A 144,179-nucleotide genomic window follows, 5' to 3' on the forward strand; every position below is an offset into this window, starting at 1 on the left:
GTTTGAATTTCTTTTCTTCGTCTCTTTAACTATGATTTTCTCTTCTTCTGATATCTCTTGCCATTATTTAGTAGGGATTTTGTACGCTAAGTGTAATATTGATTCGAAAAACCTGATCCTTGTATGAAGAACACAACCCAAACAAGGACAGACAACAAATTTCATGCGTCATAATTGATGGTGCAGTTTATGAACTTAAAAAGGTTCAGTAAATGTCATTTATTATAGAATTAATTGCATGAAACCCTATTTGAATAAATTAATTCTACTTTTCTGTATAAACTCAATTAACTAAAGATTAAACTCATAGGTTTATGTCAGGGAACTGCTGTAAGGCCTTTTGAACTCACGTAAAATACAAATTATATATATATATATATATATATATATATATATATATATATATATATATATATATATATATATATATATATATATATATATATATATATATATATATATATATTATTTTCATCGGGCAATTTCGTGCAAAATTTTATTCTTGGACTAAGTTAACAAAAGATTGAATTTTTAAACGCAAAAGGGATCACTGATCAACTAGGATCAGAACATAAACAAAAACACTTCTTAACTTGTAAACTTTATATTTTTTCTTGTAAAAAGCTCTTGGCATTCCATTATATAATCAACTAGCAAGACTTAGAGCTAAAATGTTCACATATCATAAAATTAAAACTTCTATCAACGCACTTTAAAACAATACAATTTTTGTTGATAATGATCTTAATACAATTACTAAAATTAATACCTCAAAAACTGTACGCGCGGCCACACTAATTTAAATTCGCATGGCCAGAAAAATTGAGTGACTTCAGCAATTTCTATTTACGTTCATTTCATATTTTAATAATGGAATTTATGTTTACAAGATCCGCCAGTTATCGAAGAACAAGAATTAAACTTTATTTGATGTATTTTTACATTTTATTTTTTCGAATTTTGTGCGGGTTTCAGAGTCAAATATTCCACAGTACGACGGCCGACTTGAATCACAACTAACAACCGTCGAAAGTATGATAGGAGACACGAAAGAAAGAAAAAGAACACAGTTCTTACATGGAATGGTAAGATAGATTGTTGTTGTATGTGGAATGCAAAAAACTAAAATTTATTTCGGGCAGGGGCTTAAGCCCGATAAGCCCCTCTTAAATATGCCACTGTAAATAACTATTTCATTAGTATTTCTATGATGTTGCATAAATAACTTCCATGATAATATCCACACGTAATTTACTCTTGGGGTGAGTTTTTCTTGAAAGTTTTGTAAAATATGACTTGGGGGTTTTATTATTTCATGTACCAATATTCCATTAATAACCGTAATGTATAACGTAAGTCATTTTCTTATGGAAAACTCTACAAGGAGAAATTTACTTTTGGAGATGAGGTTTCTTTGGGTGAAATTTTCCGTAAACGCCATAAAACAAACAATCACACAAAAATAAAAATTCATTACAATCACTACCTTTAGAACTTATTTTATTTAATATATATATACAAGTTTACAAAAAAATATTTCAATATATAATGAATATGATACAAATGATATTTCTGCCTGAGTGGTATGCTTGAGTTTACGGTCGGCATTTTCACATGATATTGTTTGAAATCGATGCAAGTAATCCACTTTTGAACATACGTACACACACAAAGAAATAAGCAAATAACATATTTTATTATTTGTTCACAAATATACAATAATATAAGACACTAGAAAATACAATTTCAATATGTAATAATAATAATAATAATAATAATAAGTACATCAATTATGGACGGAAAAATTATATTAAAAAAAATAAAAAAATAAGCAATGTGATGAGAGATTTTAAAATAAATTCTCATGTTTTCTTAAATAAAATCTGCGGGAGAAATACTGAAGCGTTCAGGGTACTTAGGACGTACTCAGTTTTCAGAAAATGCATTTTACACTTTTTTTTTTTTTCAAGGGTGAACTTAATGAAAAGGTTCCTCGATCAGTTATTACTATTATTAAAATTTCTATTATTATTTGTCTGGATAAATAAAAAATAGGATTCTCATGTTGAGTTCGCCTTTAACACCGGAACGCTGCAACTAAGCTAAATTCTGGAAAACACCGCCTTCTAAAACTGTTTGCAGTACTAAGATTTTGTTATATAATGTTTACAGTTGAAGGGTAGGGGTGGCTCAGTGATGGAATGTTCAATCTCTGGTGCATGGGGTTCCTGGTTCGATCCGAGCTCGCGCCAAATGAACTTTGAGGTGGGCAAACACCGTGTGCGTGGGTTTCTTCTCGGGGTTCTCCCCCTTTCTTCATTCTACCATTTCTCATCACCACCGTCTTCTTTAGCCTAACCGGAATATGCGTGGGACGTAAAGCTTAAAAGATTCCATTCCCCCAAGTTCCTGTTTCTCAAACTGAAGAACGGCCACGTAATGAATACAGTGAAGAAAGGTGCATTTACTGAAGTCAACAAAACAATATTAATGTTAAATTATCATAATTATTTACAAGATAAAAAACAGAAGAATTTAAAAAAAATATATATATATACCTCCACCATCACCCCTAAATTCGCCATTACTAGGAAGACAATATACTACACAAAGCGATTAACACATACGAGATACAATTTTATACTATATACACACACACACACAACCATGTTTGGTTGCCTTGAGATCTCTCGAAATTCATAACATAAACAATATTTCGCTACGATCTTATGACGTAACATATTTATTTATATGTTGCTTCTGAGCCACACAGCATCTTTGTATGATTGATGCTCAGTAAGTCTTCTTTCACATTGCACTATTGTTAAGTATATTCACAATTCACATTAAATAAAACGCACACCCAAAAAAAGTCCTCATACGAAAATTTAACATATCTCAAGTGAGTTTTCCGAGAAAAGTGAAAAAAAAAAAAAAAAAAAAAAAAAAACAAGAAATTAAAAAAATATGTACAAAGCTACCAGTTAATGGCGAAGATGTTTCACCTTTTAGCCTCTAACAGTATCTACAAGGTGTTTCAAAACAACAACAAAATCACTTGGGAGGTGATTCCTGACACCGAGATAAGACAAAGTATAGACCAGCTTGTGTGCAGAAATCCGTCATTTCAGAGTTATAAGCTGTCGAAAACATACAAATAAATAAACTTTAGAAGCCCATAGCTGCAGTACTATGGGATCTACCGTAATTGGGTCAAGACTTCATTTAGGAACTGATATGTGCGCTATCCAAAAATACATGTTTCAAAATCCTGTACTCAATCAATTTTTATAGAGGAAGTTTGACTACAGGCATATAATTTCAAGTACTTACTCTACTACCTCTATAAAAATTGTTGCGGAAGTACCGCAGGATTCTGAAATACGAATATTTGCATAGGGTACATAGTTCCTAAGTGAAACCTTGACCCGACTACGGTAAGTCCCATAGTTTTGGAGCTATTTACCTTTAAAGTTCATTTTTTGCGTTTTCAACGGCCTATAACTCCGAAATGATGGATTTCTGCACCCAAACTGGGCTATACTTTTTGTGTTGTCTTGGTGTCAGAAATCATCTCCCAAACGTTGTCGGTGTTCTTTTGAAACACCCTGTATAGTAAATTTGAGGTCATCCTGTTATCTACCTAGATCGTAACCTGACTGTCTTCTAACTGTACGGGAAGGGGTGCGATAGTGGTACGAATTGTATTTCATTACAACATTTGAAATCTAAATACAGAATTGTTAGAGAAGCCTTTTCTTTCAAACATTTTTTTTTTTTTCTTTCAAAATGGACAGTTATTTTATCAACAATCCTCTGCTCCAATCTGATGGGCAAACATGAAACGTTTACCAGATACGTTGGCCCAGTAATAGTAGATGCTCATTTTTTATTATTTATTATTTTAGTCAGTTTTACAGTTAATATTGTTACGCCAGCCATTTTCAAAACAGTGAGGTCGGCACCTAGTTTACAGTGAAGGAACCAGGAAGAAAAAATGAGAACATTACGGAAATATATTGCACGCTTTGTAGAAAAGTTTATTATTTGTATCTTCTAAAATGGTAACAATAACTATTTTCTATTTATCGTTATTTGCTAGTCAGGTAGCAGCAATTCTTCAGGTATAACATGATTTCTTTATGATCAAACAAAGTAGCTTGGCATTAGCTAAAAAAAATAAATTAATAAACGCTGTCCGAAACATCAGAAATAGTGATTTCTCGCAGAAATTTTATAAATATTTCTGTCTAAAATAAAAGGATTAAGAAAAAGAATACAATTGGAATGTAAAGGGAACAGAGATTCAGTATACAAGAATATACTCACCACAAGTTTAGATATAATATCTTTTAAGAGCCTGACCTAGTAAAAATAATACGAAATTTAACCTTTTTTTTTTGCTTGTTTTTCATAAGTGAAAGGAGATAATGAAATACATCTTATCACAATCGTAGAGAATGTTATTCTACAATAGAAAATATGAACTTGAAGAATTTTCAATGTTGCCACCTAAAGAAATTACAGTGTTGTCTGAATGACATTTCTCCCAAAATCCAAGTTAAGGCAGCGACTAGAGAAACGAATCCACCTGCATTTGATTACGTATCATGTCGTCTTGGAATCCTGTGAACTATTTTTTAAATAACATTATTATTTAATTTTAATAACTGTATGTTAAAACTATTTTATTACAAATTAAATACAACTATTATGCCTTATTATGCCGGTGCCTTAACTTGGATTTTGAGGAAATGTTATTCTGGCAACACTGTAATTTCAATGGATGGCAAACACTGAAAATTCTTTATATTCATATTTTCTGTTGTAGAATAACATTACCTATGATTGTGGTAAGTTGTATTTCATTATCTCTTTCACTTATGAAAAACAAGCAAAAGAAAAATGGTTAAATTTTTGTATTATTTTTAGTATGTCAGGCTCTTAAATGGAATTTCCGAACGTTCAAATTACACGTAACTTTTGTTAAGTTAGGCTTTACTACCTGGAACGGCTTACTTTCCATTACTTAAAATTGGGGGCCACGAATTCGTAACTTCGCGAATACAAGACAGAAATTTCACCCGATATTTATGGTACCCTATCCGAAGTTATCCACAAAAATTCAAAAAACAGGTTACAATAATAGTTTCACAAACTGAGATTCTAAAACTCAGTCCTTTACTTCATACATTAGTAATGCTACTTAAAAATACTTAAGTGTGTAAGTAATAACCTACTAAAAAACCTGAAACATTTCTATATACTCTACAAAATACGACTGTTGTATCAAAAAATACAAATAATTATTATTACATGTACATATATACGTACTAACAGGTAACTTTTTAATAACACACAGATTTACAAAAATACAGTTCATATATACCTTCCATACTAAAAATACAATATGTATATATATATAAACTGAACTAAATAATACCTTAATACCTTACGTAATGATTACCAAATCTTAATTAGTCATTGGGAAAAATTGGGTCATCAATAAGTACATATTATATTCTCATTCAAACATAATTACACACACACACACACACACACACACACATACATACATATATTATATATATCAGTGTTTCAACTTTGAGAATAAATACCTAACATTAAGATAAGAAAAGTCTCCATGGATGTGTTTCTCTAAATAAAGAAGTTTCGGAGCTACAAACTTTACAATGAATTTTAAAGAGTGTTGTATAAAGTCGTGAAAATACCATTAACCATAAAAGCATATGGAATGTTATCGTCAAAGGTAATCTGCTCTGTCTAAATTTCGAACGGCATTCTTTTCATTTAACAAAATACAAGGTTGACCTAAAAATACGATGAATGCAGTTACACACTGCCATCTATGGATGTTGTATCCATTTCAACTAGTAAGCCCGGTACCCTAAACCTTTGGTACAGCCAGTGTCGAATTTGAACAAGTTATGACATGTTAGTTGGCTTCCAGAGGCAGAAGAGTAAGGACGTGTTAAGAGTGTCTGTCACGCGTCAACATTACGTTTTATTTTAAGCTGAAAAAAAAAAAAAAAAAAAAAAAGTGTCAAAGAAACTTATGAAATGACAAAATCAGTGTATGGCGATGAAGCAGAGGCATTGAAAACTGTTTATAAGTAGTATGAGCAACTCAAAAGCTGCAAGGAGTCGGTTGAAAAAAGAGCAACGATCGAGACGTCCTTCGACGTTAAAAACAGATGAAAATGTATAAAGAGGAACAAATGATTTGCCCAAACAGACGAATGAGTATTCAAGAGCTTTCCGAAAACCTAAACATTTCGTATGGGCCCGTGAAAAGCATTTTAACAGTCGATTAAATGGGCAAATGACTTCCTTCTTCACCACGACAACGCGCCATGCCACAGCTTGCTTTTGCTCCGCGAGTGTTGGGCGAAAAAATATTCTTGTCTGTCCACATTTGCTGTGCTCTCCATATATAGTACCATGCGGCTTCTGGTTGCTTCCAAATATTAAAACCATATCTAAAAGAAAACGTTTTGACACCATTCCTGGCATTGCGAGGGCCACGATAGAGCAGCTGTACGTCCTTCCAGAAGAAGCCTTCTAGAAATGCTTCCAAGCATGTATTCAACGTTGAGATAAGTACACTGCTTGCCAAGAACAGTACTTTGAAGGAACTTAAAATCAAATTCCATGTAAGTTTATTACTTTGTTTCTAATAAAATTATTCACCTCAAGGAGATTAAATCAAATTCCATGTAAGTTTATTACTTTGTTCCTAATAAAATTATTCACCTCAAGGAGATTAAATCAAATTCCATGTAAGTTTATTACTTTGTTTCTAATAAAATTATTCACCTCAAGGAGATTAAATCAAATTCCATGTAAGTTTATCACTTTGTTTCTAATAAAATTATTCACCTCAAGGAGATTAAATCAAATTCCATGCAAGCTTATTACTTTGTTTCTAATAAAATTATTCACCTCAAGGAGATTAAATCAAATTCCATGTAAGCTTATTACTTTGTTTCTAATAAAAATTTTCACCGTATTTTTTGATCACACCTCGTAATAAAATTTTCCATGTAGTACTCTGAAGCGGAGACGGTAATGAACGAAATGGTTGAGTGAACAAAGAGGAAGAAAACGGAAGAGCCCCGAGAAAATCCACGCACATGTGTTTATCCACCACAAAGCCCACTTGACGCCAGCTGGGATCAAACCAGAGGCCCGACGCACCAAAGGTGAACATTCTACTAATAAGCTAGCGCGACCTCACTATCGTTTATCACGTTAATGTATTATCGTTTCATGTATAAAATGTGTCAGTTTTACGTCCGACGATTATGTCCTAAAGGAGACAGATGATTAATGGAAGTTAATGATTGTCTTTATGTATTAGTGGAATGAGAAAGAGGAAAAAAACGCACGGACACAATTATCTACTACAGGCTGACTGGTCTGGGATCGAACCGAGAACCCTTCACACCAGACGTGAGCACTCTACTGCTAGGGCACTGTGTTCTCGGTATTATCATTGCATCAATGCATATTTAGACCACTTTTACTTCATGTGCTGGAAATATTCAGCTCTACATTCCTATATACAAGCCTTATTTCCAAATATTATACATTTCTGAACACATGCTTATAAGGCTAATTTTTTTTTTCTTAACTTGGTCTAAAGTAATAACCTTCAAATTTGTAACACTAAATAATCTGTTACCCTTAAGCGCATTATTGTCGGTGTACTGTTCACAAAGCAAGTGATAATTTGCAACCATGATATGACTGCAATATAACCAAGGTCGATGATGATAAACATATCGAAGCGTTTGATTGTCCAAAGTTCGTAATCAGAGCGGGAGAGGAAAAGGGGTGCACCAGGCTCCGAGAAGTCTATTAGTTCGCTCCCATAGCGGTCTATTCTAGGAGATTCAAACAGAGTCTTTCTTTCTTATTATATGTGTGTGCTTTTATGAATAATAATAATAAGGATAACCATGATAAATATTACAAAAGTATATTTACATTAGCATAAAAATGTTATTCTTGTATGGATGGATCGAATTGTCGCATACTACTATTGAGCAATATGTTGTTTCAGTATAAGAAATTACATTTCTTTTATTATTACAAATATTTAGTCTGCTCTGCAGTACCGACAAATTATCATATAACACTTTAATTATTATCACATACTAATTGACTGGTTCCAGTGAATAACCAGCTAAGTCGGGAAAAGTAAATTTTACAGGAGAGCAGTTTAAAGGTATATTTTACAAGAGATACCTGTCTAATTTTGACATAACCAAATACCGTAACTTCCTCAATTTTATAAGTTCGCCTTAAACGCTTCTACACAATGTAGAACTCACCAAACGAAGCTTATAGTTGTAAAATCTCAATTTTCAACAAAAGTAGACTTAGCCAGTTATTCACTGGAACCAGCCAATTAAAAACAGTGTGATTTAATTATTTATTTTCAGAACCTAAGGCCAAACTTCATAATAATAAAATCACAACATAAAAACATAACTTCCTAAACTCTTCATAGCTGCCCATCCTCACAAACTAATACTTTTCAACAAAATACTTAATTTTTCCAGTAATATTTAAGTACAACACCTAAAATGCAATACTTAATCAACAGCTGTCTTATTTTGTGTTCGTAAAATAAACAAAAATAATGATATACAAGGAGTGAAAAAGTGACTGGACCGCGATTCGCACCCGGGTCTCTGGCTTACCCTACCGAACCGTTAACCAGCTTCCTGAATAGTCATTGTATTACTCTTGTAATTGGCGCTCAAGCGCTTGGACCACATTAACTGTACCTCAAATCCTCCACTTATCATATAAAATATAAAATCAATTGCAAGCTCCCTCAGAATATACGATAATAATAATTTAAAAAATCTCGAAACAAGTTCTTAACTGAATTCTTCACTATTTCAAGGTTGTAAAAATACACCAATAATGTTAATAATGTTTTTGCACTCTGTAAATTCAACCGCAATATTTGATTGCTAGAACGGGTTGCAAATTAAAGAATACCCGAACACGCTTTTACGTAACACATATCTAGAAATAGTTTATTCCAAATTAAATGTTTAATAGTTATCAATATAATCTTATGTCAGCTGGAAATATGCTAAAAAGTCTAATTTGTTTAACTCAAACTGTTTCATTGTACGCTGACACCTTAGTCGGCTACTTCTAAATGTTGGTTAACTGGATCCATGTTAAGATTCCTGTGAAATCTTTCTGAAAGAAAACGTAAAACACATCGCTTTACAAAACTTTTTTTTCTCAGAAAGGTTCCAAAGAAAGGCAAGAAAATATTCACATATGGATCGAATTTAGTAACACTTACAAGCCATCGACAAAGGTATACGCGTGCACTGAAACGGTTTGATTAAAGTACAAATACTCCGTGATAGAAGGTAATACTTTCGTATTTGAGTTTTTCCGTATGTATTCTACAGCATTTATCACTAATTAAAGCTACCTGGTGAAATGTCACAGACAGCAGGTCATTATGTTAGGCTATATGTAAAAAAAACTCCTTGAAACATTATGATGAAATATTTTCACATTCTAAAGTTAATAAAGAATTCATCAGGACTTCTCTAGCACGGCAAAAAAATCTACATTATGCTTCTTATAGTAATGTCCTTGCGCAGTTATCAACAAAATTACACCTTACATAAACCTTTTATCACAACATCGGGACGAAAAAATCAATCTGAACAGTTTCCTTTGACTTACAATACGTAATATTCTACAGGTCTGGCACACACCAGAGAGTAAGTAACTGGTCTCTGAGCTCCAGTTACTAAAAAAACATTATAAAAAGAATATAACTCTTGAGGGCGACTGCAATACACACAATACAGCTATACTTCTTATCTAAAGTGGATTAGAAAATATTTATCATATCTCACAGTTATTCACAACATTAGATCTTAATATTAAAAACGGCCACTCAAGCCTCTTTAATACTAACAAATACTCGTCATTTAAAAAATAAAATATTTTTAAAAATGCAGTTCTAACGTCCCTTCACTCGAAAATAACAAATACACCCACATTGTTAAACAATGTACAATATTATCATCATCTTCTTCTACAAAACTTATTAAAGAACACTTGTTTCATGGACGGATAATGTATGGATCGCTGATTCAATTGAAGTTTTTTCATGGACAAAATAGTTTCCAGATCACCAAAGCTACGGAGATACTCAGTGTCATTAGTGTCACACTTGCTCTCACTGACTCCGCTCCAAGCTAAAGAAACAATAAAAAAAGCCAACATGTAAATTAAGTATCAACTATTATAAATAACGTACATGAAAAGTATATTACGTAATGTGCAGTAACCTAAAATCATGTATATTACTGCTATATCAGTGGTGCCCACCCCCTCCTGTCCATGACGCACCCCCCCTCAATTGTGTATCCGTAGGTGTTCTTCCATGAAAAAAAAAACCTTTTGGATTAATTTTTACACCCCCTCAAACATATTTATATAAATTTATACCCCCCCAAATATTTCAATGACGCAGTTTGCGTCATATCCCCTCTTTGTGAGCACCCCTGGCTATATTGTGTTTAAAACTAAAACCAAAACTATAGTATTTTCAAAACTAGAAATAAATTGACGTTTGGAGAAGCACGTGGTACGCTGTTGTCACTTTGTGTGCATCCCGGTGTGTCATCAGCTGGAACTATCCTGTGAGTCTTAACAAAAAGGAAAATCTGCAAATATTGGTTTGGTTGGATGGATGAAAGGATATGTTTGTCGTCCCAGTTTGTGCATGTTGGGAAGAAGGGGTGCTGTGTGTGTTTTCTAACCACTTCCACGCACAAAAAAACGAAAAGACTAAAATAGCTTCTTTCCTTCTGAAAACATGTGTTTACTAGCGGCAACATTGGAATCTTAAGGTCTGTTGCCAAGGAAACCCCCCACCCAATGTTGCTAAAATGGACCCTCGCCGACCGACCGCAATAACTATGTGACGTAGATTCCCTTCTTCAAAACAAATCTGTCGTTTTGAGTTGTCAATTTGTTTCTAGTTTTGAAAGCACTTTAATGGACAATTTGATTCATTTTTAAAATCAAATCACTTTGAATTCATTCAAATTATTAATTCATCTATATACAACATTTAATCTTGAGTGTACATTCTCAGACGAACTTGTGTAAACCACCATATTCACTTCGTCACTATACATTAACCAATATCGGTAAGACTAGTGTCCCTTTCTTTCCACATCACATTCCCTTCAAGTGCTTCCTATTTGAATGAACGCTAGAGTCAACATCCTCTTTGGACAAAACTACTAGAGACACGTTTTAACGTAGTAGTTGTGATGAATTTCTTAGAGATGTAACACCAAAGAAGAGAACAGCAATTCAATTGGAGACAACGTCCCTCCAGACACTTGGATCCTAGTGGAAATGATTCAAAGCTAAATAAGTTTCCTGACCATCATTCCAGAGATTGTGGGCAACTCATTTGGCAATTTCATTCATCGTCCCTGGCAGTTTTGACAGACCAGACGTCAATTTCATCTGATTTCATTTGTTTTCATCAATTTCCAGCTAGGAAGTGATTAAGACATAGAGGCAATGTTCGAAGTGGAAAAAGATCAGAGGCGGTATGTTTTATACGATTTTGACTTGACATACCGGCTGCCTAAATGTTGAAATACAGTGAGGGTATGTTGTCTAAAAGATTGCATTTCTATTTCTATAATGACTGAAAACTACTGAAGAACTTCTCTTTAGTTACACGGGCGGGGCGGAGGGGGGGGGGGCATGGAGAGATTTTGATCCCTCGCCAACAACTTTCTAAAAACAAAAGTAACCCATTTTGTTGTATTATAGAGATTTATACACGAAAATGCTCAAAAACGACTTTTTATATGAACAATTTATTATGGGAAGCTCCCGGTCCCCCAGTCCACCGAGGGTATTCCAAACTCCCGGAAGAATAGCCCCCACAGCAGACAACCCCTAAATCCGCTCATGCTCAAAACGCGATATTTATATGAATTAAGGCAAGAAGATACACACATACATACGAAAGAAACAATTCAATATGGCACATCAAAATATAAACTAGATGAATTTTTTTGAAGACACCTCATTTTAGGAAAGGTAGGTAAAAGATAACAAAAAAAAAAAAAAAAAAAAAAAATGTCGCTGTTGTCAACCTAGAAATTATTTCTACATAAGAAATAAACTCTGTTTACGTGCAAAGCTATTCCTCAATTGCTCTGTATAAAAAATGGATTTATTAAAGGTATTTATCATCTATTATCTTGTGATGGTATGTCTTGATCACTGAAAAAACAGAGGCGGTATGGCATACCACCGCATACCGTCTCACTTCCACCACTGCATAAAGGAGAACCCATTCGTCATTGTAAAGAACAATACCATTAACAGAAACCAGGAATAATGAGGCTAGTGCTCATACCTATTCTTTTAATTAAATTTTACCTTTCCTCCCTCTTTTACCTTCTACCTAACTAGTCTTTGTTTCGTCAGTCGAAATCTGTTGAATTTATCATTCTACTTATAGGTTTCTATAATCCCTAATTCTTTAAAGTTCCAAGCTTTCGACTCTCCCATGGAGTCTTGGTCACAGAGGTTACAAACAGGAAGAAAAAGAACAGAAACATCAAGGAATAAAAAAGGAACGGACTTACCAAGAGGAAAAGCTGTGTGCAAATCACGTTGACAAGTGTTAAGGGTATTTACGAAATAAAATGCAGTTGCCAAGAGAGTTATATGGGCAAAACGAAAAGAAATTTAAAAGTCCGAGCAAAGGAACACATTAGCGATTGAAAAGCGGAAAATCCGGTGTCAGGTTTATCGAAACATTTAAAAGACACTCAACACAGAGTACAAGATTCAAAAATTTTATTTGGAGCTAGAAATGAAGTAGAGAGACTGGTTTTTGAACATGTATTTATTTATTTATTAAAAAAAAAATAATAATAATAAATCTAGACAAAGAATGGTTGAGTGACGAATGGGAGACGGTTATCACAAAATTTTCACAGCATTGGCATGACAATAAAAATAACATGAATTGGCAACCTTCCAACAAAAAACATAAAAGGTGTACAAACTGACTCCGCTATATTTTAGTTTGCTTCAACATCATCTGCAGATCGCTGACCCACTTGACAACGTGTTTTCCACACAGCTCTTTCCCTTGGTTAAGTCCGTTCCCTTTTATTCCTTGATGTTTTTGTTCTTTTTCTTCCTGCTTTTAGCCTCCGTGACCAAGACTCCAGGGAGAGTCGAAAGCTTGGAATTTTAAAGATTCAGGAATTACAGAAACCTGTACGTAAAATGATAGTTACAATTCCTAAGCGTGTTTCTGCAATGTCTGTTGAATTTCATTTACGCTAAACATTACTTCCCCTTTTATAAGTTTCATGTGAGACATCAGTTCTCAACTCCATTTACATAATTTGTTTAAGATTTTCATAATAAATTAGCTTTAAGTTAATATCTAAATCTGAGCTAATAGAACTGTTGCTCGCACCAGCAAATGCTAAAAAGCGCAATTGCACATTACTAGGATAGTTATAAAAACTTACTTTTACCCCAAAAGCACTCAGAATTATACAATTGTGAACATTTCGGTAAAAATAAACAAACAAATGAATTAAAAACAAACAAGCAAATTAATTAAAAACAAACAAGTAAATGAATTAAAAATAAATAAATAAATAAATAAATGAATAAATAAATAAATAAATAAATAATGCCTCTCTCAGCATAAATTCTTTCAGAACACTGACATTGCATTTGGATTCCGCTGAATATCTTGTTTCGAATACGATAACTTTCCTTAATTCTAGTAGTCTTTCACAAAATTATCCTTGTACCTATACCATTTCTTTATCTTTAGATTAAATTAAATCTTTCGGTTTAACGTCCTACGTTTATGCCTTTTAGGCTAAAGGAGATGCAAGAAAATGAATTTTATAAGTTTTATGTCCCACAGTTATGCCGGCCAGGTTAAAAGAGACGTTGATGATGAGAAATGAATGAATTGGTTGGAATGAAGAAAGCGGGAGACCCCGAGAAAACCCATGCACACGGTGTGAACGTTCCTGTTCACAGAAGGATTTGGATGACGTCACGACCTCACCTCAATCACAGAGGCAACTAGATAGTTAGCTGGAGTTTAGATGACGTCACGACCTCATCTCGACCGCAGAGGCAACTAGAGGATAGTTAGCTGGAGTTTGGATGATGTCACGACCTCATCTTGACCACAGAGGCAACTAGAGGATAGTTAGCTGGAGTTTGGATGACGTCACAACCTCATCTCGACCACAGAGGCAACTAGAGGATAGTTAGCTGGAGTTTGGATGACGTCACGACTTCACCTCGACCACAGAGGCAACTAGAGGATAGCTAGCTGGAGTTTTGATGACGTCACAAGCTCATCTCGACCATAGAGGCAACTAGAGGATAGTTAGCTGGAGTTTGGATGACGTCACAACCTCATCTCAACCACATGGATAACAAGATGGCTAGCTGGAGGTCAGCAAGCCTAGTGCGAGACGCAGCAAGAGAGCGAGTAGACCGACAGCAAGAAAAAGGAATGACAAAGGCTTCTCACTACTCTCATTCGAGGGACATCAGTTGCGACAGACAGCTCATTCGAAAATCTTTGAGTTTTACGTCCCACGGTTATGCCGGTTAGGCTAAAGGAGATGGTGATTATGAGAAATGAATGAAATGGTGGAATGAAGAAAGTGGGAGGAAACAGGAGAACCCCGAGAAAACCCACGCACACGGTGTTTGTCCACCACAAAGTTCACTTGGCGAGAGCAGGGTTTGAACCCGGGACCCCAAGCACCGGAGGTGAACGCTCTACCACTGAGCCACCGCGGCCCCCTACAGCTCATTCGAGGGATACAGAATTTTTCCAAGGAGAGCATCCAGGAACCGGCGTTGGAATCTCTAGGGAAGGATCAGCAGAACAAAGTGAAAGGAAGAGTCAACCACGCTTTTACCACATAAGATAACTTTCACCATAAAACTTCAAGATACACCTAGCAACCGAAAGCTAAGTACATCTTTTTCTGGGGACTATTGGACGAAACATTGAGAATTACTCGTATTTCCACCTTTTAAGTTTCATTCATAATATTTTAGCACCCTCATTTCATTTTGCAATCCGTCCTAATTAATAATTAGTCAGTCAGTAGATGTAAGCTTGATAGACGGATTTTTAGCTTTAATTTTTGTTCAGACAACTTAGCCCAAATAAAGAATTAACATACCCAAACAAATCATCTTGTTTGATTATTAATACAGTGCGCTGTTTGTCTCTGCTGCCGCTTCACGGCCCTTGTTTCTATGTTCACCATCTCTCTCAAGATTTCGTGTAACTGCTGTTGCTACCGAAATTGACAATAAACTCGTTTTATTGTTCAGGGTTTGTGCTTCCCCGATTTTATTGATTGAATAATTTAATTATTTCTCTCAATCAATCAAATCGGCGTGCGCAACGGTGTTTGTACACAACAAAGTTCACTTCGCGCGAGCTGGGATCGAACCAAGGACCCCATGCACCAGAGGTGAACGCTCTACCACTGAATCACTGCGGCTTGGGAAGATAGATGATTAAGAGAAGTGAATGACAATGGGACAAGTGGAATGATATTGGAGGAGGAAAGGGGAGCATTCCGAAAGAAAGAAAAAAAAAAAAAAACTCACAGACATGACGTTGTTACCCTTTCTTCATAAGCACTAAATGGTATTAACAGTTAAAGAAATATTTCCTAGTCCTTTTTTTTTTTATTCCCGTACAACAATAATAATTTAGAACCTACACATTGTAGACCTTATAACAGTGACACTCAGTTTGTGCCCATTTTTTGAAACTCAAGCTTTCAATAATATTTGTAATTTGTATATTTTCCCATCTATTTCCACAGACTATCTATATTAGCAAATTAACATCTAGGTATGTACAGCAACTGTTAACAACTCTCTCCCGAACAGGATTACCTACTGACTCCCGTGCATAGTGAGACTGTTAATAAAATTACACAAAGTATCATTCTTGTACTTACAATGACGTAATAGTTACACCTATCTCCTTGACAGCATTCTGCACATTTCCAGTCCTCATACCAGATATGGGTGCAGTAAGGCATGTACTTCTCCTTTGTATTAACACAATCCTCTTTCGTTGCACAACTCTTGGAGATATAATACTGCTTTTCTGCTCCAAGCGACCAATACGGCGTGGCTAAAAAGACAAGCAAACCAATTAAAATTTTAAAAAAATTCAATACCTCTCTTACAAACTAGAAGACTTTCGCTGGAGCTTTCTTGCTCATAATAAGAAACACCAGTCTAATTAACAATAAAAACCATTTTATTAAGGTTAAGCGGCATGATGAAGGTGCTGTGATAAAATTTCTGTTGTTACTACTGGAAAAAATATTTGCGTTAAATTGGACAAGCACATTAGTTTCTTTAGGCATTAGAAACACAAAAAGTGAAAATCTACGCTTACGGATATCACAACATTAAAAAACAAATAAATATTAAAAAGACTATGGACAACGATCATAAAGTTGAGGGCTAAAGTTTTCATGGATATTAGGGATGATGGTCGATAATAGAAACGTCACTTGAAAATTGAAATACGCCCAATGCTTTTAGTCTTACTAATGAAGAAATGGGACCAAGAGTAAAAGCATTGGAAGCTCTTTCTAAGGTTAAGGGTTGAAATTTCAATGGATATTAGAGATTATGGTCCATAATAGAAACGCCACTTAAATATTAAAACTCGCCCAATGCTTTTAGTCTTACTAATGAAGAATTGGGACTAAGACTAAAAGCATTGGGCACTCTTCCTAAATTAAGGGCTGAAGTTTCCATGAATATTAGGGATTATGGTCGATAAGAGAAACGTCACTTAAAGATTGAAATACCTCCAATGCTTTTAGTCTTACTAATGAAGAAATGGGACCAAGAGTAAAAGCATTGGGGGCTCTTCCTAAAGTTGAGAGCTGAAGTTTCTATGGATATTTGGGATTATGTCCATGATAAAAACATCACTTAAACATTGAAATACGCTGAATACTTTCAGTCTTGCTAATGAAGAAATGGGACTAAGTGTAAAAGCGTTGGGCGTTCTTCGTAAGATTAAGAGCTAAAGTTTTTATGGATAATACGAAAGTGGTTTGCTCTATTTGATAATTGATTAAAATGTTACCTAAACATTAAACCAGAAGGAATGCTTTTAGTCTTAGTCTCACTTCTTCATTTCCCCAACTAAAAACATTTTGTTTTCCTTCTTGGTACACTTTTGTAAAGCGTTAATTTTAAGTTGTTGTTTTCTCTTTCGGTTATTATTTACTTTTCAGTTTTTATGTGTGAAAGAACATCTGCGGAAGGCAATAATTCATAACTGTTATGTTAGAAGTGGCATATAAAGGTTTCGAACCATTCTGGAATCTACCGAAGCAACACTTAATTAAATGACGTTGCCTGTGCATGTACACAACCTCAATTCATTTATAATAATTATTTTTATTTTATTTTTTTTTACTGTGAACTGACAAGCTAGAGATATAATGTGAAAATATAGAGTTGTCATTGCGTTTACGTATTTGTGCAAAATTTCAGAGCTGTAGTTCGTATTGAAATGGGTGAATTTGAAGTTGCAAATTTTGAATCTAAGAGACAAACAGAAAAATAACCTAGGAAAAGCACTGAAATAAAATGAAGAAAAGATTTGACGCTAACATATAACCAAATAGAAAAGCAATTTAATAAAAGCATTGTAATGAAAAGAAGAAAAGAAACTCAAAGAAACAGAAAAGCAATCTAATAAAAGCACTGTAATAAAAAGAAGAAAAGATTTGACTCAAAGAAACAGAAAAGCAATCTAATAAAAGCATTGTAATAAAAAGAAGAAAAGATTTGACTCAAAGAAACAGAAAAGCAATCTAATAAAAGCATGGTAATAAAAAGAAGAAAAGATTTGACTCAAAGAAACAGAAAAGCAACTTAATAAAAGCATTGTAATAAAAAGAAAAAAAGATTTGACTCAAAGAAACAGAAAAGCAACCTAATAAAAGCATTACAAATATAAATATAGGCAATAAGATCCAAAACTAATTAACATTTGATGCGGAATTTTATTATAGAAGAAATATAGCTTTTGTAATAAAATAAAATTTAAAAAATTTACTCACTTCCCCATCGAATTTCTGAAAGACACCAATCTTGGTCCGGCTCACATGTCCTTATAGTTTTCAAACATTTTCCCAAGTTATCTTCTTGATTGGTACATACATAACATTCTAATGCTGTTCCTATATTAAGAGAAGAAAACAAAAATCAGTAATAGATACGGTATGTGCACACTAGAAACTAATTAAAAAAAAAAAAAAAAAAATGTATTACAAATTATCAACTTTTGGTCCTAGGTAAAATGATTATTAATGGTGTTGCATACTGGTGCCATCTTTTGCTTTTTTAATATATAGATTTTATTGATACCTTCTTCAAGTCTAGTTATTTTTTTCTTGCGTTGTCAAAATGTACTTGCGTTAATAGATAATTTAATATCAGGTTATCTTTAACGTATCTTTTGGAGGTTAAAATTGAGAATACATTTATACTGATTTGAAAATAACATGAAACCGTATATGCCCCATTTTATTCGACGACCTTCTGCCATTTTCCCGACAACTTCATAGTCTAGTCGCCACATAACTTATGTAGTTTTCTGATCGAAAAATTGTGACACAAGTATTTTAAGAGCCCTCTTTTGAACCTAGCTTAACACCATTCGCAGTTTTCTAGAGACCGAAACAAATGACAGGACGACGATGCCATATCCAGGCTATATGGTGGATGCATTAAAAACATTTCTTTAAGTTATCTTTAGAGACCGGATGTTAGGCAAAATGCCTATTCTTTAATATTAAAGATATGGCCAAAATTAACGTTTTAAGGTTTATATGGGGGGTTATAGTTTCAATTTAAGCCAATTTTATTTTGCCTGTTTCGCCCCTTACTAGGATTTGCCGCAGTGAGCCCAGCCCGAAAAACCCCACAGGGTTTATTCGGGTTGGAACCAACCTGAAAAAACACTTTAAAATCCACCTGGATTTTGAGCTTTTTAGTATATTATTGGCACAAATAAGGTGATTACATTGAAAGTGATTTTTATCAAATTTTAGACTTTCCTTGGGCGAATTAGATACTTTCACGTTAAGGTATACAACAACATTCAACATAAGACCTTTATAAAATTCTGAATGAACTGAATGGATAAAAAGGCCGTATCTTAGCTTGAGATAATTATAGAATAAATTAATAAATGGATTATGCTTATAGCCTCTTTGAAGTAAAATATGCAATTTTGTATACCTTTTAAAATACTTTCCGTGAATACTGTGCTCGTCGACTCGGCGACACCGAGGGACGTTGAAAACGAAAATGAAATCTTAAGTTTTACGTCCCACGAATATGCCGGTTAGGCTAAAGGAGACGGTGATGATGAGTGATGAATGAAATGCTGGAATGAAGAAAGTGGGAGGAAACGGGAGAACCTAGAGGAAACCCCACGCACGCGGTGTTTGTCCACCACAAAATTCACTTGGCGGGGGCTGGGATCGAACCCGGGACCCCAAGCACCAGACGTGAACGCTCTACCACTGAGCCACCGCGGCCCCCGTGGGACGTTATCCCTCATACGTTTTACGGGTTTAAGGCCATAGGTACCGGTATTAATACTAAATATGTTAATGTTAACTTACCTTTGATGTAAAACACATGTATTATGACTTGAATCTATTTTTGAATTGTAGTGAGTACTTACCTTCATTACTTCGAGTTACATTTTAGTGCCTATTTTACTGCCTACTTTTAAAATTTAATTGCTTACTTGCCTGCCTATTTTTCAAGTTTCTAGTGCCTAAACATCCGGTCTCTAGTTATCTTAATTTCTGATGGGTCGTGTACGGTCTGGCGTTCTCAGCGGGGTATATGAGATACCCTTTCTGTTGATCAGTTCCGACCGTTTCTTCTGACTTGCCAGGTGCACGAGTCAAGTCACCTGGCGGCAGAAGCTTCTGATGTACGATATGTTTCCTCCCCTTCCACTATCAAATGCACAGTATAAACTATCTGAGCGTAAGTGTAGGCTTTGCCAGATTGTGCAGCTTCTTGGCGCTTCGACCACAATATTTCTCGTACATTACTGTCGTAGGTTCTCCACTTTTCATCACTCGTGACCAAGCGCTTCCGAAATGGCTCGAGTTTATTATGTTTACGTTTCAGTACAGATTTGCATAAAAATTTCAATCAAATATATATGTTAATGATTCAAATCGTGTAGCACCCAAACGTCGTGCTTCTATTTGTAGCCAGCTTTCTCCAAATGGTTCAGCACTGTTTGGTGATGAATGTTTAGGTCATTGGGGATATTATTCCTGATTTCGTAAACGTTTTGTTATTTTTGACATCCCGGGGACATCTGTCTTATGTTCCATGAACATCTCGTTATCCTTCGGACGTCTGAAGAATTCGTCGTGTAGGTTTGAAGCAAAGCAAAGCGAAACTAACCAAAGGTAGACTTTCAAATGGTAAGCGAAGAAAGGGACATTTTATTTGGACAAACCCAGCTCTCAATCTCCAGCTTAGTAATTTTTTTTTTTTCCGGTATAGCTGGATGTACCAACGCAGCGCAAGTTTATTGGGAGCTCTCCTTAAAGTTATTTATTAACAAACAGGGCAAACTTTACAATCGGTATTATTTACTTTTTCCCTCAAATCACTTGGTAGTGAATATGGCTCGTCATTTTTAACTGTGATCAGTATAAATATAATGTGGACGTACGTCATAAAAACTACAGTGCATAAGATACAAACCAACTTGTGCTAGGTGGCCACTGAAAAGCACGAATACTATCTAACCGAGCAAGCCAGGCGCGTCAGCGGCGGTGGGTATATGCATATAAAAGAGGATAATGGAAAAACACTTAGCTATTGTTTAGCTCTGGGTGCCAGGTTTTTAACAAACTTTTTCATTTTGCGATATTCTATTCACACTCGGTTAGGTTAGGTTAGTAACATTTAATTCAGACAGTATTGCTGAGCGAGCGTCAGCGAGTGAAGGCGAGTTAGAGACCCGCAAACCACGCTGTTTTCTGTCTTCGTTAGTGTTGGCCCTCCATTACTAAACATTTACCAAACACTTTATATATCATAAAATGCATGGCTTATGTGTTGCACAACTTTGGTGGACATACTGTGGTCTAAAAGTACCAAAATGTACTAAATTAGGTTAGAGCAGAATTAAATAATAACCTAGCCTAACCGAATGTGAATAGTATATCGCAAAAATTAGATTAAAACCCTGTTCCCCAAAGCTAAACAATAGCCGGTCTGGTTAGATGTTCCTCTTTGTTCTGCAGTTTCAATTCGTTTTTACACTTACGACAAGCTGTTCGCGTGTTTACCTGACTATGCACTTCACACATTTCAACAACTGACACACCTTACTCTCGTACAACCGATAAAAAAAAACTCAAACACGACATTATGGCAATCTTGTCATTTACACACCACTTCCCCACTGGCTTTCCCATAAATCATAACAAGTGTTCCTCTTCGCCAAATAGTCCTGTTCGCCTCCATATATGGTGCCGCTTACAATATCAAAAACAACCAACAACAAGTATTTTCTTAACTTCAACTATTTCCCTCACCGTACTTTCACTCACTCTTCCTCACAAACCCAACAGAATTCTCCAACTCATCTGGCAAATTTTCTAAAAGTGGTACGGCGATACAGCAGTTAACCCGTAAATTATAATACAACCGTGAAAAAAAGATTCAAGTGAAGCCATTCGGGGCCGCCATTTGCGGAACATTAGTGTCGATACTTGTATTTATATTTTCACTAGAAATTTTGGATAAACTTTACAATACATGCTCCAGCTGCGCATCGATAAGTAGGGCCGCTTTAAAAGGGGATAGTAGGTTACAATAGGGATAACTAGGGTAGGGGCAGGAATGAGTTAACTTAAGGTTAGGGGTTTTGATTCATTTTCATAAAATTAATAATGTGTAATTTCTCGTTTCTGAGTAGGTGGGCCCTATAGCAGCTGGAGTGGGCATTGTAAAGTTAACCCGAAATTTTATATTTTCATGTAGAGATCTTAACCTGTATCGAACACATTCGTAAGTTATCCGAAGAACTCATAATCGTGGTTCTTTGAATGAATTCGCTAAACTGCACTCACGCCAATGGTTATCTTATAAATTTCAAGCTTTTAAAAGTAACAATCAGCATTTTAAAAGGTTTATTATAAATCCGAAATATTGAAGTGAAATTAATACTAACAAATATTCCAAGATAGCACAAATGTTATATCGGAATTAGTTAATTTTATTTTAATACCATTACCTTTGCGTATGCACATACAGTTTAGCAAACATAAACACTACCTATACAAAGAAACTAATCATATACTCACCTAGAGCTATAAAACTTGCTACAAATAAAACACAAATATTACTAAAGCAACTCATATTCTTCATATTTTCAAATCTCAGTCATCACCACACCCAGACCAATCCTTGCTTCAATTTTCATGAAAGGTTGAAACCTTTTGAATTGCAGTGTAGAATTTATGCAACCTATTTTGGTCTTGTAGAATTGTCCATTTATGGAAAAGGAAACTACAACCAGAAAGAAAATATAAGGGTTGTAAAATAGAAAATTAATTTAGGATACAAATCTACACGGATGCATTTCACCTAATGAAAACAAACACAGTTGCCAGAAGTGTTGCCATATAGTGGGTTAATGGAAAACTGGATGTTGGTTTGTGAAATTCGAACTAGAATTTTTGTTGGAACTTTTTTTTTTTTTTTTTTTTTAGCAATATAATGTGTTGTATAATTAGCAATAAAACGTATTTCATATGAAAAATATACAACATGATAATAATAGTCAACAGGATTCCATTATAAAGGTTAGGAAAAAATATTTGACTTCTCGATTTTGAAATAGTGCCCACATAATAGGAATCTGATTTTGAAAATCTAGTATTATAAGAAATAACCTGTTAATTTAGTTATTTGTAATATAACTGTAATGAATATATTTTTTCTACCAGTAGGATTTTGATCAAAATTAAACTTAATAAATAACAAGGAAACGAACAATATGTTATTGAGTTAATTTGGTTACGAAACGATGCTTACTAAAATGGAGGTTTATGAGCTGGCAGCTCTGATATGCTGTTTCTTCACGTTAAATTATGGGGAATTGATGTTTGTTCCGTCATCAGGCTCATAAAATTTAGGCCTGAATTAAAGATATATATTTTGTTAAAAGGTGTATTTGATTTGTGCTAAATATGGAAGGTGTGTTGTGGAAATGGACAAATTACTGGAGTGGTAAGGTTTTATAATATTCCTTGTAGATAATAAAAACACATTGACAATATTCTTTTTACAGCAATTTGACACGTAGCGGTTTGAAAGGTAGATTAGGATGAAGTCGGTCGCAGGAGATAACATGAAAGTATAATTATTATGAATTTAAATGATTCTGGCATTAAATAAACAAAGCCGACAATAATATAGGACTATACCGTGTGTATTTAATCAAAACCTGTAATTTTACTTTCGTTAATCTCAAACTCTCAAAGATCAGACCATACAGATATATTAAGAGACAAATTGAGATTTCTGTAATGTCTATTTTAATCTGTAACAATCCTGAAAGTAATTAGTTTCATTCCTGTTAACGGTGTAAATAAATAAGAGGCATGTACGAAAGATTATTGCAAGCAGCTAGTGGTTATATAAGATATCCGAAGATGCGTCGTTACTGTTTACAAACAAATAAACAAAAACAAAAACAAAAATCGTTATGTATACCAAGTATCACACATCATTCCAGTTTTCTTTAGACCAGATGGTCGTCGTAGTGTTCCTACACTTTCTGATCTTAAACTAGTAAGTAACTGGTTCGTAACAATATGTTAACTATGTTTTTTTTTTTTTTTTAATTAGGGGAGAGGGGGGTACCTTTGAACATTTAAGATAACAGGCTAGAAATAATAGCATATCTGGTGGTTTCAAAATTTTTAGTTTGGCAAAACTGCGTTGCATGACGGTCAACTGTTATCTGCAATTTTAATGTAACTGTTGATGAACAGCAGTACTTTGTTACATTTGTGGGGTGAAAAGTTGGAATTTTTGTGAAGTTTTGTAAGATTTTTGACAGAAGCCTGTGTTTTGATATTATCTGCCATTCATTGCAGAAGCAAGTACATTAATTTACTTATCCAATGTTGCCCTTTGTATTTCACAATAGCTTGTACTATCTGGGTATTATCAAATTCTGCTTGATCATGCCGGTTAGGGCAGCTTTGAACAAAAATTAGGGGGCACATTTGAACATTGTTCTACCTATGCTTTTCTGAAAGTTATAAGTACCAGCAACATGTTTGTGTTCTCAGACAATGAAGACAAATGTTCAGTACCAACTGCTGATATTGTGTGTGGACTTTCTAATTCTTGTCTCTCGTTTTCGATTACTTTTAAACTCTCGTCCGCCTCACTTGGGAGTTGAGTATAACCTTGAAGTTGAATTGGATTATAACTGCCACTATTCATCTCAGTGGCTCCAAAAACTATGAATTCAACTCAATTCAGATGTGTTTCCGAAGGGGAGGCAAATTATTTAGAGCACAGAGGCTCACAATATACAAATACGGGTCTGCATATATGTTTCAGCAATTATTACTATTATTATTATTTCCTTGCCATACGCGATTGGTTAATTCGTGTGCCTTAAACTGTTAATGCTGCTTTGTTACATTAGCCTTGTTGTTCGTAAACGAATTCATCCTGAAAATAACGATTATTGTAGTAAAATAATGGTTTGTTCAAAACTGCCCCACGTATGTTCAAATCTACCACATGCTTGTTTCAATCTACCCCCCAAGGGGGTACATTTGAACGACACCCCCTGCGCCCTTGCACAGAATGACAAGATCAAACAAAGTACTCTATTTTATGGCAAATATAATGTATATTATATTTAGCTTTTTCTACAGTTCTATAAGGAAATTTACTGGGTGTTTGGAAGCAAAAACGAATATTCGAAAATAGATGTTCAAATGTAACCCCCTCTCCCCTATAGTTACGTGACTTAAGATATCGTTAAGGCGTATCCGTGTAACAAATCAGCTATCAGTAGGAACAATTTTTGGCATAGTTAGTTCGTTCAACCGAAAAAATGCCACCTTCTACGTAAATAAGTTGTTTAAGGGATCTTGCGGAAGACATCCACAATATGTAAATGACCAACCAGAACCATCATTTCAAACAATTGACAATCGCTGGTAAATCCCACGTGGAGTGTTAGTTGCTACAATTCGAAACATGTCCTTTAAGTTAGTGATTATATAATACTCGATTTTTAGCAAAATCTAAAGTTCCTGGAAGCAAATTTTAGTGAATGAACTTGTAAATAACATGCAGCAAGGTCATAATATTAAGAACTAAGACAATAGCTTTATTAGTGTAAATAATAACGCGAGTGGTACTGAGCATGAAATGGGAATGTGTTGCTGGACCGAGTGGAGTGCATAATGGAAAATCGCCTACAACAGAAGACAAAAATAAATTAACTGGGTTAGCCCTTCTTAGTAAACAAAGAGCCAGGAACCTATTTTAAATGCGTATGACTTGCCAGTGAAAAACAGACGTGAAGTGAAATTGCGAAGATTTTAGGAATGCATAGGAGTACCGTGAGAAAAATAGCAGACAGTGAAGCCCAAAAGACACCAAATAAGATGATAAATTGTACTAAAAAGGGTGCGGGACCTACTTCAAATGAAATTTTGTCATCTTCGTGAAAAATGTGACTTTCCTTATGCACGCTGCACATTGTACAGACTTCGGAAACATTTAGGTTTCAAATACCAGATGTCTAATAAAAGGAGGAGGAGAATAATCGAGTTAAGTAGGATTGAGCAAGTTAAAGCAAGTCGCCAGTGAGGGTGGAAAAGTAATATATTTACATGATACTTGGTACGATACCCACGATGTTTTAAGTAAGAGGTGGGATGATGGTTTGTGCTGTTATTCTCTTAATGGTCACGTATCTAGGCGCAAAAGAATTATCGTATTGCATGCCGCAGCGATGACGAGACGATGTAAATTATGCGATATTCGGGAAATGGTTCTCAAGAGTCTCTTATACCAACAAATGAAAAGTGTATGATTGGATTTAGATAATGCTGCATATGATTCACGTCTAAAATTAAAGACGTCGACCATGCCGATGACCACAAACACATGCACTTACGCAATATCCCAGTGCCCGGCCTTCTCCCGATAAAGGCTGTCTTGATTGGTGAAATGAAAAAGGCAAATATAGGTAAAGCGGTCCATGTTCCGTTAAGGGGGTCCAAAAGTACACTGGACCCCCTTAAGCTAAGCTAAGCTATCCTAACTTAACATAAGCTAACCTAACCTGACCTAACTTAACCTAACCTAACTTAATATAACGTTATATTATGTAATCAAAGGAAAATCAATAGAAAGAAGTGGTGTCAAAGGCACTGGATCCCCTTAACGGAACATTCACCGGTAAAGCTTACGTAATTGACAATATCGGGTGTTACTATGGCCATTACGTTTTAAGACTTCCGCTTTATCATTGCTGCCTTAACCCGATGGGGGAGGGGGGTGATGTGGTCATAGTTCAAGAGAGGCGTTAGGAAGAAAAATGAAACACCCTGAAATGCAAGTGTTTGTAATGTGTTAAGAGAGTGTATTGAATTGATAATAATCTCATATGTGTGAAGAAGTGTATTGACCACGTAAAGAACATCGAAAATAGCTATCTTACGCACGACCAGCAGTTCGGCGACATTGCATTTATTATTCTTGTAGGCTCTTAGGAGAATGGCATGGGAACTCAAGAAGAGGACACAAATATTCTCTTGTCAAGTAAGTTCAATTTAAGACAGTGTTAAAATTCGCTTTCGAATGTGTCCAACGTCCGAAATCACGATATTATCGTACAGGTTTACTTTTGGAGCATCACTAGAAAGAATTGTTTAAAAATTCTTTCATAAATTTCCTTCGTATTGTCACCCAAAAAGGTTCGCCACTGGGTGACATGAAAATATCTCACTTGGCATAGATAAAATTCAAGGAGGCCAGCAGAAGTAATTGTTGAAAAATTACGATTTTTTATCATTTGCGTATAAATACACATTCCGGATGTGCAATATAAAATCTACAGTGCAAAAAACAGAAACAAACCTGTGCTAAGTGGCCATTATAAAGCACCAATGCTATCTAACAGTCAACGACAGGGCGAAGCTGACGGGCCCGCGCAGGGATGCGTCCAAACGTAGCACGCGAGTCAGTGGTGGTGGGTATGCCTGCCTAGCGATGGTAGTAGAAAAGTGAGTTTTGGCAATAATACGAGTTTCAATAGTACTTGTCGTGGTTTCATACCAGTAACGCTCCAATTGTAAACATAAAATACAGGGTCTGTACACCATGCAGAAATATGCCGCCAGCGGAAAATAGCATGTAATAAAGCCATCTTTCGTGTACGCTCACTTATTTTATCCTTCGTAAAGCATTTGTAATGATTTTACATTAGTAACCCTACACTTGTAAACCTCAAGTATAGCTGCATTGCTTCGTATTTAATTATGTTACCTGTAGAAACTTGGGTGCAGTTTTACTATACGGACCCATAGATAGTAAAATGTAAAGTCTAATTTGCCCATTTCATGTCGAGAACAGAGCCCATCCAACCCCTGTGGGGATTCTAACTCGTTCCTACTACTATACTACTATTACTAGAGCCTTTCTATCTGAACTGTGCCCCTTCCTGACGCTGCTGTCGATATGTGATTTCGAAAGAAGAGGGACAAGTTGCAGCGGCCGGGGTCTTTCAATTGTTGAATGCGGAAGCGTTGCCAGAATGAATTATTACACGAACTAATGTGTGCTCTGCCTTATTAACCACTCTAAGTAGCCTACGATCTCCACTCGTCAAGGCCAGGCGACTGAATGACAAATTGGCAACGCAGCTGATGTCATTCACTTCTTTTCCCTAACCAAAGGGAGGGTTTCATCCGGCAGAGGCTGGCGAGGGTGGGGCCGAAGTATAGTTCGCATAGTTTCCGAGGGCACAGGTGGAATATACAGGCTTTACTTATACTATGGATCCGTATAGTAAAATTGCACGGAAACTTGTTCCTTATAAACATGTCTCTTAATGCAAGGTACTGAATTTTACCTTGTATATCTTCGATAATGTGGTGCACCGAAATTACACCTGCACTATTAATATTATTATAAATCATGTGAACAATACATTTTCACGCTTTTTCATATTCTCGTTCTTTAATTGGAGGGGGCACAGTGGCGCAATGGTAAAGCCCTCCTTGCTGGTCTAGTGGCTAGTGCGTGCGCCTTCGGTGTGCGTACTCCCGGTTCGATTCCCGGTAGGAGAGCCTTTGGAATTTTAACTGTCTTCGAAGTTTCTGTATTAGTGTCCCTGTTCTTAAAGCAGAGTTGGCAAAAGCCTTGTTTTTTTTTTTTTTTTTCGAAAAAGAGAACAGAATTTTTTTGTTTAAATAATTTGCTCTATGTATTTATACTACATATGGACAGAAATAAGTTTGTTTCACCGTGATGATATTATGCAGTAACGGGGTTATGCTGGAAAAAGTCACATAAACTTAAAGCGGAATTCAAACCGCTTCTCGGCTTACATCCGAGAGAAATTACCCTCCATTTGGACTCGATACCGGGACTAATTAGCCACAAAGACGATGAGTCTGCCAATTTACTCACGAAGCACTCTGATAAAAAAAAAAAAAAAAAAAAAAAAAAACGTTGTACTGATCTTTACATACTCGTAATAGAACCGTCAAGAATCACTTCAGGAGGACAAAAAGATAAACAGTTGCACAAGTGAAGGCATTATATATAAATCGGGAAACTCCCGCCTTAGCCATTGCGAAAATCTCGTTATTGCTTGGTATGTAAAATTTTAAAGTCAGCGTATCATAATCAGTACGTTAAAACTGAGGTATTAAATTACAAATTTAGTATGCAAATATCATTCAATAAAATTAAAACTCGAGGTCCAATCGAAGCTAATGTTGGAAGTTAAGTATGCAATAGCTAGATTTTGCCAATTTCTATCAATATATTTAAGCAACCTTGGCTTCTTTATAAAACAACAGACATTCAGGAAAGCAGAAATAACAATTTCGTTTCGTTTCGTATGTTTAGGTTTATGTAATACCGAAGTTATTAAGGAGAGGACTCGCTTAAAGTGACATTCGAAACGCTACTTGGTTTACACTTGAAAGAAGGGTTGTAGTTCGGCCGAGAATTGAACATGGGACGCTTTGATCAAAAGGTGAAAAGGAGATAAAACCAGGGTGGATTGATTTAAATCAGTCTGATTTAAATCACTTGATTTTTTAAATAAAAATCCTTGATTTAAATCAAATTCCGAAATAATTTAAAGTGAAAATAAGTAAAGTCCCGTTTCTGTTCTGTTATTTCGATTATAGAAGATGATAATCATAATACAGCATAGTATTAAAACAAGTGTCATGCAGAGGATGGTTAGGGAAAATCCCGTTTTGAACGGGTAACAGGGCAATCCTGTTTTCTTCTCTTCGTAACATAGAGTTTATATTGTAAATCGTTAACTATTCCAACGGGGAAATCACAGTCGACATTTAAGACGAAAATTCTTTTGTGTGTGCCTCTATATATTTGTTGATAATAGGGCATATTTAGAAGTGTCCTATCCCCTCTCCGAAATTTTGTTAGCTTTTTATAACTTTAGGCAAAATTTATGTATTTCGTGTGGCAATCTAGTTACAATTTCCTTAAAAATATGGTCCTGCCAAGTATCAGTAACTTTTGTGGAAAAAAGTGTCACTTTGATAAGCGTTGCTGTATAAATTTTTCTTAACGCTTAGCCTTTTAAATTATATCACCTATTTTTAGCTGATAGGATAAAATCTTCATTGTTCGATTAAAAAAGTACCAATAAAGCTTTTTACTTCGTTTTTTCAGGACTGAAGGCATTGTATAGCACGTTACATAAGCTTTCACGCCTCTCTGCGTCGAGACATAGGATGTGATGACGTCATAAATTTTAAAAAAATATTTTTTGTTGTGCCTATTTTTATAATTTTTTGGCGGGCCTGCATTTTGCATTCAGAAGACTGAAATTCTGCACTCTCGTTCAGTGCACCCTTAGTATTTTTCAAATGATTTCAGATCTCTGCGTGAAAACAGGGGGGGGGGGGTCCAGAGGGGCAAAAATTAAAAAAAAAATGTATTTTTAACAAAAAGTAGCTTTCTTCGCGATTTTTCCGCCTAAGATGGAGACATATGAACAATACCATCTGAAAAGCGGTTCTATTCTGAAGAGAATGATGTACGAACCATGATCTTAGGATGAATAGGGATGTCTCAGGAAACTAACCTGAGATCCTGTTTTATACGGGAATCTGGGGTATTTGGGGATATTAATTTTTGGGGGCTTACTTTTGCATCTAGAAGTTTGAAATTTTGGACACTCATTCACTGCACCCCTTAGTATTTTTCAGACTTGTTTCAGATCTTTGTCTTTAAACAGAGGCGGTACAGTGGGTGATAAATAAAAAAGGGGATATTTCTTAACAGAAAATTCCTTTTTTCGTGATTTTCCAGGCCCAGATAGCCTACACGATGGAAATATTTGAATGGTACCGTTTGAAGCTCTGTTTCATTCTGAAGAGAATAATGTACAAATCATGATTCTAAGATAAATAGGGATGTCTGAGGAGATTTTTATATTACATCTGGGTCATCTGGGGTATTGTGGGGATGTTCTTAGCTCATTGTTAAATATTTTTTCCTCCCTTACTATTCAAGATAGAAATTTGAAATTTAGTACACCCTTAGTATTTCCCAGTTGATTTTGAGATCTGTGCATTAACACAGGAAAGTTCATAGCGGATCGAAATTTGAAAAAAAAAAAAATCAGAAAAAATCCCGACTTCTCTCAAAATTTTCCGCTTCAGGGACATGATAGGGAAAATATGAATGTTACCGCTTTAAAAGCTTTTCTATTCTGAAGAGAATGAAGTATGAACCATGATCTTAGGATAAATAGGGATGATGCTTGACTGAAAGTTTACAATTTACCAAAACAAAAAGAGCCATAATATATAATTGTTAAGAAACATTGTTTGGGATTGGTACAGGTTAACGATTGGGGATTAATTCAAAATTCAACCCCAATACTTTCACTTAAATGGTATAATTGTCAGTTAATACTAATTCGTAATGCTTTTTCTTCAGATCGCGACTTGTATTATACGAGGAGAAAGATTTGATTTAAATAAAAAAAATCGATTTAAATAAAAAAAAAATCATCAAAAATGATTTTTTTTAAACCAGCCAACCCTGTCATAAAGGTTAATGGAAGACAGTAAATTAGTGATAATTAAGGAAATTAAATTACTCAGGAACGCTCAGTAAATCAATTAACTTTAAAAAGAAGTAGAGATCTCATTTCTGGTTCCGAAGCTCTGTAAATATTTCTTTTCTAACGTTCATAATGTTCAAATCTCTGAACCAGACGGTCCAATGGTCCGTATATAGCACTTGACCAACTTCTTATTTAGTCCAGTAATAAGCCTGCTAGTTAAGAACGATCTTTTCGTATTGAGCGCTTCTTTGGCAATGGCACCGTTCTCGTGGGTTTTCTCGGGTTCTCCTGTTTCCTCCCACTTTCTTCATTCTACCATTTCATTCATTTCTCATCTGCACCGTCTCCTTTAGCCTAACCGGCATAATCGTGGGACGTAAAACTTAAAGATTTCATTTCATTTCATTTTTCTTTGGCAATGGCTATTATTGACCTGATCTCGTGCGTTTCTCGTCAAAATACTTCCCAGATACCTGAAATGATCGAGCGTTTCAAGTTCTCTTTATTCTAATTTGACCTGTAAGGACGCGTTTCCACGGGATATTCTCATGACTTTCGATTTTCCGATGTTGATTTCCATTCCATATAGTTTCCCAGTGTGGTGGCCCCGCATAGCATAGTCGCTAATGGTCTCGCCTTCGATGTGAGTGGTTCCGGGTTCGATTCCCGGTGGGGACACTCGGTCGAAAAAGTGTAAAAGCTTTTTCAGGCTAGCCATCCTGAATGAGGTTTTCCTGGGTATTCCTTATTCATACCAGGTAAATGTCGGGGTAATACCTAACATATAGGTCCTAGGCCGCTTCCTTCCTGTCCTTTCCCCGGATAATGTGCTCGCTGAGGGACGTCATCCCTCAAACGTGACGGGCTAACATAGCCAAAGATGCCGAAAGCCCAGAAATCTAAATCTTAAGTTTCCCAGTGTCAACTATTTTGTCAATCATTTCCAGTAGTTCTTCGGTTCTAGCTATAATAACCGTACCATTTTGAAATCTCCAATTCCCATTAATGCTTCATAGAATTAACCTACTTAAAGAGCCGCAGAGACTGAGTGTACAGCAAATATTTCTCGTGAATGGAGGTTTCTGGTTCGATTCTGTCGCCAAGTGAGTTTTCTTGCGGTTCTCTCTCTTTTTTCATTCTGTCATTTCGTTCATTGTCATCATCAGCTTTCTCCACTGGTCTAGCTGCTAACGCGAGCGTCTTTAGTACACGGGGATACAAGTTTGATCCTCAATGGGATAAGATTCCGATGGCAGAACTTTCTTTGTCTTTCAGCGATGAGCTTTTGTAAGTCGAAAGTTTTCTGCTGGAATTCTGCAGAAACGCTTGTGATTCTTAAAAATACGCTTTACGCGACGTAAAAAACAATACAAACTATATTTATGGGAGTAGTCCGTCCACTTAAGACATCTACACACATCAGGCATGTTTTTATACTTTTCTGTTGGTTATTTTTTCTCCTCTGGCAATTTTTCTGCACAGGCGCGGCAAAGTTTCTACGATCACATCGCAGATCGCGGCATGTTCGGCTATGGGGGAAAAGATTAAAATTTGGGACCATGCAGGTTTCGATTCCACCTTAAATTGTAGGTGCCAGTCTCATAGAGCCTCGGTGCTAAAAATCGATACTAAACATCAACACACAAAAACTAGTAATAATAATAATAATTTAAAATCGTACCTTAGTCTTCAGTATTTAAAATCGTACCTTTTTCAGTGTTAATGTACCTTTTTGAGTTTTAAATTATGTACCCATGAGCACAGTTTTGTAACTATTGTTTCTAAAGCCTTGCATATTCCTTGTTTAGGTTGGCAGACGAGATGGTTTGTCTTGGATAACTGCGTCCTTGCGTACTACAAGTCCCAGGAGGAGGTGAATCAAGGATGCAAGGGTTCAATAAAAGTATCGGCTTGTGAAATCATAGGTAGGTGCAACATAGAAAAATAGGTAGCGATATAAGAAATTCTTATATGTAATAAAGGAATTTATATGTATCTATATATTTTAAGAAATGAGTCAAATGGAGGTGCATGCGTAAGTTTTGTAAAAAGTTGGGCACTCAACCAATCAGCGAAAGCGTTACGAAGACAGAATGAATGACTATTTTCCTTGCTGTTTAAGTAGCCTGTTTAATTTGTTGTCAAGCCCCTATCTTGTCATAGCTATGCGTTCGAGTATAGTAATGGCACTTCGTTCCGAAAATTGTAAGTTTAATGTGTATATATAAAAGTTCTGACTTAAGAGTCTTCATTCCGGCGAAATTAAAATACCGCTAATTTTACAGTAATTATGTGATAATCTTCAAATAGATAAAAGATAATCGAAATGTGGAACAAGAGCGCCCTAGACAAATCATTTTACATGAGAAACCGTTATCACGACTCACTTATCTGCTTTCGATTTCGAGCCATTTTGAAAATCGGCATTTATTTTCGCGTTTCTAAACAGCTGAAAACGGAAAGCCGCTAGGTGACTTGTGATGACGGTACTTCACGCAAAATAATATTGTCCAGGGCGCTCTTGTTCCACATTTCAATTATCTTTTATCTATTTGAAGATATCACATAATTACTGTAAAATTAGCGATATTTTAATTTCGCCGGGATGAAGACTCTTAAAGAGAAACGCCTAAGTTAAGCTGTTCAACCATTAACCCTCTTACTACCAACGGGGGGTATTTTGTGCCCACCAGAGTGTTTTATTTAAATTGCTCTTCAAATCCTTTCTTCAAAATTGTTAAAAAAAAATATTGCTCAACATGTTTAGCTAGAGCGTATACAAATTAGAGTGGTGCATATTAATCGTTACTATGTCTTATAAATTTGCTATTTTAAGTTGGTAAACACAAAGTACCCCCTGTTGGTAGGAGATGTGACTGACATTTCCAAGTTTCACTCCTAGATGGCAGTATAATAAATAACTATTATCCCTATCCCGTGTACTGTTCACTTCAGTCACTGTAGATTTTTGTGAGTTTCTAATTTTTTTTCTTTTGCGAGATATATTTAATCTTAACAGGTGAGTACAAAATGACTCCTCCATGGTAGTATCCTTGGTGTCCTTGTCGTCTCCTACTGTAGTAATTTGGAGGAGGACGCATATAGTCAATGTGTTAAAATCTATAAAGCTCTAAGCAAGCAGAGTGAGCAAAAAGGGCCTAAAGCTCCGAGCAATCTAAAAGCTTTGTGTTAGGTAACTCGTAGAGCTCTAAGCAAGCTAAAAAAGTAAAAGTGACTAGCTAAAAGCTGACAATAATTGCCAAAACCCTCCTAGTTTTATAGCTGCTCCAGTGGGGCAGTGGCGCTGGTGGTCCTGCGTCGTCACATAACCAGTGGTATCACTGTTGTTCCTGCCGTCTGCTACTGTAGTAATTTGGAGGAGAACGCATATGGTTAATGTGTTAAAATCTACAAAGCTCCAAGCAAGCTAAGTGAGCAACAACGGCCGTAAGCTCCGAGCAAGCTAAAAGCTTCGTGTTAGGTAACTCCTAGAGCTCTAAGCAAGCTAAAAAAAAAGTAAAAGTGACTAGCTAAAAACTGACAATAATTGCTAAAACCTTCCTAGTTCTATATCTGCTCCAGTGTGGCAGTGGCGCTGGTGGTCCTTCGTCGTCACATAACCAGTGGTGTCACTGGTGTCTTTGTCGTCTACCACTGTAGTAATTTGGAGGAGGACGCATATGGTTAGTGTTAAAATCTAGAAAGCTCCAAGCAAGCTAAGTGAGCAAAGCAAGCTAAAAGCTTCGTATTAGGTAACTCCTAGAGCTCTAAGCAAGCTAAAAAAGTAAAAGTGAATAGCTAAAAACTGACAATAATTGCTAAAACCTTCCTAGTGTTATAGCTGCTCCAGTGTGGCAGTGGCGCTGGTGGTCCTTCGTCGTCACTGGTGTCTGTCGTCTGCCACTGGAACGATTTGTAGTAAGATGCACATGGTTAATGTTTATAAATATGAGCACGTCTTGGTTGTTAATAAGCAGTGCCAGCAGACTGTTAAAGTCGACAGTGATTCGGTGAAACTTGTTTGCATCTTTCTATAAATTTTTATTACATAATATGGCTTATCTTTAAACTGTTTGTGTACATCGTATCATCATTCTGTACATCGGAAACAGATAAATTGAGTTTTCTTTCAGTGTCTTGCACGTGTGTACAAGGTGTGTATTCGACAATTTAATTTTCGAATCAGCTCTCTGCCTTCTTTAAAGTTATGCCGTTGTAAAGTGACTGTCGGAATTCCGAAACTTTGCGCAGTATGGTTATTGCCGTACACTGAATGTCCGAAATATTAACAAATCTGTGTCCTAAACAGCCAAAGGTCGCATGGTGCTAGGTCACGGAACTAATTTGTGTCAAGTTTCAGATGGATATTTCTAGGCCAGAAACTCTTGAACATTTTTGTTATTAATTTCTTGCCAACAGCGTAATACACGAAATTTCATTTTCTGCTTCTTGAATATAAATGCGTGCTCAAGTGTGTTGGATCACGTTCGAGATTGCGTACTTTAACATGTTGGAGCACTTGATTATGTGTTTGAACATGTCGGGACACGCTTATGTATGTCAAAACACGTGCGAGTACAGACTTCGACATACCGGAACACACTTATATATGTCAGAACACATGCAAGTAAGTGCTCCAACATGTCGGAACGCGTTTATATATAGAAGAACACGTGCAAGTACATGTTGCAACATGACGAAACAGGCTTATACATGTCAAAACACATGCGAGTACGTGCTCCAACGTATTGTAACACACTTATATATGTCAGAACTCATGCGAGTACGTGCTTCAACATGTCGGAACACACTCGAGTGCGTGCTTTTGAACATGGAACATAAATACAATTCGGCTCACCGCTATAATTATACTCCGAGCTTGTTCCAGACATATAATTATAATTATATATAATTATAATTTTTCACACCTCGTATATAATTAAAATTAAAAAGGTATAAATCTTTAATTTTTAATATTATAATAGCGTTCGTGTGGATTTCAGTTCATCCTGTGGATAATACCCGTATGGACTTGGTAATCCCAGGAGAGCAACACTTTTATCTGAAAGCAGCGACATCTCAAGAACGCCAGCAGTGGCTTGTTGCTCTTGGAAGTGCCAAAGCCTGTGTCACGACGAGAAGCAGGAAAGATTCCTGTAAGTGTGAGTACATCTTTTCTTTTACCTGGAATGTAGAGGAATGGAATCACTCAACTATATAATGACTTGTCTTTTGAGGAAAACTGATAACGAACAGACATACAGGAATGCAAGATTAGATGACTACTCCAACAGGGGATTATATAGAGTATGTATATATAAATGATTAGTACCCCAATAAAGAGAATTGGATACAGTAAACTCTCAATTTAACGGAGAGAATTTGATTAATGTAGTTGGGCGAAGAAACTGTTGAGGGGAAAATTTGGATTAGATTTTTGAAAAGCGCGACGACCGATGCGATTGTGATGAGGCAGTGGTTCTACTCATTTTTTTTATCCAGTAGTAAATAGTTTCTTCTTGTTATGGTATGTACAGTCTTGTTCATAAAATCTTGGTCACTAAGCTATTTTAAAAAAAAAAAACATTCTAATACGATGGGTTATCAGAAAGTAAGGTTTCAAAACTTGCAGTGAAACGTGTATATACTATTTCAATAGGTGTTCCCGACATAGTCTTCATATCGGTTGAAGCAGTCTTCATATCGGTTGAAGCACTTACCCCATCGTAGGATGAGTTTGAAGATTCCCTCTTGGTAAAAATCCTACCCCTGCGTGTTCAGCCACTTTGTCATGAAATGTTTATCCCCTCATGTGAAGCGAAATGATGGCCTTCTAGGTGCTCCTTTAAGTGAAGTGCGGGAACATGTGAAAGTCGCTTGGAGCGAGGTCCGGGCTTTATGGGAGGGTGGTGGGTTTCGTGTCCCAGCGAAACTGCTTTAACAGCATTATAGTCTTCTGAGCTGTATGCTGGCGCGAGTTGTTGTGAAGAAAGATAAGTCCTGGCCGTTTCGTCCTGATTTTTACCTATATCAACTGCCGCGGTTTCAGCCCACAGAAATCGAATAACCGAGTGGACTTCTTTGCGAGACTAGTTTCCCAAACGAGTCACCATTTGTGTTTACCTACAAATAACGCCTTAGGTGGAGCGTGGTTGAAACATTGCACAGTTGCCAGCTCCATGTATTATAATTACCACACACGCCTGATTCCTCTATAACAGACGAAACCCTGGAAATATTGGCCTTGTAACCTAGTTTCTGACCCTTCCTTGTATGAGAGATTCAAATGCTTTAGCTCTAAGTAATGATCTCAACTAACCATAGAAAATCGAACCCTGTTTGATTTAATTCCAAATGTGGGTTAGTGGGTTATAGTGGCTCTCAAAATGGGAGTTAGCGCCCCCCAAGCGGCGCTGTAACGAAAATGGGTGATTGAGGGAAGGGACGTAAAGGTAATAAAAGACGGATAACCGAAACAAATTATAAAAGAAGTTTTTCCTTTAATCTTAAATATAACGAAAAGAAAGAGGAAGGGTTAGAAATTAGATTTCTGGGCTTTCGGCATCTATAGCCATTTTATCCCGTCGTATATGCGGGATGATGTCCCTCGGCTATCACACTATCCGGGAGGGGAAGAAGAAAAGAAAAAAATGAAATGAAATCTTCCAGTTTAACGTCCCACGGTTATGCCGGTTAGGCTAAAGGAGACGGTGATAATGAGAAATGAGTGAAATGGTGGAATGAAGAAGGTGGGAGGAAACGGAAGAACTCCGAGAAAACACACGAGCACGGTGTTTGTCCACCACAAAGTCTACACGGCGCGAGCTGGGATCGAACCACGGACCCCGAGCACTGGAGGTGAACGCTCCACCACTGAGCCACCGTACCCCCCAGGGAAGAAGAAAAGAATGGGAAGAAAAAAAAAAGAAAACAGCTTGGGACCATTATGTTAGGTACCATCCCGGCATTTGCCTGGTATGAATGATGAAAACCTTACGCAGGATGGTTGACCTAAAAAAAAGCTTTTACACTTTTTCGAAAATGTATACCCACCGGAAATCGAACGGGACCGCTCTCATCAAAGACGTTAGTTACACGAGGCCACAGAGAAGAAGAAGCATATATATTCTTTAAGGCTGATGTTAAGAACTGAAGTCTTTTTCTGGATCTTATACTGCTTCATCCAAGTCTTGCGTTCAGCATGGATGGATGGATTGGGATAATATGACGGCTAAGGGGAACACACATGATTATCGCATTTACCCAAGGAGGCGCCCCGATGGCAGAACTTTGTCTTTTTGCGATGAGCTTTTGAAAATCAAAAATTTTCTTCAGGAATTCCAAAATAAAAAATCAAGTTGATACTGTGTTTTTATTACAGCGTTACGTGAAGCATGGTAAACAGTTTTCAGTGGTATCTCTAGTTCGAGTTACAACCTGTGAAGTCACATTTTTTTAAAGAGTTTTGCTAAAAGAAGCAGATTTAAAATATTTATATTTTATCATCTCCAATATCATCACTAAGTCCATCCTTTGCTGCTGGCCTTTTCTCCATTACATTAGTAACCACTGAACCCCAGCTTTCACATATGGCCTCAGACAATAGTATACTCAAATAAAATATCATTAGCTTTACTGCAAAAGAGTATTTGTGTCGGAAATCTGTTACTGCAACTTTAAAAAAGAGTCTTCAATTTAAAAAAAAAAAAATCCTTCATTTCTTGAGTTAGTTACCAAGTCCTGCATAGATTTAATGAAAAGCTTATATTCAAATAATCGTCTATCTATCAAAAACTGAAATGGGAATATACTCATAAACTCAAAGAAATTTAAAGAAGATAAAGTCCTTCTGCTAGCTATTTTTTTCCTCTCGCAATTTTTCTGCAAAGGCGCGGCAAATTTTCTGCGATCACATCGCAGATCGCGGCATGTTCTGCTATGGGGGAGACGCTAGGCTCTCTAAAAGGTTAAGAACCACTGGGTTAGAATACATAGCTTTCTAGAGACGTGGGTGACCATTTTTATAACACACAAGACAGTACATTACAAAGATAAATTCACTGTTTTATATTAAAGTACCCCATAACTTCTATTAGTAATTTTATAGTTACATTATACAGTACAATTTCAAGTGTAATATTCTATTTAAAATTTCGTTCATAGTACAATTGCGATTTTACGGACATCCTTTCGGCTCAGTTACTCCGTTAAATGGAGGGTTTACGTAATTGCATTGTTATATTGCAAAGCATAGTTCAGGTTACATGTTTATATGGAATCTTGGGCCGTAAATTTGAAATATATAAGGATATTTCTTTCGCTATGTGTAAGAATTTGTGCTTTGTAAGTACATAGTGCATACCAAAATTGCATATCATTTTGCCAATAGATCAAAAAGTAATAAGGGTAGATTAATATAATTACATATGAATTAACTTTAAGGCGTAACTATAAGTTTCTAACTTTACCAGCTTTTAATAAATCAGTTGGTAGAGGAAAGCCTTTTTTGATACTGATCTAAAATAACAGATTTCATCGTAGCGATGCCTAATCAAGTTTTTGTGTACATGTAAAAAAGTGTCGATACTCATTGCCGGTTGTATGAAGTTTTAGGGAACATTACACTTGCTGAGTGTACTGTGTGAATTAACAGTGGCACGAGATCAACTGGAAGATCCGCCGAGGCCCAATTACTTCTTGGTGCATTTTATTGATAATAGTGATGTTGGTTTTGGTTACAGATTCTGTTACTTCTGTCCGGATTTCTCGACCCCAGTATAGTTTGTGGTTATCGTTCTTAAGTACTGGGTTTGGTTGATATTTGTAGTGTTATTTGGTGTCTGTCAGGCGCACAATCAGAATTTGGTACTGGGAAGGGTCCGAAGTTTAGTTGGGGAATGGGGAAACTAATACTACTATACAATACCGGTACGTCTGTATAGTAATGAACCAATGTCATTCTACACCCGAAAAAATGATAAGTAATTGTTAAGTATTGCCACTTATATTCTTAGAAAAAATACGAAGTACAAAGTAGAATATTTATATATACAGGGTGTTTCAAAACAACGCCGACAACGTTTGGGAGGTGATTCCTGACACCAAGATAAGACAAAAAAGTATAGACCAACCTGGGTACACAAATACTTCCTTTCAAAGTTATAGACTGCCGAAAACATAAAAACATGAACGTTAAAGATCCATAGCTCCAAAACTATGGGACTTACCATAGTCGGGTCAAGACTTCACTTAGGAAACTAGTATGTGCCCTATCCAAATATCCATGTTTCAGAATCCTGGGTACTTCCGCAATAATTTTTATAGAGGCAGTTGGTGAGTACTTCAAATTATATGCCCGTAGCCAAACTCCCTCCATAAAAATTGTTGCGTGAGTACCTTAGGATTCTGAAACATGGATATTTGGATAGGGCACGTATTAGTTCCTAAGTGAAGTCTTTACCCGACTATGGTAGGTCCGATAGTATTGGTGCTATGGGCCTTTAAAGTTAATTTTTTCATGTTTTCGGCAGCCTATAACTCCGAAAGGAAGCATTTGTGCACCCAGGTTGGTCTATACTTTTTGTCTTATCTTGGTGTCAGGAATCACCTCCCAAACGTTGTCGGTGTTGTTTTGAAACATCCTGTATAATTTTCTCTGCTAAATAAGTATAGTTTATAAGAAGTGTAGAAATGTATATCGAGTTACGAAGTGCTTTTTTAAGAGGAAAAGTCTGGACCCAGTGTACATCCCGCGTGGGTGCGCCTCTAGTCCACGTTATGTACTTGTGTATGATTCTCGCAATATTATTGTCTTTTCACATAGTTCATGTCTTAAACAAGTCATGACATGTTTCTTAGGTTCACGCTAGTGGGACTTATATGATTGTAGGGGCCACGGTGGCTCAGTGATAGAGAGCGTACCTCTGGTGCATGAATTCCTTCTGGGCAAGTAAGTTTGTGATGGACAGCATCATGTCCGTGGGTTTTCTCTACGTACTCCAGTTTCCTCCTCCATTCTTATTCCACAAATTCTTCGATCAATATTCACTTGCCGTAATTCTCCGTCTCTAAACGACATAATTGTGGGACGTTAAACTGAAAGATTTAATTTAATTTTTATAAAAGATTGTAATGTTAGTACGTACGTCCGTTACTCCACAAGATAACTCGAAAGTGACTTTTTGAAATTTTTTTCAGTAGATAGCTAGAGCGATTATCTGAGTCGAGATCGTTATTGGAGTCGATCTGTTAACGCAGTGGTTCTCAAACTTTCCGATAGCACGGACCCCCTGTTCATTCGGAAAGTGATCTGCGGACCTCCTTACAATGCTATCTGAAATTTCAGGTGGCATTAAAAAAATATACTAATTAGAATTACCACTGACAAGAAAAAGATCAAGAAAAGTAATTCTATAAGAAATTTATTCTAAAAATACATGATTGGTTTCTAGTGGACGAAATTTCAATTGAAAATACAGTAATTTTCAAGACTGAAAATAAGATTTTTAAAAAAAGGAAATCCACATAATAAACAACCCTCTCAAATGGGTGTCACTAATGTGAGGAATGAAATTCTTTATGTTTTTCCATAGTTGCATTCAAATCTGGAATAAGTTTTGTCACCATCAATCTTAGATCTGATTCCACATTAAGACGATTTCGCTTTAAGGTTTTAATACTGCAAAGAGCAGAAATGGTCTGTTCACGTAAGTAAGTGGTAGAGAAAGCCATCAAATGTTGTAATGCCTTTTTAGACAACTTTTATATTCACGAAGCAGAAATTTTGTAAACTAGGAAAACATTTAAATTTAGAAACGTAGGTATAATTATTAATTGCTTTCTTTTTATTATCTGGAAAAATACTTCTTGCATAACAGCTGTGAGTTCAAATTTATTACAACACATTTCAATTTTTAGGCATCGCTGACTCCCTGGCTAGGTCCCGCGGACCCACTTTGAGAACTACTGCATTAACATATTCACGGTGGCTGCCCATATTCCATTCATTCATAAATGTACTTCGTGCGTGATTCTCTTTACTCTCTAGCAAAGTTTATATTATTATTATTATTGTGTGTGCTTCTGGCAAGTATAGTTGGTATTGTGGCGTGTTATCAAGTGCACCACTCCTTTTTCTTGGTTTATTTTACTTTGATGTCCAGCTAGTTATGATGTGTTTTATGATTATTATTTTTTAGCGGACTCAAATCCTGATACACTTAAGTCGAAGAAGTCTGAACTGAGACTCTACTGTGATCTACTTATGCAACAAGTACACATGGTGAAAACGGCTGCTACACACGAAGGAGGGCCTCAGGTAGAGGTAAGCAATTTATTTGTATTAATTACGTTCAGATAACTAGGATCAATTTTAACACATCAAAACCATTTACACGAAGAAATTAAATGTCGACTAAAAGCAGGGAATTCGTGTTATTATTCAGTTCAAAATCTTTTATCGTTGCGAATTCTGTCGAAGAATTTAAAGCTTAAAATATAAGAAATGATAATCATGCCTGTTGTTGTGTATGGCTGCGAAACATAGGCGATTACTTTGAGGGAAGAACGCAGACTGAAAGTATTTGAGAATTAAATCCTGAGACGAATATTCGGAACCAAGAGAAACGGGAATAGGAATGCCAGAAACTTCATAACGACGAACTACATAATTTATACTGTTTACCAAACATTGTTAGGGTCATCAAATCTAGAAGGCTCAGATAGGCAAGCCATGTAGTCAGAATGGAAGAAAGTAGGAACGCTTTCAAAGTCTTAACTGGAAGACAATACTAAGATGGATCTCGTAGAAATAGGAATACAAAGCAGAAACTGGATCCAGTTGGCTAAGGACAGAAGTCAGTGGAGAGCTTTAGAAAACGTGGCATTGAACCTCCGGAATCCAGCAGCCATTCAGTTAGTTAAAACTATTCTAATTTTATTGTCATTTATTTTTATTTATTTATTTATTTATTTGTTTGTTTGTTTGCAGTGCTTGCAAAACAAATAATGTCTTCTCATTTAGCTACTGAGATAGTAGCAAAAGTGTCTTCAGTTTCTTCTTTAGTTTTATCCTGTTTTTAATTAATATATAATTAGTGATAATTTAATGTAAAGAGCAGATAAGTGTAAATCTCCGATACTCAACATTCTCAATACTCTTTCTGTAAACTTACGTGTAACGTCAAATTTTCGTCGTAACAAATTCACATTCTTAGTAGGAAGTAGCATATCTAAACCTATTTATAAAGAATAGTACCTTTTATCTGAATCATCCAATAACGCACAATTCTTGCAGAGCGTTCCAGATGTCACTCACTTTTTCATCAGTGTCAGTGCTGAACTGAAGTTTCGCTGTTAAGCAAATGACGTGAAGACTATCCCGCTTGTACCTTTGGTGCATGTAGTGCCGAGTCATTTCCTGGTGGAACGCATTACGGTGGAAGTTGTTCATTAATCTCCAGTTTCAATATAACTTCTACAAAACAAACCTCATTATTCATTACTATAATTAATATTATCCTTTCTATTTATTTGTTTTGCAAATTTGTTATTAAGTAATCTGATCACACAATTTTCCAGACAGAATTTTAAGATGTTCGTAAGCAAGGAATCAAATCTCTTCTTACACCTTCGTTCTGTAAGAGCAGGGCTCATAACGAGTCACTTTTTTTTTTAACTAAAAGTTACTTTTTTTTCAAGTTGGTCACCAAAAGTAACTTTTTTGGGAGGTAAAGTGACTTTTTCGTATAATATATGTTTTGCATTGATAGTTTTCTAAGAAAAATTTTATAAAAATAAATGGAAAAAGCAGAAACTTGTTACTGATTACTCTTCTGATAGATTCAGTACTTGCTGCCACATGTGAAACAGTCAGTTTTATTCTCACTTCAGCGTTTATTCTTTCTAAAGCATAATGGATGGTTGGTGGATGCGTAAGCTCTCAAGGTGGGGCTGAGAACCCTTCTGTGTCTTTCTTGTATCATAATAGGATACCAATTCTTCCAACTCAAGGACCAACTCCTAAGCAGCCAGGAGTGGAAGTCTGATGAAGACACAGTTATTGTGTTGAAACTGTTACGTGATTGTGTTTTTTACATATTATCGCATAGCCTTGCTCAGTGTGTTATTGTGTATTAGAACTTTATATATCATTGAATTTGCACCAGTAGAGCAATTAAATATATAAATATACTAATTAGATCATGAGTAAATATGATAATCACTATTCTCAGTGCTCTTAAATGTGGCAAAATTGTTCACACAGTATATCATTAGTTTCAATTGTCAGTAAATTATATTTCCTTTAATTAATAATTGGTCAATAGTAGAGTCATGAACTAGTGACTGTATGGGGTAGACACATCTTGAGTCGGTCTCGTAACATATTCAGCATGTAATAATATTTCTAACACACTCTGCACTTAGTAGTCTGCTCACTGAATTGCGACCGTCTCTCTACAGAAGAAGAGCTCCTTCGTGGCTAAGCGGTTAGCGTACGCGCCTTTGGCGCGGGAGACTCGGGTTCGATTCCCGGCGGGAGCTCATGTGGTTCGGATTCCACGTTAATCAGTAGGTCCACGTCTCATATAGCCTCGCTGCTGAACGGGACGTAAAACTCAAAATCAATCAATCTCTACAGAAGAAAGTGTGTCAGCAGGCAAGCTGATTACAATACCACTCCGATTGATAGTATTACAGAGAAAGAACACACTCGAGGCTACTTATTGGCATTAGGGCATGATTGTGGATACCCGGGCAGTAAATGGGTCAATAACTAGACAGCGATACTTATGGGACACGCCCATTTTTGTGTAGCGAAGGTGTACAGGGAGTGAGAAGAAAATAGGGTAAGATCTCCCAAGAGACGGAACTGCAGGGTCGTACGGGAGTTCAAAAGTGTGGTGAGCATCGCGTCAAATAGCTCGTGACAGCCAAACGAACAATCAGTGTTCGGAAATTACGTGATCAGTACAATGGTAGATGCACAACACCCGTATCTCATGCAACTATACGGTGTACACTGCACGCATGAAGTTCCATAGCAGACAACCCACTCGTCACCGCTAACTTCGTCGCACTTAGGCAGAGGAACACGCTAATTGGACCGTGGATGTTTGGAAAAGTGTGTATTGGTCCGATAAATTACGGTCTGTGTTATTCCTCTCGGACGGGCGTGTGCATGTGTGGAATAAACAGCACGAAGCCATGGACCCGTCGTGCATTGTGCGTACTGTGGAGATAGGTGGAGGCGGCTGTATGGTTTGGGGGGGGGATGCTTCTGTTGGCATGGACTGGAAACGTAGGTGTGCATGGACGACAGTGAGACATTCGTTGTGTACATTCAGGTGTTAGAGGATCACGTATACCGTACAATGCAACGCTTCTACCCACACGAAGACGGCATTTTCCAGGATGCGAGCGAAGTAGCTTAAGTGGTAGAGCGTTGACTTCGCATTCAGGAGGTCGTGGGTTTGAATCCCGCTGCCGACCATCCTGATAGGTTTTCCAGGGTTTCCCTCAGTCCTACCAGGCAAATGCCGGGATGGTACCTACTAAAAACAGGCCCTGGCCGATACCTTCCCAAATCCTTTCCAATGTTATTGTTGTTGGATATCCAGTGTAAAATGGCCTCTGAGCTGTATCTGGTGATTGTTAAATAAATAAATAAATGACCATGCACGGTGCCACCAGGACTATACTTGCGTTGCTTAAGGAACATCCCACGGAGCTTCATCATATGAATTGACCCCCTAACTCACCGGATCTTAATCCTGTAGAGCTTTTATGGGATGTTGTGGAACGATATCTTTGCACCATGACTCCTGCACCGACATCTGTGTGCTCATTTCGGGATTCCATCAGGAATATATGGTTTCAGATCCCCGTGGAAACATATCAGCAACTACCAGAATCCATGCCACGCCGTGTCCAGGCTAGTGGTGGGCACAAAAACCGGTTTTCGGTTTTCAGAAAAACCGATTCCAGTTTTTTTTTTTTTTTTTTTTCAAAATTTGTTCTATTTCTGACAAGAATGGTGTTTCTTATTTCTCCGGAAACCGAATCCATTTCCACAGAAATAGTTTTATGTGTTTTTTTTTAAAAGTTTTCACCGAAACCAGTTTCGGTGAAAACCAAAACCGGTTTTTGGAGAAAACCGAAACCGGTTTTGGAGAAAAACCGAAATGTCGGTTTTTCGGGTTTCGGTTTTATAAAAACCGGTTTTCGGTTTTTATTTTAAAAAAACGGTTTTGCACATCCCTAGTCCAGACCGTCCTCTGATCAAAAGGTAGATCAACAAAGTATTAGGTAGGTGGTCGCAATTCAGTGATCACTGAGTGTATATTGTAATCTTTTATATGGCCGGTTTGTAATTCTCGTTTGTTTGTTTGTTTGTTTTAGAAACTTGACGAAGCGACTAGTTTATTAAGTGCAACTTGTGACACTTTTATAAAGACATTAGAAGATTGCATGAAAATCTCGAATGCCAATTTTACATACGAACTTCCACATCAACACGTGACTGATACTGCTCTTCCTGCGGTTCCCAACCAAGCGAAAGGAAAGGTGAGTAAACTTCTCAAGCATATCTCTAACCGTATCAATGTATTAAAGTATTGTTTGTTCACCGGTACTAGCAAATAAAACAGTGTTGAAATAAGAACAGAAAATTTGACCACTTGATCTGGAAAGACTTGAACTCACCGGCATTTCCTATGCCGAGCCGATGCCCTGAAAGCATTCTCTGGTTTGTATTTCGTTGTTCCTGCGACTTCGACCAACCTGCCTTATCACAGCAATTTCTAGTTCTACAGTGGTAAATACTTCGGTCAGAGATAAACTTTAATCTCTTGTGCAGAAAGTATTTATATTAGTTATAGAGAAGTAACCTTAGTGTGAAGTATGTGGGTTACGAGAAATTAAAAAGAAAAAAAGTTGTGAATAGGGTTTTTAAAAAATGGCACTGATAGTCACTAATCATCAAATCCCTTTGTTAACAATTTGGAAAGTCATAAGGCAACGTCGTTCAAGCATTGACGGATTGGTTTTGCTAGCGAGAGGGCTGTCCGTTGGCGTTACTTGTTTTTTGGGGGCGAACTTTTGAGTTTCTGAAACTGTATATGAGAATAGTGAACAAAGTTTATATTACATCCCATACATGTACGCAAGTTTTTATTTATTTTTATTTTATTTTATTTATTTATTTATTTGCAATACATAGCTAGAGCGATTATCTCTGTCGAGTTTGTTAATGAGGTTTGTCCGTTAACGCAGTGGTTCTCCGCGACGCCTAAAAATCGAAATGTGTTGTAATAAAATGGAACTTTCAGCTGTTATGCAAAAAATATTTTTAAGATAAAGAAACTGCAGCTATGGGCAGTACAAGTGCAAAACAATAACTATTCATCATTTCCAGTGCTCAAGGATTTAATTGATTCTTCAGGTGAAAAATTCTCTGCTGAGATCACAAAACACTTGTTAGAGACTTGAAAGCATTAGCTGCAAGTTTTCGAGAATATTTCCCTGTCCCACAACCTGATAATGGTTGGATTGCAAATACTTTCACTAATGTAGAAATCCATGATATACAAGATATGAATCTCTTTAGCACAGAACAAGAACAGCTATTAGAACTATCCTGCGATACTTCATGGGAAACCGTTTTTCAAAGAAAATGAACTTTGTAGCTTTTAGTTGCGTGTGCGTTGTGGATATAGAGAGTTGTCTAAAAAGGCATCGCAACATTTGATGCCTTTCCCTACCTCTTACTTATGAAAACATACCTTTTCTTTTCTTGCAGTATTGAAACCTTAAAGCGAAATCGTCTTAATGTGGAATCGGACCTAAGAGTGATGGTGATAAAACTTATTCCAGATTTTAATGCAATTATGGAAAAACAAAGAATTTCATTCCTCACATTAGTGACCTCTTATTTGAGAACATTGTTTATCAAGTGAATTTCCTTTTTAAAAAAAATAAAGTCTTGAAAGTTATTGTATTTTTAATTGAAATTTCGTTCACTAGGAAACAATCATGTATTTTTAGAGTAAATTACTTATTGCATTATTTTTCTTCAGCCTTTTCTTGTCAGTGGTAATTCTAATTAGTATATTTTTTAATACCATGTAAAATTTCATATAACTTTGCGAGGGAGTCCGCAGATCACTTTCGAATGAACAGGTGGTCCGCGTTATCGGAAAGCTTGAGAACAACTGCGTTAACGTCTTAACGGATAACGTTGGCTGTTCATATTCCCATACATGTAACTTCTGCGTGATCCTATTTACTGTCTTTATCAGAGTTTATGTAATAGTTTTTTTTTCAGTTTTTTAAACGTTCTTTATTGTCTTGGAGTTATTCTAAAAAAAAAAAAAATTAAAAAATAAGCTGGGCGTAGCGAAACAGTATAAGTAACTACAACCTTAAGACACATACAGTATAACTAACGTCAAAGGTCCGCCAGGAGTAGATTTTTCTCTTAGACTATCGATATTCTACTAATCAAACGTTCTGGTTCCAAATTCAATAGAAAAACGCAAGTATTCGTTTTACTTGGCTGGTTTCTTTGCAACTGATTATCTGTTCGTATACAGAATCTATGCTGAATTTAGTATACTTTTTATTATTATTATTCTTAATGTAAATTATACACTGTAAAAATGTAAACTGAAGACCTGAATTTGATTTTGTAGGGTCCGAAACCAACCGTGCCTGTTATGAGATCCAACTCAGTGGATAGGTAAGTGTGGCACAAATGTTAGTTAAAATAAGTGAAACTATCACACATTAATAGCAGAACGTCACTGTATGTATTGTATTTTTAATGTAGCATTCTTACTCGAGAAATTTGAGCTGCTTGGTTTTTTTTTTTTTTTTTTTTTTTTTTTTTTTTTTTTAAAGTGCAGCATGCAGGAATACCTTTTCATAACTAAGTTAATTGGTATAAGAAACGTCCCAATGCAAAACCACATAACCGCTTTTTTTTTCTTTTATATATATACAATGGGAATTTGTTAAAAGTTTAAACCAGGTGTTTGTATCAAAAAAAATAAATAAATAAATAAATTAGTTTAATAAAAAATGCCGCAATTCATGTGATCTTCATGGTGAAACTTCCTCATGTTTCAAACTATCTTGGAAGATCTTTTCCCTTACATTGGAAACAGGAATGTAAATAATTTATTGGATATCAAAAACATTTTCTGCATATGTATGAATGGTTCAGAGCCAGAAAGAACTCACACTATTCGTATATTTATTCACTGTTTGATTCGCAAAATTGAATGAATTCTGGGTATTTTTGACTTAGTGAGCTAACTTGGAGTAAATTATATTTCCTCTACTCTGTAGACTGTTGAAATTGTCCATTTCTTTTAGAGTGTTCATAACTCTGTGCAGTGATTTCACTCGTGCAGGTGTGTATCTTTTTGTCCTCAAATGAATGTTAAAATAGTCACATGTAGACAAGATCAGTACAAAGTATTTCTATCAGTATCCTCCGTGGATAAGTTGATAAAAACCGGAAATGGTTGATTTGTACAATGAAGGCGATTCGTAAATGTTCACCCTGTACATCTTGTTTTTTTGTCTCCCGGACGATCACACTGATAGGAAAAATACAGGGTGTAACAAAAAGGTAGGGCAAAATTTGAGTGGTGGATTCCTTAAGGGTAGACAAGCAAAGAAGTTCATATGACCATATGTCGGGAAATGCATCATTACAAAGTTACAGCCATTGAGCCGCCTGACGGTGTAAAATAGTCACATTCTGACTGCTCCTTAATGTGACTCAATTTAAACCTCAATAACTCAGCCTCTAACTAAGCTAGAAAGATAATTTTGGTATCTGTTTTCATGAAGCATGACGCGTTCCGCCGATATGTATTTTATGTGTATGAGGGGTACCACGGCGGATGGGGGAGGGTAATTACGCGTTTTTTTTTTTTTTTTTTTTTTGTTTGTTTGTTTTTTGCATCAGTCTTTTGGCGATGGTATTCCTTTCCCCTTGGGGGTATACTCATAAAATGCATATCAGCGGAAAGTTTCATCCTTCAGGAACACATTGATACCAAAATTATCTTCCTAACTTAATTAGAGGCTCAGTTATTGAAGTTTAAACTGAATCACCTTAAGGAGCGATCAAAATGTGACTATTTCACACCCTCAGGTGGCTCCATGGCCGTAACTCTGTAACGATGCATTTCCCGACATATGGTCGTATAAACTTTTTTGCTTGTCTACCCATAAGGAAACCACCCCTTAAATTTTGCCGTACCTTTTTGTTACACCCTATATATGAAGGAGTTTCGCAGGAATGCAAACTGGTCAGTAAAAGTCAGTATTTTTTAAATAAGTCAGTAAAATCAGTATTCAGTCAGTATTTTTTAAATAAGTATTTTAGGCTTTTTGGAAGGGTAAACAAAAATTTTCAAATTTTGAAAACAAGCTCAGCTGAAGTTGAAAGAATTTTTTCAAGCTCCCTACGCAGTATGACCTCTGATAGGGCTAACATGTTAGAGAGGGTTCTCAATGCTCAGTGCTACATGAGACATACGATGGAAAGGCACATCTTGTGTATATAGTATATCTAAAGAGCTTTTAGATCTGGCACATACTGCTTACAAGAGTTGTAGAGAGTTTTATGAGCAGCAGAGGAAATTGAAAGAACAACAACAACAAGAAAGAGAAGCAAAGGAAAAAGAGCGCAGCCGAAGAAGAATTAAAAAAAAAAAAAAAAACGTACTTGAGAAAGAAACAATTGAAGAAAAAGAATGTACTTTAAAACGTTTAAATATGAAGAAGAAGAGAAGAGACAAACATCTGATAGGTTACTGAAGGAAGTAAATGGACGGTTGAGAGAGGCCATTACGAACAACGATCTTGTTGGAGCCAATTTAGCACAAGTAATGTGTGACAGGGCCACAAAGATGAAGATTAAGCTGCTGATGAAAAGATTCAGAAAACCGTAGAAAAACAGAAGTCTTTATTAATTACTACCTTTTTCAAGAGAAAATCCGGAAAGGTGTGAACATCATAAATTTGTACAAGTGAAAGGAGGCAAGGGAAATTGGCCTAAGCAGCTGTAATTTTATTTATTTATTTATTTTTTTCATTTTAGGAAAATGAGTTCACTGCAATTCAGTTTTCTGTGTATTTGGTTTTGCTTAGACAGTTTTACCAGGACAATCTTGGTATTTTTTCATCTCTCGAATTTAATATATTTATTATCATATTATATTGCAAGATTTGTTAATAACTGAGTTAGCATATGCTTACAGCTGTTCAGTGGAAAGTAGGGTGGCTAATTTAATGTATATATAGTTTAGTATTTAGTCAGTATTTTCAAATTTGAAGTCAGTAATTTTGACCTGAAAAGTAGTTTGCATCCCTCGGTTTAAGTAAACCAAACTTTGTAAAAAACATATAATAAAATGTAGTCTATCTTAAAGTTTTAGTGTTACCAGTCTTTTCGTGTGATTATTTGCCAGCAATAGAAGTAAAAGCATTAAATATTTCGTGCTGATTTTTTTTTTTTATCTCCAAGAAGTTACTTTTAATGGACAAATTTTTCCCTTGCTTCGATCCCAGCTCGCACCAAGTGGGCTGGTAGTGGACAAACACCGTGTGCGTGGGTTCTCCCGTTTCCTTCCACCATTTCATTCATTTCTCATCATCGCCGTCTTCTTTAGCCTAGCCGGCATAACCATGAGATGTAAAACTTAAAGATTTCATTACATTTCGTTAATAACATATGAATAGCCTTGCTTCAGTGCGGCCAAGTTCCAAGTTAAACAGGTAGCCAAATTAGAGAATAATGGACAGGTTAAATATGACGTATTTGTTGTTCATTTGTTTCTGCTGGGTTCCAAAATCGTGAGCTGCATTTGGAACTTATAATAGTTATGTTTTGTATTGACGTATCAAATACTATGAAAGAGATAAGTAGAGTTTTTAAGTTTGTGAAAGAAGGAATTTTAAAAGTGCAATTAGATAAAAGATAGGGGCCGTAGTGGTGTGTAGAGCGTTCACCTCTGCTGCATGGGGTCCAGGGTTCGATCCCAGCTCACGCCAAGTGAACTTTGTGCCAAGTAAACTTTGTGGTGGACAAACACCGTGTGCTGGGTTTTCTCGGTGTTCTTCCGTTTCTCCTATTTTCTTCATTCCATCATTTCGTTAATTTCTCATCATCACCGTCTCCTTTAGCCTAGCCGGCATAACCGTGGGACGTAAAACTTAAATATTTCATTTCATTTAGATCAAAGATAAGTAAGAGACGGAAACTTATTTATATGAAAATAAAGTGACGCATACACCTGCTTATGCTTTCTTGACTAGCAAACAAATTGTTTGGACCCGAAAATGTGCGTTTTAGATTCTTGAGGGCGGAGAGTGGGAAAGACGAAATCACTTGACTCATCCGTAAGTAATGAATATCTTGTGGATAAATCAGGGTTCCCACTGACCTGGAACGATCACGAAATTGAGTTTACTCGTAAAAGTCTTCGAAAAGTTAGAGAATTTCATGAAAAGCTGAAAAATTCTTGAAAGAAAGTCGGAGAATTTCAAGTACAAATTTGTACTTTTCAGAACCTATTCCTCTTTTTACGTATCCGACTATTCCGTAGGGCATATTTTATAAAATAAATTATTTTAGTGTGTTTTGCGAAACTTCTCTGCCTATCACATACTATATGCAAATACATGCATAGTAGATGAGGAAAAATATAGTTTTTTAAAACATTATATATAATTAACATTAAATTAATTAACATTAAACATTAAATTGAAAGAGCCGGAATTCGTGCTCGCAAAATAAATGGTACCCTGGAAAAGCAAATTCCATAATAGTGGGTTAAAGCTACGCAGGTAGCTAGTTAACAGGATTCAATGTAAATACGTCAGAAACTTCCTTTAAAGAAATAATGATTATTTTAGATCGTAGCATTTTGTAAATTCTAAAAGATTTCGAAATTTTGCATCTTTTTGTTTCTTGCAGTATTTTGAAAATGATTAGTCTTAAACTAAAGATTTAATTTCATTTTTTTTTCTTGCTTAATATAACAAAAATGAATTACAGGTGTATCTAAGTCAGGGCGCAGAATTTCCGGTCGAGCTGGCAACCAGTGTTCAATAGGAATTGTTTCTGCCTACTCACAGGGCTGCGCAGTTTCTGTTTCGCACGAAAATAATTGTCACTGATTGAGAGAAGACACAGAATGTGAAGTATTCCTTTGTCAAACCAAAGGCCGGAGGGAAGGAGGGTTCTTGTAATTTGTACGTGAGAGATACTGTACGCGACTTTTTTTTTTTTTTTTTTTTTTTTTTTTTTTTTTTTTTTTTTTTTATTTTATTGGCAAGCGCGTGTGACTTCGAAATTTTGCGCCCTGATCTAAGTGATTATAGGGATTTTAATTAATTGTTTCTTCTGTTACTTATAAAAACTACCTTAAAAGGAACGGTAATTTTCTTTATTTTATTTTTTTTATTTTTTATTTTTATTTTTATTTTTTTTTTTTTTACAAATTACAAAGAGGCTTTTTCACTAAAGATCACACGACTAAGAAAATCATCATCCTCTATATCCAGCTTTTTTTTTTTTTTTTTTTTCTTTTCTTCAGAGGTTGGCATGGGTCACATTACCTTATCAGTGGCAGGTGGTACGGCCTCAGTTGCACTCTGTTTCGTAACACTCTCCAAACAGTCGTAATCGGCATTGCTAGCTCTTGACACGCCCGCCTTACAGATTTCCTGAGACTCCGAACAAAATTTACTCTGACTTGTACTTGTTTAAGTAATATACGCGCTCTTTGGAGCTCTTCCCCTTGCACAGGCATCCTGTACTCTTAAATTGCTTGTACCACTTTCGGATAACACTATCCATGGCTTTGAATTGGAAATCGTAACAAAAGAAATACTGATCATAGCTTCAACACGCACTGTATTTTAAGCTATTTGTTCCAGTTTCGGATATCTTCATTCGGATCCTTCTTCATCAGACACCTAGAGAATATAAATATAGACACTATAGAAAGGCAACATGAAGATTAATGAAGGGGAAGAAGGAGTCATCTACAGGGTATAGTGTGGGGACTGCGAGATGAGTTGCGTTGATTTTTAGTTTAACGTCCTTTTCAGCAGCGAGGCTATATGAGACGACACCTACTGATTAACGCGGAATCCAAACCACATGAGCTCTGCCGGAAATCGAACCCTGTCTCTCAGGCCAAAGGAGAGTACACTAACTCCTTAGCCACGAAGGATCTCTATAAGGACTGCGATATGTTATGTAGGATAGACAATGAAGAGAATGAAAGAAAGGATGAAACAACATAAAGATGATGTGAAGAGGAAGAAAGATACCAATGCGATATACAAAGATGTTAAGGACACAGATCACGAAATTAACTGAAATAAGACTGAAGTATTCGAGATAGAAAAGACAATAACAATAAGGAAGTGGAAAGAAGCAGAATTGATAAAGAAGGTAGAAAGAGATAAGCTGATGAACTGGACAGGGGGCTTACCTATTAATGGAATATGGCAGAGAATTTTGAATAGCATAGACAGGAAGATGAAATTGAAAAAGGCTTTTATAAGGACCGAAAATGACGGCACGTGAATGGTTGGTTGGCAAATGGGCACGGGGACCTACGGGATTATCTGAAGGCTTCAGCCAATAGAATTTAGACTTTCTCATAAGGATGACTATGTATGTCTGTATCTTCATGTATGTTCTGTAGTGTTTATATAGTGTCTAATGAAGGATATGGTAGGTAGCCGAAACTGTAACACATAGTTTAAAGTACAGTGTGTGTTGAAACTTTGGTCAGTATTTCTTTTGTTACACTTTCGGATGTTGTCCGATGGGGGATTACATCCATATTCCCGCCGAAAAGCACTATGTACTCCAATTGCTGAGTTACATCTTGCGAATTCCAAGACACAGAAGGTTTTTTACCCAGGAGTCTTCGCCATGTTTACAACTAGCGCCATGCTACGGCGGAGCTACAGCACTGCAAAGTAGAAAACAAGTTACCGTTCCTTTTTAAGTTTCTTTAAGGTATGTTTAATTTTTGTCTTGTGAATAAAAGAGAAATACACTGAATTAAAATCCTAAAGATCATTTAGAAACACCCTGTAGTATCGTAGAAATCTTGGTGCATGTGTATAATTGTATTTCCAAGCCTAGCCTATAGACTTATCTGCTTGTGTATGATAGCTAATGAATCTTGTATTGATCTCTAATTCCTTATTATTTTTTCTCTTTCTTCTTGTAGAAAATCCTGAAGCTTTCATAACGGTGTTGGACTACTTTCTTCTGAAGAATGCATTACATAGTTCTGTGTGAATGTTGGCGGAAGATAATAGGATCATACGTCACCCCTAGGGATCTTCTAAGCATGAAAGTGCATGCTCAGTACAATTTTGTTCAAACTTGGCTCAGCTAGCGGGAGCACGAAGCTGGGGTGGTGTGATGACACTTTTTTTTTTTTCTCTCTGAAAAGTTCATGTTGTAAACATTCCATCCATTGAATAAGGGCGCTAGTGTGAACGTTATGTTATGTGTGAATGGTCGTTTTGTTTGTTTGTACATAATGTAATTTAAAAAAAAGCAAGTATGTTACATGTAAATCGACAGTTTACATGTTTGTTCATGTTGTAGATAATTATTTCGTAAATCAAGTTTCACTAGCAATCACAGATCTTCTGCATATTTAAAAAGAAAAAGTTAATCATTACAATTGATGTAAATATTTTGTTACAGAACTATTTTTACATTGTTAACGTTCGTAGGTAACTGCTTCGTTACATGACTCTGTATGAAACAGAGAAACAAAGCGCCCTGTGTATATCGTGTTGTGTTGTAGAAGGAAAAAAAAATATTTCTATTAGAAATTTGTAAGTGAATTTTAACGTTAATGTAGTACAAAACATTCCTTTAAACGGATTTTTTCTTGCAGAAATTCGTAAGAAAGTGGGTTATATTGAAAGGATTCTGCACAAATCTGTGGAAAATTGATCCCGGTCAAATAGTTTCAAATTTTATAATTTATATGTAATATTGTCTTACCTATGATAGTCTGCATGGGGTGCAAAGCCCAAAAAAGGATAATTTTTAAGTGATCAAAAACACAAAATCACGCACGAAACCACCCGAATATCAATTCAACGTTATGTTCTCCATTGCAGAAATGATGTTTATGGTTCTTCAATTGTTGCTGTAAAATTTCTTTGTCCAAGTTTCAAGTTTCTAGCTTAAGCAATTTGGTCTAAGGCAGTCTTTTCCCAACCTTTTTCACACTGCGACCCCCCTTTAGAGTCTACAACACATGTGAACGACCCCTTGCAATGTATATGGTTAGTATTTATATTTATTCTCCATGTTATATATAATGTGGATGTGGGTGTTTTTTTTTTTTTTTTTCAGTGGTGTGATCATGTTAGAATAGTATGGAAGAAATAGCACTTTTCGCACTTATAACAACAAAAGCTATGGGAAGGGAGCAAGAGGGAAGGGGGAAGAATGTATGTACCACAGAAAATAGCTTAGTCAAGGGTTTTTGAGAAATAAAAGAATGCGGAGCAAGAATTTCTCATTCCCTCTTTCCTTTTCGAGACACCTATTGTGTAAAAGATGATTTTCATTTGAAAATATTTTACAAACACATCAGTCTCTACATACTTTTTGATTCTGTCAAGAAAAGAAAGAAAGAAAAGAAAAAATGAAGTATAGGCAATTTATTGTAGATCGAATATTACTTCTCATGCAAATTGACTTGTCTTTATCAATTCGATCATTTCATTCAAAATGATGTATTTCTCACCACTCTGTGTACCTATCTCAGATTGACTTGCGGATTCTTGGCGTCCGCGGAACCCAGGTCGGAAAAGGCTAGTCTAAGGCGTTCAAGATTTTTCAGTCAGTCAAGATTTTTCTTTTATATAGAGAGAGGTGGTGACGACTGTACAAAATAGTCGTGCAAAAGTAATCTAATTTTTGAATTTTAAGACCGTGGACACTTTTGATCAGCAGATTGCCATGAGCTATATAATATCAGAATTTCAAGAAATAAAGAAAGAAAAAAAAAAAGTCCGGGACACATTTTCCATAAGATTTGTGCAACGTCCTGGCTACATGAGTAAAACATAATACTCAGTCTGTAGACATACAGTATATAGTCAGTGGTATCGCCAAATCCTTTTACAGGCTTAAGCCTGTCGCAAAATGCACAAAGAACCCTTTCCCTATAATTCAAATTAGAAAAGGAAAAATAAAGTGTAGTAGATGTGTTTATTGATGTAAGAAATGTATATAAAAATGGATTTCTTTAAGCTCAAATCTAGAAACTGTTAACTTGGAGTTACATTGTGCTCATGTCAGGAAACAATGAGAAAAGGCCTAGTAAAAGAATGATCATAAATACGAAAAGCATAACTTTCAACAGAGTAAAAATAAGCTTTATAAAAAGTTACGTATATTAATTTGTTTGTACTGTGTACAGGTAGGCGCAGAACAGCAGTGGTATCAAAAAAAAAAAAAAAAAAAAAAAATGTAACCACTTGATTGATAGGGATTAGAACAGAATTACGTGAGTTCCTGAACACAATCCAATTATCAATAAGTATACTACCAAGATGGATGTTCTGTTCATGCATAAACTGCTTAACTCCAATCTAGATTTGTAGAGACCGGTTTTAAGTACCCATAAATTACGGTAGTGCAAGAATATATGTATGGATATAGAGTAATCGGTAAATATATATTGTATAGTTTTAATAATGAAGTGAGTAGCAAAGTTTTGAATAGAGTCTACATGAAAATGGTAAATTGGTGAGTATTAAAAATTATCTGTGTTTTGTCTCAAGAAGTTTTTTCGAAACTGTTCCGAGTGACCCATAACTATGTATATGGTGTTCGACTGACTGTGGTATTTGTAATTCTGGACAAAAAGTTTCGATATGGCAACACTGTGTTGTGTAGCCTAAGAGTGGGGAGAACGGTCACTGGACTTAGAACTGTTAGCGTATGTCAGAGAGGATAGCGGAACCGTTAGCGAATGTCAAAGAGGATAGCGGAACCGTTAGCGAATGTCAAAGAGGATAGCGGAACCGTTAGCGAATGTCAAAGAGGATAGCGGAACCGTTAGCGAATGTCAAAGAGGATAGCGGAACCGTTAGCGAATGTCAAAGAGGATAGCGGAACCGTTAGCGTGTCAGAGAGGATAGCGGAACCGTTAACGTATGTCAGACAGGATAACGGAACCGTTAACGTATGTCAGACAGGATAACGGAACTGTTAACGTATGTCAGACAGGAAAACGGAACCGTTAGCGTGTCAGACAGGATAGCGGAACCGTTAGCGTATGCCAGACAGGATAGCGGAACCGTTAGCGTATGTCAAACAGGATAGCGGAACCGGTAGCGTATGTCAGAGAGGATAGTGGAACCGGTAGCGTATGTCAGAGAGGATAGCGGAACCGTTAGCGAATGTCAGAGAGGATAGCGGAACCGTTAGCGAATGTCAGAGGATAGCGGAACCGTTAGCGAATGTCAGAGGATAGCGGAACCGTTAGCGTATGTCAGAGAGGATAGCGGAACCGTTAGCGAATGTCAGAGAGGATAGCGGAACCGTTAGCGTATGTCAGAGAGGATAGCGGAACTGTTAGCGTATGCCAGACAGGATAGCGGAACGGTTGCCTCTGGAATAGCGTGCACATTGTATGCGTTTGTATTCCTGATTTAACAACACCTGACTTTCACTATGAGGTGTTTTAAAGGACAACATGTATCAACATCACATAAGTAATTTGGCCGAACTACGGAAAGCTATCACAAAAGAGTTCCAGAGGATACCACTACGTCTATCAAGCTGCTCTTGACAATGTTGCTTTTCACCTCCAGACATGTATCGATATTGGATGGTGCATTAGTGGATCATGCCATGGAGAACAGAGATTAAAAATCTCGTAAGAAAATGTATGAGAGTAATGTGGTTATGTTCAAGTGATGTTGCTAATTTCTATACCGCAGTCTTGGAAACATCATATACGCAATTATGGGCCACCCTGTACATTAACTTGGATTAACTTTGGTATACGTCTGGCATTTAATAATTACGGAAAATTTCATTGGGTGCTCCTGTCTTTGTCAGCGGCTTTTTCTTAATACTGCAAATTGATCACATCACATACCTCAATGATTGATGTCCATTTAGAAAACGGCGCTGAGGAAGATGGGAGATCCCATTGAAACTTTCAGCAATTACTAAATGACAGCAAGGTTAGTACCAGTTAATATTTGCAGTCATGAGTCAGTTAAGTTTATAAGTTGTTTCGACAGTTCTTTACTACCCTTTTTGTCATGGGAATTGGATCATTCACGAACTTACAAGATTCAGTTTTTATAAAATCATCTCAGTGGTGGTGTAAGACTAAAGTTGGATTCAATAATCTTGACAATTTAAATAATAATATTAATTTACATTTTGCCTAATTTAACAACTTGTAGTATATTGAGTTACTGGCGTTCTAGGTTGATGCCAAAGTTCGGTAGCTTTTAGTGAGATTTCAAAGACAGGATTCTAATATCTCAATATCGCTCAGAATGGACTATGATTGTTTTCCCATTGCATTCTTTAATTTTAAATTGGTCTTCAAATAAATTTCTCTCTCTCTCTCTCTCTCTCAGCTTCTTCTGAACTAAATACGTGATATTTTTAATACGAGGGCCGTTCGGAAAGTAACCTCCGATTGGTTAAAAAAAGAAACACCAAAGTAAATAATAATAATTTATTATATAAATCTAAAAACTACTTCTTTGCTCTACTTTTCAACATAATTTCCATAAACGTTCAAGCACTTATCATGTCTCTGCACTAGTTTAGAAATTCCATCAGCATAGAAAGCTTCCGCCTGTGCCTTGAGCCAGCCAGTGACCGCATCTTTCAGCTCCTCGTCATCACCAAAGCGTTGAAATCGTGGAAATTTGTGGAAATTCATCGGAGAGCTCTGAGATTGTGAAACGTCGATTTTCACGGACTTTTCCATCAATTTGCTGAACGAGTTCATCAATGACCACTGATGACCTGCCACTCCTGTCTTCGTCATGAATGTTTGTTCGTCCACTTTTAAATGAATAACTCCACCCATTTTGAGACGCTACAAAAGTGGAACTAGTGATCAGACAACCTTCACTCTACCATGACTGGATGCAAACTGATCTATCGCGCATGTATGTACAAAGATGGTACCGCTGCTCCCACTTTTGTACACACAGTGACCAATCGGAGGTTACTTTCCGAACGCACCTCGTATATATATCTTTGTTTATTGTAAAACCTGTTCAGCAATCTTAATAATAAGAAGAAAAAGAAATTTGAAACGGAGTTTAACATATACAAAACCTGGAAAGGTGACCAACATTTAGCTGTAGTTGAAACCTCACCCCCAAATTTAAATTTTGGCGACCCCACTGATTGCAGTTGGATTAGTTGACGAACTTGTTAGATTTCAAATAAACTTGTAATAGTGATAGTAATTTTTAAGGAAGTTTCTACCAGATCTGTATCGTACCAGTTGGGTTCCAGTAGACCTGTAATAATTATAAAATAATATATATTTAGTATTAAACTATTCCAGGTAATTATAGATTATATAAAGAAGGTGAAACGTATATTTATCACGAACATTTAAATCTCTCAGTCGATTTGTTCTAAAAGTTTTATTTTAGTTGGTGATAAGTTTTCTTCATATAGTGTTTTGGTAGTATCCTGTATTTTGTATATATATGTACGTATTTGCATATGTTTATGTAGAGGGTTATTTGGCTGTGAAAATGGATTGGATTCTTCCATATTATTAATCTCTTTTCAACCCCTACGTATAATGGCTTGAGTTTCTCTTTTAAATCTGTCTCTTAAACACTTCTTTCTACCTCAGATTTTTCATTCCCCCTCCCCCTCCCGTCCTCCTTATCACACATATAATGTATGTAGAATGTCTATAATGTTATGTTAATTTCGATTTAGTAATATATGTTAAGAAGGAACGCGTTTCTGTAAATTTGTCAATTTTCTAAAGAAATCTTAAAAAGAGTCAGTGCGAGCGTTTCCAAAAGTTTATGGTCTGACCATTTTGAGAAGTAATAGAGAAGGAACCAGCGACCTCCATTAACTAGCAATGTACTAGGGTGAACATTTGGTTCATTAACTTCCGACTGAAACCAACATTAGCGCAATAGGTCAAAAAGTCGCGACTGCGTAGCAAGACAAGCATGTTGTACATGAACCCCTCCAAGAATCATTAAAAAGAGACAATCTTTGACATCTAAGCAAGCGTCCATACGCTCCTGCCATTTCGTGAATATCTTTGAAAATTCGTCGTTAGGTAGCGAACTGAAGAAAATTTGCGCTTTGGTGAGCAGTTCTTTGTTCGTCATGAAATGACCACTACGTAAGGCGCCCTTTAAAAGTGGAAATAGCCAAAAGTCACAGGGGGTAAGGTCTGGGTTGTATACTGGATGCGGAAAAATGTTTATTTTTACTTCGTCGCGTAATCCTGAAAAGCTCGCCCGGTATGTGGGCGGGCGTTGTCGTGGTGCAATATGAAGGAGTTCTTCATATAAAGAAAAAATAGAAAAAGAAAAAAACAGTGTTACTTTTCAATGTAACCTCCCTCAACTTCAATATACTTTTCACGTCTTTTGACTAACATGTGGTTAATGATAGAACTCTTGTCTACAAAATGACTTATAAAGGCATCTTTCAGTTGGATGGTGTTATGCATCAATTGACCAAGCGCCAAAACATGTTTCTGAGATATTGAAGGAAACATAAACATGTTACTATTACGATCCAGTTCTTGGCGCTTGGTCGAATAGCTTTTCCTGAACATTTACGCAAATAGTAAAGTTGTTTCAAAAAAAATTTTTTACACATTATTTACATTGTCTCCTACACAGTAATGTAAAAATCTCGAAAATTGAAAAATAGCGCTTGGTCAATTGATACATAACACAACCCAGTTAATTGTTGTTCGAAAGTTTTCTTCCTCGAAAGACTTTCTTCGGCTTTGAGATCACTTGGCGTTAAATCTGAGGTGTAGTGTGGGTGGTGAATCTCCCAAAGGTACGGTCTGTCACTTCAACCTTGGTGACGACAACCCTTTGAACTAGAAAATTGTCATTCAGTATACAAATACTTCGGCTCAGCTTTGTCACAGCGATGGATTCAAGGGACTACCTCGAATGAACTGATGCAGCTAGATAGTTGAAACTAATGCATTATTTCTTCCATAGATGTCATGAACGGCTTGTTACCAATGGCACAATTTTTCAATGTCAGGCCACAAACAATTGGAAATACCTTCGTATACTTGGTTGGAAATTAGGCTGAAGGATTCTACAGTTTATATCACTTACTCTTAATTTTGTTTCTATACACCAGATAACTCGTAGCAGCACTGCTGTTTGTAGCGGTGCCCATCCTCCCTTTAAAAAAAAAAAAAAAAAAAAATGATGATGATGAAGGGAAATATCTTATTCCTCGCGCTTTTCTTGCCCTAGTGACTTCAGACACTTCATTAGGAAGAAAAAGTGTCAGTCTTCTTTGTTCTAAAGACTTTTCGGAACCCACTTTAAGCAGTCGGTTCTGTCTCACGTGATGTCAACACTCGGTCGGAAAGATGTAAAAGCTTTTTTCAGGCGAGCCATTCAGAGGTTTTTCCTTGTTTACACCAGGCAAATACCGAGATGTACCTAACATAAAAGGTCTCTGGCCGCTTCCTTCCTTTCCCAGTTATCGGAGTAGTGTGATTGTCGAGGGATATCATCCTTCATACGTAATGGACTTAAATGGCCATAAGATACCGAAAGCTCATATATATAATTCCGAATCTCTAATCATCTGACCTAAATAGCATACGGGATGTTAAAATTTAAGTATCATTTATATTCGATAAATTGAGCAAAACACAATTGTGTATCCCATTTCTCAGTAGGTGCTTATTTAATGTCAAAGAGTGCACAACTGGATCGGAGTTTGAACCCATGTCTCTGCTTACCATGTCGGTGTTAACTACTACGCTACCCCGTCAGGTCCCAGAACAACCACTACGCTACCCCGTCTGGACCCAGAATAACCACTACGCTACCCCGTCTGGTCCCAGTACAACCATACATTCGTCTACACTTGTTGGTGCTCAGGCACTCACACCACATGAAGTATAGCACACTTAACTATGGCTATATGGTATGACAGAAACCTTGGCAGTGTTAGAATTTAATAATTACCTCTTTGTGGCCAAGTATGTCATTTGCAGGTTTTTAGTACGTGTGGTCCTGAGGTCGATGCCCGGCGGGGAAATTTTATTTAGATACGAATTGTGGTTCGAATTTGACTTTAAAAAGTAGTCCCCCCTCTTGCATAGCTTTGTGGCCAGAAAAGGATGTTAAATCTCAGTCAATACAGAAATTTATCTTAACAGTAAGTGGTATGATCAGTAAATATGTAATTGTATTTAATTTTGTTAGCGTAAATGAACTAGTAAAGTTTTGAAGAAATTTTGTGAATATTAAAAAAAAAAAAAAAAAAAAAAAAAACCAGTTCTTCGGATTCGTTCCTTGTTAAGAAACGCGTTCTTTCCAGGGAAGCAGAATGAGGACACGAGTAAGCTCCTCTTTAAAAAAAAAAAAGAAGGCTGATCGTGAGGGTCGTCACATCTGTCGAAATTCCGATTTTATCGCTACAGCCACGGGAAGAAAACGGCTAATTGGAACCTACTTGCATGTAAGAATTTGTATATTAGGTCAGGTTTATTCGCCGTAGCTTGTAGCGATGACATCCCTCAAGAACCGCCACTGTACTATATCTCGTATGATTATTCCTTATGAACTGTATTCTATTGTGCCAAAATTCACTCGATTTGCTTTATATTTGCTATCAAGTTTTTATTTTTCTCTACATTTATACTCTTGAAAGCGATGATTTGGCCACCATAGGCTTCGTTAAAAAAAAAAAAAAAAATCACAAGTGGCCAACGTTTTACCATCTAGAAAGGTTCCACAGACAAAATCAAGTAAGTGATCAAGTTAGAAATTTAAACAAAGCCACGAGTAGGTTGAAGATATTTTAAAGAAAAAAAAGTTTCACAATTGATCAGAAAAAAAATCTTTTGTTGGATACAAGGAATATAGGAATCAATAATAATATTATCTTATGTGTAAAGTATCCATTAAAATTTTCACAAATTTGAATGAAGTAAGGTACATGAACCGAAGAATCCTATATACACCTTGTACCTAATTTATATATATATGTATGTGTGTATGTTGCGATGCATAAATGCGCCAAAGATTTTTGTATATTTATCGTCAAATGTAAGTTGAAATAATCAAATTTTTAATGATCTGTAGCGCTAGAGAGAAAACTTTATAATTTCGTAGAAAGAAAATCAAAATCTTCGTTAGGAATAAAAAAAAAAAAAAAAAAGTAAGAATTTTGGTGAGTTTCGACTTTGTTCTTATGTAGAAGTTAGGTGGTCTTTTCTTTCTTTTTTTTCTTTTTTTTTTTTTTTTTTTGTTATAAATTTCCCATAATATGATTTCTTACATGTATATATTGATATATATAGTATGTAGCCTCGCATTTTAATAGCAAATTGCTAAATGATACTTTTGTTATATTTGCAATTTTGTTCTTGTTTGAAACTTTTTGTCAGAGGTGTTACAGTGGTCAATTTCAATACAAGAATCTAATATATATATATATTCGTATAATGTGGTTACGATTTATTACATAAGAGCAGTGGTTCTCAACCGATGTGTTGCGACACACTGGTGTGTCACGCAATCTCCTAAGGTGTATTGCGAAATTTTAGAATGTAAAAAACTTGAAGAATTTAATAATAATTAGTTAAAATCGAGACAGACTGTGCCAGTCAACAACACTTCCAGCGGTAGCAAAAATGCTCAGCGCTGTATTAAGTCCTCATAAAAACTAATTGGCTTCACTATTATTATTTACAATATCACACAAATGTGTCGTGATGTCCAGTAAAGTGTGTCGTTAGTCAGAAAAGGTTGAAAACCACTGATTTAGAGATTGTTTGTATTATTTATTCCTTTTTTTATATATATATACGTGAGCAGAGGACAGTGAAATTATTTAGTTCAATTCATGTCTGTCAAACAGATTCACATACACATACAGATCACAGAAACGCATTTATTTTTATGTATTTATATGTACAATATTTACATTTTTAAATATAAATGAAATTGAACTTTAACGAAGGTGAATCTGGCACATTTTTTTGTTAATAAGATTAACACCTACTAACTTTTTTTTTAACCCTAGTAGCTGAACCTGCGCTCTGTACACAGCGCATTATTCACATACGAGCATGAATCTCCTTGTCATTCTTCACAACATCTGTACATGTCCCATTACAGATACAAGTGAAAAACGTTTTGATAAAAATCGGCAGGTGGTATCATAAAGACATTTTTTTCGATTATTTTTTCAATATCACACCGTTTGCAAGATTGAGCCTACTTCCGGTTGGAGTTTCTAATTCATGTATGATCAGTGTTTTCTTGCATGCAGTATGTAATAAGCAAATACATCACATACACAATTATGTCAGTGGTATATGGTGTTTATTGGGCAAAACACTCCAAACAATAAAGGTTCATCTTAGACTGGGGAAATGGTTATCCTTCGTTTTTCATTATCATTTGGCCATAAAACAAGCGACAGGGAGATATACTAACCCCGTATACAAACGTGTGGTGTTGGAATCTATAACTCGTAAGATATAATCTTTAAAATTTAACACTTCCAGTGTACCCCTAAAAAAATGTAATAAAGAAATAACGACATTTGTTAAAGAATATTAAATTAGAACTGGAGAATCTACACAAAATTTGCAATCGATCAGTGCAAACGGCATCTTTCTAAAGCCTATGGTTCCAGAGAACTCGTCGAAAGGATTGGCTAAAATAACTTATAAATTTTTCTTGACCACACACATATAAACCTAGCATTTTAATATATAGATTCTGCTTTTGCTTTATGGGGATCCTTTCAGAAACCAATCCTGTTGTTATTGGCCAGAGCTTTGAATAGTGTGTGCACATAATTGCTGCTTTGTCCTGCTCGTTGCTATATGGCTAGAGTACATGTCTTCGGTGCAGGGAACCCAGGTTTGATTCTCGGCAGTGGTTTAGATCCCACATTAAGGTAGATCACCTGGAAGTCAGTACATATTTCAGCTCATTCCCTTAACTACTGCCCAATAAAACGTTACATATTATAAATATTGTACTATAAGATAGAGTATTGTTTCAGCTACAACACAAGACACTGATTCATTTGGTTGTCTCTCCTGATATCGAAAAAGATTACAAATGAAAGAAAATATTTGGTTCGTTTTATAATGAGCACACAAGATGGCACTTACTGTTAGATCTTACTAGAAGTGCTGCGTTTCATGAGATGTTTATTTGTGTGTGTAAAGTATTTTAAAATAACGATCTTATCACGAAATGGATATATTGTTTTACCATTTTTCGTGTTGTGTTTCATATTATATTTAAATATTAATTTACATTTAAGGAAATAGATTTTGAGACGAAACTTGCGCAGAACGCCATAATGCGCTGTTGCCAAATTTGTACGTTTACTGTAGTAGTCACAATAAGAAAATTCCTGGATTCTAGCCTTGCAGTTCGAGAAGAGGAATCGCGGTAAAGGTCGAAAAATAATTTCTCCAGTAAGTATCTAAGCAGAATTCCATGATTACTCCCTTTATTATCTGGCATCAGTAAACACTCGACACTATCTGGCAATGCCGCACTATTCAAGCAGCGTTTAGCATAGTACCGAGAATACCCAGTGATCGGCCTTAAGTTGTAGATCTACGTTTTATACAACCTCTGTGCTAAAGGGGACGCTAAACTTCAATCCACTCTTACATTGTTTTATTTGTACATAACTTTAATTTTCAATAATATATTAATGTTTCCATTTTGTTTACGCAATCATATACTATATGAGAAATAAAAGTTTTAACATATCTTTCGTTGTTGTATTTGATTTACGGAAGAGACTAAAAAAAAAAAAAAAAAACAAGATCTGACTGTATCGGATATATCCCAACATTTCTCAGTGGTTGAGCGCTTACCCACCAAGTAAGTTTGTGGTGGACAGCATCGTGTGCGTGGGTTTTCCCGGATACTCCCGTTTCCTCCCACTTTCTCATTCCATCAGTTCTATCATTACTCACTTGCTTTAATAGGGCATAATCGTGGTACGTTAAACTGAAATATTTCATTTCAATGTTAATATTCAAACATTTGGCAGCCTGGAAGCATTCCATTCAAATAAAAATACCCCATAAAACATAATCGCAAATGAAATCACACTTTATTAGGACTAAGATGCCATAATTAAGTCTTAAACAAGGTTCTTTAACTAGAAGCTAGAACGACATTATTAATCTAGGAAATACCACCAATCTGGAAAAAAAAAAGCTCAGTTGAGAAGCTGGCAACATTGATTTATAGTGACGTAGTTCGAAGAATTGCTCATTTTGCAGTGACAGTTTAATATTTATTTTAATGTAATGGCCGCAAATAGTAAATTTTCCCTTTAATGTGTAAAATAATAATTTTTACAGCTCAAGTCTGGAGGATCTTTGGCTAAACTGCAGCAGATGGCGGCCCCGGATAGAACCCACATGAATTTGTTTTCAACGTTGTATTACAACTTACCTCTTCTTACTTTAATATACCTTACCTACAAATACCCGTTTCATCTCTGGCCTTCACTATTCACTATTAATCACAAATTTCATGCTTCTTGTGTTCTTTCCTATATCCGCTTGTGCTAGGTGGGCACTAAAAAGCTAGAATGCTGTCTAACTGAGTCGGGGCACAAGCGCAGCATGGTGGCTCGAGCAGTAGCGAGGGTGTAATTCCGTAGGGAGCAGGCGCGCCAGCGATGTTGGAATACGCATATTTGAGGCTGAAAGAAAACATTTCATACTTCATATAAAGCTCACAGTTTCGGAGAGCAAACTTCTTATTTCGTACTTCTACCTTATTACACGACCCGTAAAATCAAAGACAAAACTTCGTCCGTGGATTTTATAAATTTATGCCGTATACCATGGAAAACTACCCAAAATAGTTTTCGCTCTACATTATGCATTCCCCTCGGAAAGGTTCTAGAACGCAGGTCTCCCATATAGGTTAGTAACCAGGTTGATATCTTTCTGTACCACAGCCCAATACTTCATTTACACAGCATTGCCGAGCGAGCGACAGCGAGTGTAGGCGGGTTAGAAGCCCCGCAGGGCACGCTGTTTTGCATCTTTAGTACAACCCAATGGAAAGAGGGACCAGTGTTCTAGAACTCTGCCATTCCCCTCCATTACAGCAGCATACATATCCTAGTTAGGTAATAACACAGTGTATTTGAAACACTGTCAGATTATGCTCTACTGCCATCCAATCTGCGAACACATATAGTCCACAGTTTAATTTACGTTTTCTGCCTTGTTGATTACCCAACAGTGATGCCCTTTCTAACGTTTATTACTTCTCTGATTCTGTTCGTTTCTCCGTAAATTTTGTACTTCGGGGCCGCCATGTGCGGCAGTTAAACCGTAGCTTTAAATAAGGAAGAAGACAATTTACCAAGTATGTGAATAGAATCTTGATATTACTTCAGAGGTCGAACTCTAGGATGATGTTTCCAATGTAAATGAAGGACATATTTTGTTAAAAATAAAACGAAACAACGCAGGGCATGTTAAAACTTCTGTTTTCTATGTCATTTGTCAAGTATTGAGTTTGTGTGTGTAGGTTATCACTGGAGTAACCCAAAACCACAAAAAGCAAAACACTTTAGACCTTAGACATGTGGTTGCTACCTTGAACATAATTGTGGTTATCTAAGAATTCAGATAACATGAATTTTAAAAGCGTAATTCTAATTGCCTATTGCTCCCGCCAAGTGAACTTTGTGGTGGACAAACACCGTGTGCGTGGGTTTTCTCGGAGTTCTCCCGTTTCCTCTCACTTTCTTCATTCCACCATTTCATTCATTTCTCATAATCACCGTCTCCTTTAGCCTAACCGGCATAACCGTGGGACGTAAAACACAAAGATTTCATTTCATTTTCTAATTGCCTATTAGAGTGTTAGTCTAATTATTAGCCAATAACTCAATATATTTATTTTATTTTCAGCATCAGTAAAGACCCAATTGTTAAGAGCCTGGCATACTAAAAATAATACAAAATTTACCATTTATCTTTAACTTGTTTTTCATAAGTGAAAAGAGATAATGAAATGCAACTTACCACAATCATAGATAATGTTATTCTACAACAGAAAATATGAACCTGAAGAATTTTCAGTGTTGCCATACGAAGAATAAGACAAATATTCAAAAATGTATGATTTACACACATTCTGCAAGCCATCAGCTCAGAGAGGGGCGAACAAGAGAAATGTAGAATAGCCTTTAATTATGGTTCTTCTACAAGAAAAGAGAGGAAATTATGGCAGCGACTAGAGGAACGAACTTAACTGCATTTGATTACATATTATGTTTTTTTGGTATCTTGTAAACCTCTTTTTAAATAATAATAATATTTAATTTTAAAAACTGTATGTTAAAACTGTTTTGTGTATTACATACTAAATACAACTATTATTTAAAATATAGTTCACAGGATACCAAGATAACATGATAAGTAATCAAATGCGGTTGAGTTCATTCCTCTAATCACTGCCTTGACGTAGATTTTGGGGGAAATGTTATTCTGGTAACACTGTAATTTGTATGGATGGCAACATTGAAAATTCTTCAGGATCATATTTTCTGTTGTAGAATAACATTATCTATGATAGTGGTAATTTGCATTTCATTATCTCATTTCTCTTATGAAAAACAAGCAAAAGAAAAATGGTAAATTTTGTATTTTAGTGTCAGGCTCTTAAGGTTTAAATTCCACACGGCTTGTGTATAGCCCGCTTCCCCAGTTCTTTGTCACCGGAACTGGAAGAGTCACCACCACCACCACCACCACCACTACTACTACTAATACTACTACTACTACTTCTACTACTACTACTACTACTACTACTACTTCTTCTTCTTCTTCTTCTTCTTCTTCTTCTTACACAAAATCTTCCTTACCACAAGATTTACATCTTAAATCTTTATAACATGCGATTCCGATTCATTATAAACTAATATGAATCATTAGAATCACTATGATTCCGTTAAAAATCACTGGGAGGGAGCGGGCTATACTCAATCCTTCCACACTACAAGCTTAATATAATTAACCACATATATAAACCCAAATACTTTTCGTTTATAACTCTATAATGATAATGCCAAAAGCAGTTATCGATCCTTGTTACTAATAAACAACAATATCAACTGATAATGATCACAGACTCAAATTCTATCATAACATTTTTCAGTATTATTATTAGCTGGTACAGACCCATCACCAAGTTAACCATATTCTTCATGTTTGCTTTCCAACACCACTCATTCAATATAGAGTATAAAATTGCTTTCATACATACCTAGGTATACAGTAAAGATTCAAACTTTAAAATTTAAGAAGGTAGTTTTGTGAGGAACAGGACAGCAGTTAAAATCATATTACAATATGTAAATTTTAACAGTTTCGTGTTCAGTGCCCGCTCTGAGCCAGAGCAATTCATCATCTACTTCAGTTCAGAAGCATTTCTACGCTCAAATTAAATTTTCGATTTTCTTCAATTCTAGCAGTTCGTGTCTGATAAGGAGACTTAAGGAAATATAACTTACCGATTGGAATGAAACTTTGCATACCTGTAGATCAAAAATTAATCGATACACACACACACATGTATATATTTCGGCAATAGTGCGGGATAGAAACCACCATTTGAACGTTAGGGATGATCTCGAAGCATAGACCTCGAGGAGGACTGACCTCAATCCCACTGAGCATATTTGGGATGCTGTTAAGAGGGAGGTGCGTTCCCTGAACCTTGCTCCAAACGATCTTGATGGATTATGGGATGCTGTGCAGTGTTCATGGAGCAATATGGCTTCCCTACGTTTCCATGTACTGTGGAGTCCATGTCACATCCCATAGCCGCCATCATCAAGTCAAAAGCGAATACTATACGCTCATACGCTACTATCCAGATGTTTTAATTGATCATGAGTCTGTGTATACATAAACAGAGTGTTAATGAACTATACCGACAAACTGAAAGAGATGATTTCTCACATCAAAATAAGAGAAAACTTCATATGGACCTGGGGGGGGATGTATAGTTTCAGAGCTAGGGCAATCCAAAATCGCCGAAAAACTAAATTTCAACACGTTATTTCGAATTCAAGAAACCGTGGACCGTCGACCCATAGGATCATAAAGTAAGGCATGCATACGCAATCCAAAATGCATAGTTCATCAATGTGCAGTGGCTGTGCATGGGATTTCCTACAGTGCATAATTCCCAGATATACCCTCAACAGTATTCTCGTATATGCTTGATTTCAAGGTGGGTCCAAAGAGGTCTAAAGGTAAGCCTTGACAGCGATGAACAAGGAATACTTCAGCCGGAAGTCGGAAGTGTTAGGGACCCCAGCTCCTCGATTCCTCGTGTTCGGAATAACGCGTGCTGTAGTGTATTTTGTCACGGTATATATATTACGTATATGCATAAAACAAAACAGCACAGCACGGTTTATTCTGAGCACGAGGGACTATGGCGCTGGCGGTCTCTTACATTTCTGATGTCCCGCCGAAGCATTCCGTATTCACTGTTGTCAAAGCTTGTCTTTAGCTTACATTGGGCCCACATTGAAATCAAGCCTTATCTGAGAATTATATTGAGAGCATATCTGGGAATTGTACCCTGTAGAAAACTCCTTGCACACCCACTGCACATTAACAAAATATTCATTTTTGGATTGTGTATGGCTTCATTTACGCTAATATGGGCCACCAGTCCACGGTTTCTCAAATTCAAAATAGCACGTGTTGAAATTTAGCTTTTCGACTGTTTTGGACATCCCTAGCTCTAAAACTATGCAGCTTTTTCCCCACAAGTCCCAGTATAGTTCATTAACGCCCTGTGTGTATATATATAATAAGATAATGAATGAAATGTAGAAAGTGAGAGGAAACGGGAGTACCCCGAGAAAACCCACAGACACATTGTTGTCTACCACAAACTTACTTGGATGCGGATCGAACCAGGGACCCCATACATCAGAAGTAAGTGCTCTACCACTGAGCCACCAGGACCCCTAAAACGAAAATAAATTTAAACTGTTTGTCTTAAGAAAAACTGATCCCATGACATTAATACTATCAGTAGTATTACCGTCGCTTCTTTGAACGACAATGAAATTAAATTTGCTAGAGGCAGTGCGAAAATCAAAATCTTTTTAATTTTGAAAAAAAAAATCTAAACTCACCATCCTTCAAAAATTCTAAGTCCTCCTTTTTTTCTACGAATTCTTCAATTATTTTGCACCGTTAATCTTTATTCTTATGACTCCATACGCTAATATTCCTAAATATCAATTTCGAACCTCTCCCATCTTGAATAGTGCTTCGTCATCCATATAATTTTCTGCATAGTATATCTCTTTTCGTGAAGATGTTGAATTGAAATACTTTCAAGCGTGAACGGTTCGTCGACAGAGGATAGAAATAATGAAACGGAAAACTAAAGAGAAAAGTATAGTTGTATGCTGCTGAAGCAATTTTGAAAGTTGTTTTGTGTTACTCTTAAACATCTTCAGTACTGTTGATACACAACAGGACCTGTTACTACCAGGTCCGCAATCACCTACAAAGGTTTGTGGGGGGGGGGGGCATGGATATGTTAGGGGCGCCAAGTCATTAAAAATTCTCTTGCACATACCTAAATTGTGTTTTTTTGTGTTGAGATCTGGAGGGGCCGCGAAAAGTTTAGGGGGGGCAGGTCCCCTAGTCCCCCCTCTAGTTGCGGGCCTGGTTACTACTCTGTTGAAGAAGCACTTGAGGCTTAAATGTGTCTAGTACCTTAATTGTGTTACTTACAGCGAATAACTTACCAGAAAATAATGGAAACATTATACCACATCATTTACAAAAAGTACACTACAAACACTTTCACTAGATGTCTCATCAGAATTTTGTTTCATTTTACCTTATCTTTCTTGCGTCCAATTGGGCACTATATTGAAATACTAAGATCAGGGTATTCTAATATGGCACTTAACTGTTCAGAGAGTAAAAAGAACTCAATGTATACATGAGTTACTAGCTATTACACACATGATTCGGAACCTTTGTTTCTTTTCCTTACCACAAGATGGCACACATGTCAACACAAAACAAAACAAATTGTAAGTGCTTTCGCTAAATAATTCATCAGACAGGGAGAAAAATTGGAAGAAAAGTTCACAACACAGAAGAAAACGAAGTATAAATGCTTTCGCTAAATAATTCGTCAGACGGGGAGAAAAATTGGAAGAAAAGTTCACAACACAAAAGAAAACGAAGTATAAATGCTTTCGCTAAATAATTCGTCAGACAGGGAGGAAAAATAGGAAGAAAAGTTTTTTCAATCTTCATTCTTATTATTAGTTTTATTACTTTCTACTGTGTAATAATCAGAAGACTCTCGATTCAGCCTTTCTGCTCTCATTTTTCCCAGGATACTTTGCCCTTGGTGACGTCATGTGAAGGTATCGCCAAGGATGTTATAATGTAGAGGATCTACCCATACCACAAAATCGTGAAGCTATACGTATCCTATGATTGGTAATTTTCTTACCTGTGAAAGGTTATTCGGGATGTTTTTTTTTTTTTCTCACTCCTATTTGTACACCCATATGTTTAACATGTAACCATTGTATGATTTAAATCTAAAGCAACGGCTTAAATAAAAATAAACGACAGACACACTAGATGTCTACACGTAAGGATCGCAATGTTTTGAGCCAACATATATGGCGGAAACAAGAATAGCCAATCAGACGTACCAATCCTTTTTTTTTTTTCCGCTCAGTTAATAGGATGAAAATACATATGGGCAGATCCTCTATTTTATAACATCCTTGAATATCGCGAGGTATCGTTCAAGAGGACAATTAAATACTGCATACGCAATTACGCTAGTTGGTATTCTGTTTCAAGATGGGCAAGAGGATAAGAGATGGCGCTGTAAACAATAAATATTGGAGAGCTTTGCTCTCAATTTTTATTATTTACTAACTGCACCTGCGCTTTCTGCACAGCGCATCATTCGCATATGAGCATAAATATCCTTCTCATTCCTCACAACATCTGTACATGTCCCTGTACAGACACAAGTGAAAAAAGTCTTGATTTAAAAAAAAATCGGCAAGGCTTATCATAAAGGGGACCTCAATATCTCGCACCGTTTGCAAGATTTGGGCCTACTTCCGGTTGGAGTTTCTAATACATGCATGACCAGTGTTTTTTTTTTTTCTTTCTTGCATGCAGTATGTAATAAGCAAATACATTACATATACAATTAGTTATAATGGCAGTTATATATGGTGTTCATTGGGCAAATCACTCCAAAAATAAAGATTCATCTTACTGCTTAGACAGGAGAAATGGTTATAGTTCCTTTTTCATTATTATTTGGTCATGAAATAAACGCCTGAAACATATGCAACCCCTATACACGGCGTGGTGTTGGAATGTATAACGCGTAGGATATAATGATTTAGTTTTTTTTTTTTAATTTCAACGCTTCCATGTGTACCCTAAAAAATGTAATAAAGAAATAACGGCCATGTTTTTTAAATATTCAATTAGAACTGGACAATCTACGCAAAATTTCCAATCGATCAGTGAAAACGTCATCTTTCTAGAGCCTGTAGTTTCCGAGATCTCGTTGTCAAAAGAATTGACCACAAACATATAAACTTCCACTACATATAGTTTAAAAGAACTCGGAAGATGGAAGCACAATTCATGTGCATTGATTTTAGAGAAGGCGTATTAAAATACAAAGGCTTTGAACAACAATTTTATATCATAAACTTTATGAAAAAGATCTAGTTAACTGATTTATTTAAAGTACTCGTACTTAAAATGTTTGCCTCTGTTAAATGTGAAATCACACATAACCGTAAATGAAGGATTTAAAAGCCATAGTTATACATTGCAGCTCGGGCGCTTTTAATTGTTATTGGAGCATTTTAATAGATAGATAATTCATTACTTTTGACAATTTTACTATTTGTAACAATCTTAGTACACTGTTTTTTAATTTTAATATATTCATGCGCTGCTTATCATTTATTATTACATTAACTGTAAAAAAAACAATTGTATTTCAAACAGGCAAATTCGGCCATTTTGGCTCGTGCCATTTTAATACATATGCTTGCTCCAAACAAATTTACTTAAAACAAATTTAGTAAAATAGTCCACAAGGCTGTACGGCTGGGACTTCTTTTATAAATCTTCCGAAAGGGAGATAACTGAAACTGAAACTGAGATGGGCAAAAGTCCCTCTACATGACGTCACTGACAGGAAGCCAATCAAAACTCTAAACGCGAACTGAGTCTACCTGTTATTTAATATACCTTGTGTGATAATGTTCGATTTACTGATTTTCTGGTAAATAATTTGTTATCCATGCCGCTTTGTTGTTCCTTTGTTTCAACTGATATATATCGGAAGGTATTATTAATGAAGAGAGTGTGTGATTCTTGTTTTCAGGCTTCCTGATAGAGAAATTAGCCCTGATCGCGATTCAGAAGGTTTGGACGATTCTGACAACGAAGAAGCTCCTCATTGGTCCCGAGGACTTCCAAGAGTTCGCTGTCGCAATTTTTTCAATCAACTACCAACAAGTTTTCTTCAAATCCAGATCCAACGAGATGGCGGGATTCCAGCGCAAATATTCCTCGATGCCACGACTTCTATTATTTCGATATTTGGTTAGTATGTTAAATAATAATGCCTTTTTTTCTCTCTTTTACATACATGAACTTTTTTTATATATCATCAAGGAAATTATAAGGAAAAATGCATGGAGGAAAAAATTGCCTGTTTTACTGTTTGGATATGAAATTTATCTTTACTGACAAATTAGAAAACAGATTGAATATTGGGAGGCACGGTGACTCATTGTTAAAGCGCTTAACTCTGATGTGTGGGGTCTCAGGTTCGATCCCTGACGAAGAAAGTTTGTGGTGGACAACATCGTGTCCGTGGGTTTCCACGGGGTACACTCATTTCCTCCCACATTATCATTCCATAATCATTTTCTTGCCTTAATCACCCGTCTTCCTTAGCCGAAAGGGTATAAACGTGGTACGTTAAACTGAAAGATTTCAAGTTAAGTATTTCCGAAACATGGTTTTAAAAAATACTTGGCTCGTAATATGAAATGAAATGAAATCTTTAAGTTTTACGTCCCACGATTACACACGCTAGGCTAAAGAAGACGGCGATGATGAGAAAGGAATGAAATGGTGGAATGAGGAAAGGGAGTAACCCGAGAAAACCCACGCTCACGGTGTTTGTCCACTACGAAGCGCACTTGGCGCGAGCTGGGATCGAACCAAGGACCCCATACACCATTGGCCCAGTAATAGACAAATGAACAGATAAATGGGGAAAACGTTACAATGTGAAACTTCCGAGATGGATACAAGTTGAATACAAGGAACCTGCTCGATCTTCCTAAATTTAAGACTGTCAGTTAGTCTTGCGATATCTAAAGAATTCGGGAATAGCTTGTTCTAATGGTATCGCTTAGGAACTGCAATGAAAATGAACAGATAGAATGTTTATTTCAAATGTGAAAGTTCTAACATTAAGATGCAAGGAATAGGGCGGAAAGGAAAGGTTTTCTCATGATTCACCTCACTGTTGTGTCGGTAATGATGATGTTTGCACTTCTTGTCCAACAGAATTTCCTCTTTTCCAAATAATAACCATTTTTGGAGGGGGGGGTCTTATATCAAACCTAGGGTTCTGACATGGGAATATATTTCCTGGTCCTATGTACCTTGGCAGCTTCCTTACCCTCTAGAACCAACTTCTCAAAGGGTCTCTTATGTGGCAGGTGAATGAAGGCTATGGCTGGCCTGAAGTCTCAAAACTCACGAAGCTTCTTTCGTCGGCTTCCGTTTTTTGGCACACACACACATGAATTCTCGGTCTGCGTCCAAGGTGAATTGTCCCGTAAAATACTAAATAGGACCTACTATTAAAATTCATCATCGTGTTTTTCTTCTGTGTCTGCTTACACGTAAACCTCGATAATTAGTTCGTTCTAATTCGTAGATAGGAAATGTGAAGTTCCTCTGCGTTTAGTACAATGACTGAGCTCAGTACTTGGTAAACAACCAGGTGCAAGGGATAAAAAATACATGGGTTTGCTTCTTGGGCGAGTGTTGAAGGAGGAATTCTCTTGTGTTTATTTTATTTATTATATTAATAACAAGTACAAATTGTAGTTTAGTAGTCGTTACAAATACAGAATAATCTCCATTTTACGTTGTCACATTTAACGAAAGTTTAGTTTAGTCTTGAAAGGTAATATAACATAATGCATTTAAACCAGCTTTTAGAAAAAATATTGTAAATTTGGTTCTAAATTTTACAAACCTCCATCAAGCCACTGTACGGTTGCATGAAAACAAATTGTAGATGAAGAACAGCATGCCTGCTATAGGGTGGGCTAGACTCAATTAGATAGTTTTAAATACTGTAGGGATTATTTTCATTGAGAAATGTATAACATCTTGCAGTGGTTACAAAATAGATTAGGTTACAAAAATGGAATCACTCACGCATAAGTAATCGATTTTCGACATAATGATCAACCTGGGCACCACCTAAGTCGATATAGGCTTGCAGTCGCACAGTAAAATTTTGACATGCCATCCTACACATTCTCACCGCAACATTGTTGAACCTCTGAACAATCACTTCACGCAAATATTGCTCACTGTCAATAAGATTATCATACACTTTGTTTTTGAGGTAACTCCAAAGAAAAAAGTCAAGTGGAGTTATGTCGGATGAACTGGCTGGCCACTTTACAGGTCCTGCATGCCCAATCCAGCGTTGAGGAAAACTTGCAAGAACGCCCGAACAGTTTAGGGTAGTGTGGTGGGGTTCTATCTTGCTGCCATTACAGTTCTTGACAGTTCTGTCGCGTATGAAGTTCTGAGATGCCAGTTTCCTTCAGTAACTGTAGGTAGCTTCCCCTGTGACGCCACATTTCAAGAAATATGAGCCTATCAGTCCTATGTACGTCAAGCCACCCCACGGGATTGGAAATTGTGTTCAATGGTGACACTGGGGTTCTCTGACCGCCAAAATAAGCAGATTTTGTATGTTGACTGATCCTAATGTGTGAAATTTAGCAATCCACACAATATTCCGGATAAGGTTAGGGCTCTCCTGAAACTTGGTCAGCATCAACTCGCAAACCCAGCTTGCCTGTCGAAGTCGTCCTCGTTATAAACATGAATAAGCCGTAGATGGTATGGCGTCAGCTTCGTCACTCAAAAGTCTACATAGACTTGTCCTCGAAATGTCCAGCACAGCAGACAAACGGCGGATCGACTTCAATTTGTGAGGAGACGATGTCAGTTCCGCAGCAACACGTGCTTGTGTCTCGGCAGTTCACACAGTTCTCGGTTGACCAGGGCTATTAGGATTCAAAGTACTAAAAATTTCATCAAATTGCTTGTTTATTTAAGCGATTTTGTCCCTGTGGATTGCTGGCGGTCCAAACTCTTCCAGCATAATACACTGGACTTCTGATACATTGTTAGTAACAGAAAGGGCGCACAGATTTTATACGCTACTCGGTAGACAACCGTCTTCCGACCATGTTATTTTCCTAAAGCGCGGTAAGTAAGCAAAATATTGGGCTCGTTCCCAGCACATCCTATGATGGTGCCATCTATCTACAACAAAAGGTACTTTCGTGGGCGCCCGAAGGTGGGGCCTGGGCCTACCATGGGCTCACGAAAATGTATGCGTAATAAAGCAAATCACGTATATTAAATACCAGAAATACCAGATGTAATATAGCAACCATGGAGATGGGTCCCCCTAGAAAATTTTCTTTGGGCGCCCCTGGGTACTTCTTCATTTTCCCGTGTGTTGTTGGATTGATTGGTTATTAGTGATCAAAAGCTGCTTAATTGAGTCTGCCCACCTAGTATTGTTAGGAATTTATACATTGTAAAGTTTAGTCTAATCAAGGTAACGGGTATGTTAATTATTTATTTTATTTATTTATTTATTTAGGAGAACAAGAGTAATACATGTATTTTATACAAATTGTTTACATTGCATCTCCAATGTATGATGCTGGTAAATCAGATTTTATATTTAAGTAAAATAAATCAACGTACTACTTCATAATTGATTCAAAATAATATATAACAGGTAATACCTAGGGCATCTCCGAAGTTCCAGGATTCGTCGGATCTCCAAAAGACCTACCACTCGGCAGTTCAGGACACCATACACCATCTTTCACAAAGAGAAAACAAGAATAAAGAAAACGTACATTATATATTAATACAATGTTTACAAAATTTGCTCTGTTCCAGAGATAATTCCAAAAGTTCTCTGGGATTCCAAACGATACATTATCCTTGGAATTCAGAACGCTGTACTTTATTACAATTAATATATTGTAACCTGTATAGGAGTAGGTAGAGCTTTGGTAGAGTAAATTATAGTCTGGAATCGTTTCTTACTAGCGGTTTTTATTATAAAATCCACTATAAACAGTATTCTACAAGTATAGTACAATAATGTAAATTCTCTAATTTAAGGTAGGTATATCGTCCCTTCGACCAGACGGTCTTCGGAAGGATCTCTCAGTAGCGAATTACGTGAGGAAGTGTAGGGCACTCGCTGCTCCACTGCAAGCCAGGCTGGATTGTGATTAGTATTCTCTCACTGCAAACCGAAAAAAGAGGTAAAATCTCCCGCAAGGCTCCACTGCAAGCTAAGGTTTTGGGTTAGGGTAGGAACTTTCTAGGCTCCACTTTAACCCAGAAAGGGAATTTGACCAGTCGAAACTGATGCCTGTCCATGGAATCCTCTCGGTTATATTGGCGTCCTGGGAGGCGGGTGGCGCTGCTGTTCCCTCGTCATGTGATTGTAGATGGTACTGATGTCTTCATCGTAAGGTGCACGTGGTAGTTATTTATAAACAGAAGTACGTGTAGAATGTTTGTAAACACAAGTATATGTTGGATATTTGTAAACACAAGTATATGTTGGGTGTTCTTAAACACAAGCACGTGATATATTACAATATTAACAACAGATTAATTGTAAAAGATAAGATGATTTGTTGTGATATTTCATTCTAATTTTTACCTTCAGATATTTTGGGCACAGCAGCGTTTGCGACAATTAAGCTTGATTTGCAGAACAACGTCCAGAAGTTGTTAGAGTATCACGGACAAGACCCTGTTAATTTGTCAACGTTGCAGTCTCTGGTACATCATGAAGTGAAAGAGAGAACTCATACTTACAGAAATTCTGCTACAGAGGCTTTGCTCTGGATGCAAAGGTAAGTTCCAACCTTTAGCAAATTAAATAGTCAACTTGAAAGGACAGTCCTCCTACTTCAAATATTCGGCAAAATATATTCCTGTGAAATGTTTCGGAGTACCCCTCACCATTTATCGGTGAACCAAAAAAAGATTCGTTGTTACTCAGATGATATGGTGTACGGAATTCTTACCTTGTCCACCCTATAAACCGAATGTTATAGAATAAACTTAACAGATTGTTTGTGATTTTTTCCCTCTTCCCAATTTTTCGTGAAAAAAAAAAAAAAACTACTGAGTGTTCTTTTGTTTGCTTAGAAACAACATAACAGACGCTCAGTTAACTTTTTTAAAACTGGGATGCACTAAGTACAAGACGTCTCTTCTGCTTTGTCGAGGAAAGCGTGACGAATGCTCCAAAACAGTTTACAGAAACATATTTTATCGGATGCTTGATGTAAAAAGACTGTCGTCTTAACTTGTGCCCATTTTGAACCCAATCTATCAAGTCGAGCTTGAGAAATAAAAGTTTGTTCTGATTTTGGCCTTGTCTAATGTCAGCCGAATTCGGCAGAGCACCTAAGTAGGTAATTAGTGAGTTTGTTGTCAATTTTGATACTGGATAAATTGAAATAATAAAACTACTGGGTAAATAAAGAGTCATGTTTTACTTCTTGAATTTATTTTTGAACATTTCTAAAAATTTAACAATATAACACAGTGGAAATATGGACTGGATTTATTACTTCAACCATGGATGGCTGTCATCCAAAGGAAATAGCTGCAGACAACGCCCTCTGGACTCAATTTCTCTATAGAGGATCCAGCAGGTGGTAAATTGCAGACAATAGTTGAACCATCAAAATTTTCATTCTTTTCCTATTCTCCGGAGGAAAGAATGAAATTAAGCTCGATTTGGCCAAGATGCTATATATGGCTTCACTGGCATCGAATGACAAAAGCAAATTTATTATTATTATTATTATTATTATTATTATTATTATTATTATTATTATTATTATTATTATTATTATTATTATTATTATTTCAGAAATGATGTTAACCCATTCTGAATGAGTGGCTAACGTCAAATTAACGTCCAGAAGACTGAGAATGGGGATAGCTTTACTTTATTTTGCTCTGCATTCCATAGCAAGCTTTGTAGTTTCCAGACATATCTTTAAAATAAAAAGAACAGTCTTTAAGCAAGTCTTTCCTACGAATTAAAAATAATAATAATAATAACGAAAAAACTTCCATCTGCTGGAAAAACAGTTCATCCGCAAAGTGTTAACTTTGTTTTCCAGGCAAACTTGGACACTCGAAGTCCCGAACAATTCTTTCGGGACAAGGGGCTCAGACAATGTAAATCCAATACTGTCCCCAGCTAAACAGTCGGACATCTGGTGTCTCAAAATGAGACCCACTTTTATTAATTTTCAAATTAGAAACGTTTTCAACATTTGCGAGAATATGCGTCTCCAGTGTTAAAAGTGATAACAGATGAGGTGACGGTATGGAACAAATATAACCCCTTAGAGCAGTAATTTACACAGAACCATAAAGAGCATCTCTACTCCTGACATTTTTACACCATTTTTGATGTGAAGAATCTATAGCAAGAAAGAGAGAGAGACAGGGAATGAGGACTAATGTAGTAAATGTTTTACTCCCCACTATCATCAGCCGAACAGAAGTAAATATTCATAAAATAATTTTATTTTTCTAAGATTTTGTTTGAGCATATCAGTGATCTAAATGAGGAAGAACACGAATGGTACGTTTATTTAAACATCACATTTATAAAGGTAACCAAGAAAATTCTGTCGCTTTTTGTGGAGGTCTGTGTTTAATTGGCCCTCACACCGTGAGTTGAATGCCAATGGAGATAAGGCGAAGGTCAGTTGTTGGTGTGGGTATATCCAACATACTGTCTGGTCGTGACAGTTCAGTTACACAGTGAACTTGCTCAAGGACACAGTGAACATGGGTCCTTCACAGAGCGTCATAAAGGCGTGTATGCTGTACGAGTTCAAACTGAGGTCAAACCCCGCAGCAACGGGATGGAAGATATGCCAGGCCTTTGGTGAGGGTGTCGTGACTAGTGGACAGTGCAGCGGTGGTTTAACAAGTTTAAAGACGGTGATGAAACATCCGAAGACGCACTACGTGCAGGAAGATTAACGCATGTACAAAATCAAGATCTTTAGGCAGCAATTGAGGCGAACCGTGGCCAGACATGTGAGGAATTGAGACTACAATTCAGTGTGAGTGAAGACGCCATTCGGCAACACCTCCATCAACTTGGGAAGCACTACAAGTTGGGTCGATGAGTCCCACATGATTTGACTGCGGGCCAGAAGGCAACACTAGCAGACACCTGTGTTTCTTTGTTCTCTCGTCTGAGGAAGGAGCCATTTGTAGACAGGATGTTCACATGTGATGACAAGTGGGTGCTGTACGAAGCTCCACTGCGCTGTCATCGTTTGGTTTGCTTCTCATGAACCAGTTCCAAAACAGCCAAAACCAGCACTGCACCAGAGGAAAATCATCCTGTGTGTTTGGTGGACTGCTCGCGGCATCGTCCAACGGAAACTGCTACCAGCTGGTCAGAGCATCAATGCAACTGTTTACTGTCAGCAGTTGAGCCATGTTCAAGAAAAACTCAAAACCCTGGAACCAGCACTTCTGAATCACAAAGGGATCCTCCTGTTACAGGACAACGCTAAGCCCCACGTGGCTAGGATAACGCGGGACACCATTCTACGCCCTGGACTATTGCATCCGCCATACTCTTCGAACATTGCACAGTCCGATTATCTCCTGTTCCGTTCCTTGGATAATCACATGAAAGGACGCCAGTTGAGATCCCTAGTAGAAATGCTAAATGAACTTGATATCTTCTTCGCTTCACGGCCCATCAATTTCCACCGCGATGGAATCCATCGCCTTCCAGAACGTTGGCAGAAAGTCGTCGATGCCGATGGGGAGTATTTTTGGTCTTAGGTGACATATCGATGTTCAAAAGTGGTGGGTGAAAAAGCGACAGAACTTTTATACAATACCATAGTTATCCAACGCGGCCTTTAAGGCTTTGTAGTCACTCTCGTCTCGTCTCTAGTATCTAGTTATTTAATGATTCTTTCCAATCTCATTTTCATTTTCAAAAGCTTCTTCTGGCCTCGTATCATCTCGTGGTCAACACTAATTTTCTTATAGTTGTAAACACAAAAGTCCAGACAATGTGAAAAAAACAATTTTGAATTTTTTAAAAAAAAGAGTCCTGTCAATGTCAGATTGGATCCAGGTTAAACATTTTAGGGGAGCAGGTACGGTAGTTAGAATTTTTTGAGAGGGGGATTGGAATTGCTCAAACAAATGTTGAAAAAATCAAGAGCACAAAATCTGCCATTAAGTAGGATGATAGGGAACTCTTATTTCTTTCGAAGCAGCAGCAACGAAATCTTTGATAGCACAAACATATTCGTTGACTCAATGCTAACCTCATACTTATTTCTATGTGTAAAATGTTTTTTTTTTTCTTTCATATATTTTTACCGGTATGCCATACCAGCCGATTTTCTAACTTTCGGATGCATAACCGGCTCATACCAGCTTACTTTAAGCACTGTGCGTCTCCAATGAGTTTCCTTCTTGAGAAAAGGTGGGCCTATTAAACAGGGTTGCCAGATCAACTGTTTTCTGGGCACGTTTTATGTTGTACGTTTTATTTTCCCCGTAAAACGAATTTCTTCCGATTTAACAATAAATAACTAAATAAAAGAAATTGTAGTCCTGGACACTTTAAAAACGTCCTTATAGGTTAGTACTTTCTTTTTATTATAGGAACTGATTTTTCCCACACTGTAACTTAATATTCAGAGAAGAACTGCCAACAAGCTGTATTTTTATTAGGGATGGGCAAAACCGGTTTTTTAAAAATAAAAACCGGTTCCTAAAAACCGAAACCCGAAAAACTGACATTTCGTTTTTCTCCAAAACCGGTTCGGTTTTCACTGAAACCGTTTTCGGTTTTCTCCAAAAATCGGTTCGGTTTTCGCCGAAACTGGTTTCGGTGAAAACTTTTGGAAAACACACAAAACTATTTCTGTGAAAACGGATTCGGTTTCCGGAGAACAACGAAACACTATTTTGGGAACAAATTTTGGGAAAAAACGGAACCGGTTTAGAAGAAAATCGAATCCGGTGAAAAACCGAACCGGTTTTGGAGAAACTGATAATCGGTTTCGGTGAGAACCGAACCGGTTTTGAAGAAAACCGAAACCGTTTTTATAATTTTCAAAAACCAGTTTTGGTTTTTCTAAAAACCGAAAAACCGTTTTTTGTGTCCACCACAAATTTTTATCCCCTATCTAACTTATATCCCTCCCAACCTTATGAATAATTTGGTTCTAGCATCTTAGCCTTCGCCTGTCAACACCGTCTCGATTATATCGTAGTTTCGATCGATCGTGTAACTGTATTGATGTCAGGAACAGAAGCTACTGGGAACTTATAAACGCAGAATTCCTAGTAGTCGTAATTTCGAAATCCTGCAAGGAATGTTTGAACGTATAAAGAAAGGATGTGGGATTGTTTAAGAGATGCAGAGTCTTCATTAAAATAAAGGGTGTCCCATAAATAACGTAACTTTTAAGTGCATAACATACAAGCTTATTGATGAAACGATGTAATTTACGTGTTTTTGCAGTGTACACTACCTGTATTATGATTATGTATGAAATTATGCAAATGCCCTTCACGATTCTGCAGGCAAACTGTCATTCTTTCGATGAAATTTTCTGTAACTTTTCGGCATACTTGCACCTGTAGTTCTGAAATTACGTGCTGAATCTCGAGCTTGAGTTCTGGAAGCGATCGTGGTTTCTTTGGCTTACACTCATGTCCAAAATTATTGTCGCATGTGTATAAATATGTTCTAGGAATACAATTTGATAACGAATTCGCCCGGTATTTCTTATAATGTTAGTATGTGTATAATTGGCAAAGACATGTATGTGGCAAATTTCATGTCAAAAGAGCAGTAAATAAGAACAATAAAACTTTCTTGTCCATTTAGCAACATTTTATTTTACTCATTATAAATTTCGTATTTGTAATTCTTTTCCTATGAAATTTACCACAAATATACATTTCCCGATTATACACATAGTATCAGTATTAAAAGTGCCCTGCAAAATCATTATTAAATTATATTCTTACAGCAAGACAGTTATAGATATGCGACAATAATTTTGGACATGAGTGTACATATGAGATTTCAAATACCTCCACAGAAAAAAAAATACATGGTGTTAAATCACGAGATCTGGGTGGCCAATTCACGTGATCGTTGCGAAAAATCACCCGGCCAGGGAACTTCTGTCCATTCCTACCCGTACAGAAAAGAGATGACGATCATGCGCTATTCGGCGCTCCGTAACTACTATTCGGTGCTCCGTAACTACTATTCGACGCTCTGTAACTACTATTCGGTGCTTCGTAACTACTATTCGATGCTCCTTAACTACTATTCGACGCTCCGTAACTACTATTCGACGCTCCGTAACTACTATTCGGTGCTCCGTAACTACTATTCGACGCTCCGTAACTACTATTCGGTGCTCCGTAACTACTATTCGGCGCTCCGTAACTACTATTCGGCGCTCCGTAACTACTATTCGGCGCTCCGTAACTACTATTCGACGCTCCGTAACAAAGACAACAGATGAAAATCGTGCAACGTTCAGTGCTACCAACTTACTAGAACAGAAATGGCGGGCATTTGAAAAGTTACGATCTTTATGGGACACCCTTTACAATTAAATGGCAACAAAGATTTCTGTAATATACTTGGTTGGTGGAATACATTTTCTGTTTATTGTCTCTTTCAGCATCGAGGCTATATGAGATGAGAATCTACAGTTTAACGTGGGATCCAAACTGTGAGCTCCACTTGGGAATTGTGATATAATTTTTTGTGTTTTATGTATTGCAGTTATGTTTAATGAAACTACCTCAGATTCCAATTAAAATTATTCTACGCTAGTATGTGAAACCATAAACTTGTTTATTACATGTGAATTCCAAGTATCACATATCTTCCTTTTTCCTCTAAAAGTCATGAAATCTTTCTTTTTTTTTCCTCTACGTAAAAATCTCCCTTTTTTACTTTAAAAATCTTAAAATCTTCCTTTTTTCTCAAAAACTTGTAAAATCTTCCTTTTTTTCATCTACAAAAACGTAAAATCTTCCCTTTTTCCTCTAAAATACATATGATCTTCCTTTTTTCTACAAAAACGTAAAATCTTCCTTTTTTTCCTCTAAAAACAAAAGATATTCCATTTCTCCTCTAAAAACCATAAAATGTTTTTTTTCCTCTACGTGAAAATCTCCCTTTTTCCTCTAAAAATCTTTAAATCTTCCTTTTTCCCTCTAAAAAATAGTAAAATTTTCCTTTTTTCCTCTAAAAATCGTAAAATCTTCCTCTTCTCCTCTAAAAATCGTAAAATCTTCCTTTTTTCTTTCTGAAAAACCTAACTCCCTTAGTATTAAGTTCCGTCAATTCAATCCAAATTTTTGTTTTGAAATATTCTGAACAAGTACAAGAGCACCTCTTCTTCCTTTACCTTCCCCCAGAAATTAAGTCTTAAGTGTTACAAAGAAAGAATGTAACACTAATACGTTTTTTTTATTATTATTATTATTTCGTTGTACACTTTGTTTTCTTAAAATCACCCATAAATATTTGTTTATTTTGCAGAGAACTGAAATTTATCCGAGAGCTGCTCGAAGAGTTTGTGGACAGTGAAGCGGACATGGCGACTTGTTGTTTAGTGGCGTACAATAGAACGCTGAAGCAACATCACGGGTGGATGACTCGCAATGTTTTTGCGGTAACTATTTACTGATATTTATCCTCCACAATACATGTATTGGAATAAAACTTTTCATATATATATGAGAGCACGGTGGGTCACTCTCATCTCTGGTTCAAGGGGTGTCTGGTTTTCAAAAACGCTAGGTCACGTGTCCTATCATTTTAAATGAAAAATTTATGTACCACGTTTCATCTTTCTAAGTTGACAGGACCGTGATATATTCAATTTTTCGCATAAATTTTGAACCCCGCGCTCCCCCTTAGGATACTTATTTCTATAAAAGTTACGTGATAAAAATCCAAGCTGGGCAAGGGTCAAGCCAGGTACCAAAAAACATTGAAATCGGTCCAGCGTTCCAGCTGTCATTGTTCTAGAGGGTCGTGTCACTGTCGAGGACTATAGGACTATTCTGGAGGATCATTTACACCCTGTGGTTCGAACACACTTCCGGAACGGTGGTGCAGTATTCCAGGATGATAACTGCCCCATTCACACTGATAAACTTGCCACAGAGTGGATCGATGAGCATGACAGTGCGGTTAAACCCTGTCATGGCCCGCTCAGTCGCCGGATCTCAACATTATTGAACCTGTATGGTGTTTGAAGATCTAACGAGGAAACGTATCCCTCTGCCACATGTACGTAGTAAACTTATCACTATGCTTCAAGAGGAATGACGGAAAATCCTTCTGCAAGCGGTGCAGGACCTCTATCAATCTTTCCCACATCGTGTAGCTGCCAAAGGCTCCGCAACACCTTATTAAATACAAATTATGGCTTTCTATCAGGTGTTTCAGTATCAATGACCACCACTTGTATGTATATACTTACATTTAATAACAATAATAAATATTGCAGTAATAAATAAATAATAAATATACTTACATTTAATAACAATTTACAAATTTGACTTAACGTAAAATTCAGGTTACCTAAAGGTTTACAGAACGCATTACTTACGTGAATCGTAGGGTTAGTGTATAATTATTTGCCTGCACTGGTAGATCACTTGTCGTCATAAATTTAAAAGCTTCTACCTACGAAGTGTATTTTTTTTTTTTAATTAGGAACTGTCTTGAAATAAAATGAAAACATGGGTAAGAAGAAATTTAATTACTTTTGTACCTATTCGTAGGTGCACTCAGCTACTTTTCAGAGTAGTTTCCGTAGTTAAAATGAAACGAAATTATCAAATATTTGAGTTTAACGTCCCACGATTATGATCTTTAGGCTTTAGGCTTTAGGCTAGACGATGATTATGGCAAATGAATGATGATGGAAGAATTGGTGGAATGACAAACTTGGAGGAAACGAGAGTACCCCGAGAAAACCCATAGACGGTGTTGTCCACCATAAACGTATTTGTCTGGGGATCGAACCAGAGGTAAGCGTTCTACCACTGAACCGTTGTACCACTCTCCTCCCTCCCCCCTTTCCATAGTTGTTTAAATAATAACTGTCGTAGCAGTAACTGAGCTTTTGTACACTTTTATCAAAGAAATCTGCCACCATCTCAGCTAACTAATCCTTCACGGTCTGTTTGCCTTCATTGGCGTTCTGGAATCGCTTCCCAGGTGATGAATGGCTCCAAGTGGTGAACTTGGTGATATTACTTACAACGATATTGTATATCTATTTTGCAATTTCTTCTATTTTTATATCTTGGTTTTGGGCAACGGTGCATAAAAGTACACAATCTGTCGTGTAGAAGAAGAAGAAGAAGAAGAAAAGAATATATATGTTGTTGATTCTAAATAGAAAGAAATAAGATTTAATCTCAATAGTTAAAGTATATGCGGTTTTATAAGTGTAATCTGCATTTATAGTCATCATAACAGCAGATAGTTATGTGTTTAAAACGTTGCAATAACAACTGAAAAAGAAAAGTATAATTAATGAAGTTTTGGAGAATAAAGGTAATACTGATATAATTTGTCGTGCCTGATTTAATGTGATTGGATCATTTTGACACTTTTTAAAATTTACACGGACTGTGAGCTGGAATGTAATGTAAAATATATGTATAATATAAATTAATCATTACATTTTAAATGATGGTTCCCAATATACGTTACACATTGGGGGCGGGATCCGGACTGCATGGAGGGTGGTCCATCCGCTCCCAGCGAAATGAGTCAATGAATCTGTTATGATTGAGGAGTGTTTCCTGATCGTTTTCCGTCATGAATATTTATGCGATCGGCCTTAAATAGACATACCTCCTTACGCGTCTTGTGTTCACACATGACATTCACATCACAAATTTGTCTTATGTATGCTCTACGATACAAGGTGATTATTCATACAAAATCTTAGGTTTTATGTCTGATAGTTTCAGAGATCTAGTTAACGATACACACACATATATATACACAAAGCTCCTCCTCCTTTTTCCCTTAGTCCCCATAAATTCCATCTTATCAATACTCTAGAGTGCAAGGACAATATTTATGCAAAATTTCAAGGCTCCGTCTACTTTTTCTTTGTTTCTTTAACATCCCACGATTATGCTCCGAGGCTAAGAAAAACTATGATAATGATAATGAAATGGTGGAATGAAGGAAGTGTGAAGAAACGAGAGAACCCGGAGAAAACTCATGCACACGATGTTTGTCCACCATAAGACCTACTTGGCGAGAGTTGAGGTCAAACGAGGATCTTCATGCACCGAAGATGAGCGCTCTACCAATGATCCCCTGTCGCCCCGCGTACTTTTGGAGATCTGTTGATATATGAGCCAATGGATATACTTTTTATATGTACTGTATACAGGGCCGGCTCTGCCATACGTACAGCACGTGCATTTTCACGAGGTAGCAAGTTTCGAGGGGGTGACAAAATCTGTCATAACTATATATTATAAGAGATAAATATTTCTTGTTGGGAACAGACTTCATGATGATGTTAATTCAATTTACTAAGCTGACCTTCTATTTGAATTCATAAATCTGTTTAGATCGGATTAGTTTAGTCACATAGACAGTGCTAAAGCAAATGGTTAAACAAATCCCAGCATGAATTGCTTGATTGTAGTCAAATACAAGAACTCAATTCTCGAACAGAAACAAACATCCCATCTTTCCTCTTCAGATGTGTTTGCTTTATCTTTCACTAACATAATAGATTATTATTTAAAGAAAAAAGAGACAGAATAAGATTGTATTTGTAGTGTTTAGGCCTTTCTGAGTGCAAGTTCACTTTCTCTCCCATTCGTTGTTCATAATAAGGTAGCATACTTAAAATCGTGGCTTTGTTCTTTCTGGAGAAAGGGGAAAGGATGGCAAACGATGCCATTTCACGGGCGGCAAATTGCTTAGGGCCAGCCTTGACTGTATATTGCAATGTCCTGTTGGTAGAGTCAGTAATTAACCCTTCACTAATTTTATTATAATCAGAGACTAACATCATTGGTGTGATTTACTGATGTCAACATGAAAATGGTGGCGATAGAACCATTTCGATATCTCGATAGTCTTAGGTATACATCATGGATCGAAATTTACAAATGTCACTAAGAATTTCTGTTGCATGTTTTGTTTTGGATATTTTGACGCCCCAGCATGTAATGCGTCCCTCTTAGGCCACATTCGAACTTGCATACCATTAGTGATGATTTACAGGTGCGAACATAAAAAAATGATAGCGATAGATCCATTTCGATATCTCGATGGTCTTAGGTATGCGTCATAGGTCGAAATGATTTGCGTTCAACTAATCTTGTGATAATTTGCCTTTTTTTAGTAGTGGTAGTAGTAGAGTTGGAAAGCTAAGTTATCTGATATTTATTTTGTAATTGCAGGTGTCTGTGAAGGGAGCGCCATATCGCGAAGATTTCATTACCTCTTTAGGCTTAGGACTGCCAGATTTTAGGAAACCGAATTTCAAGAAGCAGCTAATGGAGGATGTTCGGATGTATATCACTATTCTAGGCATTCTGCTTAAAACCCTGGAGGAGTTTTATCAAGAAAACAATCTGCGACATTAAAGCAAGTAAAATAAGTTTTTAAGCGCGAACACAGCTAGAGCTGATATGGGTTAAGAGCTTCGGTTTAACACAAGTCGCAAACACGTTTCATGCGATAGTTTAAGTCATGAGCGGGGCTATTTTGGGGGGAGGGCATGAGGCATTGCCCCCCAACTTTTTGAGAAAAATAAAAATGCCACCTATAAGGCGGCCACCTTGTTAAAATCAGTCAAAAGTTTGCCCCCCAGCAGATAATTCCTAACTCCGTTCATGCCTCGAGTTTGTGACGCTTTTAATGGTAACCTAGTAAAATGTAAACAACAGATTGCAGCAGTACCAATGAAAGTTTCATGGGAATATCAAAGTTCTAACTTATTATACAGTGGTACCTCGATAACTCGAAGCTGAAGGGAATAGATAAAAATTCGAGGTTCCACGTTCCTCATTAAAAATGACTATATAACCTCTATAACTCTAAGTTTTATTCGTTCAATCTCTATAACTCTAAGTTTTATTCGTTCAACCTCTACAACTCGAAGTTTTATTCTTTCAACCTCTATAACTCGAAGTTTTATTCGTTCAACCTCTATAACTAGAAGTTTTATTCTTTCAACCTCTATAACTCGAAGTTTTATTCTTTCAACCTCTATAACTCGAAGTGTTATTCATTCAACCTCTATAACTCGAAGTTTTATTCTTTCAACCTCTATAACTCGAAGTTTTATTCTTTCAACCTCTATAACTCGAAGTGTTATTCATTCAACCTCTATAACTCGAAGTGTTATTCATTCAACCTCTATAACTCGAAGTTTTATTCATTCAACCTCTATAACTCAAAGTTTTGTTCATTTAACCTCTAGAACTTGAAGTTGTGAAAGTTTCTTAAATTAACCCCTTGCGTACCAGTAACATCTATGTGGATGTTATGAAAATTTATCCCTTATTAAGAGTCGTATTAATCCTGGGGATGATGAAATTTGTTAGTGGATGCAAGGCGGGCCTTAGTTCTACTATTTCTCCTCAGGTGACAGCACCTTAGTGACAGAAAAGAAAGAAAAACGTGTCTCAGTAGATGGTAGGCCTTAAGGGAGCATTCAATTACAACACACATGTGTTTTTTTTCACTATAAACAATTAGCACCTTCGAGATTGGAAAAGGAAAACCTTAGTCTTTGATCTCCGATCAGTGTTGCCAACTTGAAGCAGCATAAAATCCCTTCAGAATTTCCCTTTTTTTCAATCCGAATATTCCACAATGCAAATAATTGTTTTCATCAGTAATGTGAGTGCTCTCCTCAGGCGCGTACAAAAACTGTGCCCTATATTTAGAGTGTCTTTTAACAGTAAATGAAACCAGTATTACAGCACGCACATACAAAAAAATGACACCTGGAACGCAAAGGGTTAAATAAGATAACCGACCATTGAACAAGCTTGGGCTGATTTGCGGAAGGAAGGAAGAACAAGAGCTATTGACCTAGAAACAGGCGGAGAAGAGCTTTCATATCTAGACATGAGTTAAAAACAATTACAGCACGCATTAGCAACAATGACAATTACGTAGAGCTATAGCTTCGAGTTGAGACCATATCAAGAGAAATTCGACTTTACAGAGATAAACTTCGACTTGTAGAGGTTCGCAGATAGGAAAATTCGAGTTACCGAGGTTTTTAAACCATAATTATGAAACCCTTAAAATTCAGTTTTTCGAGGTTGTAATTTTTAAACATTCGACTTAACAGAGGTTATTTTAATATTGACTGTTATAAAGAGTTGAAGGAAATGTGAAAAAAATCGAGCTATCGAGGTCCAACTGCATTATTAATCGACTTCCATAGGGAGTCTTTTTTTTTTAGGTGAAAAAGGTGGCACATTAGTTGAATGTAAACAACACATACGTTAACGCGGTGTACGGTTAATGAAAGAAGCCTCATGGACATATTAAAGTAGAAATTTATTAGACTTCCTAACCTTGCTATGCATAAGTATCGGAAGTCTTACAGTCTTATAGTCCGTTTGTCTGTCGACAAGTATCAGAACAAAAACGGTAAGAGATATCGAGATTCGGCTTTCTACAATCGATTTAACCTACCAAGAATCCATCTCCTCCGTTAACTCTACTTAAACCGGAAGTGGTTCAAATTTGTCATTTCCTGTTTCAACGTTTATTGTCATAGAACGAAAACGGTAACAGATAACGAGAAGCTGTTTCTTACAAACGATTTTGTGTCTCAAGGTAACCTACTATGACTATCCCAAACACTTTACCAAAACCGGAAATGGTTCAAACTTATTGTTACTTCTGGTTTCAATACTGATTTTCACAGAGGAAGAACGATAAGAGATATCGAGATCCGGTTTCCTGCAATTGATTGATTGTGTTAAGAATAGGTTCTGTCTTCCCCGTTAAAAACTTTTATTTTAACCTGAAGTGGTTTCAAATTAGCTATTTCCGGTTTCAACGTTTATCGCCATAGAACAAAAATAGTAATAGATAGCTGCAAGCGGCTTTCTGCAATCAGTTCAATGTCTCGAAAAAGCACAGCATCACAACCTACAACGTTCTATCAAAGCCTGAAGTGGTTGAATTTTACTACTACTACTTCCCGGTTTCAATGCTGATTTTCATAGAACAAACACGGTAAGAGATATTGAGATACAGCTTTTTTATAGTTGATTTAGTGGCCCAAGTATAGCCTCCATTTCTTCCGTTAATTCTCTATTCAAACCGGAAAATAGTTAAAATTTAAAACTACTTTTGGTTTCAGTGTTGATTTTCTATTGCTACAACTGCATTAATAAATTTGTTGTTTACATTGAGCTATTGTGCCACATTTTTTCGTAAGAAATCTCCATAAGGAAATCGATTATTAATATAATAAACTAGCAGAATACCCGTTCTTCGCACGGGAAGAATACGTTTTATTTTGGACATAAATGGGTGAATTTGGATATAAATTGTATCAGAAATGTCACTGATCGTCTCAGTGACCCCGAAAATTATGGATTCGACTCTAATATAGGTCATTTTCGATCATTTTTATATATCTCCCCCCTCCTAAAGTTGCGGGACTGAATTTGGATTTAAACGATATTGAAAGTCTCTGTGTTCATCTTAGCGAGCACAAAAAGTGTGGATTCGGCACTGATATCGGTCATTTTCGATTATTTCCCTCCCCTCTCACAAGTTGTAGAGCTGAATTTGGATATGACTGACATCGAAAGTATCACTGTTCATCTCAGCGACCCAGAAAACTATGGATTCGACACTAATATCGGTCATTTTCGATCATTTGTATGTATCTTCCTCTCCCCCATCTCTAAGTTGTCACCACCGTCAAAGTAAAATGATAAAACTCATTCCAGGCCCGAACCTAATCTATGTTGATAATTTGATAGAGATCGGTCGTGTGGTTCAAGAGTAATTAAGTCATAAACGTAGTCACTTTCATTTTCGATCATTTTTAAATATCTCTCCATCCCGCTCCCCTAGGTTGCACCTTGAACCTCATCTATGTAGCAAATTTCATCGAAATCGGTCTCGTGGTTCAAGTGGTACAGAGTCAAAAACATAGTGACTTTCATTTTTATATAAATAGATTATAACTTCAATATGGCCATGAAGCTTTCATTGGTATCAATACATTAACGTACTGTATCTGTCGTTTACATTAAGTTTTTTTCTTTCTTTCAAAGAACTTAATAGACCTGAAATATCTAATGAAAAGTATTTGTGACTGCAAATGTTAAATCGAAGCTTTCAATCTACATTGTTCATTCTACTTTTACTTGCTTGTAAGGAGGAAAGATCAGAATCTAGTGTTGAAAAAAAAAAAAACCTGGATGTACAAGGTGTGATCAAAAAGTCCGGTAAATATAGTTGCACAGTGCTGCCATCTATCGATGTTGTATCCATTTCAACTAGTAAGCCCGGTAGCGTAATCCTTTGGGACAGTCAGGGCCGAATGAGACATGTTAATTGGCTTCTAGAGCCAGAAGAGTAAGGACGTGTTAAGAGTGTCTGTCGCGCACCAACATTAAGTTTTTTTCTAAGCTGTAAAAAAAAAGTGACAAAAAAGCTCACGAAATGAAGTGGTGGTATTGAAGACTGTTTACAAGTGGTATGAGCGATTTAAAAGCAGCAAGGAGTCGATTGAAAACGAGCAGCGATCGAGACGTTCTTCGACGTCAAAAACAGATGAAAACGTGCCAAAAGTAGCACAAATGATTTGTTCAAACAGGTAAATGACTCTTCGAGAGCTTTCCGAAGAACTAAACATGTTGTATGGGTCCTTGAAAATCATTTTAACCGCCGATTAAATGAGCAAATGGCTTCTTTTTTCACCACGAAAATTGACCGTGCCACACCTTGCTCTTGGTTCGCGAGTTTTTGGCCGAAAAAATATTCCTATATGTCTACATTCACTGTGCTCTCCATATATAGTAACATATGACTTCTGTCTCTTTCCAAAAATTAAAACTGTGCTTAAAGGAAAACGTTTTGACACCATTCCTGACATTGAGAGGGCCACGACAGAGCAGCTGATATTTCACCATAAGACTTCTTGTTCTTCCCATAAATTAAAACCATGCTTAAAGGAAAACATTTTGACACCATTCTTGACATTGAGAGGGCCACGACAGAGCAGCTGATATTTCACCATAAGACTTCTGGCTCTTCCCATAAATTAAAACCATGCTTAAAGGAAAACGTTTTGACACCACTTCTGACATTGAGAGGGCCACGACAGAGCAGCTTATATTTCACCATAAGACTTCTGGCTCTTCCCATAAATTAAAACCATGCTTAAAGGAAAACGTTTTAACACCGTTCCTGACATTTAGAGGGCCACGACAGAGTAGCTGATATTTCACCATAAGACTTCTGGCTCTTCTCATAAATTAAAACCATGCTTAAAGGAAAACGTTTTAACACCGTCCCTGACATTTAGAGGGCCATGACAGAGCAGCTGAATGCCCTTCGAAAAGAAGCCTTCCAGAAATGCTTCCAGTTATTGGATTCAATGTTGGGATAAATGCATTGCTAGCCAAAGACAGTACTTTGAAGCAGATTAAATCAAATTCTGTGTAAGATTATTACTTTGTTACTAATAAAATTATTATTTACCGTATTTTCCGACCACACCTCGTACACCGTGAGTAAAGATGGGAATGGTAGTGGTGAAAGCTCGAAGAACAAGCTTATTTTGACTGAAATTAATTAAACTTATTTATTTAAAAAGATGAAGGAGAGGAGGAAGAACATAACCTATTTATGCTCCATACCAAAGGATGTTGAGTAAATTTAAATTATGTTACAAATTTCAAAACTGGAAAAAAAATAAAAATAAAGTAAATTGAAACAAAACAAACTGATTTTCAAAGGAGAAAAGTAAAATACAGCACGTACTTTATTGATTTCAGCCATAACTTTTCTTGAACAGTGTTCGGCCACTTAATTTTGTGGTACTTTTCACAAAGTTAAGTCACTCACTTGAATACTTGAATGTTCGATTCTCTTTATGAAAACATTATATCCTTTAGGTGCAAGGGTTCTAAACTTGAAAAGAAACCTCGCGATAATCTGGTAATTTATGTATAACAAAGAATCTACATAAATGGTTAACACTCATCGATAATGCGCCCTGAAAATCCTAGAAGGATTGTTATACCTGTCTTCCTAGTAGGGTTGCCAAGTGACCGGTTTTTCACCGACCTGGCCGGAAATATTGCTGTTATTTTGATTAAAGCCTGTGACCGGTACAAACTTCTTACCAACCCCTTTATGATCTTTTTGTAAAATTTTGAAGCAATTTCATCTAGTTCGAAGTACAGATTTAAAAAGTAACTTTCTTTCTATAAATCCTAAACTGTCACCTTTCATCATCTATCAACATAATTAATATATTTTGTTCATCTGTTTAGATAATTTTAAAGAGATGACAGGGACTGTATCAGCGAAAATTTCAAAATTTACTTGTAAGGAATTTTATACATTTATTGAGAATGAAAAGGATTTCTTAATGCAATTTCCTGCAGTTGAAGTATAAGTTTAAAGAATCTTATTTAATTTTCCACTTTCAAAATTGTCACGTAAAGATTAATATACTTTTGTTAATGAGTTTCGATAATTTTAAAGAAGTGGCAATTACTCGTAAATACAATAAAATTATCAATGCCAATTCAGTTTCTCATTTATAGCACAATGTTTCTATTAAGCTTATTAGTGAAGGTACTAAGGATATGCAGAATACAGATGCTAATGCACTTTTGTTCACGATAGTATACATTTTCTTCTGATGGACGGGTCTGAACAGAGATACTTCACACTTAGACTTATATCATAGGGAATTTTGAGGGGATGCCGGTTTTATTTATCTATTTATTTATTTCCAGAATTAGCAACCCTACTTCCTAGTATGATTCTAGCATCCAATCTTGTTACCTTCGACTGTTACACAACAACGAAGAGCTTCGGTGTTACAAATATTTTCTACATCTTATTCAACTTAGTCCTTTCTCCACACAAAACACTAAAATCAGGAATAAATTATTAAAGAGATCACTTAGGACTGCCATTCGTCCCAGAAAATCTGGGACCATCGCGGAATCGAGATTGCGTCCCGGTGTCCCGAAAATATTTCTCGGGACGCTTAAATGTCCCGGTTTTCAGTGAAGAAGAAAAGAAGGAAATATTATAGTTTGCTTTTTTCACAGGACTAGATATATAATTATTCTCTTCAGCTTCTGAGTATGGTAATTCAAAAGTTGAAAAAAAAAACAAACTTGAATACATAAAACATGGATTTAATTAAGTTCACGATTTAACTACTTTGACATTGAACAAAGCATTCGTTTCATTGGGCCAGGGACAAAAGGTTTTACTGCTCAATCTTATTGTTATCTTTAGTACTGTTGCAATCTGCATCTTTCTTCTGAAATATTTTAATCAATAATCCCTGACGTAACACTTGAACAACTCTATCTAATGGAGGAAACTAAATTAGTATATAACACTTCTTTTTATTTTAAGCATTTCAAAGATTCTCATAATTTAGTAACGTCTTGGATTTTCATTTTTGAAATATGGCAACCTTATGTAAGCTCTTCATTACTGTTTAGCTGTCAAAGGCAATAGGACTGTTGCTGAAATCGTACCAAAACTGTAACAATCGTATAGGATTCCCAGGGCTAGTGTTAGTTTATCTCAATAAAATTGTGCCAGATTCTTTCTAACTAGTTAATCGAGAGGTTTCACTTCAAGTTTAGACCTCTTGCATCTAAAGGACGTAATGTTTTGATAAAGAGACTTCATCTTTGTGTGATGATTTAACTTGGTGTAGAAGACGACAGAACTAAGTAACCAGGAGGAATCTCCTACAGTCTCAGTCAATAAAGTAAATGTGTCATATTTATCTCCTTTAAAATTAGCATTAAAAGCTTGTCAATTACTGTCTTTAACCTATAAACGGCGAGCTTGTACGAAAAGGTTTAATGTATTTATTTATTTATTTATTTTAATAAAATAACCAAGCAGAGCCCAAACGTTTCTGTTCCGTGTTTTTGAGTCTACTCGGAGATGAGATATTAGATTTGAACTAACTAAGTTTCAAGTTATATAAACCCTCCAAAGCAAGTGTAAATCATTCCACGTTTAAAGACTTTCCTATATTTAAAAAGCGCGCTTATAACATCTCTATATTAGCCCTAAGTTCGTTATATTAAAATTTCTGGAATTAATTAAAACGTAGTTTACTCACTAAATATTCCATAATAACACTCAAGATAAAATATATTTAAACTGATGTATTTTCCGAAAATTTTCTGCATTTAACTTTTTATTTTTCAGAAAATTCCTTCTTTATAACTGAGAATACATGCACTATTAATGGTTTCATTACGTATTATATATGAGAACTGTCTATTAAAACATGTTTATACATGTCTGGCTATAAAATTTAACAAGTTAAATGTTCAGGTCTGGCCATAGAAGAAATTGCTATCATATGTTACAGACTGTTCTCCATATCAACATTACGTATTTATAAATGCTATCGTTATATGTTTCTTAAAGGTTAAATAAAGAAACAGATCATGTTCAAGCTCAAAAATTACAGAACGCGAAAATCACAATTTAAGCATAAAAACTCGCCTAAGTTGTTTTATTTATTTATTTATTTATTTATTTTTATTACTAGCACTTTCGGCGATTTCTATTCCGCCTTCGTCAGAGCACCTAGGATAGATATGTTACAATCTGGCAATACGTTTAAAGTTTGAACAAATACAGCAGAATTGGAGGTACAAAAAAAAACAACGAAGTCGTAAGACTAATATTGCGTTAAACGCTACTTAGTTTTTGAAGGTAAGAGTATTACTTTCATGTATTTTTATCTTCTATAATACCTGAAATGCTATCGCCTATCTTTTATTATAGGGACTCTGAGGAAAGCAATAGAGAGAAATATCACCGAAATTATTAACAACAAAAATTGAAAATAGAACAAACTTGGACCGAAGCTGCAGCAAACGGAATCTAGCTGTACTTAGTAAACTTTAAAAAATTAGGAGAGGTTCTTGTATTTGGTTCTACCAGCATCAGAATCAAGTAATTTCAGAAATATAATGTTAATTATTGGTTTTTATAATGATGCCAACGTAATGTAAATTCAATGTTTGTATTAAGTTTGTAGTTCTCAAACTTCTTTTGTCAAGGAACACTTTTCAGGGACCTATTTCAAGTTATCAGCTACTGTTTTATAACTCGTGAATTGCAATACCATATTATATACGAAGGTATGGAAAATTTCTCATTTGACAAGAGTGACGTACTATTGGGCTACCATTTTATGTTCGTTCAACATAGTACCTCTGTATTGATGCTTTAACTTTCGAACCATTGAAAACGGTTCTTCCTAGGTACCCAGCCATTCCGATGTAGCATCTTCATGGGAAATGCGTTTCAGATATTCATGGCAGACAGTAATATGAAGGTGGCAAATTGGGCGAATACGGTGAATATTGAAGAAATTCAGGTCATAGTCATGAACTTGTAGCAGTCTCTGGCGAATATAGCAGCACGGTGCGTTGACTAGAAGAAAAACAAGATTGTCCAATTAGACAAGACGTTTCAAATGATCTGTTGTTGCACGTGCTTGCACAGTAAGTTACGAGGAATATCCGGTATTAATGTGGCTGGTAGCGATTTTTAAGAGATGATGATACTGCGTATGTTACTTTGTTTCTAAGTCGAAGTAATAACATCATGCTTTAATTTGGATTTCAAGCTAGTCAGGAAAACATTTCAGTATGCATATTTATGTTGCAAATTTGTTTCAGATACAACCACTTTTTGACCTGTTTGATCCATCATCAAATTTTCGGAAACCCATTGTGCAGTCAGCCTTGTTCCCATATAAATGATGATGTATACAAACTATTCCTGGAGATACTTGGAGAATCCAGTGGTTTTTTGTTTCATTTGGTTATTTGTCAAAATCATGTGTACTTCCTTTATGTTCTTGTCTCCATGAACAACTGTCGTTTAACGTTTGAATTCATTTATTCGCCATTTTGCAGTCGAATACAACAGGACAAAGATTGCAAAGTGTTTTGAATGTTACCAAGAATCTGTTGGCCAACAAACTTTTACGGAAGATGCAGCGAATCACTATTCGATAGCGAAGCGGTGCTCACTTACAGACATCCCATAATTCTGCCTTTAAAGTAAACGTACAAGTACACTCCTGTCCAAAATTATTGTCGTATGTCTATAAATATGTTGTTGTACGAATATAATTTGATAACGAATTCGACCGGTATTTCTTATAATGTTAGTTTGTGTATAATCGGCAAAGATATGTATGTGACAAATTTCATGTCAAAAGAGCAGTAAATAAAAACAATAAAACGAAAATAAAACTTTCTTGTCCATTTAGCAAAATTTTGTTTTACTCATTGTAATTTTCGTATTTATAACTCTTTTCCTATGAAATTTACCACAAATATACATTTCCCGATTATACACATAGTATCAGTATTAAAAGTACCCTGCAAAATCATTATTAAATTATATTCTTACAAGACAGTTATAGATATGCGACAATCATTTTGGACATGAATGTACAATATTTCTGCAAAAGCTTCTGGCCAGCCGTCACTCTTGATAAAAAAAAAAAAAAAAAAAAAAAGACCTGACCTCTGTCCATAATTGGAATTGAAACAAATTTGATTTAAAGTTTGTACTTCAAGTCAAAATAGTAAACTGTAAACCGTTGTCATAATTTGGCCTTTTTACAGAAATGATTGGCATTTAGAAAAAGGAACATTAGTGACAGTCTAATATTAGATAAAGTAAGAATAATTCGCTCATAATTCAACTAACTTACATAAAATAGTATTAGTAGCAGATGTTTCTGTTATAAAATAGGTCTCTGGAAATTCGTACATGGCGTTAAATAAAAGTTTGTCGTATTTATTTTATTTATTTATTTATTTATTTATTTATTCCAATCTCTTCGCGGAACACATATTGACTTATTTTGTGGAGCACAGTTTAGGAGCTGCGTTATTAATTTCACATGTAATAATACTTAACGTCTGTTCAATCTATAATCTAATAAATTGCCATGTACTTTTGTGTTTTCTTTTTTGTTAATATGAACATTATTTTGTTATTTGTTATATATACATATGTGTTATTTTTCTTCTGTATAAATATGTAGTTATTTCCTGTGATGTAACAACGCAAAATGTAAAAGAGGTGCTAATGTATATTGTTATGTTTGTCTTCCTGTAGTGTTTCACTCAGGTGCCAAAACAAAGTTGTAAAAGGTTAAAGTAAATTTGTTATACATCTACCTCCATAATACGTTTTATTTATTTATTTACTTGTATTTTCTGTTGCAAGTGACACTTAAGGTTAGTGTAAAAGGACAAGTTTTACCGATAGATGTCACTAAAATCATCGTATCTCTCCCATGTATTTTTTACCTTTCACGAAAATTTACAATTTCTTTTACAAATTTCAACCTAGAGAGTTCAAATTTTTAGAGAAGGAACTTCATAACCTATCAAAAGGAACAATCCGTGCCGATTTTTTATTTAGAATTTTCTTTATTGTTGAAACAGTTCCATACCCATTAAAGATTTAGATACCCATTTTAACAATCAAGCAATTTCAACAATGAACAAAATTGTAAATAAAAAATCGGCACGGATTATTGCCTTCCATAGATTATGAAGTTCCTTTTCTAAAAATTTGAAGTTTCGAGATTAAAATTTGTAAGAGAAATCGTGAATTTTCGTGAAAGGTAAAAAGTCTTATAGGGAGCTAGCTTGTTTACCAGCGGGGGCTAAGGTAGAGGGGGAAATATTTCAACATTTTTCTGCCTGACTCTTGCGACACTCCCTTTCCCTCCTTCTATATGTCAGTGTTGCCAAGGGTAGAAAATTGTCACATGAATGTCATTCTGAGGAATTAGTGTGAGTTGGTTATTTCTTGTGTACTGTTGTGGTTACGGTTTTGTTGCTTGTTTTCATTTAACAATGGGTTCACAGCGTAAGAGAGGTCAAACTATACACAGCGAAGCTAGAGAAGTAATAAGGAAGGTAATAGTGCAGTGCGACGAAGAAGCGAGGGAGAAAAAACTAAAGCATTTGTTATCGCAGCCTGATTTGCGTGTGTCCACGTATACAGAGATCTCTGTGCGAAATATGACAAACATGCGGAAAGAGAGACTGGACGGTGGTGAATCATCACTCAGCACTCCAGGTAAAAAAACGACCTAAAGCGGAACAGTATAGGTTTGATTGTGATGAATTTGACAGATGCGTTATAAGTGATATTATACAAGACTTCTATTTGCAGAAGAAAAATGTTCCAAGCGCATCAAAATTGTCAGTCATCAAACAAAAAATTTATTTCTCGTGCATAAGATGGGATTTGAACCATTCCATTCAGCTGTCCGCGGCGGAATTGATCCCTTTATCTTGCAATGGAAGACTAAACTGCTAGACCGCTCCGCCATGCGAGTGGTTATAAAATATAGAAAGTGAGTAATATGCAAAATGTACCAAAATACGGTAACTGGTTATGAAAATTTGTAAATGAAACTCGATAGGGATTGCATAATTTGCATAAACTCTTTGAATTAAGTGAGTATTAGGTGAATTTTTTGATAACGCACTGGCAACCCTGTCTAGTACCGTCGAGTGACCGTTTCTTGGTGACAGGGTGGCGCACCTGCCAATCAACTCTGAATTCCTCAGCCTCGCATTAAAGCCAGCTCCCTATAATCTATATGGGAGGAATACGAAGACTGTAGTGCCATCTATCGGCAAAACTTGTCCCTTTAAACCAACCTTAACGGTGACACGGTAGTTTAGTAATCAGAACGTTGCACTCACGCCCGCGTGGTCTCGGGTTCAATTTTCGGCGTCGACCCAGCGTTGTGAGGCAAACTGGGAAGTCACGGGAATAAGAGACGTGACGCAGCGCGCTGACCACGTGCTCGTCGTTAGGCCAGACGTAGTTCAGCCGGTCCCTGACAGATGGCGTTGAAGCTGCTCAGGCCCTCAAAGGGGCTGTTAAGGCAAGTGGTTTGGTTTTGGAGTGACACTTAACACGAGGAGTAGTGAAGCGTTCTTAAGGCTGTGCCTATGCTGATACTTCATTTGATCTATATTAATGTTATATACTGTACATACCGTCGTCAATCTGGCAGAAGTCACTAAGTCCGTAAATATGTGTTTTTATGCGTTAATACAACTAAACTGAACAGCGCAAGCATAGTGATATTATACGTAGGGGTAAAAACATAATATAAGACTAGATCCTTTCTGTTTCAAGTGTGCCCTCGGAAAATATGTGAAACATACCTAGACTCTACCCCGGCCACTCTCGTACGGAGAAACCCCTTCCTTTCCTTTGGGGAAAGAAGTAAACGACCTCGGTTGTTTTGCCAATTTGTCATTCAGTCGATATTAATGAAAGAGGAAACAACCGACTTTTTAACACACCATATCCTCTATAGATGTGAATTCAATCCTTTGGTCGTGACGAGTGAAGATCGTAGACCACTTACAATGGTTAACAAGACAGTGGAGGAGGTCACAATACTTTTCTGTAGTAAATTATAGCTATATATGCGAGAGTAAGTATCTGCAATCATTTTTATTATTATTATTATTTATTACCAAAAAAGAGTACAATGTTTTCTTTTTTCATATCATTTTTCAGCATAATCACCCTGCTTTTCAATGCACCTGCTCCACCGTTGCTCAAACTGTCCGATACCCTCTGCAAAAAAGGTTTTCGATTGCGCAGCAAGCCACGAATGCGCCGCTTCCTTCACTTGTTGATCGGAGCTAAATCGACGGCCTCTGAGAGTATTTTTAAGTTTACAAAACAAGGAAGAAAAATGGAGGCCTCGGAAGCAAAAAATTGAGAAAAATTCACCAGTGTTAAGAAACTGCTGTCAACAATGCACTAAGCAGAGTGGGTCGTAGTGAGTCAGAGTGGGTCGGTAGGTCACGGGACGTCCTGTTGGCCCACGACCCACTGTCCCACTCCATCTCTGATGATGGAAGAACTGGTGAAATCAGAATATGGAAGGAAACGGGAGAACCTCGAGAAAACCCACTTATACGATGTCCACCACAAACTTACTTATTCGGGGATCGAACCCGGGATCCCCATATACCAGAGGTAAGCACTCTACCATTGAGCCACCATACTCCCCTGCCACCTTTTGGAGAACCTAAAGTGGGACATTGTCGAACATTGTGTGCATCCTCATCATATCCAAATATGTAGTACATGGAACACTTTATTAAGAAAAAGGAAAGAAATACATATATTTAATAATGAAAAATGGAATGAGAATTTAAATAGATAAAAGAACACACGCACACACACACACTTGTAACTCAAAACTTGTAACGTCAGCTCTTTGTCAATTAGTTGTACACACTAGCGCCACCTAGAAGTCATTTGGAGGGGATAAATCGCCTCCTGGACGGAGTTTTACATCGAATCAGAATAAAATAGTGCGTTATTTTATGTATCGACCTATTAAAAAGGGTGGATTGCTCTCCCCGTGCGTCCGCCAGCGATTGAACAAAAGTTATGAACCATTGTACCGCTACAAAGAATAAAATCATTGGCAGTGGTCTCATTATGGCCACTATGAAAAATTTTAACGATAGAACTAGGGCTATGTCAGTATTCAAATTACGGTAGGCCCAGGCCCGTATCCAGGGGGTCTAGGGGGGCCGGTCCCCCCTAAATTTTCGCTGCCCCCCTAAAATTTTCACGGTAGGCTTGCAAATGAACTATAATACGATGATAAACTATAATGTGGTTGGATCGGGCCCCCCATAACTTCAGCCGGGCCCCCAATACATTTTTGGGCTGGCTACCGCCTGCGTAGGCCTATATCTCGATAGTCATACGTAGATCTACACATCGTATGGATCGAAATATATGTCCCTAAGAGTTTCTTGTCGCATATTTTGTAAGTGTTGGGATTATTTGGTGTCTCACCATATAAAAATGTATCACTCTTAGGCGTAGCCACGGGGAGCATCGGTCCCAGGACCTTCCCCCGAAATAACCAGCTTTTAAACCATAATTTATTATTTGCAGCTTTTAAAACATCATTGTAAGATTACCTCGCTTCAGTCATTTAAAAATAACAAAGTTTTCATATAATTAATAATTTACGGTAAATTATTTACCGACCGAAAAATAGTATGTTATCTCTTCCATGTAAGGAATGACCAAATGCAGAGCTTGCTACCACATCTGCTACAATCGATTGATCTAGCGCTCCTGTGCGGATCATGTCCAATATGAAACATGAAAATATTTTATATATACTAAGCCTATTTTAAAATAATTGTCAATCTATGGCAATCTATGTTAATAAGATAATTATGGTGGGTTTTTTTTTTTTTTTTTTTTTTTTTTAGTCATGAATAATAAATAAATATTTTTGTGAGGAAATCTTAAAAGAAATTAAGTGAAATTTCAAAGAAAATCAGTCTTATGTAGGTAGGTTATGTGTACAAGGGCTTAAATTGAAGTAGTTTTGCACAACGGTATAACGTTTGGTCCGGGGCAGTAGTTCTTGGTTAAGCGTAATAAAAACTACCTGGTACATAATATGTATAGAGAAAAAGAAAATAAAAGCTTAAAAAAAAAAAAAAAAAAAAAAAAACAAGGTTTTAGTTTTCCGGACGGAAACCAAAATTTTCCGTATCTTTAGGCCTCAGAACTACTAGTTGTAACACTTTTTTTTTTTTGGCTTTGTACATTGTAACTGCCCCCCTCAAAAACGACGGGCCCCTCCTAGATAAACTTGCTGGCTACACCTCTGGGCATAGCCTAATTCTGGACGTTGACAATTTTTCTTAAAACTCGAGATGCCCTGCCGAATTCGGGACAGATAACAATCCTATTGGTCACAAGTATTTCATGTATGGGAATAAAAGTCGTACACTTGGTATATATATATATATATATATATATATATATATATATATATATATATATATATATATATATATATATATATATATATATATATATATATATATATATATATATATATGTGTGTGTGTGTGTGTGTGTGTGTGTGTGTGTTTGCAAGGGGGTATGGGGAATAGGATTGTTTTTGAAATCCATCTACAAAATGTGAATCCTCAAATTGCAAGGCGGCATGGAAAGAACAAACAAAACTCATAAAAATAAAAAGAAATGAAAAAAAAAATGTTGGTTTCTTAAGTTCTAAATGAGAAGAACAAAAATATATATCACAAGAAAAGGCAAGCAAAGTGGTCAGTCAGTGTATGGAACAGAACGTTGGATATTTATGGACAAGGTCAGCTGAGAGAGTCGGCATCGCTTTTCTTTTTTTATTTCTGCCAAAAAGGAAACTATTTCAGAAGGATGACAAGGGAATCAACAGGTTCATTCGAACCCTCGTCCATACATCCCCTCCTGGAGAGAGCATAACAGCCCTGTACAAAAGCGCCGTTCAGTGGCCCCCAGCTGAGATGAAACTCCATCCCCTGCTGGTAATGTCCACTGCGCTCTGACACGTGAACCCATTCCAACACATTCGGGGTTGCTCTTCTTCCTTTTGAAGTGGAATTTAGTTTCTTTCCTGCACTGAGTACAAAGAGCTGTGTCTCCTCTTGCTTTCTTCAATTGGCAAATGTAGAACAGCAGGTGTATAATCCCTTAATACAATAATTTCTCCACTCAGTAGAGTAAAAAAAAAAAAAGGTTTCTAGTATTTGGAAACAAAATGGCGGAAGGTGCGTCATTTCGCTATCACTGGCAGGTCGCTTGCTCAAGACTCATAAGATGGCGTGGAAGACCGGTACTCGATTCCCGGCGGGAGCTCATGTGGTTCGGATTCCACGTTAATCAGTAGGTCCACGTCTCATATAGCCTCGCTTCTGAACGGGACGCTAAACTAAATTCAACTCAACTCAACTCAAGACTCATAAGTTTACAGTATTGACTCCAAAGTTTCTCTGTTAATCTCGTTTTCACGTAAGAACAACCTTCTTCAATATTGTTATACTTGTCCACAATAGCCTATATAACTTTCTCAGCTCATTGATTCATATCAGGACCTGCCAAACAGTCGATCGACGCCAGTGGCGACGTTTGGACATTAAAAGTGGGAGGGGGAAAGCACGCAAGCAGCCACAGAGGTTTGGGGGGCATGAATATGTTAGGGAGCACCAAGTCGCCAAAAATGATCTTACAAGTATCTAAATTGTGTTTTTTGAATTAATAATAGAAATTTGTATTGAGGCCTGGGGGGGGGCATGGAAAGTTTAGGGAGGCCAGCCCCCTTCTAGTTGCGAGCCTGGGAGGGGGGAAAGACATGATCTGAATAATTGTATATCAATGTTAGTTTTCCTGACTATTTCTAACACTTTGTTTGACGAAAGGTTGTATAATTAATAGGATACTACCTTTTTTAGTTAAAATACCGTACCTATATCGCATTTCATATTTTATAAGGTAAATTGACAAGAGCAACGCTAGTAGGTACTAACCCTTTGTTCTCTTAAACAACTAAAGTGTAACAAGAGATTTGATTCCTTGCTCACGAACATCTTAAAATTCTGTATGGAAAATTGTGTGATTAGGTTATTTAATAACAAATTTGCAAAACAAATAAATAGAAAGGATAATATTAATCATAGTAATGAATAATGAGGCTTGTTTTGTAGAAGTTATATTGAAAATTGGGATTAATGAAAAACTTATATTTTTAATTCCACACAGTGCTTTAAATGTATATTACTCTTAGAAAATGAAAGACAGTAAATACTACAAGCATATGCTACGACATTTAAAGAAATACGCAGTTTCAATATTAAGTAGAAAGATGAAATTTGAACGCATTTCATTGGTTCGGATTCCAGCTTAAACTATAGTTCCGCGTCTTATATAGTCTCGGTTCTGAAAAGTAACTTTATATTAAACATTTAAAAGAAAAAAAATACTATAGTTCAACTAGTTAATATTTTAAAACAATTATAGTTCCCAGCGACTAAAACATTAATTCACCAACTAGAGATTCTTCCAAAAAAATACTAAATTTATACTCTGATCAAAATTAGAAACGTATTGACAATTCAAAACCCCTGGAAATTTGTGTTGAGAAGGGAAGCTGTACGTTATGGTGTTATTAAAGTCATCGAGATAGGGCACTATAGACGTCGTGGTGGTAATTACAAGTGGACGGTTTCTGTAGAATGGGACAATATTACAAGGTTGCCCCCTTGTAATACAAGTTCAGAAGTGTTTGTCAACCAAAGTGGAGAAAGCATAGCACATGCCTCAGTTGAATATTCACCAATGTGGAAGCAGTGCAACACATGTTCAAAAATGCTTTTCAACTGAAGTGGAAAGAGCATAGGAGAAGCCTAAACGGAATACTCACTACGTAGCAACAGGGCAACACGTGTTCAAAAATGCTTTTCAACTGAAGTGGAAAGAGCATAGGAGAAGCCTAAACGGAATACTCACTACGTAGCAACAGGGCAACACGTGTTCAAAAATGCTTTTCAACTGAAGTGGAAAGAGCATAGGAGAAGCCTAAACGGAATACTCACTACGTAGCAACAGGGCAACACGTGTTCAAAAATGCTTTTCAACTGAAGTGGAAAGAGCATAGGAAAAGCCTAAACGGAATACTCACTACGTAGCAACAGGGCAACACGTGTTCAAAAATGCTTTTCAACTGAAGTGGAAAGAGCATAGGAGAAGCCTAAACGGAATACTCACTACGTAGCAACAGGGCAACACGTGTTCAAAAATGCTTTTCAACTTATATGGAGGGAGCACAGGGGCCGCCTAAGTGGAATATTCACTACCTGTCAACAGGGCAATACATGTTCAAAAATACTTTTCAACCGACATGGAGGAAGCATAGGGGACATAAGCGGAATACTCACCAACATGGCAACAGCGCAAGACGTGAAACTCCAAATGTCAATTCGTTTCCTATTTTGATCCGGGTATAGTTGGAAAAGACTTCAATAACACTTTTGAACCGAAGTGGAGGGAACATAGGGGGCTTAAGCGGAATACCCACCAACGTGTCAACAGTGCAACGCGTATTCATAAGCGCTTTTCAACCGAAGTGAAGGAAGCACAGGGGACCTAAGTGGAATTCTCACCAACGTGGCAACAGCGCAGCACGTGTTCAAAAGCGCTTTTCAACCGAAGTGAAGGAAGCACAGGGGACATAAGCGGAATACTCCCCATAGTGGCAACAGCGCAAAACGTGAAACTCCAAATATGAATTCGTTTCCTATTTTGATCCGGGTATAGTTGGAAAAGAACTAAATTGCCAAATTGTATGAAGTGGCGGATCTAGAAGGTAAAAAGGGGGGCATCCAGAACCCAGACTATGATAGATATATATAGGGCCTTATGCAGAGTCGTTTTGACGTCTGATTAATGACCTACTACGGGTTTGACTAACGAATGGTTATCAAAAGTGTATTCAGAGACTCTGATTAGGACGTAGTAATTGACAAAGTTAATCACATGTGACTAATTAATCTAGAGCAGAGGGTACCCTTTTAGCCACGGTTTAGCTTGTGCGACACATTTCGTATTTCATGTATTTTCATGTTTATAGATTACGCATGCGCACATCTTCTTTTCCGTAGTTGCCACATTTATTTTCTCACCCGATGCATTGAGGTTATATTAGTTAATCATCATAACCAAATCAACTTTTTAGTTGTATTGAAAGAAGACTCTGAATACCAAAAAGTACACCTTCCTTAGTAAAGAGCTAGTATGCCACTAACTAGTCTGTGACTAACCCTTTATTAACGAATTCTCTCTGAATAAAACCTACAGAGTTTACTATAAACTTTCAAAAATATGTAAATAATAGAATAAATTATTTTTGTCACTCAAAAAACAGCCCCTCTGGCCCAGGCTAGATCTGCCACTGACTGTATGAAGAAATTTAAACTACAAGAGCTCCCACCGGAAATCGAACCCGGTGGGAGCTCTCGCGCCAAAGGCGTATACGCTAACCGTACTTTCAAGAGAAAACTCTAAGATCCCTTTCCGTTAGATAAGCAGGCAGCAACATATATTTTTAGCCGCAGCTACATACGTAAAGAGTCGATCCTGGGGGGTCTGTATTCCCCGAATCCCTACTCTTTTTGTAAATTCAATCTAATTTAGAGGTGATTTTACAAATTTTAACAGAACATATCAACGAACTTAAAAAGTTAATTCTGAATTCTCTCTTTTTTTTTTTTTTTTTTTTGCGAATTTTTAATTTTGAGCCCTGCAGGCGGTTACTCTTACCCTTCCCGAGATATTGTCCAAAAAAAAAGTTCCAATTTCGGGAAACCGTATCTCGGAAACCGTAAGTCACAGAGAGGTGTTGTTGATGTTGATCAATACCTAAGGTTGAATACTAGGGATAGCCACATTTTCCGGAAAAACGGAAAATATTTTTTCTGGAAACCGGAAAATTGTAAACAGAAAATTTTCCGGAAAACGGAAGACGAAAATTTCCGGTAAAACGGAAGACGGAAAACTTTCCGGAAAAACGGAAAATGTGATTTCCGGAAAAACAAAGACGGAAAACTTTCCGAAAAATTTTCCGGAAAAACAAAACGGAAAATGTGATTTCCGGAAACCGGAAAACTCTTTTTCCGGAAATGGCCATCCTTATCGAATACTAAGATTTGGTGAATATTATGGCACCAAATAGTAACCGGTGGCCATTGCTTATATCTGCATGGCGATTTAAAAAAGGTGACTGCTTAATGTAGCTAGTTCAATAGATCCAATAATACGCAGGTTCCAAATATGTAAATGTATTATCTATTGAATTTAATCAAAAAAAATTCATATAAATTTCGAAAAAAAAATTCTTTTTAAGTTCGTTCTTTGAAAATTTTCAACTGGTTTTCATATCGAATTTGGACCCTTCCGAAAAGCTTTGGACCATCCCGAGGTAAATTTTCTGCGTACGTGCCTTAGGACAGAATCGAAAATCGCTTTAATGCCAAAACTAGTGAATATATTAATATATACTGTGGACAGAATTTTGAGGACTTCGTCGTCTACCTAACAAAGAAAGAAAAAAAAAGCTTCCGGAATTAGTCAGTGGCTTTTGGTGATGAGTTTAGTTCATGTTTTCGACACCGAATCTGATTTTGCTGAAGCACAAGAGATGACATTAGAAATGATTAATGACCGGAGAAACTCTACAGGGGGTCGTGGCCAACCCCTCTTTTCAGTTCTTCCCCCCATCTATTCAAAGGACTTTTGACACAGCACCAACGCGCTCTGTGAAACGAAAGAAAGAAAAAAAAAGGAAAAGAAAGTTTTCAATACACAGTAGCCCTGTCGGGGAAAGGATTTTGGGAGGGACAACAGCTTAAAATATTAAAAGCATGTTTTGTCAAATTGTAAATACTGTATGTACTTGGTTAACATTTCGTAGAATTCCGGACAAAAGACAAAAATAATATATTTATGGTATATGATGCGTCTATCTTTCATATCTTGTCAATTATTTCCTATCATCTGAATCAGCATTCCTCAAACATTTATCCTGAATCATCTTTATCAGTCACAATGCTCTATAGACCACTGTTAATATTATCCTCTTCGAAAGCAAAGCATTAGTACTATACCAGTATACTTATATTTTAAAAAAAAAATACTATTAATTAGAATTAGCTTAATTTTATATTGGACCGTAGTTCAGTGGTTAGGAATTAGTACTAGAAGCGACAGTCCTATTAGCGACAGGAACTGTTACCTGTCCTATGAGCGACCGATTCATAAAAATGAGGTCATAATGAGATTATGTGGAATATAGCGAGAACGAGAAGAGATATCGGAAAAGGTTAAATGTACGAAATACTACCCATAACCGACGCAATTCAATGAGGTAGAACGCACCCATGAGAAGAGAGCAGAACATCCGAAAATGGACCAATCACGTGTACAACATTGTGGGAGGCCCGGGTTCGATTCCCGGCGGGAACTCATGTGGTTCGGATTCCACGTTAATCAGTAGGTCCACGTCTCATATAGCCTCGCTGCTGAACGGGACGTTAAACTCAAAATCAACTCAACTCAACGTGTACAACATTGTAACAATGTATTACGGAAATGAGCGAAAAGGGTGATAAGGAGCAGGAAGAAAGAAGAAACGAAATCAGAAAATATGTGTTTTTGCTTTGAGTGCATACAACACCCATATGCGAAAAAAACGCAGATTTATCTCAATGCACGAAGATGGGATAACACGCAGGAAGGATGTAAACGCCGTTCATATAGACAGCCAGCGAGACAGCACTACGCGGTGGGTTGCATATATCGCGTGATGAGAACAACGATGAGATGGATGTTGTAAACGAAAATGTGTGTAGGCAGTAGTAACAAAAACAAAATTGTTTCTATTACTGTTATGTTGTACGCGTATTTTCGTAGTGATGTAATGTTGATACTCATGTGTGGTACTGATATTAATGTTGCTGTTTATCTTACGTATGTGGACCACCTGCTATTACATTCTGCTGGGCTATGAATGTTTGTTTCCATTACCCGATATATGCAACCCACTGCTCAGTACTGTCTTGCTGGCTGTCTATACGAACGGCGTTTGCATCCTTCCTGCGTGTTATCCCATCTTCGGGAATTGAGATAAATCTGCGTCTCTTTCGTATATGGGTGATGTATGCACCCAAAGCAAAAACACACATTTTCTGATTTCGTTTCTTCTTTCTTCCTGCTCCTTATCACCCTTTTCGCTCATTTCCGTAATACATTATGACAATGTTGTACACGTGATTGGTCCATTTTCGGATGTTCTGCTCTCTTCTCATGGGTGCGTTCTACCTTATTGGATTGCGTCGACTATGAGTAGTATTTCGTACATTTAACTTTTTCCGATATCTCTTCTCGTTCTCGCTATATTCCACATAATCTCATTTTGGCCCCATTTTTATGCCCCTATTTGACCCTTTCAATGCGCTTGTTGACCGATATAAAAATGCGTGTCGCTTGTTTTTTGATGTTCTCTATGTCTGTGCAATCTTATCACAATCGGTGTGTTACACCTGGGTACCCTGCCTTGTCAGAGTTCCGGGGGACAGTGCCCGCTAAAAAACATGTCTGGGAGAAACACTGTTCACGTGTAACTTCAGTTAGTTAGTGTTAGTCTGTGCACAAAAGAGCGTTTTAATTTGCTTTGAATCTATGATACACAGCAACGGCATTATTTTATTGGGTGTCTAAATTGCCTATTGTTCTAATCTATTTTGGGGGAAGGGGAAATCTATAGACACTCCTTGTGTATAATCATAAAGAAGCCTTTTTAGTTTAACGTTCCATGATTATACCCTTTTGCCTGAGGGAAACGATGATAAAGGCAAGTTAATTACCTTAATATCTCCAGCGGGAATTGAGCCCAGGACCACGCGCATTATCCACTCTATTTTGATATATTTAATTCTATAAATATTGTGATTCATAGTTTAAACTAAAAAATGAAAAATATATTGTTTTTCACAAATATTACTTTAAAAAAAGATATGTTTATGCGTGACCATAAGCATGCATAACACAAAAAATATTCAGACACAATCAATTTATAATTTCTTTAATTCTCGTGTGCGAGAATTCAAAAAAAAAAAAAAAAAAAAAAACTGAAACACTTCAAAGACTTTATGAAGTCTATGTTTGTTTCAAACTGGATTGTGCATAAGTAGTATTTGGAATCCACTCTTGAAAAGTAATATTGCCAAACTAAAAGAAATTCAATTTTTCCTCTTTTTTTTTTTTTTTTTTTTTTTTTTTTTTTTTTTTTTTTTAAGGAATCTAACGTACAAAGTAACACACGTATGCCCACAGACAGATGTCTAGCAGTGACTCTCTAAATACTAATTTTGGTATCATGAGTTTACAACAAAGAAGAACTCTATTTGATATGGTATTCTTTTATAAAATACGAACTGAAATACCCATTCTTCGCATGGGTCAGATAAAATATCTTTGTAAACAAACTGAACAACAAAAGAAAAAAATATCGGTAATTTTCTACTACTTTTGTAATATTTTTAAATTTAGGTTACATGATTTGGATACATGATCCAGCCTTTATAAGTTAAAGAAAAGAATAAAAAAAAAGTAATATGGAAAATGCTTCGTATTTTAATCCATACATGTTTTAAAAAGATTTTTCTGTAAGTTGGCCATGTAACTATGTAACATGTGTTTCAACACCGGATATGCATGTACACTTGCAATCCATAAAGCTCCCCATTCAAAGGTCCAACTTGTCACTCCATCACCGGCAGAGGTCGTGGTGTGTGGTCCTCCAATTTGTGCTTTGGCAGAAGAGGCCATGTGATTCCAAAAAAGAAGATGAGCACGGGCGTTTAAGAGGGGAGAGGGGTAAAACTCATAAATTTCCACCCCGATTAGACATGTGACAGCACACGGGGTTAATTATACATTATGAGATAGCTCTTTATCATGTGGTGTCAATATGCCTCTAATCGGAGGTCGAGTGGAACGGCTTTTCTCGGAGAGAGGGGGAATTGATTTCACAGCAGCAATCCCGTCTTAGTACGTTGCTGCTGGTTCGCTATTCCTAATATACATAATTAAGGAATCTTTTCATTATTTGTGAGAAAATAGAAGTAAATAACCAGTGGCGGATCTAGTAGGTGAAAACTGGGGGGCAGCCAGTAACCAGACTTAGGTATATATAAACTTTCAAAAAAATATAAGTAATAGCTTAAATTATTTTGTCACTGAAAAAACTGGGAGCGGGGCTAGGCCCCCCGACCCTGGCCTAGATTCGCCACTGTATATAACCTAACTGAAGCAAGCATAAGAGAGTTTCTATCAATTGATTTATGGGAGGCACGGTGACTTAGTGGTACAGCGATTACTTCTGGTACGTGGGTCTGCTCCTTGGTTCAAACCCCAGCCAAGTAAGTTTGTGGGGAATAATATAGTGTCCGTGGGTTTTCTCGGCGTACTCCCGTTTCCTCACACAATTTCATTCCACCAAATCTTCTATCATCATTCACTGGCTTTAATCACCCGTCTCCCTTAGCCTAAAAGGGCATAATCGAGGGACGTTAAACTGAAAGATTTCACTTATTTTTTTTTTTTACTTCAATCGACTCATATGTATTTATATGACTGTCCGTCAGTTTCACAATAATCTTCACAAGACCTATCCAATTTTAATGAAATTTGGTATGTACCGTACTTTCCTACATCTTTAGGAAATATATTAAGAATAATGGTCCTCTCAACTTCACATTAGACTCCACACATACCGGTACCTCTACATAAAATGGTATACATATATGATTTTGACAAAACATTATTATGTATATTTCCTATAAATCTTCCTAATTATCTTCATAAAAAAATGAAATGAAATATTTTAGTTTTATTATCTTTTAGTTTTTTAGTTAAAAGAAATCTCCAGTTTCTTCTCACAATTCATTCCATTATCATTCACTTGTCTTAATCATCCGTCTCCCTTACCCTAAAGGACATAATTGTAGGGCGTTGGGGTCCGCGGTGGCTCAGTGTAGAGCGTTCACCTCTGGTGCATGAGGTCCGTGGTTCGATCCCAGCTCTCGCCAAGTAATTCTTGTTGTGGACAAACACCGCGTGCTTAGGTTTTCTCAGGCTGTCGTGGCTCAGTGTAGAGCGTTCACCTCTGGTGCATGAGGTCCGTGGTTCGATCCCAGCTCTCGCCAAGTAATTCTTGTTGTGGACAAACACCGCGTGCTTGGGTTTTCTCAGGCTGTCGGGGTTCAGTGTAGAGCGTTCACCTCTGGTGCATGAGGTCCGTGGTTCGATCCCAGCTCGCGCCAATTGAGCTTTATGGTGGATAAATACCATGTGCGTGGATTTCCTCCGGGTTCTCCCGTTTCCTTCCACTTTCTTCATTTAATTCATTTCTCATCGTCACCGTCTTTTTTAGCCTAACCGGCACAAGCGTGGAACATACAACTCAAAGATTTCATTTCATTTAATAGATTTCACCATAAATTCCTCAAATATTGGTTCCAGATTCTTTCTCTGCACCAGCAATTATATTTAACGTGTGGGTATATAAATATCTAGAGGAAAAAAATAGAAATTCCTTGCAAATGCTTTTCCCAGAAAACATAAGACCATGGATAACTTTGAGTGGATTACGAAGCTTGAAGAATTTTTCTTGCTTTTCATAAATTATTTCCATACCAGGACACTGCAGGATTCACCGTTGAACAAGTGTCTCCACCCGACCCTTAAACCCACCTGCCAAACAAATGAATATCAGACATCAAGTTATACAAGGGAAAGAAGAAGAAGAAGAAGAGGATAGCTAACTAGTTTCGATAATCTCCAGTTATCACAATTCATGTTGTGAATTGCTGTGGTCTTAACATAGTTTTCTTAACGCTATTTATCATAGTAACGGACTTAACACGTCACTTTAGTCAATAGTATGTGTCGTGAGCAATCAACACGCTCATTGACTCTCTACAATTACACTGTGGAAAGAGTTGGATGTACGACTGACTGACATATTTGCCTGTCATTGTGAAAAACCCAGAAGTTTTCTCCACTTGTTTCCAGTTTCCAGGGATTAGAAACTGAGGTGGCTATGGATCTTCGTCCAAAAAGACCAGCAGTTTCTCTGTAGGTGGTCGAGTGGACTATAAAGAATGTGTTTAGGGCGGGAAGGGGTGGAGATTATTGTATTTCTTACATTCTTTGAAGTATTTTTGCAGTAGCATGTACTATGATGTTCTAAAATGACTAGATATTTATATAATAATAATAATAATAATAATAATAATAATAATAATAATAATAATAATAATAATAATAATAATAATAATAATAATAATAATAATAATAATAAAAATAATAATAATAATAATAATAATAATGTAGGTATTACACACGAAAATAAACTAAAAAGCTAAAGCTTGCATGCCGGTGGGGAAATCATAGTCCAGTGGTTACGGGTTCCCCGGTTCGATTCCCGGTGGGCAGTGAAGTAACTAGGGGGCAAACGGGGCTTGTGCCCCGAGCGCCGGATTGGGAGGACGCACAATTAAGCAAATATGTGGGGAAGCGTTTTAGTTTGGTTGGTCAGTGGGGTGCTAAGGCGAGTTCTTGCTCTCCAAGTTGCCGAGTTCTTGCTCTCCAAGTTGCCGAGTTCTTGCTCTCCAAGTTGCCGAGTTCTTGTCCTCGAAGTTACCGAGTTCTTGCTCTCCAAGTTGCCGAGTTCTTGCTCTCCAAGTTGCCGAGTTCTTGGGCGACAAGTAGCATAGTTGAGTCGCTGCCGGTGTGAGAGAACCTTTGGAATTTTAACGATCCTCAGTGTTTCTGTGATCATGTCTCACTCGTTCGAGGTTAGTTGTAAAACAAGTTAAAACGAGATACAAATTAATGAGAGACACGTTCGGTGAATCAGTTAACTTTTTTTAAAAAAGGTGATTAGAGCGTTTAACTCACGTTCGTGCGGTCCCGGGTTCGATTCCCAGCCACTGATTCCCAATTGTGGGAGTCCACCTAGCGTCGTGAGGCAAACTGGGGCGTCAAGTGAATAATTAAAGACGTGACGGTCATTAGGTCTACAAAGGTCCTGATAGAACTGTTAGAGACAGGATGACGCAGCGTGCTGAGCACGTGTTAGTTGCTAGGCAAGACGTAGTTTAGTCGATCACTAAGAGATGGCGTTGGAGCGACTCAGGTCCACAAGGACTGTTTACTTCAAGTAGTTCGGTCTGATATTATTATAGGGAACATCGTAATCAAGCGGTTAGAGGGTGGTCCCGGGTTCGATTTCCGACCGGTGCTTCCCAATTTCCAGCTTCCATCAAGTATCGTGAGGGAAATTGGGGAGTCACGTGAACAAAAGACGTGACTGACACTAAGTTTAGGGAGCTCCAGATAAGCATGTTAGAGAGACAGAGCGACGCAGCGCCCTAAACAAGTGTGCGTCACTACGCTGGTCGTAGTTTAATCGGTAGCTAACAGATGCTGTTTGGACCAGTCCGGTCCACAAAGGGTTGTTACTCCAAGTGGTTAAATTTGATATTATTATTATTATTATTATTATTATTATTATTATTATTATTATTATTATTATTATTATTATTATTATTATTATTATTATTATTATGAGACAATTGGTTAATTTTTCAATTTATTGGATTGACCATTGAAATTCATAACTAAATCAAATTTGTTTAATTTCTGTGAAAGGATGTTTTCTTGGTCTGAAGAAATAACGGGAGGAAAGCATTTTGCAGTCCAGTCTTTCCCCCCCACCCTTTTCTTTGACCATTCTGAAAAACTCAGACCCTCGACTCTCCCTCCCGCTGAATGTTCCTTTTGAAAGGCCCTTTCCAAAAAGAAAGAAAGAAAAGCTTCACTAAACCAAATAAAATGACTCACAAATCAAAATGTCCGTTTGACAATGACTGGTGCTTATTACCTGATTACAGTCTATATTGCTAGTGTCCTCTGTCCATCGCTTGGGAAAATAACCGTGAAAAAGAAGTGCTCCAAAAAAATGTTAACAAATGGAATAAACGAATTTATACGGTTTCACGTGCACTCTGTACAGTAATTAGATATAATAGTAAAACTCATAAATTACTTCACTCTCACTTTTAGAGTAAACTTGAGTTTATTGGCAGCTGAATTGTAGGGACAATATCCTAAAATTCCTTTCGTATTTTTTCATGGCCAAGTGGCTAAGATGCATGCTTTCAGTACACCTTATCTTGGGTTCAAATTCCGGCAAGGGTACTTTCCTGAGATGCAAATTCAAATAAAGAAGTAATACATCGGAATTCTTATGAATAAACCATTTTTTCTCTTTTCTCTCTTATATATATATATATATATATATATATATATATATATATATATATATATATATATATATATATATATATATATATATATATATATATATATATATATATATATATATATATATATATATGAATTTTAAGCCTCACCTTTGCGGTGGGAATCTAATACTACAAGCCACTACGTGTATGTAGTATTGAACGAGTATTATTGTGCACCTGAAGATACGATAAGTAATTGTAGAATACTTCCATCTACATTTTCACAGAGAGAGTAAAAAAGATAGAACTAGATTGTTTTTATAAGAGAAAGAGTACAGATGAAATGTAACATCAAATTTTCATGCTACATCAGTCATTTCCCTGTTAGATAAATACAGTTTTATTAAGAAAGTGTACAAATAAATGTTGACTTAGAAAGTTTTGCTGGTGTTCGGACCAGAGGCGGATCCAGGACCGACTTCTGGGGGGGGGGCGGTGGGTTGTAATACTGCTACTTTTAATGGCTCCAAACTTTGGGATGGGTTTTATTTATATATATAAAATAAGAAAGTTTCCTCTTTTGAGCGGGGGGGCAATCACCCCGACCGCCCCCCTGGATCCGCCCCTGGTTCGGATCCGGTAGGGCCCCATGGGTGTGCCCCTGGCCCCATTACCATGTAAAATTTGATTCAGATTGGATAAGTTCAGTTGAACTCATATGACTTATTAGGAGGACAGCTTCGCACCAGTTAAAGGTATGACGACGATTCAGTGGTGTGTGTGTGTGTGTGTACTCACTGGATTAAAGAGATGAATCTTTTTAATTAATATCTACTCACGGAATCAGAGTTGGTACAATCACACAAGAATTTGAATTTACAAACAAGCAACAAAACCAAATGACCCGGCCGTGAGGCAATGAATGAGCCCAGAAAAAAAGGAAGGTACTATTTTAAGTTGAACTTTGACCCTACAACAGATGCAAAAGTAGAAAATGATATTCCATTTCACGGAAGGCTGAAAACATATTTTTGTAGCAGGCTTTTTTTGAGAGTAAAATCCAGAAACACGTGCCCGAACTTAAGAATCAATACACAGAAAAATTACAAAATACTATGTTTGCGAACAGATGTTCAACCCACCCCGCTTTTTTTTTTTTTTTTTAAGTCATTATATTAATTTAAACCACGCAAAAATTTTGATGTCCCATTTGTGTTTTATTATATTCAAGCTGACGTTTAAAATGCAATTGGCAGACTACCTTTGTGTATAATTACGGTACAATTGCACCAAAATCTGTAGAATAAACTTGATAACTAGGGTTGCCACCTGGCCAGTTTTTCACCGGCCTAGCCGGCGATATTGATGTTATTTTGATTAAAGCCGTGACCGGTAATATAAACTTCTTACCTGCCCCTTCATGACCGGAATTTCCAAATCCGTAATCCAGAATAAAACATCGAAATTCCTGAAGAGTGCCTTTACAAATACAAATTTCCGTTGTATTATACAATATAAGGGCTAAGGGCTATTTATTTTAATCTATGGCAGTTTTTTTTTCATTTATTTAACATAAGTAATTTGATAACCATTAGATTTTGTTCTGAAACTGTTTTCAACGATAGACACAAAAATGTATATTTTTTTAATTCAATCTCTCAAATCTATTTATTTATTTATTTATTTGCCATCAACACAACAGGCATAAGCCCAATTATAGTGTTGGTGTATTACATAATACATTTACAACAGTTTTCTTAAACATAGAGTTCATATTGCAGATGTCAGTTTCTTTGTGTTTGATACATATTTTGTTATAAGTAGAACACATCCTCCAAATTGGTGATTTCAATAATACGTTGGTCCTTGCCAAACAGACCAGAGTTATTAGCACGAGTTTTAAGTGTCGGGACATGAAAATTTAATGTTGATATGAGATCCGTACAATTAAAATCGTTTTGTACTATTTTATGGAGAAAAATCAAATCTGTCACATTTCGCCTTTGTTCAAGTGTAGGGATACAGAAGTTGTCTATTAATGTTAGATAATTTTCATAATATGGATAGATTCCAGTTGTCTTGTACGTCAAGTATTTGATAAATTTAGATTGGACCTTTTCCAGTTGGTGTCTGTATTGCTGTTGTGATGGGTTCCAAATCACAGCAGCATATTCCAGTTTTGATCGGACATAGGCATAATACATTTTTGTTAGTGTAGTACTATTGTTAAATTCCTTTCCAGTTCTAATTATGAACCCTAACATCTTGAGAGATTCGTTAACTATGTTCTCTATATGGTTATTAAATGTCAGTTTCGTATCAAATATAACTTCAAGATCTTTGACTGAATTTAATCTATTTAGTAAGATCTAATTCATTGAGTAATCAAACTCTATTTGACTTTTGTTTCTGGTAAACGATAAAATATTACATTTGTTTATGTTTACATTAAGTTTGTTAAGAGAACACCAATTAGCAATATTTTCCATGTCACGTTGTAAATCTAGACAGTCATGGATGGTCCTATCCTACCGTATATTTTGAGGTCATCAGCAAAAAGCAATTTGTTACTTAATAATATATGATCAGGGAGATCGTTAATGAATAAAAGGAACAATAATGGACCTAGATTAGAGCTCTGGGGAATTCCAGAATATGCAATATAATCAGATGACTTATATTCCTTGTAGATAACAGTTTGTTTTCGAATTAGTCCCAGAAGCGACAGTCCTACTAGCGACAGGAACTGTTAACTGTCCTATGAGCGACCGATTCATTTACATTGAGATGATGGAAGATTGGAAGATAATATGATTCCTCTCGTGAAATATGTTTGCCTCTGGCGTTATTACCGCCCGAACAACCTTGCTACGAAAAATGTACGTGCCAGTAATACAGTTCATCAAATATATTTTCCCTCTACAGTGAGTGCAAATAAAACTTATTTTAATTTTGAGTTAGATTTGACATAAAACATATCAAATAACTTAGCGAGACAACAGGGATATTTCCATGAAAAGTATATTCCTATGTAATTATTGAAAATCCAGTTGTAATATCCCCTTTCTTCAAAAGTTCTGTTTTCTGCACTTAATTTGGTTCAAATCTAATTACTCACTAAGCACAGTAATATAATTGAAAAAACTTAAACGTGTAACAGTTTCGCCAACTATCTACTTTTTAGACTTCCAAAGACACTGGATAAAATTTTTAAAAAAAGTCAATGATAAAACACAGCTTTTGAGATCCTTTACATCTGATTGGCTATTCTCAACCAATCTAACCAATTACAATGCAGTTCACTCTAAACAATCCAAAAGGTAAACAAACTCTTTAAACTACCTTCCTCCCTATTGTAAGCTACTAAAACGTAAACTAATTGCTTAATTTGCCTCCCTTCTTTTTTTTGACTTATACATAAAAGCTTGTCGTATAGCAATCTGAAATAATCCCTTATAACTAGACGAACTGTTAAGTCCTGCGAGAGATTTGTAACTTGTGTAATAATTTCTTCGAATACACCGTGTTTTCAGATTTCTTTGATATACTCAAGTGTTGAAGACGATTGGTGCTGATTGCCACGACTGGCGCTAATTGCCAATATCAAGGTGCTGACTGCCACGATGGCGTGCTGACTGCCACGAGCCTGAGAAAAAGTTGCTAGACGTAACATTACCGGACGCCAAGAAGCATGAAAGAAACTAGATGATCCTTAGGATCGTGTTATTCAGACCAACACCTAGCAAAGGTAAACAGGTCTCTGTATGTACACTCATGTCCAAAATTATTGTCACATGATTATAAATATGTTGTTCTAGTAATAGTAATTTGATAACGAATTCGCCCGGTATTTCTTATAATATTAGTATGTGTATAATCGGCAAAGACAAGTAAGTGGTAAATTTCATGTCAAAAGAACAGTAAATAAGAACAATAAAACGAAAATAAAATTTTCTTGTCCATTTAGTTACATTTTATTTTACTCATTATGATTTTCCTATTTATAATTCTTTTCCTATGAAATTTACCACAAATATACATTTCCTGATTATATACATAGTATCAGTATTAAAAGCACTCTGCAAAATTATCAAATTATATTCTTACAAGAAGACAGTTATAGATATGCGACAATAATTTTGGGCATGAGTGTACTCTCAATTTTGTCAGGGAGCGGTGCGTACAAAATTGGTACGATTTATGTATTCTCACTTGAACTCCCTATGTCAGCATGAACTGTGTACAGCTGTGCAAATTGTTTTGAGCAGCTCTTGAAAAGTTCCATCAAAAAAGCACTGCTGGCTGTCCCTCACAAGGGAAGTTCAGGGGAAAGCACTCGCCTGCAGAGAAACTAAGCATGCCATTTGAAGTCCCAATTTATGCTGATTATAACAAGCTAATAACATTCCTGTACGGTTGAGAGCGGTTCGAGATATTCAACTTGGAAGTTTATATGAGTAAATGAGGATATACGCATTTATACGTGTAAAGTACAACATAATTAGTAACGAATATTGACATACAAATTGAAAGCTATCGGAAATAACAGAAAAAAAGTGTTTCGTAATAACTAACGGGTTTGTTAGATATAATTAGTCATTACATTGTTCACAATAATCATAGGTTAGAGATGAAAATTGATCACTGTTGTTCGTCTGTTTTATGAAGAAATGACGCAGGCAAAATACTCCCTTGCACCATGAATATATTCAATCGTAACTTATGCTCCGCATCATTTTAACATGAATTTTTTAATTATATTAGAATCATAGACCAAGGCGGAGCTACTCTAAATATTTAGTTAGTTTTTCCCTTGATAGAGTCAATGTATTCATAGAAATTAATTCAAAAATATAATATTATGAAAAACGTATAAAATATTGTTAGTGTAATGAGAGTAGTCTCACGTATTAAATTCAGGTGGAGGGAAATTTTTCATAGTACATTTTGTTAGGTTCTAAATCGCATTAGCATGAAACAAGTTACAAAAGAGAGAACCTTGTCTTCTTCCATTATCTTAGTATGAACGAATCGGTGACTCATAGAGCAGTTAACAGATCGAATTGGTCGCTCATAGGACAATTAACAGTTCCTTCGCTAATAGGAATGTCGCAAGTGGGACGGCACCTTTGTTTTCGATTATTTAAATATGATGAAAAGAACTTGATCAAGGGAGAAGAGAAATTAAATTTGTCGTAATTGTGCCATATCCATAAAAAGTAGTGCTAAATTTAAAATGTCCATCAATTGATGCCATAACTTAGGCATTTTGTTACTACAATGTTTGTTTCATTGTTTAGTTTCACGTCTCTAACTGCTGCATATGACAACTTTCCTTAAACTTCCAACTTCCTTCCTTAGGATTTCTTAAGAGTCTTCATCCCGGCGAAATTAAAATACCACTAATTTTACAGTAATTATGTGATATCTTCAAATAGATAAAAGATAATTGAAATATGGAACAAGAGCACCCTAAACAATATTATTTTGCGTGAGGTACCGTTATCACAAGTCACCTAGCGGCTTTCCGTTTCCAGCTGTTTAGAAACGCGAAAATAAATGCCGATTTTCAAAATGGCTCGAAATCGAAAGCAGATAAGTGAGTCGTGATAACGGTTTCTTATGTAAAATAATAATTGTCTAGGGCGCTCTTGTTCCACGTTTCGATTATATTTTATCTATTTGAAGATATCACATAATTACTGTATAATTATCGGTATTTTAATTTCACCGGGATGAAGACACTTAAAGCAATTTCCTGTAACTGAAGTATAAGTTTAAAGAATAAATTTCATTTTCCAAATTCAAAACTGTCACGTAAAGATTAATATACTTTTCTTCATTTGTTTCGATAATTTTAAAGAAGTGGCAGATATTGGTAAATATAATGAAATGATCAATGCCGATTTCAGTTTTTCATTTATAACTTATTAGTGAATGTACTAAGGATATGCAGAATACAGGTGCTAATGCACTTTAGTTAACGATAGTACATTTCCCTCCCATGGATGGGTCCGAACAGAGATACTTCATACTTAGACCTATATCATAGGGAATTTTGAGGGGGTGCTGGTTTTTTTACTTGTCAGAGTTGGCAACCCTATTGATAACATTTATTGCAACTCAGATGATAAAGACAGTTTGTCAGTTAAAAGCTCAGCTTGAATAAAATAGAACACTTATCGAACACCTTGAAAATTATGTGGAGTATAGCTAGGAATAAAACTTTTTCCTTTGACATATGAAATTATTATATTTCTGAAAATTAAAAAAAATCTTCAAGAATAGAAAAAAGTTCTGTGTTCAATTGTAATTTGAATATGAAATCCTTCTATGACATCCATGCTCCTAATCTCTCTCTATATATATATAAATGAAAGTTACTATGTCATCCGACCGATCTCGATCACCATTATGCTCATCTGATAAGAAAAAAGAAGGAAAAGAAGAAGAATGATCATAATAGCATTATCCTAGGGGCTTTTAGTATTCCTAGGCAAAACATTCGCCCTTAAAGGGCCAAGTTAACACTTACGAATTAGTCCCAGAAGCGACAGTCCTATTAGCGACAGGAACTGTTATTTGTCCTATGTGCGACCGATTCATTTACATAGAGATGATGGAAGATGATATGATTCCTTCTCCTAAAATATGTTTGCCTCTGGCGTTATTAGCGCCGGAACAACCTTGGTATGAAATATGTACGTGCCAGTGATACTGTTCGTCAAATATATTTTTCCTGTACTGTGAATGCAAATAAAACTTATTTTAATTTTGAGTTAGATTTGACATAAAACATATCAAATAACTTAACGAGACAACACGGATTTTCCATGAAAAGCATATTCCTATGTAATTATTGAAAATCCAGTTGTAATTTCCCCTTTCTTCAAAAGCTCTGTTTTCTGTACTTAATTTGATTCAAATCTAATTACTCACTAAGCACAGTAATATATTTTATTTTGAAAAACTTAAACGTGTAACAGTTTCTCCAACTATCTACTTTTTAGACTTCCTAAGACTCTATGAATAAAATAAAATAAAAATGTCAATGATAGAAGACAGCTTTTGAGATCCCTTACATCTAATTGGCTATTCTCAACCAATCCCACCAATTACAATGATGTTCACTCTAAACAATCCAAAAGGTAAACAAACTCTTTAAACTACCTTCCCCCTTATTGTAAGCTACTGAAACGTAAACTAATTGTTTAATTTGCCTTCCTCCCTTGTTTTGATTTATACATAAAACCTTGTCGTGTAGCAATCTGAAATATTCCCTTATAACCAGACGAACAGTTAAGTCCTGCGAGAGATTTGCAACTTGTGTAATAATTTCTTCGAATACACCGTGTTTTTAGATTTCTTTGATATAATCAAATGGTGAACACCTTTTTTCTATGGGCGCCCGATGGGAAGGCAGGGATCGCCCTCCTGGCTCACAAAAATGTATACGTAATATAGCAAACCACGTATATTAAATACCAGACATACCAGACGTGATACAGCAGCCATGGAGATGCACCTCCCTAGAAAATTTCCTTGGGGCGCCCCTACCTCTTTCTGATTTCTTTCTTATGCCATAAACATATTCAATCTAAACTTATGCTCCATATAATTTTAACATGAAAATTTTAATTACGTATATTAGAATCATAGAGATTACTCTAAATATTTAGTTAGTTTTCCCCTTGATAGTCAATGTATTCATATAAATTAATTCAAAAATATAATATTAGGAAAAACGTATAAAAGATTTTTAATGTAATGAGAGCATTCTCATGTAGTAAATTCAGGTAAAGCGAAATTTTTCATAGTACATTTTGTTAGGTTCTAAATCACATTAGCACAAAACAAGTTAAAGAAGAGAGGACCTTATCTTCTTCCATTATCTTAGTATGAACGAATCGGTGACTCATAGGGCAGTTAACAGATCGAATCGGTCGCTCATAGGACAGTTAACAGTTCCTGTCGCTAATAGGAGTGTCGCAAGTGGGAAGACACCAACACTTACTGGAGTCCTAGGCTTTTCCCATTAAAATAAAAACTCAAAACAGAGGTACTTCCTGTGCTGTAAAGTATGTCCACTTTGTTATCGGCAATATGGTGCGCATCCAGAAATTTTTGGATCCAAATTTTGGGGGAGGGTCCTATATTACAACACACTACGTCTATATAGTATTGAACTGGTTTCATTCTACACACTAAAAGATGATAAGTAATTATAAAATACTTCCGCCTATATTTTCAAAAGAAAATAGAACTAGATTGCTTTCACAAGAAAAGAAAGAGTACAGATGAAATGTAAGATAAAAAATTTTAGGCTCCGTCAATCGTTTCTTTATTGGACAAGCACAGTTTTATGAAGAAATTTCAAACGTACGTCGAGTTACAAAGTCTTGGGGCGAGGGAGAAATCCGGACCCGATGAACCCCCCGCGTGAGTGCATCCCTGTTGGCAATTAATTCAGCACTCTCATTCTCACTTGCGGCTATGCAAAGTGTCATTGTTCAATACAAGTTTATATGACCGGAACACTCGAAATGGGAAACGCATATTATTATAAGATGTAAAAGAGAATCCCTCATATGAGAAATTTCTAGTACAATAACTAACTAACTATGGTATATGGAACCCGGAAGTTCAACCCCGCGTTCACAGAAACTCTCCATTGACTTCTGTCCTTAGTCACTGGATTTAGTTTCTACTTTGTATTTCTATTTCTGCGAGATTCATGTTAATAATTATTGTCCTCCTATCTGTGCCTAGGGTCTTCCTAATGGTCATTTTCCGATTGGACTTCCAATGAAAACTTTGAAAGCGTTCCTACTTTCTTCTATCCTGGCTACGTGACCTGCCCACCTGAGCCTCATAGACTTGATGACTCTAATAATGTTTGGAAAACGGCGTAAACTCTGTAGTTCCTCGTTACGAAGTTTACGCCATTCCCCATCCCCGTTCCTCTTGGGTCCGAATGCTGCCCTAGGCTTCAGTCCACTTAGCTTAGGCGATATTCCTGTCCTGAATAACGAATATTTTCTTTCATTCCTCATGTTTAGTATATGCTGGGGGAAAATACAAGAAAATGTTGCATGGTACTGTAGTTCATTAAGATATATACCATATTAAAACATATCTGTTAGTCCAAAAAGACCCTACGGTAGTACACGCGTGATTTACCAATAATGTAAGGGCGCTGATTTCTCTGTATTTTTTTTTGGGGGGGGGGGGCATTCAGATTCAGAAGGCATATAATTGAGGATTTTAAGACAAATTGCATTCAAATTATGCCAAATATTGTATATCCACAAGTACAATGCGGGGGACCACATGAGCCTTGGGGAGGCCCGTGCTCCACGGCCCCCCAGGATCGGCGCCCTTGCAACAATGACGGAATATCTATACTGATGATGACTACATCCTTGTAATCTTCTTATGGCTACACTGTCAAAAACACTTTTTTTGTTGTTCATTTGACCCCCTGCGGGTACTTCACCCTCATGTCAATAGTAAGCAAAGTAAAAATTCGTTCCGAGTGTTGTAGAACGTTCTTCTGCACCCAGAAGAAGAGGACAATATCCCAGCCTTCTATTTGACCTTTCAATACGACATGTGTAGAAGGAGTATAATTCTTCGAAGGAAAAAGTCCTTCAGCTGGCTTTTTGGACTGCAAAGTGCAACCACAAGTGGATGAAAAGCAGCGACTTTAGGAAGATGGATTGTTTGGCAGCAGAAAGAAAGAAAAAAAAAGTCCAGAAGTGTTCAAGGTTACAAGAAAAATCTATGAAGGGTCGGATCCTTTGAAAAAAAAAAACGAATAGAAAAAAAAAGAAAATCGCCATTTAGTATTATTATAATGTATTTTTTTGTCTGACGTAAAAATGCAGTGAAGATTTTACCTGTTTGTCGTTTGTAGAGGAAGGTAAACGTAAAAGATCCCGAAATACAAGTTAACTTTGACATTTGTGAATTGTTAACACAAATTTTGAGTGGGAAACGTCTGTAAGCGCACTTCTTTTTAAAGAAAGCGACATTTAGCTCTTCTCAACCTTTTGAATTTTCTCCGCCAGGAGTTCCTGTTAGTTTTGATCCACAATATTCCTTCCCGCCTTTTATTCATTTGGGTTTGAAAACTTGTTGCTCTTCATAAAATAGCTGATACATTCGTATTTCCTTCTCGGTTGCTACAGGGTGTCCCAAAATTCACGTAAGGAGTAATTTTGACAGAACACATTGGTTTACAATTAAAATTTTCTTTATTGATTCATAAAGTATAGGCCTACAGTATAGGGTTATATATGGTAACATATAAGGTAAACAGCCTCCACGGCTTTGCTGGCACGTACGCACCCTTTCATTGAAATTTTCCATGACTCTTTCTCATAAACGTAGCTGAATTTCGTTGATGCACCGCTTAATAGACTGAAACAGTGTGACGTCACATCCTTCTCGTTACCATGGTGATCGCCATTTTATTTTCTAAACAACAAGTAGCCTAAATATCTAAAGAACCTATGTGCAAAACGAAAACAGTGATGAAATATTTCGGAACTGCAAACATTAGGGTGGAAGGTGGAACAAATACTTATGTTTCTTTTTAAACATTTCTAATGATTGAAACTGAAAAAAAAAAAGATAAAATAGGTAATTAGAAAAGGAATATGTTAAATACTGTTACGTCATGACAAGCATTGAAACTGAAATAAGCGAGTTCACATATCTTGTGAAAATTTCCCTCTGATGTATATTTTGAGAATTTCTATATTTTCAGATTAAATTAAACCTTAAAGTGAACTCAATTTGTTCATAATCAGATATTAACTTTAAATAATTCCGGAAAATTTTTGATTCAATAATATGAGCATCATATAGATATACTATTGCAAATTTGAACAGGATTATTGTTTAACAATTGTTTAAAATGTCTAGTGAACCATTCATAATTGGATGTGTAATTATTGTACCTTTCTTATTAAAAAAAAAAAAAAAAAAAAGTTGATAGAGAATATAAGAAAAGGTTCTGAATTGAATATTTCTAAAGGCTAGCCTTTTCTTTCTTTTGTAATGTTTTATACTTAGAAATAATATTATGCACTTCCATTATAAAGAGTAGACCAAGGTGACCAGACGTCCCGTTTTAGCCGGGACAGTCCCTTTTTTCCAACCATTGTCCCGTTTTTTTCTGATTCTCGAACGGGAAGCCTAAATGTCCCGTTTTTAAGTAAAAATGACCTAGGTGTCCCGTAATTATTATTCAAAATATAAATCGTCAATGCAAATTCTACTCTCTTTCGTACCAACACTCGTTGCCAAGGTTCAACCATGTCTAGAACTTCTTGATTTTGAAATGGGAATTGAGTGTTCGTGGTTCAAGTGGGAATTGAGTGGGAATTCTGAGTGTTCAACTAGTTAAAAGAATTGGTGGGTAGAACTTGCAATCGGGAACCATTATTTGTTGTGTGGTACACGTAAAGTTAGAAACGGTGTGTTATCACTCTTACATATTTTGTAAATTGAGAACACTGCTGAGTCCCAAATGCAATCTGAAAGTCAGATACCCCCCCCCCCCCCTCCGTAGCCGATTCATATGCGTCCCGTTTTCGCAAGTAAAAATTCTCGTCACCTTGGAGTAGACATTGGAAGCAAAACTGCCCCAATAGAATTAACATTATTCTAAAATACTTTTTTTCTTTTTAAAAAATCATACACTTTTACAGCTTATACCTGTACCTTGTTACTTAGGGATGTGGAGCTTTTAGAAGTACTAAGCCCCTTAGCTCCATTTGCTTCACGCGTTTGTATAGAAAAAAAAATGGCGATCACCATGGTAAAGGAAAGGAAATGACGACATCACTATTCCAGTTTATTTCTTCCTTGAAGGCATGTTGGCATAAGCCTTAGATTTCAACCCACCCCCAAAAAGTACAACGGCGTTAAATCGTATGCTCTGGGTCAGGAACGTACGCAGGGGTGGGTCCTGGGGGTCCGGACAACCCCCGAAATTTCGACTTTTGTGTAAATTTAGCCTAATTTTAGGAGCAATTTTAGGAATTTTAATATAAAATACCGTCATATTGACTTTGGACCCCCCGAAATAAATTCCTGCGTACGATACTGATTTGGGTGGCCAATTGTGATCACCAAGACGGGAAATTTCACGATCACGAAATGACTCACACAGTAATTGTATTGTTCCTCGGGCTGTACAGCATGTGGCACCGTCTTGTTAAAACCAAACGTCGTTCACATTCATATCTTGCAATTTAGGCGCAAAAAACTGGTTTATCATTTCGCGATAACGAGGACCATTATTAACTTTGGTTGCCTGACCAGCCGCATTTTCGAAGACGAATGAATCGATGATGCCGAGTTGATGCTCCTAGACTTTCAGCAACACTCTCACGAACTGCTCGATGTTTTGTGTTGAACGACTTGTTGAAGAATACCCAGAGTGTTTAAGAGTCTTCATCCCGGCGAAATTAAAATAACGCTAATTTTACATTAATTATGTGATATCTTCAAATAGATAAAATATAATCGAAATATGGAACAAGAGCGCCCTAAACAATATCATTTTACATGAGAAACCATTATCACGACTCACTTATCTGCTTTTGATTTCGAGCCATTTTGAAAATCGGCATTTATTTTCGCGTTTCTAAACAGCTGAAAACATAAAGCCACTAGGTGACTTGTGATAACGGTACCTCACGCAAAATAATATTGTCTAGGGCGCTCTCGTTCCATATTTCAATTATCTTTTATCTATTTGAAGATATCACATAATTACTGTAAAATTAGCGGTATTTTAATTTCGGCGGGATGAAGACTCTTAAGATCACAAATTGATTCAGTCTTCCTATTTTTTTTTTTAAATTAATCTCTTCACATTTGATGAAGTTAAGGGTCTTCACTACAGCGAAATTAAACTACCGCTAATTTTAGAGTTTTTCTGTAATATCTTCAAAACAAATAAAGATATTCGAAAAGCAGAAACGTAGTGAACTAGACAATACAATTTTGCATGTGACACCTTTATCAATTCACCTATCTGCTTTTGGTATGTCGCTATTTACAGAATCCGAAAAAAAAAATGCTAAATCTATCTACAGTTCCAAACCGAAATTAGGTTAAATTTACACAAAAGTAAAAATTTCGGAGGGGGCATCCGGACCCCCAGGTCATTTAATTGTATGTGCAAATTTAACCTATTTTTAGGGGCACTTTTAGGAATTTTAATATAAAATACCCTCATATTGAGTTTGGACCCCTCCCGAAATAAATTCCTGCCTACGCTACTGGCAAGGGGTATCATAAAAGGGAGATTTTTCCATTATTTCTTCAATATATCGCACCGTTTGCGAGATTTGAGCCTACTTCCGGTTGGAGTAGGTAATTCATGTATGATCAGTGCTTTTTTTTCTTAAGCAGATACATTACACACACAATTAATTATCTATAAGTCAGTGATATATGGTGTTCATTGAGATTCGTCCTAGACTGGAGAATTGATTATCCTTTGTTTTCCATTATCACTTGGTCATGAAACAAATGCCTGAGAGATATACAACCCTTCTATACAACTATGTGGTGTTGGAATGTAATTACTCATAGGATATGACGCTTTACTTTTTTAAAAAATTAACATTTCCAGTGAACAAGGGCACCGATCCTGGGAGTCCGAGGGCCTCCCCAAAGTTCATGTGGGCCCCCGCATTGTATTTATGAATATACAATATTTGGCATAATTTGAATGCAATTTGTCATAAAATCCTCATACATATGCCGTCTGCATCTGAATTCCCCCCCCCCTCAAATTTACAGAGAAATCGGCGCCCTTGCCAGTGTACCCTTTAAAAAATGCAATAAAAAAATAACGGCCATGTTTTTTTAAATATTCAATTAGAGCTGGACAATCTACACAAAATTTGGAATCGACCAGTGAAAATGGCACGTTTCTAGCACTTGTGGTTTTCGAGATCTCATTGTCGAAAGGATTGAAGACAAAACATATAAACCTAACATTTTAATATATAGGTAAAACATGCTATTTTGGTAGCAGACATAAAATATTGTACGGAAGCAGAAAATAAGGGGAGTGCGGTGGCTCAATGGTATAACACATATTTCTAGTGTTTGGGGTCACTGGCTTGATCTCAGCTTTCGTCAAGTGGGCTCTGTGATGGACAATCATCGTGTGGGTGGGTTTTGTGGGGATTCTTCCGTTTCCTCCAACTTTCTTCATTCTATCATTTCATTCATTAACATCATCATCGTGTCCCTTATCCTCGGAGCATAGTTGTGGGACGGTAAATTTAAACAGAAAAAACTCCAATGCGATGTGTTTGCATTTCTGCAGCATCAATCCTTGAGAAATATTAACACATGTGACATGTCAATTTATTTTTTAAAAAATGTTTAAGGTCTTGAAAGAAAAATATGTTTACACAAGAAATACAAAGAAAGCGAATCGTACACCAAAGCTAAAGCTTATATATAAGTGAACCTAGTCCAGAAGGAATCTGTCGGCCGTAATAAATGACTGCACACGCGGTGCGGAATGTCCACTGACATAGATAAATGTCGGCAAAATCTTCTCCGTGACCTTTCAATGGTCATTATGGCGAAAGAGCGCGTATTGCCGGGGTCAAAGGTTGTGCTGCCTCCAAACAAAGAGGGCGGTATCAGATGTTCACAAAATGAATGAATAATCCGGGGGGAAAATTCTTTCTCCAGGAACAAGGGAGAGAGCGTTGCTTGCATAATTGAGGCTGAAATTTATGAATCATTCCGTTTTGGGTCACTGAAATAGATATTTTAAATTTGGCAGCTGTGCTAAATTGTTCAAATTCATTAAATTTGTTTTCATCCTTACTACAACTTTTTTATTATTATTTATGAAATGTAAATTGTTTATATGCAAGAAAATAGCAATGGCAAAAAAAAAAAAAAAAAAGACCATGTCACAAAAAAGAGTGACGTTCATAACTATTTAAGAGTCTTCATTCCGGCGAAATTAAAATACCACTAATTTTACAGTAATTATGTGATATCTTCAAATAGATAAAAGATAATCGAAATATGGAACAAGAGCGCCCTAGACAAGATTATTTTACATGAGATACCGTTATCATGACTCACTTATCTGCTTTCGATTTCGAGCCATTTTGAAAATCGGCATTTATTTTCGCGTTTCTAAACGGCTGAAAACATAAAGCCACTAGGTGACTTGTGGTAACGGTACCTCATGCAAAATAATATACAAAATAATAAACTAGGGCGCTCTTGTTTCATATTTCAATTATCTTTTATCTATTTGAAGATATCACATAATTACTGTAAAGTTAGCGGTATTTTAATTTCGCCGGGATGAAGACTCTTAAAAAAGAAATGAGCACAAGCTTAAATTGTAGGTTTTGTACAATTTAGGACTTGACTTTTGTAGCTGAATGGGTTTTTAGAGTGAGGCACGGTACAGCGCTTACCTTTCATTCGAGGGACTCCACTTCACTCCAGAGCTCCTCCGTGGCTGAGCGGTTAGCGTACGCGCTCTTGGCGTGGGAGACCCGGGTTCGATTCCCGGCGGGAGCTCATGTGGTTCGGATTCGACGTTACTCAGTAGGTCCACGTCTCATATAGCCTCGCTGCTGAACGGGACATTAAAACCCAAAATCAACTCAACTCAACTCCATTTCACTCCAAAGTAATGTTAGTTTGTGGTGGGTAACATTGTATCTGTGTGTTTCCTCATGCCTTCTCCCACTTTCTCCAACATTTTCATTCCACAAATTCCTTCATAACACAGCCACACACAAACACACACAAAAAATAAAAGTTCCGTAAATCGGATCCCAAGGTATGAATTCGATGTATTTCGTTATACAGAATCTCAGTTGCAAAACCCCAGGATGATTCACCGTATCAGTTTCTTTTTATGGGCGAAAAACTTGAGCGATTGCAAATAGAGAAGATACATGTCATACAGCAACGCGCAAAAAAAAAAAAAAAAAAAAAAAAAAAAAAAAAAAAACTGTTCAGTGGACCCCAGGATATAGATTCGATGAATTTTGTTATACAGAATCCAAATTTTGAAACCATAGGACGATTGATCGTACCAATTTTGTTAAATGGACAAAAAAACGTGTGTTCTCCCTATCCAAATTTGCTCAAGTCTTTCGCCTATAAAAAGGAATTGACATGGTGAGTCGTCCTGGGGTTTTGAAATTTGGACTCCGTGTTATCGAATCCATAATACTCTGGGGTCTGCTGAACAGAACTTTTTGTTTGTTTCTATGGCTGTGTTATGTGTATGCTCCCCATCCCAAATACGCTCAAGTTTTTCCCCCATAAAAAGGAATTGGCACGGTGAATCGTTCTGGGGTTTTGAAATTTAGATTTAGAACAAAATCCATGGAATTTATTCCCTGGGATCCGGTGCCCAACACTTTTATTGTGTGTGTGTGTGTTTGTGGTTATGTAATCATTCATTTTCATTAATCGTCAGTCCTCATTAACATAAAAAGCCATAAATGTGATTCGTAAAACTTGAAATTTAATTTCATGATTATTAGAATGTGTGTTTAGATTTTTTTGAAGGACTTTTGCACTGTAGGTCTTCTGGAACGACATGCTTTTTAGAACTTATAAACTTTAGGACTATGCATTTCTCTCTCTCTCTCCCTATATATATATATATATATATATATATATATATATATATATATATATATATATATATATATATATATATATATATATATAGATAGATAGATAGATAGATAGATAAGCGCGGATCCATCCAAGGGGGGCTATAGCTTCCCCATTGACGCTCAGGTATACACTGGATAAAATGGCCTTCAATCCTGCTTTAGAAACCTGGATAAAGCTGCAAACTATGGTTTATCAGTAGCCCTTCCCTTGATCACATCTTGGATTCAGCACTATATTTATACGTATATATTAGGATTTCTGGGTTTTTACATTCTAGGATTTGCCTAGGTAGATGGTCTTTAGAGATTCTGTATATATTGCATATTGATCGTTTTTAGAACTTCTTACTATAGGATTTTTGCATGTGATGTTGGATCAGACGCGCACCCAGAGTTGTTTCGTTGGATGGGACCCAAAGTTGGGGAAGGCCTAATATTACAAAAACTAAGTCTATAGGTCTATAATATTGAACCAGTGTTGTTCTGCATCCGAAAGGACGATAAACAATTGTGAAGTACTTTCACCTATACTCTCAGAAAATAAAATACTAGAACTAGATTGTTTTACTTACAGTAGGACGTCTATAATCCGAACGTCAAAAACTCGAAACGTCAAAAATCCGAACGCGGTCCCAAGAAGCTTTTCACATTTTATCTTAGCGCTAGCGATAAACAAACAATAGAGCTGTCCGTCGGCGTTGTGCGAACTTATTATTATTTTTTTTTTAAATAAAAGTTCATTCTTATTTAATTGCTTGTCATACATATTTTTATTTTTATTTTCCGGTAGATCTATACAACTTACGTTTTAAGATTGAATTACAAGAACAGTGTAATTTAGTCTATGAGCAGGTTCTTCACAAACATTAAATGTAAGTAGCCGTACCTACGGCATGCGGCATTGTAATTACTGTATGTACTGTATAACCACTGTATCGATACAAGGGCATACCGTACAATATATTTAAGCCTAAATGGCATTTTCATGGTCATTTGCGAAAATCCGAACAATTTGAAAATCCGAACTACCTGTGGTCCCAATTAGTTCAGATTTTCGACTTCCTACTGTATAAGAAAAGAAAGAGCACAGATAAAGTGTAAAATCAAACCTTTAGGCTGCACCAATCACTTCTCTGCTAAAAAAAAAAAAAAAAAAAAAAAAAAAAAAGCATAATTTTATTAGGGAAGTGTACAAATATATTGTCCGCCTCCATGTGGGTGCATCCCTGTGTTCGATACAATTGAAGACTTTTGCAATTTCAAATTTCTGCAGCAACATGTATATAAAACTAAGGATCAAACAAACATTTTGTGACCCAGTAGCGTACGCAGGAATTTATTTCGGGAGCGGTCCAAATTCAATACGAGGGTATTTTATATTAAAATTCCTAAAGTTGCCCCTAAAATTAGGCTAAATTTACATAAAAGTCGAAATTTCGAGCAGGGTCCGGACCCCCAGGACCCACCCCCTGCGTACGTCCCTGGTGTGACCAATTTTTTTTTTAATTGAGCTTAATTTTCTTAAATTGCCAAAGAATAATTTTCAAAGCATTAAAAAAAAAAACTATATTTGGTATGTATTTATCTTCCTTGTGCAGTTTATTAACGTAAAAGATTTCGAGTTCGATTCCGGTGGGAACACTCGGTCAAAAAAGTGTAAAACCTTTTGAAGCCAGCCATTCTGAATGAGGTTTCGCTGGATTTTCCTCATTCACATCAGGTAAATACCGGGATGGTACCTGACACAATAGCCCCAAGCTGCTTCCTTCCTTCTCTTTCTTCGGATAGTGTGATTGCCGAGGAACATAATCCCTCATATATGTGCTGGGCTCATGGCCATTGATGCCAAAAGCCCGGAAATCTAATTCCTAATTCCTAACGTAAAAGATGCAATCAAGTATTTGCCTATTGAGGCGAAGAAGAGTAAAGGGAATAATCACAACATACAGGGACGTACGCAGGAATTTATTTCAGGAGGGGTCTAAAGCGTTCCGGGGGGGTCCAAATACAATTTGAGGCTAAATTATATGAAAATTTCTAAAACTGACCCTAAAAGTAGACTACATTTACAAAAAAGTCGGGATTTGGGGGGGGGGGGGAGTCCGGACCCTCAGGACTTTGGCAATGCCCCTGGTATCATATTATGAAATATGGTGTTGTATGCATGTGCAACGTGGGCTCTAGGAGAAGAGCAGTTCAATTGATTTCAAGTTTTAAGTCCTGTTCAGCAGCGAGGCTATATGAGACGTGGACCTAATGATTTACGTGGAATCCGAACCACTTGAACTCCCGCCGAGAATAGAACCCAGGTCTCCCACGCCAAAGGCGCGTATGCTAACAACTTAGCCACTAAGAAGTTCTCTAGGAGAAGAGGACAAACGGAAGCTTTCAAAATGTGGTGTTATAGAAGGTTATTGAAAATTAGCTGGATCGATTTAGTATCAAACGTAAAGATGATGGAAATAGTAGAAGAACGGAATATAGTGAAGTCTATTTCGAAGAAAACAGATAGGATAATTGGACACATTATGAAGTAGGGACGTGAAGTTTTCGTTTTATTTTATCCCTCAAATCGGTGTTATTTTTGCCCAAAATCGGTGTTATTTTTCGCGATTTAATACAAGCAAATAGGGGTTATTTGCTTTATTTTCTAATGGTTTTGAAAAGCAAGTATATTGTAAATATAGAGAAAGTGGTCTGTTAAAGCTAAATAAAATAAACAACTTTAAAATTAAACGAATAATTTTAAATTTTGACATGTTAAATTTAAAAGAATAAATTATATTTTTGTACTTAATATCTGAGAAAAAAGTGGCTCGATATCCCTCCTAAACTTGAATTTACTTAATGTATCATTTGAATATATATATCGACTAAAATCTAACTGCAGTGTTTCTGAACATTTTCTTCACTTAAAAAAAAAAAAAAAAAAAAAAAAAAAGTTCACAATATATTTATTTAAAACGCAATTCATATTATTATCAACACACATTTTCATTTAATGGCGAATTTATGGTTTCTTCAATGTTTCTTATTTTTAAAAGGACAAAATTTTCAATATTTCCACATTTTCTTCTTTAAGATTTTGCCTCCTTGTCGTAACTACGGAGTTGCATTCTGAAAAATATCTTTCAGAATAAATGTTGGAAGCTGGCAAAGATATTGCTTCAAGAGCACAGACAGCAAAATCTCAGGGGCAAACTTTCATTAACCAACCGGCCAAAAAAATAACAGGACTGATGATCTTCTGTGAATCACATTTTGTCGCAAAGGAAACTTGTGTTATTTTATTAGTATTACCGGCCAACATGACGATTTCGCGAGGCTATTTCGGTGTTATTTTGAAAAAAGTACCGAATTCGCGTTATTTCGCGATTTAAAAACACGAAAAGCGGCCTTCTATCATGTATTTAGGTATATCTATATACTTTATTTTGCCTTTTTCAAGCTTTCGATGTTATCGTCGAGACATGGAGAAAGAATGCTATTAGCTATAGAGAGCATATGGTAAAAGGAAAAGTACCCAGAGGATGGCCACGATTGAAAATACACCAACCAAATAACGTTAGATATAGAGAAGGAAAAATAGACCTATATAGAGCTGAAAAGTGAGACTCAGAATAGAGAAAAGGGAAAACCTGAGTCAAAACAATCGAAAGATTGTTGTTTTGAGATGAAATAAAAAAAAAAAGTTTCTACTGAAATCATTAATCAATTTCTTTCGCTCAACAATTACATTTTTTTTGCATTTTAAATAAATAAATAAATAAATAAATAAATAAATAAATAAATAAATAAATAAATAAATAAATAAAATGAATTCCCAAGTTATTGGGAAAGCGAGTCGAGACGAGATGTAGGCCTATCTTTTAAAAATTCGAGACGAAATTAGAAACCTAACAATTCTCGTCTCGATTTCGAAACGAGACAAGACATTTCACGACTCTTATGAACAACACTAGTTCACAAAGATTTAAGACCTCAAACACACTATTTAAGTGTTACAGGGTTCATAGAATTAAAAAAAAATTGATAAAGTAATTATACGAACACAATGAAGAACATTTATGATTTATCAACTTTTAAAGATAACGATACAGATAAAGATAAGTCATTACACAATATACTTCAATGATAAATATGGTTTAAATGTTGTTGTATCATACCCATCGTGGACCTCTGCTGTTACGAAACGATTCTAGAAAACTTCTAGACATGAATTAAAAAAAAAAAAAACGAGACGAGAAAAAGCTGTTTGTGAATCGAGACGAGAATAGAAAGAATTCTTCGAGTACCGAGACGAGATGAAATTTCTACAAAATTCACGAGATAAATCGAAAAAATATTAGTTCTCGTCTCATCTCACTATTAGTAATTTAATCGCGCATAAAGATTTCAATACTATCGCATTTACTGACACCCCATCAAGGCGAAATTAAAATACCGCTAATTTTACAGTAATTATGTGATATCTTCAAATAGATAAAAAGATAATCGAAATGTGGAACAAGAGCGCCCTAGACAATATTATTTTGCATGAGGTACCGTTATCACGAATCACCTAGTGGCTTTCCGTTTTTCCAGCCATTTTAGAAACGCGAAAATAAATTGCCGATTTTCTAAATGGTTGAAAATTGAAAGCAGATAAGTGAGTCGTGATAATGGTATCCCATGTAAAATAATATTGTCTAGGGCGCTCTTGTTCCATATTTCAATTATCTTTTATCTATTTGATGATATCACATAATTTCTGTAAAATTAGCGGTATTTTAATTTCGCAGTGATTAGACCTCTTAATAGGCTACCTGTATCCCATTTCCAATTTATTATACGCTCATTCTATCTACACTAAAAAATAAGGATAGAACATTAAATTAATCCATTTTCTTATACCGTACGCTCTCCGACTTAGTTCCCCTTAATTAGTTAAATGTAATTATATGTGTTAAACCATGGGCGTGAGTAAAAGTAATAATTTTGAACATGTTTGATGGGATGGACAATGAAATTTCGGTAGCTATTTTTACTAATTCACTCAAAATCTCTTAACAATGGTTATGTTTACTGAGGCTTTTAGCAGCCCTTTTTTTTTTTCATTCATGATTTATGATGCTTCATGTCATCAAAGGTTCAAATTCTTACTCCCCCCCCCCCATCTCTTCACTCCATGTCGGTTCTCCTGTATATCCCCCGTCTAAAATCCCTGGGCCCCTAGAGAGACAGCTTCACGCCGAACTTTCCACAGCCAAATGTGGAAAAAGAAAGAAAGAAAAGATATCTTTACATGACCTGGTGTTTTAAACCTGCAGAGAGAAGGCTTTTGTTTACCAATGCAGAAAATCTGGTCAAGAATCCAATTTTCGACAGCGTGAAGGACCAAGATACCTGAAGTGTTGCCAGCCGTAGAGTTATATTACTATATTTTTATACGTAAAAAAAAAATCACTGATCTAGCAGTATAAAGTGTTAAGGTTGGTTTAAATGGACAAGTTTTGCCGATAGATGTCAGTACAGTACGTAAACCACAAACACGTCTAAAGGCAGTCAAAATTTGATTTTTTTAAAGGAAGAGTTTGAAAGAGCCTCAATGTTTGATTGTTTTTCATAAATTAATATTCTATAATGAACCATATAATATGGCAAAAGCGGTTTCTCTAGGGGTTGCCTGGTAAAATGTTTTGGACAATTTTCTCAAAAATAACTCCCGCGTTTTTTTTTTTTTTTTTTTCGTATTTCATAAATAAATATATCATTAAGAAACCTTCAATTTGGCATGAGTGACTTCTCACGAAAAATTTGAAAAGGAGTGGTTTACTGGTGGGACTGAGATTTTTTCGAAGGTTTCCTAGAACGCTTATAATGTTCCTACTCCGCATGTTGTACCGAAATTATTGTTTAAAGCTTTATACGTATTTTTCGAGAAAGTGAAGATAAATCAATTTCTCTGTTCACCTAAAATTGAAATTGCAAGAGAATGATACCCCTTATTGAGGACATAACAAAAAAAAAAAAAAAAAATACTTCCATTAAGGGCTTCATTATAATATTGATAATAAAAATATACTATCATTAAGCGATTCATTATAATACTGATAATAAAAATATACTATCATTCTTCATTATGACAGATAATTAAAAAAAATACTTTCATTAAGCGCTTCATTATGATACTGATAATTAAAAACATATTTCCATTAAGCGCTTCATTATGATACTGATAATTAAAAACATATTTCCATTAAGCGCTTCATTATGATACTGATAATTAAAAACATATTTCCATTAAGCGCTTCATTATGATACTGATAATTAAAAAATACTTTCATTAAGCGCTTCATTATGATACTGATAATTAAAAACATATTTCCATTAAGCGCTTCATTATGATACTGATAATTAAAAAAATACTTTCATTAAGCACTTCATTATCATACTGATAATTAAAAACATATTTCCATTAAGCGCTTCATTATGATACTGATAATTAAAAAATACTTTCATTAAGCACTTCATTGTAATACTGATAATAAAATATACTTTAATTGAGTGCTTCATTATCATACTGATAATAAAAATATACTTTCATTAAGCGCTTCATTATCATACTGATAATAAAAATATACTTTCATTAAGCGCTTCATTACGATACTGATAATTAAAAAATATACTTTCATTAAGCGCTTCATTATGATACTGATAATAAAAATATACTTTCATTAAGCGCTTCACTATGATACTGATAATTAAAAAATATACTTTCATTAAGCGCTTCATTGTAATACTGATCATAAAATATACTTTCATTGAGTGCTTCATTATCATACTGATAATAAAAATATATTTTCATTAAGAGCTTCATTATAATACTGATAATAAAAATATGCTTGACTCACCCCTCATGACTCACGAAAATGTATATGTAATATAGTAAACCACGTATATTAAATACCAGACGTAAAGTAGCAACCATGGAGATGAGCTTCCCTAGAAAATTTTCTTCGGGCGCCCCTATTCATAGCATAAAAATTATAAGTTGCTAAAAAGATTGAATGA

At 36.2% G+C, this 144,179-nt stretch overlaps 2 protein-coding genes across 4 annotated transcripts; one reads left to right on the forward strand and one right to left on the reverse strand.

Annotated features, from left to right (window-relative positions):
* Positions 1 to 1,483: 1,483 nt before the first annotated feature.
* Positions 1,484 to 22,842, reverse strand: cold (coiled). Its single transcript, XM_081746297.1, has 4 exons — positions 22,536 to 22,842; positions 18,240 to 18,359; positions 16,101 to 16,279; positions 1,484 to 10,271 (listed from the first exon to the last, which is right to left on the reverse strand). Exons 1-4 carry the CDS (start codon positions 22,597 to 22,599, stop codon positions 10,182 to 10,184), a joined length of 453 nt encoding a protein of 150 aa, XP_081602423.1. The 5' UTR covers positions 22,600 to 22,842; the 3' UTR covers positions 1,484 to 10,181.
* A 459-nt stretch (positions 22,843 to 23,301) lies between these two features.
* LOC145675525 (pleckstrin homology domain-containing family A member 8-like) lies at positions 23,302 to 92,023 on the forward strand. Of its 3 annotated transcripts, none has more exons than XM_081746008.1 (10): positions 23,305 to 23,463; positions 33,367 to 33,483; positions 36,562 to 36,714; positions 42,757 to 42,881; positions 46,958 to 47,122; positions 49,249 to 49,295; positions 76,334 to 76,554; positions 80,987 to 81,176; positions 87,920 to 88,052; positions 91,837 to 92,023. In XM_081746008.1, the coding sequence occupies exons 1-10, from the start codon at positions 23,424 to 23,426 to the stop codon at positions 92,020 to 92,022; spliced, it is 1,377 nt and encodes a 458-aa protein (XP_081602134.1). In that variant the 5' UTR covers positions 23,305 to 23,423; the 3' UTR covers position 92,023. The 3 variants fall into 3 exon arrangements, with proteins under 3 accessions (XP_081602135.1, XP_081602134.1, XP_081602133.1); XM_081746007.1 differs by having other exon boundaries at positions 23,306 to 23,463; positions 36,562 to 36,720; XM_081746009.1 differs by lacking the exon at positions 36,562 to 36,714 and having other exon boundaries at positions 23,302 to 23,463.
* Positions 92,024 to 144,179: the final 52,156 nt, after the last annotated feature.

This window comes from Thermobia domestica, chromosome 18, assembly GCF_964235325.1.
Source record: "Thermobia domestica chromosome 18, izTheDome1.hap1.1, whole genome shotgun sequence".
NCBI classification, from domain to species: domain Eukaryota; kingdom Metazoa; phylum Arthropoda; class Insecta; order Zygentoma; family Lepismatidae; genus Thermobia; species Thermobia domestica.

Bases quoted from the DNA above. Each gene is read 5' to 3' on its own strand.
- cold (XM_081746297.1), bottom strand. From the start codon at position 22,599: ATGAAGAATATGAGTTGCTTTAGTAATATTTGTGTTTTATTTGTAGCA. The intron at 16,280-18,239 runs GTGAGTAAATTT...TTGTCTTTTTAG, and splicing joins TTCAGAAATTCGATGGGGAA to CCACGCCGTATTGGTCGCTT. The intron at 10,272-16,100 runs GTAAGTACAAGA...TTGTTTCTTTAG, and splicing joins GGTGTAACTATTACGTCATT to CTTGGAGCGGAGTCAGTGAG.
- LOC145675525 (XM_081746007.1), top strand. From the start codon at position 23,424: ATGGAAGGTGTGTTGTGGAAATGGACAAATTACTGGAGTG. The intron at 23,464-33,366 runs GTAAGGTTTTAT...TTCCTTGTTTAG, and splicing joins ATGGACAAATTACTGGAGTG to GTTGGCAGACGAGATGGTTT. The intron at 36,721-42,756 runs GTGAGTACATCT...ATTATTTTTTAG, and splicing joins CAGGAAAGATTCCTGTAAGT to CGGACTCAAATCCTGATACA.